Source organism: Oncorhynchus mykiss, chromosome 6 (genome assembly GCF_057628025.1).
Source record: "Oncorhynchus mykiss isolate SJ-2025 chromosome 6, ASM5762802v1, whole genome shotgun sequence".
Lineage (NCBI taxonomy): Eukaryota > Metazoa > Chordata > Actinopteri > Salmoniformes > Salmonidae > Oncorhynchus > Oncorhynchus mykiss.
Genome location: NC_143027.1, coordinates 31,991,549 through 32,135,727, shown reverse-complemented (window position 1 = coordinate 32,135,727; position 144,179 = coordinate 31,991,549). Strand labels below are relative to the sequence as shown.

General features: G+C 43.6%; 4 protein-coding genes and 1 pseudogene across 7 annotated transcripts; all 5 read left to right on the top strand.

Moving 5' to 3' along the window:
- The first annotated feature begins 41,226 nt into the window (after window positions 1-41,226).
- Window positions 41,227-56,952, top strand: LOC110525764 (transforming acidic coiled-coil-containing protein 1). The gene is given in 14 exon segments (XM_090237687.1): window positions 41,227-41,629; window positions 42,898-42,956; window positions 42,959-42,988; window positions 49,184-49,589; window positions 50,753-50,813; window positions 51,226-51,310; window positions 52,839-52,885; window positions 53,750-53,887; window positions 53,955-54,031; window positions 54,258-54,301; window positions 54,432-54,592; window positions 54,706-54,812; window positions 54,894-55,014; window positions 55,187-56,952. Coding segments are annotated over 14 exon segments (1,527 nt in total). The 5' UTR covers window positions 41,227-41,507; the 3' UTR covers window positions 55,256-56,952.
- A 2,036-nt stretch (window positions 56,953-58,988) lies between these two features.
- si:ch211-113d22.2 (uncharacterized) lies at window positions 58,989-63,663 on the top strand. The gene is made up of 3 exons (XM_021606180.3): window positions 58,989-59,369; window positions 60,137-60,250; window positions 62,755-63,663. Exons 1-3 carry the CDS (start codon window positions 59,321-59,323, stop codon window positions 62,970-62,972), a joined length of 381 nt encoding a protein of 126 aa, XP_021461855.1. The 5' UTR covers window positions 58,989-59,320; the 3' UTR covers window positions 62,973-63,663.
- A 2,689-nt stretch (window positions 63,664-66,352) lies between these two features.
- Window positions 66,353-94,920, top strand: LOC110525762 (pleckstrin homology domain-containing family A member 2). Of its 2 annotated transcripts, XM_021606178.3 has the most exons (12): window positions 66,353-67,000; window positions 68,826-68,990; window positions 72,572-72,628; window positions 72,734-72,782; window positions 85,441-85,538; window positions 91,219-91,347; window positions 91,458-91,559; window positions 91,650-91,718; window positions 92,009-92,079; window positions 92,177-92,240; window positions 92,555-92,632; window positions 92,808-94,920. In XM_021606178.3, the coding sequence occupies exons 2-12, from the start codon at window positions 68,850-68,852 to the stop codon at window positions 93,261-93,263; spliced, it is 1,314 nt and encodes a 437-aa protein (XP_021461853.1). In that variant the 5' UTR covers window positions 66,353-67,000; window positions 68,826-68,849; the 3' UTR covers window positions 93,264-94,920. The 2 variants fall into 2 exon arrangements, with proteins under 2 accessions (XP_021461853.1, XP_090093811.1); XM_090237685.1 differs by lacking the exons at window positions 66,353-67,000; window positions 68,826-68,990; window positions 72,572-72,628; window positions 72,734-72,782 and adding an exon at window positions 83,177-83,275.
- Window positions 94,921-99,360: 4,440 nt separating this feature from the next.
- LOC110525759 (T-box transcription factor TBX5) lies at window positions 99,361-122,245 on the top strand. 3 transcript variants are annotated; one of them, XM_036979896.2, is made up of 10 exons: window positions 99,432-99,520; window positions 101,354-101,464; window positions 102,943-103,112; window positions 103,913-104,007; window positions 110,845-110,964; window positions 113,285-113,432; window positions 113,944-114,096; window positions 117,079-117,170; window positions 119,853-120,079; window positions 120,260-122,245. In XM_036979896.2, exons 3-10 carry the CDS (start codon window positions 102,978-102,980, stop codon window positions 120,820-120,822), a joined length of 1,533 nt encoding a protein of 510 aa, XP_036835791.1. In that variant the 5' UTR covers window positions 99,432-99,520; window positions 101,354-101,464; window positions 102,943-102,977; the 3' UTR covers window positions 120,823-122,245. The 3 variants fall into 3 exon arrangements, with proteins under 3 accessions (XP_036835792.1, XP_036835791.1, XP_036835790.1); XM_036979897.2 differs by lacking the exon at window positions 101,354-101,464 and having other exon boundaries at window positions 99,361-99,520; XM_036979895.2 differs by lacking the exon at window positions 99,432-99,520 and having other exon boundaries at window positions 100,038-101,464.
- Window positions 122,246-130,022: 7,777 nt separating this feature from the next.
- LOC149982833 (coiled-coil domain-containing protein 42 homolog) lies at window positions 130,023-142,303 on the top strand (annotated as a pseudogene).
- The last annotated feature ends 1,876 nt before the right edge of the window (window positions 142,304-144,179 follow it).

The following is a 144,179-nucleotide window of genomic DNA, read 5'->3' as shown; positions in this document are numbered from 1 at the left end:
GCCAGCAACCTCTGCAGAGATAATTAACTTTAGTTTAGGCCAAATGGAAGTCAAATATAGGTGGATAATTATGGCTGATGCTTTAATGAGCATTATCGTGTTATCTTATTATTAGAAACCCCAAACAAAGGATTCATGGACCATTGTGTTATCTGTTTCTGTTCTATTTTTATAAATTGACAATATCGTTATAGTTTCAAAAAATATTATTCCCACATACAACTTAAATGTATTATCGCAGAGGAAGTTACATTTTTGTCACTAGGGTGGGCGTTCTATGTTATTTTTTCTATGTTTGTGTATTTCTTTGTTTTTGGCCGGGTATGGTTCTCAATCAGGGACAGCTGTCTGTTGTTGTCTCTGATTGAGAACCATACTTAGGCAGCCTGTTTTCCCACTATGGGTTGTGAGTAGTTTGTTTTCCGTTTCTGTGTTTTGATTTTCATTTCTTTCCTGCACTTTGTGCGTTTGGTATTTTCTTGAGTTATTAAAGTTATCATGGACACGTACCACGCTGCAATTTGGTCCGATCCTTCTAATTCCTCCTCATCAGAAGAGGAAGACAATCATTACAATTTTGGTTCATGTTTTTGGGCTGAGTAAATTCAAAGATGATCTATATAATCTCCCGAGTGGCGCAGCTAAGGCACTGCATCTCAGTGTTAGAGGTGTCACTACAGCCCTGGTTCGATTCTAGGCTGTATCACAACCGGACAGGATTGGGAGTCCCATAGGGTCGCACACAATTGGCCCAGCGTTGTCTGGGTTAGGGTTTGGCCAGGATAGACCATCATTGTAAATAAGAACTTGTTCTTAACTGACTTGCCTAGTTCAATAAAGGTCAAATAAAAAATATACTGACATAAGGTCTTCCTCTGCAAGGGGGGCGGGGCTTAGCGAATGGTCAATTCACCAGCCATGTTGGCGGTAGGTCAGTGCCAGCATTTCATGAAAATAGTCGAAAGTGAAGTACGTGCGAGTAGTGATTCGTAGCAAAACAAATGCTGCAGTAGCTGTTTTCAAAGTATTTCTGTAGCTTTGTTTCATATCTAGTGATGCAGAAGGAAATAGGAATAATAACGTTATAGCTATCCCACCTCGTGCAGCAACGCTCACACGTCTGCATGCTTCCCAGACTAAACTGTTCGTGCACATATTATGACGACATTTTGCGACGTTTTTGTTGATTTTGAATTTAGGTGTTTTTTTTCGCCTGTTCGGGCACACTACATTTTTTCTTGAGGCAAGCCGGATTTCGGAGCCGAAGTCGACGCCCCTTCGACGGTGATTGGTCAACAGTAGGGATTCTTCAGGAAAGTCTGTTGTCGTTCAACGAGAGACGACTCGTTTTCATGCACATTTCTTTACTTAGAAATACTGTACCAAACATCTTAGTTAGATATTAAATTGAGCGACTAAGATCTCCTCGCCAAAAAGTGTCAAAGTAATAACAGATTTCTTGAGTTATATTACACGAATTGTGATTATTTTGAAGAAGTAAACTGGCTACGGCGACTCAAAATGGACAAAATACTATTCCTGTTTTTTTCTCGTTTTTCAAGGGAAGGTATTTTAATGGAGTAAGCGAGCACACTCGTTCGGTTCGCATAGCCGTGTTCGGTTAGCTGCCAGCCGAATTAAAGCATGATGACGCTTCCCCTCGACTCCACAGGCGAAGAGCCACCGACCTGGCGCCAATAACATCTGCCCTCCTCTCTCTCGCTCTCTCTCTCTCTCTCTCACACACACACACACTAACATTCCTACTTGATGAAGGGTTACACTCCCATCACATTCCAGATTGAAATCTCACTAGAATATATGATTTTTGACCTTTTAGTGGCTAACCAAGTCTGACAATTATACAGCTCTGGTTGAACCTATATATTAGAGGTACAACAACTTCCAACATTATGGGTAACATTTACAGTTGAGTTTTGAGATAATGATCTGTCAATCATCTGGTTTCCACCGGTGATATGCCTACTCACAGGGGAGATACACAATATCACTCATTCTATACACACCACCCCTGTATTATGTTTAGTTACTTGGGTCATTGTCATGAGAAATATGCCCACTACAAAAGTTTTATAAGGGGGTGTAGATGCGGGTGTGTCCGCACAGGCATAAAAGTTGGTCTAACTACTAAAGTGAGACTTTATCCTCGTGTTTCTTGGATATTTACATTGTTTTTTTCACAAGTTTGGTTGTTTTTCAATGTTTTAGTTTGCTTCCACTGCTAGTGATACTCACAGGCACATGTGAAGACTCGGAGTGGCCCGTTAAAGGGGCAGTCAACATTTTTTTGGCACTCCCCCACTGTTGTAAAACATATTTTGGAAGCCATAGAATGCATGTATAAATGTCAACATTTGTTTTTGACACATGTATTCTTTTTCAGACACCTTAATGCATACTTTTACATTATATTATGTGAGATAAACATTAAAATATTTATTTTCCTTGAAGTATAAACATGTTTTTTCACTTAAAGTATATATATTTTTAGATTACTTATGTTACTGTCCCCACAACAAGAAAATAATGTCCTTGAAACATTTAATTGAAATACTGTAGAATTCTATTCATTCCTATGGAGAACTGCACCTACTGGAAAGTGCCAATATGGCCGACCGGTGGCTTCAGTACGTTCAAGACAACTGGGAACTCTGAAAAAAAAAACAAGCTCAGACTGGGAAAAATCGCTTTGAAAGGTCATACTACTCGGAATTACAAGTCAGAAATTTGTCATCTTTCTAGAGCTCTGACTTTCCGACCTGAAGATCACTGATGTCATGATTTCACAGCGGGTTTTTTGAGTTCCCAATTGAAAATTCAAAGCACCAACACTACAGCCAAGTGATTATCGCACACTCTGGGTAATCGGATAGCTAGGTGGGAATGTTTTCAACAAATGTTGCTAGCTGACTTGCCTAGTTAAATAAAGGTTAAATGATAATAAAGGTTAAATAAAAAAATAAAAACCTACTAGCTCGATAGATACAGCAACCAAGGATAACTAGCAATAATAATAGCTAAAGCTAGGTGAAAAATCTGTCGATGTGCCCTTGAGAAAGGCACTTAACCCTAATTTGTATTGATAAGTTATGGCTGACACTGTAAAACAACACATTTCACTGCGCCTTTCCAGGGTATGTGACAATAGAAAAATACAATTTAAACCTGCAGCCAGGCTAAGAAAGCTTTGCCTTATGGCTGGCTGACTAGCGTAGCTAAGCCAGAGGTCTATTAATTAGCTAAATAGCTTGGCTTCACTGTCATGAGCCTCTAGTATAAGCCAGGTAGCTGGCACTAATTTGACCTGTGCTGCTCTTTGACCTGCTGTTCTCTTTTAATCTTACAAGAGAAACCTATTAAGTTAATGTGCTGCCATAATAAAGAACTAGCACTTCTGTTGTCATCTGGACTATTGCTGATATAATCTTAAACAGAGATGCCATGCATGGGTAATACCAGTACTCTGGTGTATCTCTGGCTAATGCTCAGAGTTTAACTAACATGGTTGTTTTCTTGTTATTTGTCTTTCAGTTCCTCTGTTAGTTCCCACCGATCTGGCTCCTAGCCTGGCACAGAGCATCACACAGACCACACCCCTGTGGCAAGTGCCTCCGTACCCAACTCTCTCTCTCTCTGTAGGCCTGAGATGTCAGGGTGATGTCAGAGGGCGTGGGGCCGGGGGGAGGGGTCTCAGCCTGGCCCCACCCGCATCGTTCAGGACCTGTCTGACACACCTGCACACACACCTCTGCACAAGCATTTTGCTACAGCCGCAGTGACATCGGCTTGTGACCAATAAAATATGATTTGATTTGAATACACCTGCACACACACACCTCTGGACAGGAACACACCCGGGGCTGAGCTCGGGACCGATTCAGCTGTAAGTAGAGGAAAAAAGGGAAAGAAAGGGGAGGAGAGGAGGCAAGTGAAAGAGAGCAAAGTAGAGGAAAGGAGAGGAGATGCTTGCAGTGATAGAGAGAATAAAGCAGGGCTTTGTTTATCCCGGCAGAAGTCTTTTACTCGGCTATTCTCGCCTGTCCTGTCCTGGTCTCCTCTCTGATCAGTGGGAGCTACAGGGACAAGGGACAGCCTGGCTAATGTTAAATTATTGAAGTTCCTGGCTGTAACTGTAGAATTGTGTGATTGTGGAGAGGCTGCTCTTTGTGGGCGTCATTGTAAATAAGAGTTTGTTCTTAACTGACTTGCTGAGTTGAATAAAGGTTAAATAAAAAATAAAAATTGTGGAGGGGAAGGTAGATCGAGCTACGTCTTGGTTGTGGCGCTACCCCACTAGAATAGCACCTATGGATCTCTATGAAGTTTTAAACTAGATATTCTCAGTTTAGGTAAATGCAGAAAACAAATGAGGACTAAAGGATTGGTTTTGGTTTGGCAGAGATAATTGTTATTTAGACATTTTAGTTTCTTCACTGTTGCTTCATGTGGGATTGTGGAAACACAGATCTCTAGTTCGTTAGTTACACTGTAAGTAACAGTATAATGTCATAATGATGTTACCACTACAGGTGTCTGGTGTGGTGGGTGAGACATGTCCTTTTTTCACTTCCTCCTTCGAGTTCGTTGACATGGAGCCTACACCGCCCCTCTACCAGCCTGTACAACCCCATTGGTTTTACTGTCACTGTGCAGACTCCAGGGACTTGTGGCTCCCCATCTGCAGAGAGGACTCGGAGAGACAGGAACAGGCTTGGTCTACCGGTGAGTGAGGAGGGGAAGTAACAGGAATAGGTAGTGAGTGTGGAACAGCTGTTGGATGAGATATCATAACATTCCTCTCTGGACTGCGGCCCACTGGGTCAGTCCCTGCTGCTGCCAGAGATTAGATGAATAGACTAGATGAATAGGCAGTGTGAGCATGTGAGTGCGTCACATGCTCACACTGTCTCCGTATCTGTTTGATCTGGGTTCATTGAGAATCTGTGTGTGTGTGTGTGTGTGTTGTAGGATGAGAGGACAAGGAGAAGGGAGTAGTGGCAGTAGATGGGGAGAGGTATTCTGTGTACTGGGAGCAGGGTCTGTCAGAGTATTGGGTCGGACCCTCCTTTGCCTCCTGAACAGCCTGAATAATACCTACATGTTTCAAGCAAACCACCATAGTCCCTGTGCCTAAGAACGCCAAGATAATCTGTCTAAATGACTACCGCCCCATAGCACTCACATCTGTAGCCATGAAAGGCTGGTCATGGCTCACATCAACACCATCATCCCAGAAACCCACTCCAATTCCCATACTGCCCCAACAGATCCGCAGATGACGCAATCTCTATTACACTCCACACTGCCATTTCCCACCTGGATAAAAGGAACACCTCAGCGTTCAACACCATAGCTCATCACTAAGCTAAGGACCCTGGGATTGAACACCTCCCTCTGCAACTGGGGGTGAAGGTAGGCAACAACATATCCGCTACGCTGACCCTCAACACTGGGGCCCCTCAGGGGTGCGTGCTCAGTCCCCTCCTGTACTCCCTATTCACCCACGACTGCGTGGATGGGCACGACTCCAAATTCCAGTGGTGATTTAAAGCATGTAAATCTTGGTGGGGCAAACTCCCCAACATTTTTTTAGATGCATGCCAGCAATGCCATCAAATACAATACACTACACAACACTGAACAATACATTAATTGCACTATAATGGCGACAAGCGGTGCCCACAAACTGTTGGGGCCTACATAAAGCTGTCCCAACAGAAAAGCTTTCTTTTCAGCACCATGGAGTGAATCCTTACCACCACTACACCAGGCTATCAGTGGAGCCTTGTCTGGCAGCGAAACAATTAGTTTACTGCCTTCTTAAAAAACATAGCTGATATGGCTGACCATATCTCCCTGGCATATTACATAATTTATGCAGCAGCATATACAAACATATTGGGGCGGCAAGGGAGCATAGTGACAGAGAGGGAGTAGCCTAGACAGAGAGGGAGGGACCATCATAAGAGCCTAGTGGTTAGAGCGTTGGACTAGTAACCGAAAGGTTGCAAGTTCAAATCCCCGATCTGACAAGGTACAAATCTGTCGTTCTGCCCTTGAACAGGCAGTTAACCCTCTGTTCCTAGGCCGTCATTGAAAATAAGAATTTGTTCTTAACTGACTTGCCTAGTTAAATAAAGGTAAATAAGATATTTTTGGACTCACCTTGTGCGCTGCGGTCCTTCGTTGACAAGTTTTGTCATCAAAGAACAAGAATTACAGTTGGATGACCGTTCAGAACATATTTTCCCAGTCTGACTTCCCAGTTGCAATGCTTACGGTTAGCCAATGTCACAGATTCCTTCCAAACAACTCATTGTTGAATTTGCAATTTCCAACTTGTTGTGTAATGTTTATGTCCAATGTCCTTTGAGAACCGATACGTTTTATCTATAATTTATCTTCATTATTTATTTTCATATGACAAGGATTAAAACTGACTTGCCAGTAGATTGTCTACTTGATTTATGACAATGACTGCTGGCTAAGATTTTGAAAGTAAAATGTTGACATGATCAGTCCAATCAAAGCTACTGTACGTATAATGTGATTTGACGTCATTTTATCTATGGCCAATGACCTTGAGCCTTCTTGGAAGGGCACTTCTAATGTACAGTGGGGCAAAAAAGTATTTAGTCAGCCACCAATTGTGGAAGTTCTCCCACTTAAAAAGATGAGAGAGGCCTGTAATTTTCATCATAGGTACACTTTAACTATGACAGACAAAATGAGAAAACAAAATCCAGAAAATCACATTGTAGGATTTTTAATGAATTTATTTGCAAATTATGGTGGAAAATAAGTATTTGGTCACCTACAAACAAGCAAGATTTCTGGCTATCACAGACCTGTAACTTCTTCTTTAAGAGGCTCCTCTGTCCTCCACTCGTTTACCTGTATTAATGGCACCTGTTTGAACTTGTTATCAGTATAAAAGACACCTGTCCACAACCTCACAGTCACACTCCAAACTCCACTATGGCCAAGACCAAAGAGCTGTCAAAGGACACCAGAAAAAAAATTGTAGACCTGCACCAGGCTGGGAAGACTGAATCTGCAATAGCTTGGTTTGAAGAAATCAACTGTGGGAGCAATTATTAGGAAATAGAAGACATACAAGACCACTGATAATCTCCCTCGGTCTGGGGCTCCACGCAATATCTCACCCCGTGGGGTCAAAATGATCATAAGAACGGTGAGCAAAAATCCCAGAACCACACGGGGGGACCTAGTGAATGATCTGCAGAGAGCTGGGACCAAAGTAACAAAGCCTACCATCAGTAACACACTACGCCGCCAGGGACTCAAATCCTGCAGTGCCAGACGTGTCCCCCTGCTTAAGCCAGTACATGTCCAGGCCTGTCTGAAATTTGCATGAAAGCATTTGGATGATCCAGAAAAAGATTGGGAGAATGTCATATGGTCAGATGAAACCAAAATATAACTTTTTGGTAAAAACTCAACACGTCATGTTTGGAGGATAAAGAATGCTGAGTTGCATCCAAAGAACACCATACCTACTGTGAAGCATGGGGGTGGAAACATCATGCTTTGGGGCTGTTTTTCTGCAAAGGGACCAGGACGACTGATCCGTGTAAAGGAAAGAATGAATGGGGCCATGTATCGTGAGATTTTGAGTGAAAACCTCCTTCCATCAGCAAGAGCATTGAAGATGAAACGTGGCTGGGTCTTTCAACATGACAATGATCCCAAACACACCGTCCGGGCAACGAAGGAGTGGCTTCGTAAGAAGCATTTCAAGGTCCTGGAGTGTCCTAGCCAGTCTCCAGATCTCAACCCCATAGAAAATCTTTGGAGGGAGTTGAAAGTCCATGTTGCCCAGCAACAGCCCCAAAACATCACTGCTCTAGAGGAGATCTGCATGGAGGAATGGGACAAAATACCAGCAACAGTGTGTGAAAACCTTGTGAAGACAGAAAACGTTTGACCTCTGTCATTGCCAACAAAGGGTATATAACAAAGTATTGAGATAAAGTTTTGTTATTGACCAAATACTTATTTTCCACCATAATTTGCAAATAAATTCATTAAAAATCCTACAATGTGATTTTCTGGATTTTTTTCTCAATTTGTCTGTCATAGTTGAAGTGTACATATGATGAAAATTACAGGCCTCTCTCATCTTTTTAAGTGGGAGAACTTGCACCATTGGTGGCTGACTAAATACTTTTTTGCCCCACTGTAACTCTATGGCAGCACCCACTCTATGGCAGCTCACATTCTTGATGTCTACCGTTACTAAAGGCGGGTGACAGAGTCCCCATGAGTGACAGAACACTGAGCCAATCACGGTGCAATGTTGAGCCAATCACAGTGGGATGCTCCTATTTGCTGCAGGCCTGCCCCATCACCACAGAAGCACTGAGCTAGGCTGAAACACCTGCATTTTGGAGCTGCCTGTTTGTATGCTGCTTTATTAACTCAATGATATGTACTTGTTTTATTTGTTTGCAAACTGATATGTAACACGTATTAATGCCAAAATAACATTCAAAACAGGCAAGCCACCCCCCCCCCCCCCAAAAAAAATATAATATATATATTCATTTTTTCCCTCTTTTTTTTTAGCAAAACATTTGGGGCTCAAAGAGTCCCACCTGCCCTGAATGACAGGTCGCCACTGCCAACACCATCATTAAGTTTGCCAGCGGCAGCTCAGACTGTTCTCTCTGCTACCGCATGGCAAGCGTGCCAGAGTTTCAAATCTGGGACCAAAGGTACCTGAACAGCTTCTACCCCCAAGACATAAGAGTGCTGAACAGTTGATCAAATGGCCACTGGACTATTACATTAACACCCTTTATTATTCCTTTCTTTATCTTCCTTTTTTAATACTGACTCCCTTGCACTGGCTCTATACACACACACTAGACTATATGCACACACTCACACATACTATGCTCACACACACACACACACACACACACACACACACACACACACACACTACATACAGTCAAACACACACAAATGCATATTGACACAAACCACACTCACACATAAACACACTTTCACACATGCTGCTGCTACTCTGTTTAATATATATCCTGATTGCCTAATCGCTTACTCCTACCCACATGTACATACTGTATTACCTCAAGTATATAAATTACCTTGTTCCCCGGCACATTGCCTCGGTACTATTTCTCTTTTTAACTCTGCATTGTTGGGAATGGACTCATACGTAAGCATTTCACTGTAAAGTCTACACATGTTGATTTGAATTCTTCGAGGCCTGGAAACATTGCTCAATTGGTATCAAGGGACATAACGTTTGCCAGGAAAACATTCCCCACACCATTACACCACCGCCACCAGCCTGTACCGTTGACACCATGCAGGATGGAGACATGGACTCATGCTGCTTTATGCCAAATTCGGGTTCGGCAATTAGCGTGACGTAACAGGAACCGGGATTCGACGGACCAAGTGGCGTTTTTCTACTCCTCAATTGTCCAGTGTTGGTGATCATGTGCCCACTGGAGCGGCTTCTTCTTATTTTTAGCAAATAGGAGTGGAACCCTGTGTGTGTGTTTTCAGGTGATAGATCACCTGGTATTCATGGATCACGGCATCAGCTTCACCTGTGACATCCGCTTCAGATCTATCATACAGTGTGGTGAGTGTCTGTGTAGTGAATGACTTCAGGAGTGGGTGTATGTGTTAACTGTGTGTGTTAACTGTCTGTCTGTAGTGAATTACTTCAGGAGTGTGTGTGTGTGTTTGTGGCTGTGTAGTGAATGACTTCAGGAGTGCGTCTCTGTCCCTGCTGGGGAGCGATTACAGGAGTGGCCAGAGTTGAGTTCCAACCTGTCAACTGCCACAGTGCACTACATGGACAGGCCACTGGAGTAGCCGAGTAAGAACACACACAGATAAGCGTCCTCAGTCTACTCAACCAGTATTTACTACTGCATTTTGACACATCGCTTTCTCTCTCACCCCTTCTCTTTCCTCTGTTCTCCCCTTCTCTCTCACCCCTTCTCTCCCCTCCCCCTCTCTCAGGGACATCCAGAGAATCACTCTCCCCAGCACCAGTCGTCTGAGACCATTCACCTTTGACACTCTGCTAGACCTGTTCTTCTACAACAGTCCTACCTACTGCCAGACCACAGTGGACACTGGGGCCCCAGAGGTTAACAAGCTCCACTTACTGTTCAAACACAGACACCCAGAGTTTACTGGAGCAGTGTCTGGGGTTGGACGCCTCATGGGTGAGACACACATGATACAATATGATAGGGGAGTGAGTGTAAGCCAATTTGCAAAAATGGTTTCAAATGTGCCTTGTTATTCTCTTTGTATTAATAATATTGGTAGAAGTAATCATTTGTCACAGTGAATCGTTTGCCTGGATTTCCTGAATCAGAAATGCCCTAAACTAAACGGTTGTTCTGGCCTGTCCTCTTTCGAGGTGATGGCGAAGGTGACCACAGATGGTGTCTAGATGCATGGAAGATATAATTAATCCAAGAACAGTGTGAGCCTCACCCCCTCTAATGGGCTGAATTAATGACTACAACAGCATTCACTATGGCCCTGTCCTTCCTGAGTCCGAGCCAGCAACCTGTGCACAACGTCCAGTCGAAGCTATCAACTGCCTTTTATCTCAGGAGTGATTCATGTGTCCACGTGGAGTGAGCATGGAGAGAGATCCCGTCCAAACTTCCCATGCTGGTTGGGAAAAGGACAAGACATAATGGACCGTAAAGAATAATGGTGGCTCAGGTGAGAGAAATCGGGACATCATCAAGGGCCATCCACTTTGAACATGAGCATTGGACAAACTGAAAGACTGTCTGAAGAAGAAATGGCAGAAGAATGAGTGCCGGGAAGGAGGGGGGGTGGTCAACCGTGCCTGTAATTGATTTAGGCTTGTGCAAAATTGTTTATTTGGAGTATCAGTTTAACCTGTCATTAACACTCCACTTGCGACAAAAGCTCCAGCTGAAATGTCATTGCCAGAATCCATTAATGAAATAGTGCAATGAAGCATGTGTGTAGCTGTATGAAGTGAAGGTCTTATGTTAAAACATTCTACTGCAATGGTTTTACAAGTAAGGGCTATGGAAAGAGGATCAGTTTCTCGTTGGATTGTACAACCCAGAATGAAGGGTTTGAAAGTCTTTAGTTTCATGCATTGATTTTGTTTACTTATGATAGCACCTCCTTTGATTGTTTAAGCAATAACCAAATTAATACAATTGAACCTTTTCATGAACAGTACATGTTCATTCTACAGCGGTCCCTGTAGTGTACGATCAAACCGGTGTGATTAGAACACTTATTTAGAATGGTCTGTTGCGTCATTCGAAACTATCAGCATTTGAGCTGGTCAGTTTTCAGAAACATTTTGCACAAACACAGTCCTTAAAGTGATGTCCAGAATGTAAGCAGTTTATTTTTGGATACAATGTTCAGACATTCACAGAAGTATCTACAGCATAACACAATCATCCAAACCGGAAACAATGTAGGCTACAGTTGACCTAGCGCTAACTGAGGAAAGATTGACGTAACACAAGGGGTCATATTTGTATAACTCAGCTGACGAACACAAATTAGCTAATAGAAATGAATCACATCACAGGTGAGCTCACCGTTGTGCGAAAGGGAGTTAAACTCTAGAAATCGAAAGTAAGCTGACGATGGGTAGTTTCTGCTCGCTGCCACCCCCCCCCCCCCCCCCCCCCGGTGGGAGACATTGTAGAAGAGACCAATCACTATGCCTTGGAACTACAGGAGAAGAGAGCCAGGAGTGACAACCACAATTAGTGAAATGTATACCTTCCTGGTGACAGTCCTCATGGGGATAGTAAAGAAGAACTCCCTAAGAGAATACTGGAGCACAGATCCTATGTTTGCAACTCCCTTCTTTGCCACCCTCTTTTCCCAAGACCACTTCCTAGTTCTGCTGCGATGCCTACATTTCATCAACAATGCTACTGTCATCCTAAATGACACCATGACACAAAATAAATGGTCATACCAGCCTGACATCAGCATTTGGTCAGGTCTTTGTGCCATACAAGGACCTATGTATTGATGAGTACCTGATGTTAGGGAAAGGTAAGCTGGCGTTCCGTCAATATATTCCCTCCAAAAGACACCAGGTTTGGGGTCATGTGCGATATGAAGACAGGATTTGTCCAGGACATTTTAGTTTACACAGGGTCCACCACTGACAGCCAACATTATGAGGGGCTTGGGGTGTCTGGGTCCGTGGTGATGACCGTGTTGGCTCCTCATCTCAGCAAGGGACACACTTTGTATATGGACAATTGTTACATCAGTCCCACACGCTTCCAGCATCTGCTCTCCAACAGCACAGTGGCCTGTGGCACAGTCAGGTCGAACAGGAAGGATATGCGGGGAGATGGAGTTCAAGGAGAACGGTCAACAGCTGACAGTAGAGTGGCATGACAAACGAGACATCCATGTCCTCTCCACTGGACAACCATGTTGTCCACAGGGAAGGTGGCCCACCTGACAAGAGAGAGAAATCAAACCAGACTGTGGACTTGACTGTAACCTCAAATGGGGGCAGTGGATAAGGCAGACATGATAAACAGTTTGTGGAATGCACTCAGAAAATGACCAAGTGGTATAAGAAGATATTTTTCCATCTGGTCGCCGCTGCCCTCAATGGCCACATAATCTCACCTGTTAGTTGGCGGTGAACTATTACTGAACAAGATACTTTTCTAATGGGACAAACATTTCACATGCAAATCACATACAGAAAGTATTAACGTGATAAGGCACTTTGATAGAAACAGCCTGGATTTGAACCAGGGTGTCTGTAGTGACGCTTCTAGATGCTGTGCCTTATGACTCCCAAGTGGTGCAGCAGTTTACGGCCAGGGTAGCGTCAAAAGACAATACAAACTAATACTTCGGAGGCAATTAGCATTGTTTTACAGCACTAAGAGAAGAATGTAGGTAGCTACATAAGCACAATTGAATACAACACTATAAAGGTTATGAAATGAGTAACAATACCTCACATGTCCTCAGTTATAAGAAATATATTACACGGCATACACAGTGAGCTGCAGCAGAAACGGCACAACATGACATACAGAAACTATCATAACACAAGGCACTTACTTTGATAGAAATGCAGCATGGATTTGAAACAGGGTGTCTAGTGAAGCCTCTATACAGAGGCAACAGTACAGGCAGGGAAAAGGCTAGTAACATCATCTGGGAGATCAGGCAATAGGTTGATAAAAGGAAAGCCGATAGGCTAAAGTACAGGCAGTGAAGAGGCATCGTTAGTGAGGCAGGCAAAAACTATCATACACAGGAGGCACAAATTACAGGGAAACCAGCACTCCAAATATAAACATGTCACAAAACAAACAATACCTCACAATGATGTGGTGCAATGAACTGAACTAAATAGTGTGTCATAATGAACATGTGAACGAACATGTGATCAGAATTCAGGTGATTGGGATCTGGAGAGTGAGCTGCATTCAGGGGATCTATGTGTTTGAGAGCGAGAGCTGGAAAGTGAGTTGTGTTCAGGGGATCTACGTGTTTGAGTGTGAGTTGGATGCAGACGTTACACCAACGTGTACTGTGGTGCATTATACGTTTGCTGGAACCTCTCCAGTTAACTGACAATAAAGAATGATTCATTTAAGTTTGACTTCAGGTGTCCCTGGTGGTAATTTCAACGACAGGGTCATTCATTTTCACTGGATTGCATTGACCCATGTAAATATCACATTATGTTGACATTTTGTATGGGATCGAGTTCTACTGGGCTACTCAAGCTTATTATCTTGCTCTTCTGTGGGCTGAATATACTTGTGATTCATAAATACACTCCCCCCTCCCCACCTTGCTCTCTCTCACTTTCTCTTTCTCTCCAGGTGTCCATTAACAACCCCCAGCTGTCTTTCCATCCTCAGACCTTCTTTACGCTTGGTTTTACCATTGGAATGTTCCTGACTGTCCGTGAACTCAAACGCATCGACCCAAGCGACACTTTCTCCACCTGCAAGAACCTTCATAATATGTACTACCCTCTAAGTGAACACACACACACCATCACCGTCTTGCCTGATATTGTATAATATATAACACCCACACACAGGGCTCTAAATTAAACAAAACATGTTAATTGGTAGCACTGGTGCTCCCAACTTAAAAAAGTTAGGAGCACAACATAACATTCAGGAGCACCAGAATACTGTATTTTTTTAATTGATGGAGATAAAGCCTATATTGGGCTTTCAGTGGTTGCTCAACTAAAAGTTTTGAGATTATGCTGCGAGACTTAGAGTTAATTTGTGGTTTAGTACGTTACCCTGCATCATTGTTTCATTGCTCCAGACCAATGCAAGGGGGAGTTAGAGCACTGATTATGCTTTTGGGTCTCAAGGTGCTAAATGTGTCTCTACCTGACAATGAATGGGCGATATAAACCAAATAGAAACTGATAATTGTGCACAACTTCAAAATTGAATTTCAATTAACTGAATGATGAGGATGAAGAAGGTGATTGAATTTAGAAACGAAAATGTTCAGTTATATTCCATGATATTCTTAAGATATATGTGTTAACTGAATATTTTTTTAAGTGTTTATTTAACCTTTATTTAACCAGGTAGGCTAGTTGAGAACACCTTTATTTAACCTTTATTTAACCAGGTAGGCTAGTTGAGAACACCTTTATTTAACCTTTATTTAACCAGGTAGGCTAGTTGAGAACAAGTTCTCATTTACAACTGCGACCTGGCCAAGATAAAGCAAAGCAGTGCGACACATACAACACAGAGTTACACATGGGATATAATCAAGTGATGTCTGCTAAATAATCAAGTTGATGGCGCGGTTATATAGCCTCTGCACCTACATGAAGCTCAATGACTCACTCATTCATGGCTTTGGATGAAAATAAATAAGTAGCAACATTATTTCTGATAGTCTTTAATAAAGAAATACTTTGGTTATCCTGACCTGGATGCCATGTATCATATTCTCTAAAAGGAAAATGATTATTAACGTAATATTATAAAATATTACCACCGTCTCTTGTGCATGTAATTTTCCAGATTTTCCCTAACGAAAAAATACCCTTAGATATTAATTTTCAATCCTCCAATCCTCCAATCCTCCAATCCTCTAAATGTAATTATTGGCAGAGAGCCATATAGATTTCAAAATAGTTGGGAAGAGATTTGCGATGGCACATGATTCAATGGCAATTTTACATTCCTCTTGAAAGCGCTAACAGTCAAATGCATTTTCTCTGTCGTCCACACGCACTTTAAACATTTGGATAATAAAAAATGTAAAGGCTGACATTAGTTGCTTTTATGCATTGATGAATTAAACCGCTTTAGCTGACATGTGGTTCATCTGATGAAGGTGCACATGGTCCTATTTATATAGCGAATAGAAATTCAGAGGGCAGAAATGATTGAATATTAAAACATTAGACCTCTCACTAAAGGCGTCAGTCACACAAAAGTTATACTTAAATCCGAACTGGTTTTGTAACACTTGCTCATCATCTTCAACCATCAGTAAGTCGATGGCTTGAATAGTCTTTCTGGAAATGGAATACCACAGTAGATGTTGTGTTTTTGGTTGATTGGCGGAGAGTCAGGCGGAGAGCGACCTGTTAAAATATATGAGCAAAAAATATTCTATTTGATTCTACTTGAGAGTATGACAGAACTTTGCAAGCTATCTCTGCAGTAGATTGCAACTCCCCCCTTTGGCAGTTCTATCTTGACAGAAAATGTTGTAGTTGGGTATGTAAATCTCTGAATGTTTGGTTGCCTTCCTAAGCCAGGAGTCCTAAAACCATACAGAAGGATCTGGGCCAGATCCTCCTGTTTAAGGGACCGACTGTGGGTTTCTAACCAATCAGATCCTTTTTGATCATGTCTCAAAAAGAACCGATAGAAAAGTTAGGATAAAGTCACTTATTTTTTACTTTGCCTTTGACTTTATTATTCCTATAATACATATACAAAGACTGACGATTATGCAGGACGATGATTCCTCTCCTTTGTGTTTAGTGGTTGTATATCAGTACGTATCCGTCCTGACTACCAAAAGGGTAACACTTTACTGTAGGGCATTGACTCTTTGTCATGCATATAAAGCCTTCATGAATGCTTTATCATTGCTACATATCACCACCCTAAGTAAAGTGTTACCATAAAAAGTGCAATATGATATTCTGATGTCACTCCTCTCTAGCCTAACTGACTGACTATGGGTAATTAAGTTGTTGTATTTATTTGTATGATGTAAAGGCTAAGTATTTCAACTATTGTAAAAATAACTATGATATATATCTTTAATAGAACTGACACAAGAAAAGTTTTCCTCCAAGTACTTTATCGGAGAGTCAGGAATGTATGAGGTTAGGAAGGGGACAGGGTTGTCTTGTATAGGTGTGTCTTGTGAGTGAAATGTAGTATCCTGCTATACAGGGTATGTCAGCAGCACCCCTGTAGCTATACATACATTCCCTCTCTCTCTGGAGATCTCTGACACTGGTTTCCAGGGTTGGTTTCAATTCAGAAATTGACCCAACATTGAAGAGAATTAGAGTTGGAATTTCAGTGTACTTACTGAATTGACCCCAACTCTGCTGGTTTCGCTGTCAGTCAACCAGCAACAAACCCACAGCAGTCCTTTAACATGGCATGAATCATCACTGACCTCACTCTCCTCTGCTAGTCAGAGCTAGCTGAACAATAGCTCTGGTCCAGTGTGTTAGGTGTGGCTTAATGTAATGCACTGGACCAGAGATAGCTGAACAGTAGATCTCAGTTTTCTCAACATTCTTCAACCACAGAAGAGGCTTGGAGGTTCTGACTAGGCAGCTAATTCCCTGCTTAAAATGGGCTGTGTGAGATATCCCTAATCTCTGACGCCTAACCTCTGACCTCTAACCCCTGCTCTGTGAGCACTCACCCTCTGCTTCACTCCCAAATGATGTCTTTTGTTCTGATAACATAAAGTTTTGCACTTCGTGACATTACGTATTTAAAACCTAAATGTATCATATTAATAACATTTAATTTGAAGCTGACTGGTGTACCGTATTGCTTGACATAAGCATGTATGGGCCTTATGTCTTATTATTAACTTAAAATATGATGATATGATCTCTAAGTAGAATTTTTTAACTGATTCAAAATTGTTGTGTAAGTTAGTCAAGATCATTATGAGATAACACATAAGGTAATATACAGTATACTGTATTCTAGTCATGGCTCATCCTATATAACTTGTGCTGTACACACCTTTTCTATTCATATACTGTCCATACTGTCTATACACACCATGATATGTATATACAGCACCGGTCCAAAGTTTGGACACACCGACTCATTCAAGGGTTTTTCTTTATTTTTACTAGTTTCTACATTGTAGAATAATACTGAAGACATCAAAACTATGAAATAACACATATGGAATCATGTAGTAACCAAAAAAGTGTTAAACAAATGAAAATATATTTTATATTTGAGATTCTTCAAATAGCCACCCTTTGACTTGATGACCTCTTTGCACACTCTTGGCATTCTCTCAAACAGCTTCATGAGGTAGTCACCTGGAATGCATTTCAATGAACAGGTTTGCCTTGTTCAACGTTCATTTATGGAATTTATTTCCTTCTTAATGCGTTTGAGCCAATCAGTTGTGTTGTGACAAGGTAAGGGTGGTATACAGAAGATAGCCCTGTTTGGTAAAAGGCCAAGTCCATATTATGGCAAGAACAGCTCAAATAAGCAAAGAGAAACGACAGTCCATCATTACTTTAAGACATGAAGGTCAGTCAATGCAGAACATTTCAAGAACTTTGAAAGTTTTTTCAAGTTCAGTCACAAAAACCATCAATTGCTATGATGAAACTGACTCTCATGAGGACCACCAAAGGAAAGAAAGACCCAGAGTCACCTCCACTGCAGAGGATACGTTCAATAAAGTTACCAGCGTCAGAAATAGCAGCCCAAATAAACTCACAGAGTTCTAGTAACAGACATATCTCAACATTAACTGTTCAGAGGAGACTAACTGAATCAGGCCTTATTGGTCGATTTGATGCAAAGAAACCACTACTAAAGGATACCAATAATAAGAAGAGACTTGCTTGAGCCAATAAATATGAGCAATGGACATTAGAGCGGTGAAAATCTTTCCTTTGGTCTGAAGAGTCCAAATGTTAGATTTTTGGTTCCAACCGCCATGTCTTTGTGAGACGCACAGTAGGTGAACGGATGATTTGAGCATCTGTGTTTCCCAACATGAAGCATGGAGGAGGAGGTGTGATGATGTGGGGGTACTTTGCAGGTGACACTGTCAGTAATTTATTTAGAATTCGAGGCACACTTAACCAGTATGGCTACCACAGCATTCTGCAGCGATACACCATCCCATCTGATTTGCACTTAGTAGGACTTTCATTTGTTTTCAACAGGACAATGACCCAACACATCTCCAGGCTGTGTAAGGAGAGAACACTTTCTCCCTGCTGCCCACTGCACTGAGGCTAGGTAACACTGTCACCACCAATAAATCGACGATAATCGAGAATTTCAATAAGCATTTCTCTACCGCTGGACATGCTTTCCTCCTGGCTACCCCAACCCCGGCCAACAGATCCACACCCCCCGCAGCTACTTGCCCAAGCCTTCCCAGCTTCTCCTTCACCTAAATCCAGATAGCAGATGTTCTGAAAGAGCTGCAAAACTTGGACCCATACAAATCAGCTGGGCTAGACAATCTGGACCCTCTCTTTCTAAAATGATCCGCCGCCATTGTTGCAACCCCTATTACCAGTCTGTTCAACCTCTCTTTCTATAGTCCGAGATCCCTAAAGATTGGAATGCTGCCGCAGTCATCCATCTTCAAAGGGGGTGACACTCTAGACCCAAACTGTTATAGACCTATATCCATCCTGCCCTGCCCTTCTAAAGTCTTCGAAAGCCAAGTTAATAAACAGATCACTGAGCATTTCGAATCCCACCGTACCTTCTCCGCTGTGCAATCTGGTTTCCGATCTGGTCACGGGTGTATCTCAGCCACGCTCAAGGTACTAAACAATATCATAACTACCATCGATAAAAGATGGTAGTCCCATTCTGTGAGCTTGTGCGGCCTACCACTTTGTGGCTGAGCCGTTGTTGCTCCTAGATGTTTCCACTTCACAATAACAGCACTTACAGTTGACCAGGGCAGCTGTAGCAGGGCAGACATTTTACAAACTGACTTGTTGGAAAGGTGACATCCTATGACGGTGCCACGTTGAAAATCACTGAGCTCTTCAGTAAAACCATTCTACTGCTAATGTTTGTCTATGGAGACTGCATGGCTGTGTGCTCGGTTTCATACACCTGTCAGCAGCGGGTGTGGCTGAAATAGCCGAATTCACTCATTTGAAGGGGAGTCCACCTACTTTTGTATATATATTGTGTATCTTAATAGAAAATGATTCAAGTAAAAGTGAATGTCACCCAGTAAAATACTGCTTGAGTAAAAGTAAAAGTGTTTGGTTTCAAATATATTTAAGTATCAAAAGTAAAATGTAATTGCTGAACTACACTGAGTTTACCAAACATTAGGAACATTTGAAGTACAGATACCCCAAAAACTACTTAAGTAGTACTTTACAGTATTTTTACTCAAGTACTTTACACCAGTGCTCAGATTCCCTTCATTCTTTGACTGAGAAGAACGCTGTGCAGTCCAACCTCGGCATGCTCGCTCTCTCAGTGTGTGTGTGTGTGTGTGTGTGTGTGTGCGTGCACACGTGCATGCTAATGCTGGGCTTAGGGGAGGGGTCCTGACACACATTGGTTCACAGCAGGTAGAATGTCTCAGAACAACAGGGGCTGTGTTAATGCTCACCCCCCTTCTCTTTTCTTCCACCATCCCTCTCTCAATTCAATTTCAATTTAATAAGGGGCTTTATGGGCATGGGAAACATGTGTTTACATTGCCAAAGCAAGTGAAATAGATAATAAGCAAAACTGAAATGAACAATACAAAATTAACAGTAAACATTACACTCACAAAAGTTCCGAAAGAATAAAGACATTTCAAATGTCATATTATGTCTATATACAGTGTTGTAACGATGTGCAAATAGTTAAAGTACAAAAGGGAAAATAAATCAACATAAATATAGGCTGGTTTTACAACCCTCTCTCTCCTCCCACCATCCCTCGCTCTCTTCCCTCTGTCTGTTGTTCAGCTGACTAACAATAGGGGCGAGTCTCCCTCTGGAACAATACCCTCAGCCCTACCCTCCTTCCCTCTTCCCCCTTTACTGTTAGAGCTTAGTGGCCTTTACACCACCCCCTTCCCGCCCTCTCTCTCATTCTTTCTCACTCCCACTATCTCTCTTTCTTTAGAGAAGCTCTGTAATGCAAGGAATCTGGTCTGTGCAGGAGGGACCACTCGATTGAAAGAGAGAGAGAGAAGAGAGGAGAGGAGGGGTTAGAGGAAGCAATAGAAGGAGAGAGAGGGAGAGGGCTGGCAGACATACAGAGAGAGAGGCAGGGACTGGCAGAATAGTTGACATGTGATCAGGACTCCTGAGCAGCCAGACCATTCACCCTGGATACAACATCAGCAGCAGCAAGAGAGAGTGAGAAGGAGCTAGAAAGAGACAGACGGAGCCAGAGAGAGAGACAGAAGGAGCTGGAGAGAGAGACAGAAGGAGCCAGAGAGAGACAGAAGGAGCTAGAGAGAGACAGAAGGAGCTAGAGAGAGAAGCAGAAGGAGCTAGTTAGTCAGGGATGTGGTGTGTGAGATGAGAAGAGGCTATAGTGGTCATGCCCTCATCACTGGGATTCTACTATTTTCAGAGAGTGGGAATATGGAGAGAGTGCTCTAAAAGAGATACGCCTGTCGCTTGGAATAAGATACAACACACACACACTACACACATACACACCCAGCGTTGCCATGGGGGGATCCCTCAGTCAGCACAGGAAGAGCTCCTTCAGCTCCCCCAGAAAGAAGAGCAGCATGTGAGTACACAATCTAATCACCGTTATTGTGTGTGTGTGTGTGTGTGTGTGTGTGTGTGTGTGTGTGTGTGTGTGCGCGTGTCTGTGTGCTTGCACACGCATTATTGATCTTGTTCCTGTCCCGTGAGCATGTGGTTTAGTTTCCTGTGTAAATGTTGTGTATCGCTCTCTGAACAGGTTTCCCAGCATTGTCCATTAGCTAAAGTGCAGCAGAACCCGACACGACAATAACGCTTGTTTGGATTGAACTTATTTGACTTCAGAAAGGAGATCTAGATAGGGGAGATGTACAGAGTATTAGGGTCATCAGAGAGATGTAATGAGAGAGATGTGATCAGATCTCCTGACGGAGACACTTCTTTAGTACTGAACATGCACAAGATGAGGTGGCATGTAAGGTGAGTGATCAATCAACAGAAGACCAACAGTTTATGTCCATTAATCAGGTGAATAATATAACACTATAATGCATTGTCTCATGATGGCCTCTGACTAAGGCAAGTGTTGAGGTGTGGTTGAATCACTTCAAATTCAATTAAATCAACAACAACAAAAAATTGGTCAAATACACATGGTTGGCAGATGTTATTGCGAGTGTAGCAAAATGCTCATGCTTCTAGATCCGACAGTGCAGCAGTATCTAACAGGTGATATCTAACAATTCCACAACAAAACCTAATAATGAACAAATTCCACCATAAAACCTAATACACAATCTAGTAATCGAATGGGATAAGAATTCATAAATATAAAATATATGGATGAGCAGTGACAGAGCGTCTAAGGTGCAATAGATAGTGTAGGATACAGTATACAGTATATACATATGAGATAAGTAATGCGAGATATGTAAACATTCTTAAAGTGGCATTATTAAAGTGACTAGTGTTCCATTTATTAAAGTGGCCATTGATATCAGTCTGTAGGTATGCAGCTGCCTTTCTGCTAGTGATGGCTGTTTAACAATCTGATGGCCTTGAGCTATAAGCTTTTTTTCAATCTCTCTGTTCCAGCTTTGATAAACCTGTACTGACCTCGTCTTCTGGATGGAAGCGGGGTGAACAGGCAGTGGAGGGCAGGTAGTTATCCCACGGTGATACGTTGTGCAGACTGCACCACCCTCTGGAGAGCCCTGCAGTTGTGGGCGGTGCAGTTTCCATACCATGTGGTGATACAGCCCGACAGGATGCTCTCATTGTGCACCTGTAAAAGTTAGTTCGGGTTTTTGTTGACAAGCCACATTTTTTCAGCCTTCTAAGGTTGAAGAGGCACTGTTGCGCATTCTGTTGCGCTTTCTTCACCACACTCTGTGTGCGTGGACCATTTCAGTTTGCCGGTGATATGTCCACCGAGGAACTTAAAACTTTCCACCTTCTCCACTGCTGTCCCATCGATGTGTATAGGGGGGTGCTCTCTCTGCTGTTTCCTGAAGTCCACGATCATCTCTTTTGTTTTGCTGACCTTGATTGAGAGGTTATTTTTCTGACACCACACTCTGAGGGCCCTCACCTCCTCCCTGTAGGCTGTCTCGTCGTTGTTGGCAATCAAGCCTACCACTGTTGTGAGTTGGAGGCGTGCATGGCCATGCAGTCGTGGTTGAAAAGGGAGTACAGGAGGGGGCTGAGAACGTACCCTTGTGGGGTCCCAGTGTTGAGGATCTGCGGAGTGAAGTTGTTGTTTCCTACCTTCACCACCTGCGGGCGGCCCGTCAGGAAGTCCAGGAGCCAGTTGCACAGGGCGGGGTCAAGACCCTGGGACTCAAGCTTAATGATGAGTTTGGATGGTACTATGGTGTTGAATGCTGATCTGTAGTCAATGAACAGCATTCTTACATAGGTATTTCTCTTGTCCAGATGGGATAGGGCAGTGTGCAGTGTGATGGCGATTGTGTCGTCTGTGGACCTATTGGGGTGGTAAGCAAATTGAAGTCTAGGGTGTCAGGTAGGATGGAGGTGATATGATCCTTGACTAGTCTCTCAAAGCACTTCATGATGACAGAAGTGGGTGTTAGTTAGTTAGTTCAGTTACCTTGGCTTTCTTGGGAACAGGAACAATGGTGGCCATCTTGAAGCATGTGGGGACAGCAGACTGGGATAGGGTTTGATTGAATGTCCGTAAACACACCAGCCAGCTGGTCTGCGCATGCTCGGAGGACGCGGCTAGAGATGCCGTCTGGGCCGGCAGCCTTGTGAGGGTTAACACGCTTAGCTGTTTTACTCACGTCGGCCACAGTGAAGGAGAGCCCACAGTCTTGGTAGCGGGCCGCGTCAGTGGCACTGTATTGTCCTCAAAGCGCACAAAGAAGTTGTTTAATTTGTCTGGAAGCAAGACATCGATGTCTGCGAAGGGGCTGGTTTTCCTTTTGTAAGCCGTGATTGTCTGTAGACTCTGCCACATATGTCTCATGTTTGAGCTGTTGAATTGCGATTCCACTTTGTTTCTATACTGACACTTTGCTTGTTTGATTGCCTTACGGAGGGAATAACTACACTGTTTGTATTCGGCCATATTCCCAGTTGCCTTGCCATGATTAAATGTGGTGGTACGTGCTTTCAGTTTTGCGTGAATGCCTCCATCAATCTACGAATTCTGGTTAGGGAAGGTTTTATTATTCACAGTGAGTACAACATCTTCTATACACTTCCTTATAAACTCGCTCACCGAGTCAGCGTTTACATCAATGTTATTGTCTGAAGCTACCCGGAACATATCCCAGTCCACGTGATCGAAGCAATCTCGAAGCGTGGAATCCGATTGGTCAGACCAGCATTGGATAGACCTAACCACAGGCGCTTCCTGTTTCAGGTTCTGCCTATAGGAGGGGAGCAACAAGATGGAGTCATGGTCAGATTTGCAAAAAGGAGGGTGGGGGAGGGCCTTGTATGCATCGCGGCACTTAGAGTAGCAATGGTCGAGCGTGTTACTCGCTTGTGTACTGCAATCAATATGCTGATAGAATTTAGGTAGCCTTGTTATCAAATTAGCTTTATTAGAATCCCCAGCTACAATAAATGCAGCCTCAGGATATATGGTTTCCAGTTTGCATAAAGTCCAGTGAAGTTTCTTGAAGGCCATCTTGGGGGTCTGGGGGGTTATACACGGACGGCTGTGACAATAACAGAGGAGAGTTATCTTGGGAGATAATATGGTCGGCATTTGATTGTAAGGAATTCTAGGTCAGGTAAACAAACAGACATGAGTTCCTGTATGTTGTTACAATTACACCATGAGTCGTTAATCATGAAACATTCACCCCCTTCTTCTTCTTACCGGAGAGATGTTTTTTCCTGTCGGCGCGATGCACTGAAAATCCCATTGGCTGTACTGACTCCGACAGCATGTCCCAAGATAGCCATGTTTCCGTGAAACAGAGTATGTTAAAATCCCAGATAACTCTTTGGAAAGCAACTCTTTTCCTGATTTCGTTGACTTGATTAACTAGGGACTGGACATTAGCGAGTAATATACTCGGAAGCGGTGGGTGGTGCGTGGGTATCCGAAGCATCACTAGAAGACTAGAATACCCTCTCCTGGTTGTGCTGGTAAGTTGACATCTCTCTGATATCCAATAGTTCTTCCCGGCTGTCTGTAATAACGCTTAAGGTTTTCTGGGATAACAATGTAAGAAATAATATATATATATAAAATAAAATACTGCACAGTTTCCTAAGGACTAGAAATAAAGCTGCCATCTCTATCGGCGCCATTGGTCTTATGGTAAAAGGCTGTTTTTGGCCGTTTCTCCTCTCAAACGCCTCCTCCTATTTCTTTCTCTCTCTCTCTAATCGGGACCCGAAGGGGTGCATGTTTTGGTTTTTGTCTTAATACTACACAGCTGATTCAAATTATCGCCGCTTGATGATTAGTTGATTATGGGGTCCCGAGGACCGAGTTTGGGAAACCCAGCCCTAATCCATGGTAACAGAGAGCCACTCCCAGTAGTTCCCAGTGGATCATCACCATGTTAATGAGCTGCTGAGCCTTTTACACTTTCTACCCATTCACGGATGTCCTTCCTAGTCATACCCTGATGCTGCTCTGCTCTACCCTTCCTGTTGTCACGGTGACTCAGCAGTACCACTGGCAGTATTAGTGGTGTTGTCATCTTCTACAGCAGTTGTTGTTTACACTGGAAGTCATTCCAATTGGTACTGAATGATCCAGAGTAGTGCAACTGCAGAGTAGAATGAGAGCCTTGGGCACTGAGTGGCTCTGAGACTTAGATCTGAGACTTCTTCTGTGAGCTTCTGTTAGCTGGAGCGCTCAGAGAATCAAAAGAGAGTCTGCAGACAGAGACATCTTTGTTTGGCTGATTTTACATTACATTAACAAGCTTAGAATTGGAAATAAACCAGTCAACTTTCTACTGGATGGGGATGTGCCCCCACACTACACACTGTCAGGTTTCTGTGTTTACTGTAGGTTAAGCAGTGTTTTTCTAGGCAATGTCCTTGTTTGTATGTGTGTGTGTCTTTCTTTGTCAGTGTGTGTGTGTATGTGTGTATGTGTCTCTCTCTCTCTCCCTCTGTGTCTCTCTCTCTGTGTGTGTCGCTCTCTCGCAATGAGTGTGTATGTGTCTTTCTCTCTCTCTCTCACTCTCTCTCTCTCTCTCTCTCTCTCTCTCTCTCTCTCTCTCTCTCTGTGTGTGTGTGTGTGTGTGTCTCTCAGTGTGTGTGTGTGTGTGTGGCTATGAGAGGGTTAAGAAGTTTCCTAGCAGCATGAGATCGTGGCCCTTATTCTCAGATCTATATTTAGCAAATCATCTTTTTCATTTTTAAGTGCAACAGAAATCTGCCTCAGTCCTCTTTTCTCAATCCCCCTCCACTCATCGCCCCTCCTCCATCTCATCCATTCCTTTTTGGAGTAGAGAGTGACCTGCATTTGGAGCTCCTTTAGATCCTATTTCAGACTGTACTAGGCTGATCTATCTTTGGCCTGAAGCTCTTCCTCTCTTCCTCCCAACCTGTCCTACTCCTCTCAGTACTATATCAGCAACAATTCAGCTGGCTGTCGATAGACAGACATGGACCATAAGAGGCCCTGTATGACCTTCAGAGTGTGTGTGTTCGGGAGTTCATGTGCGTGCGTGTGTGCGTGCGTGTGCGCACCATTGTTTGAGGAATTATGTATCCTTTGTGTCCCTGTATTGTTACACACAATAGCCTGGTGTCTGTCTGTCCCCTGACCCTACTCATGAGGGTATGATTCCCAATCAGAGACAACGATAGACAGCTGTCCCTGATTGAGAACCATACCTGGCCAAAACAAAGAAATAAAAAAACATAGAAAATAGAACATAGAATGCCCACCCAAATCACACCCTGACCAAAACCAAAATAGAGACATAAAAATGCTCTCTCAGGTCAGGGCGTGACATTGCTGCCTTGATTTTTTGGATCTATTTGTCTGATTCACAAACACCCAAATATCACCTATGTATAGTTTAACATGGACTATTGATTAACGAGACACACTATTTCTCTTATAATTTTATGCAATCATTTTTCATTTACCTTGAAACATAATAGAATTATAACTGTTTTACATTGTTGTGTCTCAATTGGCCACTAGGCTATAAATAGAAGTTATGTCCAATGGTCAGGTCACTCTGAGGAAGACGTTAGTTTGACCATGAAATGTCAGTCACCCGTTCACATCCCGTACAATGGATTAAAGTAAGCAATAAGAAATCAATCTCTGCCTTTTTTGGTTGATTGCTCCAACTCCTTTTTTACCTCAAATTAGTCGTTTGGAAGTTTTTCTTGGTAAGCCATTCTGAAATTGTTTCTGTAGTTAGAAACAGGTAATATTGGCATTCCAGAAACATTATTTGGTCGACATTTGATTTGATATACAGTGCCTTGCGAAAGTATTTGGCCCTCTTGAACTTTGCGACCTTTTGCCACATTTCAGGCTTCAAACATAAAGATATAAACTGTATTTTTTTGTGAAGAATCAACAACAAGTGGGGCACAATCATGAAGTGGAACGACATTTATTGGATATTTCAAACGTTTTTAACAAATCAAAAACTGAAAAAGTGGGCGTGCAAAATTATTCAGCCCCCTTAAGTTAATACTTTGTAGCGCCACCTTTTGCTGCGATTACAGCTGTAAGTCGCTTGGGGTATGTCTCTATCAGTTTTGCACATCGAGAGACGGAATTTTTTTCCCATTCCTCCTTGCAAAACAGCTCGAGCTCAGTGAGGTTGGATGGAGAGCATTTGTGAACAGCAGTTTTCAGTTCTTTCCACAGATTCTCGATTGGATTCAGGTCTGGACTTTGACTTGGCCATTCTAACACCTGTATATGTTTATTTTTGAACCATTCCATTGTAGATTTTGCTTTATGTTTTGGATCATTGTCTTGTTGGAAGACAAATCTCCGTCCCAGTCTCAGGTCTTTTGCAGACTCCATCAGGTTTTCTTCCAGAATGGTCCTGTATTTGGCTCCATCCATCTTCCCATCAATTTTAACCATCTTCCCTGTCCCTGCTGAAGAAAAGCAGGCCCAAACCATGATGCTGCCACCACCATGTTTGACAGTGGGGATGGTGTGTTCAGCTGTGTTGCTTTTACGCCAAACATAACGTTTTGCATTGTTGCCAAAAAGTTCAATTTTGGTTTCATCTGACCAGAGCACCTTCTTCCACATGTTTGGTGTGTCTCCCAGGTGGCTTGTGGCAAACTTTAAACAACACTTTTTATGGATATCTTTAAGAAATGGCTTTCTTCTTGCCACTCTTCCATAAAGGCCAGATTTGTGCAATATACGACTGATTGTTGTCCCACCTCAGCTGTAGATCTCTGCAGTTCATCCAGAGTGATCATGGGCCTCTTGGCTGCATCTCTGATCAGTCTTCTCCTCGTATGAGCTGAAAGTTTAGAGGGACGGCCAGGTCATGGTAGATTTGCAGTGGTCTGAGACTCCTTCCATTTCAATATTATCGCTTGCACAGTGCTCCTTGGGATGTTTAAAGCTTGGGAAATCTTTTTGTATCCAAATCCGGCTTTAAACTTCTTCACAACAGTATCTCGGACCTGCCTGGTGTGTTCCTTGTTCTTCATGATGCTCTCTGCGCTTTTAACGGACCTCTGAGACTATCACAGTGCAGGTGCATTTATACGGAGACTTGATTACACACAGGTGGATTGTATTTATCATCATTAGTCATTTAGGTCAACATTGGATCATTCAGAGATCCTCACTGAACTTCTGGAGAGAGTTTACTGCACTGAAAGTAAAGGGGCTGAATAATTTTGCACGCCCAATTTTTCTGTTTTTGATTTGTTAAAAAAGTTTGAAATATCCAATAAATGTCGTTCCACTTCATGATTGTGTCCCACTTGTTGTTGATTCTTCACAAAAAAATACAGTTTTATATCTTTATGTTTGAAGCCTGAAATGTGGCAAAAGGTCGCAAAGTTCAAGGGGGCCGAATACTTTCGCAAGGCACTGTATAAGAGAAATTAAGATAATTGATTGCAGCCAAATTTGACATTTTAATTTATATATAGATTCTGATAATATTCAATAAATATAAAACCGGACATCCAATTTGGACCAAACCTCGTCCTACCAATGAATAAAAAGCCACGCAAAGACTTCCCCACATCCCATGCCAATCCCACCCCAACAACCAGTATACAGGATCACGTTTCAAGGTAAGACCCAGATGCAGACAACGTCGAAGTAACAACAGTTTATTAATCCAACAGGGGCAGGTAAAAACAGGTCAAGGGCAGGCAGGGGTCAGTAATCCAGATAAGTGGGGCAAAGGTACAGGACGGCAGACAAGCTCAGGATCAGGTCAAGCAGAAATGGTCAACCCAGGAAAACTAGAAAACAGGAACACTCAAAAGACAGGAACAGAGAAGAAGAACCCTGCGGCGGCGGGAGAGGAAGAGGGACGGATAAATCCTGCAGCTAGGGAGTCCCCAATGTAGGCCTCCATAGCCTTGGTCTCCGGTCCCGACAGAGAGTACAGGCGTCCCCGGGGCGGTGTGGTGCTAGGGAGAAGGTCAATCCCACAGAGTCGGTGTGATGGAAATGAAGTGGACCTGGCCTTGCTGAACACCTCCCGGAGGTCCTAATACTCCGTGGGGATGGTGGAGAGAAGAAAGAAGAAGAAGTCCTGGGCCAGGTTGCGCTGACTTCAGATGGGCGTGGCAGAACGGACTCCAGCCCATGATGGCACCAGCAGACCAGTTGATGAGAGGATTGTGTCGCTGGAGCCAGGAGAATCCCAAAATCGCAGGAATCTGTAGAGACTTGATGAGCAGAAATGGAATAGTTTCACTGTGATTTCCTGACACCCGTAGGTTTATGGGAGTGTTATTATGAGTGACCCGGCCTATAGAGCGCCCGTCCAGTGCTCTAATATCCATGGGAATGGAGAGGGGCTGAGTGGGGATGTTCAGCTCCGAAGCCAGGGTAGTGTCCAAAAAGCCCCAGTGTCAATGAGGACCCAAAGAGATTTAGCTTGCTTTCCCCACCGCAGAATGGCATGAAAAGGGGTGCCAGGAGAAGCAGAAAAGTTCTCCATGTGGCCCGCCAGACTACTCGCTCCTACTGGTGAGCCTGGTCTGTCAAAGGACAAGAGGACACAAAATGACCAAGAGTCCCACAATACAGACAACTCTTCGCGTTGACCGTGTATTGCCATTCTACTGGCGACAGCCCAGCTCTGCCTAGTTGCATAGGATCGGGAAGCGGTGACTCGGCCGTCTTCGGCGACTCTCGGTGAAGGTCGGGAAGCCTCGGGTTCTCTCGGCAACGGGACCGTCGGGGACTTTCGGGATGACTCTAAGGCAAGGTGGACGTGCGTGCGAAATCGAAGTTCCTCTTCCTCCGTCGTTCCCGTAATCAACCACCCGAGCCACTGCCTGTTCACCCCGCTATCATCCAGAAGGCGAGGTCAGTACAGGTGCATCAAAGCTGGGACCGAGAGTCTGAAAAACAGCTTCTATCTCAAGGCCATCAGACTGTTAAACAGCCACCACTAACACTGAGTGGCTGCTGCCAACACACTGACACTGACTCAACTCCAGCCACTTTAATAATGGGAATTGATGGGAAATGATGTAAATATATCACTAGCCACTTTAAACAATGCTACCTTATATAATGTTACTTACCCTACATTATTCATCTCATATGCATACGTATATACTGTACTCTATATCATCGACTGTATCCTCATGTAATACATGTATCACTAGCCACTTTAAACTATGCCACTTTGTTTACATACTCATCTCATTTGTACATACTGTACTCGATACCATCTACTGTATCTTGCCTATGCTGCTCTGCACCATCACTCATTCATATATCCTTATGTACATATTCTTTATCCCCTTACACTGTGTACAAGACAGTAGTTTTGGAATTGTTAGTTAGATTACTTGTTATTACTGCATTGTCGGAACTAGAAGCACAAGCATTTCGCTACACTCGCATTAACATCTGCTAACCATGTGTATGTGACAAATAAATAATAATAATAACAATAAATAACAAATAATTTGATTTGATTTGATTTAATCGCCCATCGATACGGATTGTCAACGCGATAAGGGAATCGAGATCCGTAGGCAACTCCCGAGTTGCAAGCTCGTCCTTGACCTCCTCCGAGACGTCGTATTGAACAGCGCTTCCTGGTTCCAAGCACTCTCCGCTGCCAAATTGGGGAAATCCACCGCAAAGTCTGCCACACTGCGGGAGTCCTGCCGGAGCTGGATTAGCTTGGAGCAGCTTCTCTCCTGGAGAACGGGGCATCAAAAAACCCTCCAGACTAACGCATATGGCCGACTGTTGTTCCCATACAGCAGTAGACCAGGTGAGAGCCCTCCCTGACATCAGCGTGATGAGGTAGGCTATCTTGGAGCATTCCGAGGGGAAGGAAGAGGGCTGAAGCTCGAAGATAAGGGCACACTGAGATAGAAACGCCTGACAGGTGCTCGGCTCACCATTGAAGCATTCCAGAGGAGGTAAGCGTGGCTCCCGAGAAGGTTGAGTGACCGATGAGACGGCGCTGCAAACAGCGAAGTTACTGAGGGGCTGTGGGGTTACCACTGTGGCCTCCCAGATAACCCGCGGAATTGCTCCAGCAAAATGTCCAACGCCCAGTTATGGCATTCAGCCAACATTTGGACCCCTTCCATAAAACCAAGAAACAATTCCTTGTGCCTACTGATGGTGGCTCCTTGGGAGGAGATGGTGTTGCGCAGCTGGCCCGGGTCTGCTGGGTTAGTCATGGCCAGTTCGTACTATCACATTTCAAGGTAAGACCCCGATGCAGACAACAACAAAGTAACAATAGTTTATTAATCCAACAGGGGCAGGAAAAAGACAGGTCAAGGGCAGGCAGGGGTCAGTAATCCAGATAGGTGGGGCAAAGGTACAGGACGGCAGGCCGACAGACTCAGGGTCAAGGTAGGCAGAGGACAGTAAATCCAAATAGGTGGGGCAAAGGCACAGGATGGCAGGCAGGCTCAGGGTCAGGGCAGGCAGAAATGGTCAACACCGGTGAAACAAAAAAAACAGGAACACTTGAGAGACAGGAACAGAGGGAAAAACACTGGTAGGCTTGACGAAACAAAACGAACTGGCAACAGACAAACAGAGAACACAGGTATAAATACACAGGGAATAATGGGGAAGATGAGTGACACCTGTAGGGGGGTGGAAACAATCACAAAGACTGGTAAAACCGATCAGGGTGTGACACAGTATCAGTTCTCTATGTTTGACAAGTAGTATGAAGCTGCGGCTTGGAGTATTGCTTCTTTATACTTTGTAATGTATTCCCTTTGGATCTGGCTATGTGTCACGCCCTGACCTTAGAGATCCTTTTAATTCTCTATTTTGGTTAGGCCAGGGTGTGACTAGGGTGGGCAATCTAGTTTTCCTATTTCTTTGTTTGGCCTGGTATGGTTCCCAATCAGAAGCAGCTGTCTATCGTTGTCTCTGATTGGGGATCATACTTAGGCAGCCTTTTTCCCACCTTAGTTTGTGGGATCTTGATTTTGTTTAGTTGCTGTGTAGCCTGCAGAACTTTACGTTTGTTCTGTATTTTGTTGTTTTTCGGTGTTCATTTTAATAAAAGTAAGATGTTCGCCTACCACGCTGTACCTTGGTCTCCTCGTTCAAACAACGAGCGTAACACTATGTTTTTTTGCTTTCATGAAGGACTGGCTTGGATTGTGAGGATGGCTACACAATTTATTTTCATCATGAGCAAAATCTATTGGTTTTTCTACCAAAAGTTGCAAATATTTTTTTTGTGTGATCTATATAACACAAGAGACCAGCAAAATGGATAAAAGAGTGTGGCGTATAGCAGGAACAGCGACATCTACTGGTCAAAACCTGGTATTTTCACACTACTTTGTGGTAAATAATGCAAGCGACTTCAATTACAAATTTCTCTGAACAGGGGGAAAAAACATCCCCAGAGTGAAAGGGAATACACTACACTGAATGGAGAAGCAATCATCAAAGCCACAGCTTCATACTACTTGTCATACTGTATGTTGGTTGTTTGGGTGGGATTGGCATGGGTTGTGGGGGGTTTGTGGGTGGCGTTTTAGATTTTTTGGGATTCCTCATGTCTTACTTATTGGTAGGAAGAAGTTTGGTCCAAATCGGGTGTACTGTATTTATTGAATATAATTTGAATCATATAAATTAAAATAGGACATTTGCATGCAGTTAATTTGCAGAATTTGTCAGAGATAAAATTATATTTAAATATTTCAGGAATGCTAATCATATCTGTTACTAACTACAGAAACTATTTTAAATAATCTGAGATGGTGGGTGTCGAAATTTGCTTTTTGAGGTGGAAAGACCCAATATATTCTAAAATATTCCATCATACAGGGAAAGGAAACAGTTGAGTAAATGAGAGATGCAAAATATATTGAAAGCAGGTGCTTCCACAAAGGTGTGGTTCCTGAGTTAATTAAGCAATTAGCATCCCATCATGCTTAGGGTCATGTGAAAAAATTCCCAGTTAGAGCAGCAACTGAGACAGCATTTTCCACCACCATCAACATAACACCAAAGGATGGAATATCTTGTTGAAGAATGCTGGCGCATTTCTACAATAGAATTCCAGACACTTGTAGATTAGGGTGGCCCAGCACACTATTAAGACACTTTATATTTTTGTTTCCTTTATTTTGGCCTACATTGAACACAACATATTTGATTTGATTTGACATATCCCAACATAACATCTCTAGACCTCCATGTAGTAACGGTTCTACTGGTCCTCTCCATCTATAATTTGTGCGTCTGTGTGTTTTTCAGCTCTGATTACGACAAAGGGAAAGGGGTTTACCTAGTCAGTTGTACAACTGAATGCGTTCAACTGAAATGTGTCTTCTGCGTTTAACCGAAATGTGTCTTCTGCGTTTAACCCAACTCTCTGAATCAGAGAGGTGCTGGGGGCCGCCTTAATCCACATCCACGTCATCAGCGCTCAGAGAACAGTGGGTTAACTGCCTTGCTCAGAGAACAGTGGGTTAACTGCCTTGCTCAGGGAACAGTGGGTTAACTGCCTTGCTCAGGGAACAGTGGGTTAACTGCCTTGCTCAGGGAACAGTGAGTTAACTGCCTTGCTCAGAGAACAGTGGGTTAACTGCCTTGCTCAGGGAACAGTGGGTTAACTGCCTTGCTCAGAGAACAGTGGGTTAACTGCCTTGCTCAGAGAACAGTGGGTTAACTGCCTTGCTCAGAGAACAGTGGGTTAACTGCCTTGCTCAGGGAACAGTGGGTTAACTGCCTTGCTCAGGGAACAGTGGGTTAACTGCCTTGCTCAGGGAACAGTGGGTTAACTGCCTTGCTCAGGGAACAGTGGGTTAACTGCCTTGCTCAGAGAACAGTGGGTTAACTGCCTTGCTCATGGAACAGTGGGTTAACTGCCTTGCTCAGAGAACAGTGGGTTAACTGCCTTGCTCAGAGAACAGTGGGTTAACTGCCTTGCTCAGAGAACAGTGGGTTAACTGCCTTGCTCAGGGAACAGTGGGTCAACCGCCTTGCTCAGGGGCAGAACAACAGATTTGTACCTTGTCAGCTCGAGGATTTGATTCAGCAACCTTTCATTTACTGGCCCAACGCTCCTACCCGCCAGGCTACCTGCCGCCCCAAGTTGGGCTTAGATTAAATATGCAGATACTGTTTTAAGGGAAAGGAAAGGGGGATACCTAGTCAGTTGTAAGACTGAATGCTTTCAACTGAAATGTGTCTTCCGCTTTTAACCCAACCCCTCTGCATCAGAGAGGTGTGGAGGGCTGCCTTAATTGACATCCAAGGCTTCGGTTGTTAGCTATATAGGCAAACTATCTCAGTCACGCTTCCCAAATTCACCATCAAAGGTCTTATTGTAGCATTATCTGCACTTATCTCTCTCCTCCCCCCTCTCTCCTCATCTCCCTCTCTCTCCTCATCTCCCTCTCTCTCCTCATCTCCCTCTCTCTCCTCATCTCCCTCTCTCTCCTCATCCCCCTCTCTCTCCTCATCTCCCTCTCTCTCCTCATCTCCCTCTCTCTCCTCATCTCCCTCTCTCTCCTCATCCCCCTCTCTCTCCTCATCTCCCTCTCTCTCCTCATCTCCCTCTCTCTCCTCATCCCCCTCTCTCTCCTCATCTCCCTCTCTCTCCTCATCTCCCTCTCTCTCCTCATCCCCCTCTCTCTCCTCATCCCTCTCTCTCTCCTCATCTCCCTCTCTCTCCTCATCCCCCTCTCTCTTCTCATCTCCCTCTCTCTCCTCATCCCCCTCTCTCTCCTCATCCCCCTCTCTCTCCTCATCTCCCTCTCTCTCCTCATCCCCCTCTCTCTCCTCATCTCCCTCTCTCTCCTCATCCCCCTCTCTCTCCTCATCTCCCTCTCTCTCCTCATCCCCCTCTCTCTCCTCATCTCCCTCTCTCTCCTCATCTCCCTCTCTCTCCTCATCCCCCCCTCTCTCCTCATCCCCCTCTCTCTCCTCATCTCCCTCTCTCTCTTCATCCCCCTCTCTCTCCTCATCTCCCTCTCTCTCTTCATCCCCCTCTCTCTTCTCATTCCCCTCACTCTCCTCATCCCCCTCTCTCTCCTCATCCCCCTCTCTCTCCTCATCTCCCTCTCTCTCCTCATCCCCCTCTCTCTCCTCATCTCCCTCTCTCTCCTCATCTCCCTCTCTCTCCTCATCTCCCTCTCTCTCTTCATCCCCCTCTCTCTCCTCATCTCCCTCTCTCTCTTCATCCCCCTCTCTCTTCTCATTCCCCTCACTCTCCTCATCCCCCTCTCTCTCCTCATCCCCCTCTCTCTCCTCATCTCCCTCTCTCTCCTCACCCTCCTCTCTCTCCTCATCTCCCTCTCTCTCCTCATCTCCCTCTCTCTCCTCATCCCCCTCTCTCTCCTCCCCTCTCTCCTCCTCATCCTCACCTCCCTCTCTCTCCTCATCTCCCTCTCTCTCCTCATCTCCCTCTCTCTCCTCATCCCTCTCTCTCTCCTCATCTCCCTCTCTCTCCTCATCTCCCTCTCTCTCCTCATCTCCCTCTCTCTCCTCATCTCCTTCTCTCTCCTCATCTCCCTCTCTCTCCTCATCTCCCTCTCTCTCCTCATCTCCCTCTCTCTCCTCATCTCCCTCTCTCTCCTCATCTCCCTCTCTCTCCTCATCCCCCTCTCTCTCCTCATCTCCCTCTCTCTCCTCATCTCCCTCTCTCTCCTCATCTCCCTCTCTCTCCTCATCTCCCTCTCTCTCCTCATCCCCCTCTCTCTCCTCATCTCCCTCTCTCTCCTCATCTCCCTCTCTCTCCTCATCTCCCTCTCTCTCCTCATCCCCCTCTCTCTCCTCATCCCCCTCTCTCTCCTCATCCCCCTCTCTCTCCTCATCTCCCTCTCATCTCCCTCTCTCTCCTCATCTCCCTCTCTCTCCTCATCTCCCTCTCTCTCCTCATCCCTCTCTCTCTCCTCATCTCCCTCTCTCTCCTCATCCCCCTCTCTCTCCTCATCTCCCTCTCTCTCCTCATCCCCCTCTCTCTCCTCATCTCCCTCTCTCTCTTCATCCCCCTCTCTCTCCTCATCTCCCTCTCTCTCCTCATCTCCCTCTCTCTCCTCATCTCCCTCTCTCTCCTCATCTCCCTCTATCTCCTCATCTCCCTCTCTCCCCTCATCTCCCTCTCTCTCCTCATCCCCCTCTCTCTCCTCATCTCCCTCTCTCTCCTCATCCCTCTCTCTCTCCTCATCTCCCTCTCTCTCCTCATCCCCCTCTCTCTCCTCATCTCCCTCTCTCTCCTCATCTCCCTCTCTCTCTTCATCTCCCTCTCTCTCCTCATCTCCCTCTCTCTCCTCATCCCCCTCTCTCTCCTCATCTCCCTCTCTCTCCTCATCCCCCTCTCTCTCCTCATCCCCCTCTCTCTCTCAATCTCAGCTATCACAATTACAAGATCTGGTATAGCAGTACAAGATGATGTAATGCACTTCAGACTACATCCCCAGGATGATGCTGCAATGTCAGCTGACCTGGTTACTGTAACCGTGCCGACCGGCGCTGTACTACACTTCTCCTCTGTTTAATTTAAACACTTGTCACGATGATGCTCTACACATGCACGCACACACAAAGGCATGGGAGAAACTAGGCTAAAGCATTACTCCATTCAGGACAGAGTTGTAGAACTATATTCAAACATGGCTTTTACTGTCTGAGAGAGACAGAGAGACTCCGGGACTAAGAGAGACTGAGAGGGTGAGTGTACTCAGCACTCTAAGCAGGGTTTCTCTCTTGTTCCTGTGTGTTCCTGCCTGCCTGAGACTGAGGATCCCAGTCAACACGAGCCTCCAGTTTGACAGTGAGAGAGACTGGATCTTGTCAGAGACCACTGATCGCCACGAGGTGGAGCTCTCTTTCCCGCACAAGGCAGAGAAGTGTGTACTGTGTACACCACGAGTTTACATGGGCAGTTTGAGTGTTGTGGTTTGTGATCAAACCTTGAATGAAACTGTTTCGATGCTGAACGAGGCTAAGGGTGTAGGTATGTATGTCCTTAAATTAGAGGGGACTGTATCATCAATATAATTCAGGCTCTGATCTTGTCCCATCTCGATTGCTGTCTGGTAACGTGGTCAGGTGCAACAAAGAAAGACCTAGCAAAGCTGCAGCTGGTTCAAAACAAAGCAGCACTCCTTGCCCTTAACTGCACACACAGAAGTAACATCAACAACACGCATGATAGTCTTTCACTGTTGAGGGTTGAGGAGAAATGGACTACTTCTCTTCGGGTCTAAACGTTCTCGTTGAAAATGTCTGACCACTTGTATAATCTATTTGCATACACTTCAAACAGGCATGCGTGCCCCACCAGCCACTCCACTATGTGTTTCTTCACAGTACCCAAACCTAAAACAGATTTAATCCAAGTTTAGCTTTAAAAACAGATGAAAAACATCATTAGTATCACAGCACCTCTCCTCTTTCTATAAACATTTAAAAATATCTCATTTAAATGTACTGTTTATAAGAATATGAACATGTGTATCTGAATAGTGTGTAAATAGTATTTTTGTGGTCTCTTTGTGTCTCTTCTATATATAACTCTTATTTTGTTTGTATTTTGAATTCAATGTAATGTCTTATGTTGTTCTTGTCTATAACTGTTCTGTACTTTGTCATGTATTTGTATGTTTTATGTGGACCCCAGGAAGAGTAACTGCTGCATGTGCAGTAGCTAGCGGGGATCCTAATACACTAAACCAATACTGCGGTTCACTACTACATTACAGTATGTACTTGCCCAGTACAGACAGAGAGATGTGTTGACTTCTGTTTACCACTAGATGGGACTGTTGAGCCTGTTTTTGTCTCAGTGCCACAGTTTCACCGGGCAGCCATGCTATTATAGGAAAGATCAACTTACTGTTCAGATCATTATTCAGAATCATTGGAGGAATGCTTTTGGTAATCCACATATGTGTGTTCCAGGGTGGCTATGTGGCTACTATACATGTTTATACTGGTTATATTTAGCTCCTAACCACACACACATCTGTGACTTCCAGTCAACTCTTAATTTAATTAAAATGATGATAGGTTAGGCTGCCTGCACGTACACTCACAACATAGACACATGCATATGCACACACACACACACACACACACACACACACACACACACACACACACACACACACACACACACACACACAGTGGTCTTGGTTAGAATGGGGTCTGGGTTCAGATGGAGACAAGGATTCCAGACACCGGGAATGTGACCCTCTGTCTATACTCAGGGAAGCTGAAGTCGTCTATAGTCACAAATGTGACTGGGCCTGTGTGTCGGTTAGAAATGATAATATCTTTATTTAATCTTCAGAAATTGCCTCTGTTCCACTTAAGCTCTCTGAAGCTTCCTGGAGTGAGATCTTTGGTGTGGTTCTAGAAGTCTCAGTGTGTTCCCGACTGCATGGGTTCCAGACTAGAGCATGGCTCTGTGTCTGTGGGTCCGCCAGTGTTCCACGTATGCTGAGCTATTTCTGGGTCCAAGGAAAAGAGTTACATAAGACCTGATTAGTCTCTCTTTCTCTTCATCTCCCTCTCTCTCCTCTCCTCTGCACATTTTCCAGCCCGTGAGTCAAGGTGACTAAGACCTTCCTGTGTTTGTGTGTGAGTGCGTACATGTGTGCTTGTGTTTGAGGTGGACTGTTTATCCCAACTGTAGTGTGGGTGTAGCCTCGTGAAACAAGCCTGATCCCACGATAGCTCACATTCTGAAACTAAATGTGAGGGTATCGGTTTAGCTAGTTTACCAGGCTAATGTGGGTGGACCCTACTCTATACAGGTGTAGCAAGAGGTGATAAGGTCAAACAGCTCCCATAACAGGTCTGTCCTGCCTGCTACAGACAACAGACAATAGAGAGGGGAGGGAAAGCAATGCCATGCATCCCTGACAGCTATGACAACAGATACATCCTAACAAAATATATACACACTCACTCACTTTCTCTTCTGCCTTCCCTCTCTCTCTGGCAAAGGGTTACAGAGAGCTGTGCTAAATGGGGTTCAGTCTGAGAGAGAGAGAGAGAGAGAGAGAGAGTGACAGAGAGGGAGAGACAGGGTACCCTCTGTGTGTCTTTGTGGGTTCTCCAGCTTGCTGATCACGTCTGAGCAGAAGAGAGCAGAGTAAAGGGAAAATAAAAGAGGAGATGAGAGAGAGAGACTCTTTCCTCTGTCACCTCCCTTTATCCATACCTCGTTCCTCTCCTCCACAGAAGCAAATGGTTATTAGATTAGTCATGGTTGATGTTTCTCATACAACACATCTCATTTGGCTTGGCCTAGTTAGAGAGAGTGTGTGTGTGTGTGTGTGTGTGTGTGTGTGTGTGTGTGTGTGTGTGTGTGTGTGTGTGTGTGTGTGTGTGTGTGTGTGTGTGTGTGTGTGTGTGTGTGTGTGTGTGTGTGTGCGCGTGTGCGTGTGTGAGTGTGCGAACATGAGGGGGATGCATGTAATCAGAGTTGTCAGTGCATGTGGTACTCAGTGCTGTGTCAGTGTGAGAGTGTGTCTGTGTGAGAGTGTGTCTGTGTGTGCATTTTGGAAGTTATGTAAGCCACCATGAACAGCCTCCAGGCGTGTGGTTGTACGTGCACACTTTGTGTGTGTGCGTGTGTGTGTGTGTCTGCAGAGATGGGAAAGAGAGAGTTTCCACATGGTTGACTAACCACAGCCTGCCATGGTCGCAGACTTACCGGCACGTTCCATAGAGAGAAGAGTAAGAAGAGCTCTGGAGGATGGTTATGTACACATAGGAGGAACTAAATGTTCACGATTGATTTGTTTTGATGTAACAGATGTATTAGACTGTAATGACAGAGGACGGAAGAGTCAATGGAACAGATACAGCCCAATAGCAAACTAAATGTGGTTATTCTTGTCGAGATAGATCGACCAGATAGGGTACATCTCCGGGTTTCTGTCTGTCCACCCAGCCTGATTCACTTTGATCCTCTGCACACACCTCTTTCTATCTGTCGGTCTCTTAGATCTCCTATCCTCTATTAGAGGTCAGGTCTGACAGAAACGTGTACTACTTGTTGTGTTAGCTGTGTTAGGTGTCCTCCTCCTCCTGTCCCCTCTTCCTCCCTCTCTCCCTCACTACAGGACACTAGTGATCTACCACTCGGTGTAAACAGTCAGACGACTCTCAGACAACAGCTTTTTTGAAACAGGAAACTTTCACCCTTACTTCTCTAACCCCCCTCCCTCCCTCTAACCCCCTCCCTCCCTCTAACCCCCTCTAACCCCCTCCCTCCCTCTAACCCCCTCTAACCCCCTCCCTCCCTCTACCCTCCCTCTAACCCCCCCTCCCTCTAACCCCCCTCCCTCCCTCTAACCCCCTCCCTCCCTCTACCCTCCCTCTAACCCCCCTCCCTCCCTCTAACCCCCTCCCTCCCTCTACCCTCCCTCTACCCCCCCTCCCTCTAACCCCCCTCCCTCCCTCTAACCCCTCCCTCCCTCTACCCTCCCTCTACCCCCCTCCCTCCCTCTAACCCACTCCCTCCCTCTACCCTCCCTCTACCCCCCTCCCTCCCTCTAACCCCCCTCCCTCCCTCTAACCCCCTCCCTCTCTCTAACCCCCTCCCTCCCTCTACCCCCCCCCTACCCCCCCTCTCTTCTTCCTCCTCTCACAACACGCCTTGAGTCTCTCCTCTATTACAATAGAGCAGCCTGAGAGAGTTGGGGTAGGGGGAGGGTGGAGGGCTAGGCAAACTCTTTTTGGGTGTGAGTGAGAGAGAGCGAGGGAGGGCGAGAGAGAGGAAGAAGGAGGGAGGAGGGAGCAGTCTGGCAGTCAGCTGATCACTGCTCTGGCATTCAGAGTTGAAGCGGAGGATGGAGAGAGAGAGAGGCTGAGGGAGAAGAGGCTACTGATGCTACAGTAATCTGTGATCTAACAGAGAGTAAGAAACCAACAGCGTCATCTCAGCTCTGTCAGCCTCTTGTCACGGTTTGTTCCGGGATCAACAATGCAGAAGAGCAGTCTGGGAAACGAAAGCAAAAGGAGGAAGTGAAGAGAGAAACAAGAGATGCCAAAAAATCAACATCCTTTTAAAAAGAGAGAGAGAGAACACACGGATCAGCTCCAAGACACAGAGAGAGAGAGAGAGAGAAAGAGAGAGAGAGATACAAGTAAACAGACTCTGTGGTGAGTCACTCCTCCTCTCTTCTACTCTCCTCTGGTGCGTTGTTGCTTATGCACAGAGGAGCAGCAGAACTAAGAGAGGAGTTCAATCTAGAGCCAGAGGAGGAGAACCAGACTGTGTGGGAGTAACAGAACCGAGAGTGGAACTGTAGAACCTGTAAGGGACCAGACCCTTACAACCAGGAGTATCATCAGACCCAGTGGGGTGCAACCAGACCCAGGGGGTTGTATACTGTATAGAGGAGCTGGTGTGTCTCTGTAGAGATGTCCTGGGGGTCTTTGCTGTCTCCAGTCCAGTGGGCCAAATGGACTTGGTCAGCTGTGCGGGGGGGAGGGGAGGATGAGGGGAGGAGGGAGCGCCCGGAACCAATGATGGAGAAAAGTAAGTGGGCTACAGGTGTGTGTGTGTGTGTGTGTGTGTGTGTGTGTGTGTGTGTGTGTGTGTGTGTGTGTGTGTGTGTGTGTGTGTGTGTGTTTTTTTTTTTAAGGATGATCTCTGTATATTTTAGATGTGATGTGTGAGAGGAGGAGAGAGAGAGAGAGAGAGAAGGATGTCTGTATTCTGGGAGCCTGTGTCTTTGTCCTCCTGAGCTGTTTTTCATTAGTGTGTGGACAGTTTGATGTGCATTTAGGTGCATGGGAACACAAACACACATGGAGCAAATCTGGGCTGGGCATCTGGGCAGACCTTAAGACTGTGTGTGTGTGTGTGTGTGTGTGTGTGTGTGTGTGTGTGTGTGTGTGTGTGTGTGTGTGTGTGTGTGTGTGTGTGTGTGTGTGTGTGTGTGTGTGTGTGTACATGTATGTGAGTGAGAGAGAGAGAGCGAGCGAGAGAGAGAGAGAGAGAGAGAGAGAGAGAGAGAGAGAGAGAGGGAGAGAGAGAGAGAGAGAGAGAGAGAGAGAGAGAGAGGAGAGAGAGAGAGAGCGAGAGAGAGAGAGGAGAGAGAGAGGGAGAGAGAGAGAGAGAGAGAGAGAGAGAGAGAGAGAGAGAGAGAGAGAGAGGGAGAGAGAGGGAGAGAGAGGGAGAGAGAGGAGAGAGAGCGAGAGAGAGAGAGAGAGAGAGAGAGATGGAGAGAGAAACTGAAACACAGTCTGTCCTTGTATTGGGGACATGTGGGCTGGATGAGGAGGCTAGTGGATGCAGGTGCCAGGCAGGGTTAAGCTCCCCTCCTACCCTCCTCCTTTTCGTCCCTCTTTCCCTTTCCTCCCCCTTTGCTTCTCTTACAGTGACACTTCTTTAACTCCTTTGGTGGCTGTTGAAGGAGCCATTAGCGAGCCACTGGCCTGAAAGTTCCCCTTCTAGACAACCAGGAGAAGTTCCCTTTGAACATGTAGCAGCAGATCCGTGTGTTACAGATCTGGGTGTCTTGTGTCTGCTCTGGCTGTAGTCTGGCTCAGTCTGGCACACACAACACAACTCTGGAACCATGGAGGTGCTATATAAACTTGTAATCAATGTCTCCCTCTCTCTCTCTCTCTCTCTCTCTCTCTCTCTCTCTGTCTCTCTCTCTCTCTCTCCCTGTCTCTCTCTCTCTCCCTGTCTCTCTCTCTCTCTCTCTCTCTCTCTCTCTCTCCCTGTCTCTCTCTCTTCTCCCTCTCTCTCTCTCTCTCTCTCTCTCTCTCCCTGTCTCTCTCTCCCTCCCTCTCTCTCTAGTTCGGACTCAGAAGGGAACTTTGAGACCCCAGAGGCGGAGTCTCCTGGTCTGCTGAATGACTGACCCAGCTGGATAACTCTGCCCACACAGGTGAGATTCTGTCCTCTCTACCTGTTTGTCAGTAGGAACAATGAGACAGGAGTAGTGGATGGCAGGTGAGCGCAAGTTACTCTAGCATCGCTCTGTAAAGCCACAGAGACCTGAAGTACAGGTGCTTCTTCACCAATAAAGACAGGCTTAAGATAAACAAGTGCACCCTCCAACACACACATACGCACGCACGCCGCTGACATCCCAAACCAACAGCACACACAGAATCATGTGTTGTCGACCATTGAGTTTTATAGACAACAATGTTATCCTATTAAAATGTTTTCAACTGCTCTGTGGCTTCTTGGACTGGATTAGTTCAATTGTTTTGGGATTCATAATCCTAGATCTGGACACAATGCAATTTAGAAGATGGGATTCTATGATCGTAATGTACTGAAATCTCCTTTTGTCTCTGTAGACATTAATGACCCCTCCTCTTATAACCTCTTATGGGTTACTGACATAAATAAAATACATTGACTGAGAGATAATTGAGTCTGGAGGAATAATAATAGTCTACTCGATTACAGCACCGAAGGGAGAAACTACACGGTAACAACAACACAATACTAGACATTAGATGTACATAGTCTATTGACCGGGTTAGATGTCTGAGCAGAGTTGGATTTTAGGGTTTCTGAAGAATTGAAGGCATTTCTTGTTATTGTGCTTGATTGTTTAGAGAAATCAAATAGACCCTTCATTTCACCACTCGCATCTCTCCTCTCTCTCTCTCTCTCTCTCTCTCTCTCTCTCTCTCTCTCTCTCTCTCTCTCTCTCTCTCTTCTCTCTCTCTCTCTGTCTCTCTCTCTCTCTCTCTCTCTCTCTCTCTCTGTCTCTCTCTCTGTCTCTCTCTCTCTCTCTCTCTGTCTCTCCCTCTGTCTCTCTCTCTCTCTCTCTGTCTCTGTCTCTGTCTCTCTCTCTCTCTCTCTCTCTCTCTCTCTCTCTGGTCAGTGTGTTACCCTGTTAAACTGTGTAGAGGCTGTTATTTATCGGTTGCTAGGCTACAGGGTGAGGCCTAAAGGCCAGGGGCGAGGTTGTCCTGCTCTACTCCCAGATGATTCTGGTTAGAGTTGAGGTTAGGGAAGGTTTCCTCTCCTGTTCAGATAGTATGGGATTGTCATGATCTCTCCATACTACACATCCACAGAGGGCTAATTTGACTGTAACATCTTACTCATATCTCTGAGAAAAGACAATTGGAAGAGGATCTTGTTATGTTTGAAAACAAACACTTATTCTTAGTTGAGTCAGACATGTATCTAAAAGAGTAGCATCTCACATACAAGGGAAATAGAACAACCAAATCACCTAGTGATTCACGATAACATATCAACAAAACAGACAATGCAACCGATGATACTAATCATGAATGGATGCTAATCGGTGCTGAACACAACACCCCCCCCCCCCCCCCCCCCCCCCCCCTTCCGGTGGGGCCAAGGGAGCGTGTGACACCGGTAGTGAACTACTCAGGGTGGCATCAATGGCAGAGTGTGGACATGCAGGAGGTGGCACCTTCATCAGTCGGCTGCCAGCGAGAGCCGTCAGGCAGTTGAAACGTTGCTGGGCCCAGCTGACGTTGAACTTGACACGGTGTTGACCAGAAGGTGCAGAGGTTGTCTGCGCGCTGTGGTCGTTGCACCCTGACCCAATCCCTCACTTGGGTTCCACGAAGCCGTGCTCTCTTTCTTTTGTTGTAGCGCTCCTGACTTTTACGCTGTTGGCTATGCAGGGACGGAGCCTGTGTAAGGGCAGCTCTAGTTCACATCCTAGCATCAGCTTGGCAGGAGAGACTGGTGGTGGAGTGGTGAGCAGCTCTGTAATGCAGCAGAGTTTGCAACAAGGAGTCAGTGAAGGAGCAATCCTAAGCTAGGTGAGCTCTGATTGAACCTCTCCACCCGCCCTGTTGACCCGGGGGTGGTGGGTAGGTTGTTCTGATGTGCTTGATCCCCTTGCTTTGGATGTAAGAGCTGAACTCAGCCGAGACCAGCCAAGGGTCATTGTCCATGGTCAGAATTGCAGGAAGTCTCCAGCGAGCAAAGAGCACATCCAGGAAGTTTATGATGGCCCCTGATGTGACAGAACTCATGGGTGTGACCTCTGGCCATTTTGAATGTAGGCCATACTCAACCACTAGGAAGTGTTGGTGATGTGGCACATTGTAGAGTTCACTGCAGATGTCCAGTTGGATATGTTGCCATGGACGGGAGGTCCAGGCCAGTGGTTGCAGTGGTAGTGGCGGATGTCCTGTCTTTCCACAGAGAAGACATGGAGCACAGTCACATACTAGACTTTCAATATCATGACCGATGCCAGGCCACCACACCAGGTCCCAGCAGCACTGCTTCAGCAAGGTGGCCCTCATGAGCCATGGTCAACACTCGTCCTCTGAGGCTGCTTGGTATGCTGGTGCAGTTTCCACAGGCCAGACGTGTCATTCCAGCATGACAGCTCATGTTTGAACCTGGCATATTGTTGGTTCCGATGGTCGCTGTGCCAGCCAGCCATTGGCTACATATTCCCGCAAGGTCGCGAAGAAGGGGTTGTTGGTTGATTCTTGGGTCAGCTCCTTGTGCGACACTGTGTCTTGGAGAGGTGAGTGTAGGAGCTGGATGAGGTCCTCATCTGAGTCAATTTGGAAACAGGTGGAGTCTGGAGGAACTGAGCGCGAAAGGAGGTCGGCCAACACATTGTCCCTGCCCAGCGTGAACTGCAGCTTAAAGTTAAACAGCTGGAATTGGTCTGACCAGCGGTACATGTGGAGGAGCTTGTGTCCCGACCTGGAGGTAGACATCAAGGCTGTGTGGCCTGGTGGTCAGTGCACAGTTTGAAACAACTGTGTTGACCAAGTTGGATACCCATGGGAAGGCATCCACCGGCTAGATGAATCCATCCTCCAGCTGCTTGTGTAGATCCTTAGTGACCTCCTGGCGTAGAGGCTGAATGACTGGAGTCACCATAGGGCCGAGTTCAACAGAGAGGACCCCAGGCTGGTGAACAGGTCCAGATCTAAGGTATTAGTGCCCTGCCGTGTGATGTTAGAAGGGGTATTGAGTGAAGGCCTTGTTGCCATACTGCACCTGTGAGTGTATAAAGCCGATGACATCAATCACTGAGTGCCCATATCCGTACAGGCTAAAGCTGGGCAGCTGGAGGGGCAGGTGAGACATGAACTGCTCATAGGTGGCCATGCTGAGGAGCGACACTTTTTCTCCTGTGTCTAGCACGAGAGAACGCATTAGTCACCCAGCTGTACAGTACAAGTGGAAAACCCAGTCGGGTTTGAGCCAACAGTGCAAGTGACAAGAGGGGGTGTGGCTGTGGGGTGTGATCCAGCTGGGTTTGATCCAACCAGGCGAGTGACAGGAAAGGGTGTGTCTGCGGGGCTTGCTTACTGCACAGCTTGAAAAGCACTGGAAGCATGTGTTTGTGCCTCACAGATCGTAGTTGCACAGTGAGCTGCTGATTCCACTTGGGAAGCTATGGCTACAGCTTTTGCTGTAGAAGAAGCCTCTCCCGCACAAGTGAACATGAGGTTTTCTCAATGAACTGGTCCCTGATGATTTAATCTCGAAGATATCCAAACTGACATGACTGCGCTAGCTCTTTAAGATCAGCAATGTACTGTGTCACTGACTCACCTGCTCGCTGTCGAAAATGCAGCCTCTTCAGAAGCGCACTCTGTTTCTTTGCAAAATGTCCATCCAAACGTTCAACAGCTGCATCATATGTGTGTGCTTCCCTGAGCGTTTGGAAGAGGCGCAAGCCCTTGGCACCGAGACAGTGGAGAGAAATGGCTCTTTTCCTCTTAGGGCTAACCACATCCAGTCCGATAGCTAGCATGTACGTCACAAACCACGACTTCCATCTGTCCCATGGGATTGTTGGTTCTCCCTTGTGAGGCCACTGCTCCGGTGGAGGTAGGGATATTGTAGAAATACTTTCAGCCATCCTCGTTCGCCAAATGTTATTTTTAAGGAAGAGGAAGAGGCAAAGCGAGAGGGATAACTGGGCCCAAGATCTGTCGTCTCCAGGAGGTGGCATTTTTCCTTTTTTTCCACTCACTAAGCGAAAAGTTTTGGTATGGAGAACAATTTTTTTATTAACTAGGTAAGTTGACAGAGAACACGTTCTCATTTACAGCAACAACCTGGGGAATAGTTACGGGGATATGAATGAGCCCATTGTAAACTGGTGATGATCAGGTGGCAATGATGGTCAGATTGAGAATTTAGCCAGGACACCAGGGTCAACACCACTACTCTTACAATAAGTGCCATGGGATCTTTTGTGACCACAGAGTCAGGACACCCATTTAACATTCTAGCCAAAAGCCAGCACCCTACACGAGGCAATGTCCCCAATCACTGCCGTAGGGAATTGGGACATTATTTTTTTTTATAGACCAGAGGAAAGGGTGCCTCCTACTGGCCCTCCAACACCATCTGGTCTCCCATCCAAGGACCGACCAGGATCAACCCTGCTTAGCTTCAGAAGCAAGCCAGCAGTCGGATGCAGGGTGGTGTGCTTCTGGCTAACAATAAGAGATTGTTGAACATTTAATTGGTTTATTTGATCTAATAGAAGTTTCGCAATGCTTAGGCTGTTACGAGTGTACTGATATAAGTAGAACAAGTCATATCCTGGCAATTTTATATCGGAGTTGTGCCTCTTCGTCACTAGTTACAACAGCCACAAAGTCATAAACCCCACCTATTTACTTTTCGTAAATGTGATTTTAAACCAAAATTTAACCACACTGCTTACCTTACGCCTAACCCTAACCTTAATTTAAAACAAAAAACGCTAATTTGTTTTTCCTAATGTTTATGATATAGCCAATTTTGCCTTTGATGCTATGGTAACTAGTGGAAAACATTTAGCCTGTTGTTCACACACATATCTGCCGTCTCATGGGCTAGAATGGTCCCACTGATCCTGCCTCCTGACTGCCTTCCATTTTCTAAGACATTTTCGTTGTTAGAGTGGCCATTGGAGTATCTGGTCAATGTAATGGATAATCTGTGGTAGCATCTCACATACAACAGAAATAGAACAACCAAATCACCCAGTGATTTTCGATAACAACCTATCAACAAAACAGACTGTGCAATCGATCATACAAATCATGGATGTTATAAGTGCTGAACACAACACAACAGATCTGACACACCCTAGAAAAAGAGAGAGCATTGAGCAATATCACGTGTGTGTGTGTGTGTGTGTGTGTGTGTGTGTGTGTGTGTGTGTGTGTGTGTGTGTGTGTGTGTGTGCATTGCAGTGTAGTTACACTGTTCTGCGTTCCTGGGCTTTGTGCTGGATTTCTCTATAACAGAGAGCTCACTGTACAGCAGCATGAGTCAGCAACCCTGACTTAAACACACACAGTGGGCTAGAGCCTCTACTCTCTCAGCAGTGTCAGCCCAGATTGAATTGAGCAGCCCCAGACCCCAGAGAACAGAAGCATGTTAAGAGCATCGCCGTCAGCTGTTGTAAACACAACAGGATTCTGAGCTAAACATACACTCAAAGCATTATTGTGCTCTTAGGGAAAGGACCATTGTGTGTGTGTGTGTGTGTGTGTGTGTGTGTGTGTGTGTGTGTGTGTGTGTGTGTGTGTGTGTGTGTTTGCTGTTGACAAGGTTTTTGTTGACGCAGGGACCATTGTAAGGGATCATTCTTAGCATTCTAGCAGGAAGTTAGGAGCCATTCTGATTGTTCTAACAGGAAGTGAGAGGCCATTCAAACATAGCTCAGTCCACAAGCTGCAGCTCAGCTAGTCACGCTTTTAACTAGGCACGGACTGAGGCTGACCTGCAGTGCTTTAATTGTTCCCTGTGTTTTGAGCCGCTATAGGACTTAGAGTTACGATGCTCCGTCCGATTCCAGAGATGTTTTTCATCCTGATGCACTGGGAACTGAGCTCCCACAGAGAGAATATCCTAAAGAGAAAAGAGCTATGGAGAGAGTGGTGAAGAGAGAGCGAGTGAAAAGAGAGATGTGCATTTCCTGTAGTGTATTATCTGAAACAAGAAAACCATACAAAGATAAATCCAAGATGTATTTGCTGCTAAAATGTCTGTTGTTGTTTTTGTTGTTGTTGACATAGCATCATTATTGGTGTCACTTTTAAAGAAAGGTTGTTGTCTTGCTTCTCTCCAGCGTGATACTAACTCCACCTCTCTTCAGTCCTCACCAGAGATGTCGGACAGCTGACGCCCCGCCTCGTCCTGGACAGAAACTCCAATCAGGATGTTTATCCCACGTCCCTACAGGAAGTCCAAGATGCCCTAAACAACCTCAATAGCTCCTCCCCTCTGAGTGGAGCAGGTTTAGACCAGAACCTGAACCTGAGGTTGATCTCAAGACCTGGAGAAGGAGATGGTCTCTCCCCGTCCCCTCTGCCCCAGCCCCGCGCCCTACGCCCTGCCTCACTCCCTGTCCACAACTTCCCTGACCCCGCAGAGGTTGATGACATTTCTCCTATCACCTATGACCCCAACGGCAACATGAACTCTGACCCCAAAAGCCTGACCCCTGAACTGGACAGACCGGACTCAGACAGACAGTCACCTAGGATGAGCACGGACATCACGTGAGTAACACTCACACAAGACATCTTATCTTACACATGCCTGACCACTTAGCATACAATCACATGATCTTATCTCTCCCTTCCTCAACCAATCATCCCCCCTCCTCTCATGTCTCCCCAACACTCCACTGTCTCTCTGTCCTTCACCTGTCTCTGAGTCTATTTCTGTGTGGCATGAGGACTGCTGACCAGGTCTGTTTACTATGTATGATGCTGTAAGTACAGAATACTGTACTGTCTCTGTTGGCCCGCCACTAAACCTTGACCACATCCCCTGCCTCTGTGTCTCCCCTCTCCCTGCCCTCCATACATGTTCGCCTACACCACGACTCACTGCAGTCAGAGCAGCCCTGGCTAGACTTCTTTAGTGCGGTGTCAGGTTGACGCATGGAGATAGATTTAACCATAACCGTTTGGTCATCAGATTCTCTCAGGCAGGGCTAGTCGATCTCAGAGCCTGTTACATTATCACTACCTCACCTCAGAGAGAGGGAGAACCTCACAATACTCTAGTCTACAGAAACTTAACAAAACTCTCTGTTCAAGCGTAATCATGCTCTGTGTAGTAATCTGGTGAGGCAACAGCCTGTTTCATTAATCTGCTCTCTACTTTCATTTAGTAATTTAGCAGCACATATGTACAAAGCAACTCAACAGAGAAAGCACAGAATGTGGTCTGATTATAGTCTGCTTTCTCTCCATTCTTCCTACTGTACTCTCTATATACTCAGGAACAGCAACACTGTTTCAGTTTCTCCTAATATCCTAGGTGTAACGATGTGCGCTGGGGAGCAAGTTCAGGGAGTGAGTGAGTGTTTTAATAAATAAACCCAACTAGATACAAACCAAGAACCACAACCAACGCACAGAAACAGTAACACCTGGGGGAGGAACCAAAGGGAGTGACATATATAGGGAAGGTAGTCAGGGAAGTGATGGAGTCCAGGTGAGTCTGATGATGCGCAGGTGTGCTTAACGATGGTGACAGGTGTGCGCCATAACGAGCAGCCTGGTGACCTAGAGGCCGGGAGATGGAGCACACTGACAATAGGACTCTGCTACGTTTGGGTCTGGCTGCTGTCCCAGACACACATGGTCGGTGGGTCAGCGATGATCTGGTTAGGGTTCGCACAAGGTCTGACCTCAGTGCTCTTTGTCTTCAGGAACTCCTGTAAAGTGAAGAAGCTGGACAACCAGACTCCGTTACAGAACACCAGTGGAGAGGTAATGGTTAATGTTTTTACCAGCTTCTCAAACAGGAAATGCTGTACTCCTCTTCACACCTTTACTCATAAAGACAGCAAACTTTATTTACCTCATTTTTTTTAAAGAATGATTTTAAATACTCCAGATAAGTGTGTGTGTATCGCTGTCCTTGGTCATTGAGTCATATTTTGTGTGTGTCTGTATGCGTGTTAGTGTAGTGTTTCTCCCGCTGGTACCTTTCCTCTGTGTACCTGACCATGACCGTGGTCACTGTACACATTTCTCTCTGAGAGCCCTGTCCTCTTAGTTTACCTCAGCCCTAGGCACATGTCAGGCCTGCTCTGGCACGGCAACCGGGCGAGAAGGGAGCCTGTCCAATTAGACGGATGAGAATGTCTCTGACCGTCTGTCCCTCCCTCCCTGTCTGTAGGACAACGACCATTGCAAAGGTCATGCTACAGATGAGGAGAAGCTAGCCAGCACAACAGGACTCGGAGCAGATGGAGACCACAACGGTGAGTGAAGAATAAGGGGATCAGACACACCCAACATCATTGTGTGTGTGTGAACCCATTTTTGTACAGATGAACGTGGTACCTTCAGGCATTTTGAAATTGCTCCCAAGGATGAACCAGACTTGTGGAGGTCTACAATTTTTTTTTCTGAGGTTTTTGCTGATTTCTTTTGATTTTCCCATGTCACGCAAAGAGGCACTGAGTTTGGAGGTAGGCCTTGAAATACATCCACAGGTGCACCTCCAATATCAGAAGCTTCTAAAGCCATGACATCATTTTCTGAAATTTTCCAAGCTGTTTAAAAGCACAGTCAACTTAGGGTATGTAAACTTCTGACCCACTGGAATTGTAATACAGTGAATTATAAGTGAAATGATCTCCATGAACAATTGTTGGAAAAATGACTTGTGTCATGCACAAAGTAGATGTCCTAAATGACTTGCCAAAACTATAGTTTGTTAACAAGACATTTGTGGAGTGGTTGAAAAACGTGTTTTAATAACGCCAACCTAAGTGTATGTAAACTTCTGACTTCAACTGTGCATGTACAAATGACCTTGCCTAACCTGTACCCCCGCACATTGACTCAGTACCGGCACCCCCTGTATGTAGCCTTGTTATTGTTACTTTTATTATTGTTTTTTTTTGGTAAATATTTTCTTTGCTCTAACTTGAACTGTTGGTTAAGGGCTTGTAAGCATTTCACGGTAAGATCTACACTTGTTGTATTTGGCGCATGTGACAGTTTTAATTTGAATTAGTAACTTGAATTGTCCACATCCACAATTGCTTCATTTGAAGCTGCGTGTTCCTATGCTCTGATTTGGGCTCCCTCCATCCCTCAGCTGACTCGACCACTAGACCTACTGTATATGACTCATGCAGCTTGTTGTTGTGTATGACTGGTAGGTCTGTGTATGAGCCAATAAGCAGAACCCCCATTAGTGTGACAGGAAGCAGACAGACTGTACCCGATCAATCGTCACTCAGGCTGCATGTGACACTTCTACTGTAGCTGTGTTCTTTTCTCTGGTGCGGAGTTGGCCTTATATTGTCCGTTTTGCTCTGTTCTCTTTTCAGTTCTGTCTAGTCTGGGGAGAAGTATATGGTAGATTTTGTCTGTCATCTTAGGAGTTTATTTATTATGAGACAAGTGTCATCATGCCCTCTGAGCTGCAGGTATACACTGCACCCTCCTGGTTACACAGCAGCAGTACATGGAGCTCCCAGTGGTTGGAGTCAGATAAGAATAGAAAAATAACAGAACAGAATATAACATAGTTCCTTTTGAGAATACAGTGTGGGATAGACCGCTGCTCCTGAATGGCGCAGGGGTCTAAGGCACTGCATCTTAGTGCTAGAGGTACCACTACAGACCCTGGTTCGATTCCAGACTGCATCACAATTGGCTGTGTTGGGGAGTCCCAAAGGGCAACGCAAAGGACAAGCGTCGTCCGGGGTAGGGTTTGGCCGGGTAGGCCGTCATTGTAAATAAGAATTTAAGGTTTGATGTGATGTTCTCTTCCAGAGCTGAATGTGTCATCCAGACCAGAGGAGTCAGACTGCTGTTCTATGGTGAGTACACTAACATGCCCTGTTAACAGTCCCATATAGCCCAGTGAGAGTTTGGTCCACTTCAGATCCGGACCTGGAAATGACAGTTCTGTCAGAATCATGTGCTCCCCCTGGTGACCACTAGATGGCGCCACCAGTGAGCCAGCTGTATGAAACCCTTTTCTCTGAAAACAGATTATGGCCATGATGCTACTGTAGAGTGTTAACAATCATTCTCATCATGTTTTAGTAGATGTAGTGGATTACAGCTGTGTTCAGTGTTGTTGAGGAGCTATCTGGCCCGCTGTAATGGTGACTGGCTTGATTAGTCTTCTAGGCTACCTGGTGCCTACTACAGTAGCACATTACACTACCATGGTAGCTTTACTCCCACACTGTCTGAACATGAACTGACCACAGGCTCCTCAGCCTGTCTGTCATCTCCAGCTTCTCAGGTGATAGAGGGCTTGAGATGATTAGGATTAGGATATTATGAGTGAGTTATAATCCAGGGAAGGATAAGAGGAGGGGGAGGGCTAGCGAAAGAGATGGAAATAACTACCCTTAGCTCCGGCAATGAGGAACAAGACCTAAACTTCTAGCCCCCCCTCTCAGAGCACCAGAGTAGGCATGCTGAAGGCAGAGCCAATACAGAAGTGATTGTCTGTATAGGGCTCTGACAAACACTACTATAATCTGTTTATTGAGTGAAACACAGATGGAAATGACCTATAAACAAACTGTTTAAACCAGTCTGCCACACCCAGAAACATTCAGAGTATCCAATGCTACAGGCCACAGTTGACATTGTGACTAAATCAGGGTTTGGGTCAATTGATTCTAACATCTAGTCAGGTACTTATGGAACTCCTCTCTCCTCCGCAGTATGAGGACCCCTGCCAGCTGAAGAACGCCAAGCTGGGAGGAAGTAACACGCAGAAGAAGACAGGAAGTGAGGTTCTAGACGCCATTTGCATCAGCGAGGAGGAGAAAATGGCTGTTCTCACCCTTATCAGAGAGGAGGTAGGTTAAAAAATAGACCGCACACACTCACACAGGGTAACACAGTAATAACTGTTTCCTATGTCAGATCATCACTAAGGAGACGGAAGCCAGTGACTGGATGAGAAAGTATGAGGACAGCAGACAGGAAGTCATGGAGATGAGGTAACTCACATGTAGGGTTACAAAATTCCTGGAACTTTCAATAAATTCACTGGTTTTCCAGAAATCCCGGTTATTGAAAGTTACAGTAATTTTGCAACCCTACTCGCATGTACCATTCACCTGAACTGTACTGTGAGGCTAGTAATCATATGATTGTGTGCTGAGCAGTGAACAGACTGAGGGTTAGCTAGTATAGACTCATCAGTAGCCGTTCCTCCTCTCACAGGAAAATTGTGGCAGAGTATGAGAAGACCATCGCCCAGATGATTGGTGAGTGGCTCGGTCAACCAACCTCTTCAAACATTCCTCTCCGTAAAATGACAGGTATACCCAGTGTAGTGGTGGCGTTGATGCACGGAATCGTAAAATGACCCGTCCGCGTGAACTCTCTCTCGTTCAGAGGACGAACAGCGCAACACCCTGAGCGCCCAGAAGTCTTTGCAGGCTGTAACCATGGAGAAGGAGTTGGCGCTAGCGGACCTGAACTCGGTAGAGCGCTCGCTGTCTGACATGTTCCGCCGCTATGAGAACATGAAGAGCACCCTGGACGGCTTCAAGAAGGTCAGAGTTCGAGGGTCAAGAATAGTCTGACCTGAGTATCATTAGTCTTTAAGCACATTTGACGTATGTTCTGTATGTGGAATGTGGTTGTTCTACCATTTGTGTGCGTGTAGAATGAGGAGGTGCTGAAGAAGTGTGCTCAGGAGTATCTGGCCAGAGTCAAGCAGGAGGAGCAGAGATACCAGACGCTCAAACTCCACGCCGAGGAGAAACTAGACAAGTATGATTACGCACACTACACACACAGTGGTCTGTGACTACGTACCAACCAATGAAACATCTACCCTATTCCCCCCCTCAGGGCTAATCAGGACATAGCCCAGGTACGCAGCAAGGCCAGCTCTGAGAGTGTTGCTCTGACCGCCAGCCTGAGGAAGGAGCAGATGAGGGTGGACTCTCTGGAGAGAGCCCTGCAGCAGAAGGTAACGCACAACACAAATGCTACATGCTAATGCCTTTTGCTAGCCCTATAGCATAAAGTAAAGTGCAACACACATTCTACATGTAAACAGAAGGTTGCTTGCCCTACATGTGTTTTTGCTAACCAGATCTTAGTTTTGAATCTCCCTGACGTGATCTTCCATCTTGTCACAGGCCGAGGAAATCGAGGAGCTCACCAAGATCTGTGACGAGCTCATCGCCAAGATGGGCAGAACAGACTGAGACAGATTCCATACGTCCAAATCATTCAATCTTGATCCGCCGAGAAATCCCTGCCTACAACCTATGGCATACTCTGCCCTGTGCATGCATCCAGCCAATGAGCAGTTCTGTTTTCCCTTGGGGCGTCTGCCTCTAATGCTGCTGTACTGGTCCGACGTCATATGATAACCCATTTTCTCTTGAGTAGTGTACCCTATGGAGAATAGGGTGTCATTTGAGCCAGAGATTGTTACATGTGGACTGTTTTTGTTTTGGTCACTTTCGCCATGCAAGACCAAATCCCTTACTCCCTCCATCTGTCGCTCTGTCCTGTAACTAATATAATGTGCTGTCTAGGCATTGCATAGATTTGGGCTCATTTACCTGACGATAACAGTTTGTGGAGCACTTATTAATAGATTGTGTATATAAACACCCTGGCTGAGATGTACTGTACATATTTATTCTGAACACTAGGAGACTAGGGTGGGACCAGGTAGACGCGCTCTAGGACAGTTAGAGGTCAGGGGTGAGCTGTGTTTGACCCTTCTGTATGACTACACTATTACAGGGAGGGGGGGGATATGGGCATAGGGTTTAGGATGCACTGCTATTGATAGGGGTCGTGTGGGGCGTTGTCCTGGAAAGTATAAAGCTTTTCTCCTGTTTGTAATGAGGCCTTGTGTTAGCAGTGGAGGAGGGGCTGTAGGTCTACTGTATAGTCTGCTCTGTGTGGTCTTGGACAGGTTTAGATCACCTCCAGCATACCTGCACAGGGGAGGATTTCTCGCTGTCCTAAACGCCACCTGGTTAGTGTTTGTCTCAGGCCAGTGTGTTGGAGCAGAGAGTAGAATACTCGGTTACTCAATCTGGAAATGGTGAATTTAATACAAAGACTATCTATTTTGTATATGTTCAAGCATACTGTAAACTGGAAGTGTTTGAATGACTGTGGCTGTTATTTTTAGTTCAGAATTTTTTTAAATGCTCAGAATATCCTACTCATGTTCCCCTCTGGCCACTGACATGCACAGCACCTGTAGTGTCCAGGTGTGAAACATTATGACATGGCGGTAGAGGGAACTGTTCCAGGGTTACTCGAGCTCCCATTGACCCCGGGCCAATGTAGTGCACTATATAGGGAATAGGGTGCCCTTTGGGACACGCCCAGTGTGTTTTACTGCAGCACCTATTTAGTGGCATAGAAAGATAACGTTTCTCTTATTCACTGCTTAACTGTTCCCAGCTGAACTGGTTGTGTTAAATGCTCGTCACCCCTGTGGAGAGTCACACCGCCTCACTGTACTTGTTCCCTCTCCGCCATACTGCTCTGTGGACGACCATAGTTATACAAGATGCATTATAAACTGGGTGGTTCCAGCCCTGAATGCTGATTCGTTGACAGCCTTCTCTATCATGCACATTTTTGCGCCATTCTGCAGTTGCGTTGCCTCCAGCGTCATTGACGGTTTCGTTAAACATTGTTTTTTTTAAAACTGTCACCAATCTCTTTTTTTGAATTGTCATTATTTGTGAAGTGGTAATAAGAAAAGTACAGCTATACTGACTATGTTGACTAATACGGTATATGCAGTGTGTCCTGAGTAAACAAGATTGCAGTAATAAAGGAGTGTGTCCTGAGTAAACAAGATTGCAGTAATAAAGGAGTGTGTCCTGAGTAAACAAGATTGCAGTAATAAAGGAGTGTGTTCTCATGGCTTCTGTGTGCAGGAGAGTTTCTCTGTTCAGCTTCACAGGTATGGTCTGACATCACAGCTTCAGAGGACGGGTCTGACATCACAGCTACAAGCACTGACTTAACTGAATCCTCGGTCTCTGCCAGAGTGAACCGTAGTCTAGCCCTGGACTAGCAGCCAAACAGAGAAGAGTGTGAAAGGTGTCACCATGTCGGCTTTATCCTCTTATTCTCAGAGCTAACATCCCCTGACACAATTATGTCCTCTGTGTGACACACAGAGATAAAGACACATGCGCGCAGACTCATACAGTGGGGCAAAAAAGTATTTAGTCAGCTACCAATTGTGCAAGTTCTCCCACTTAAAGATGAGAGAGGCCTGTAATTTTCATCATAGGTACACTTCAACTATGACAGACAAAATGCGAGAGAAAAAAATCCAGAAAATCACTGTAGGATTTTTAATGAGGATTTTTAATGAATTTATTTGCAAATTATGCTGAAAAACAAATATTTGGTCAATAACAAAAGTTTATCTCAATATTTTGTTATATACCCTTTGTTGGCAATGACAGAGGTCAAACGTTTTCTGTAAGTCTTCACAAGGTTTTCACACAATGCTGGTATTTTGGCCCATTCATCCATGCAGATCTCCTCTAGAGCAGTGATGTTTTGGGGCTGTTGCTGGGCAACACGGACTTTCAACTGCCTCCAAAGATTTTCTATGGGGTTGAGATCTGGAGACTGGCTAGGCCACTCCAGGACCTTGAAACGCTTCTTACGAAGCCACTCCTTCGTTGCCCGGGCGGTGTGTTTGGGATCATTGTCATGCTGAAAGACCCAGCCACGTTTCATCTTCAATATCCTTGCTGATGGAAGGAGGTTTTCACTCAAAATCTCACGATACATGGCCCCATTCATTCTTTCCTTTACACGGATCAGTCGTCCTGGTCCCTTTGCAGAAAAACACCCCCAAAGCATGATGTTTCCACCCGCATGCTTCACAGTAGGTATGGTGTTCTTTGGATGCAACTCAGCATTCTTTGTCCTCCAAACACGACGAGTTGAGTTTTTACCAAAAAGTTATATTTTGGTTTCATCTGACCATATGACATTCTCCCAATCTTCTTCTGGATCATCCAAATGCTCTCTAGCAAACTTCAGACGGGCCTGGACGTGTACTGGCTTAAGCAGGGGGACACGTCTGGCACTGCAGGATTTGAGTCCCTGGAGGCGTAGTGTGTTACTGATGTAGGCTTTGTTACTTTGGTCCCAGCTCTCTGCAGGTCATTCACTAGGTCCCCCCGTGTGGTTCTGGGATTTTTGCTCACCGTTCTTGTGATCATTTTGACCCCACGGGGTGAGATCTTGCGTGGAGCCCCAGATCGAGGGAGATTATCAGTGGTCTTGTATGTCTTCCATTTCCTAATAATTGCTCCCACAGTTGATTTCTTCAAACCAAGCTGCTTACCTATTGCAGATTCAGTCTTCCCAGCCTGGTGCAGGTCTACAATTGTGTTTCTGGTGTCCTTTGACAGCTCTTTGGTCTTGGCCATAGTGGAGTTTGGAGTGTGACTGTTTGAGGTTGTGGACAGGTGTCTTTTATACTGATAACAAGTTCAAACAGGTGCCATTAATTCAGGTAAACGAGTGGAGGACAGAGGAGGCTCTTAAAGAAGAAGTTACATGTATGTGAGAGCCAGAACTCTTGCTTGTTTGTAGGTGACCAAATACTTATTTTCCACCATAATTTGCAAATAAATTCATTAAAAATCCTACAATGTGATTTTCTGGATTTTTTTCCTCATTTTGTCTGTCATAGTTGAAGTGTACCTATGATGAAAATTAGGCCTCATCTTTTTAAGTGGGAGAACTTGCCACATGGCTGACTAAATACTTTTTTGCCCCACTGTACATACTGTGTGAAATGGATGTTAGAGGGCAAGCACATGTGAGTGACACATTTTAGGTTGAATTTCCCTGTAGTTGGTGTGACTGGTCTGTGATAACCCCAGTGTGGTTGCATTATTTCTCTGATCACTAAGACAGCATACTGTAGGGAGGGGGGGGGGGGTGCTGACTGCAAAGGTAAGTGAGTGAATACAGTACAGGCAACAGTACTGACAGTATACCTGACCCTGTCAAAGCTACCCTGGGTAAGCTCATTAACACAATAACAAAGGGTGCTGGGTGTGCAGGGTTGATAGGGATTAGGGCTAAGATGTTATTGCCCCCAAGACACCCCTGCCCCCATTCTCTTTTCTCTCCTCTGCGTTTACCTCCTCTCTGCTCCCATTCTCTTTTCTCTCCTCTGCGTTTTACCTCCTCTCTGCCCCCATTCTCTTTTCTCTCCTCTGCGTTTACCTCCTCTCTGCTCCCACTCCAGCACTATGAAGACTGTCCTGGCTCTGCTGATGTTGGTATGCCTGGCCTGCCACAGTAAGTACCCTTGTTCATATAGTAGCAGGGTTATTGGATCAACTAGAGGGGGACCGTGTGGGGGGTTCAGGTTTTTAAGGGGTTATAAGGGCTTTTTGAAGGGGGCTCTGACTCTAAACGGTGGGTCTGAATTATGTAGTCTTTACTGGGTCATTGTTAAACGATGTAATCAGGTTAGAAATGTTGTGTTTATCTGGTGGGTGGCAAACAAAATGTCAAGAGCTTAGTTGGATCACATAATTCACGGAAGAGTTTGGGACACAATGAGAGTAACTGATGCTAACACTAACCGTAGGTCAACACTAGCCCTAGCCATAGGTCAACACTAACCCTAAATGTACCAGGGGGTCAGGTTTCAGTATATTTTGTTTAAGTCATCATAATGGTAAGGGTTGTGCCTTGAAGTGCTAGTGAAGGGCTCTGTTTACTTATCTGTGTCTGACCGGCTGACAGTGGGTTTCAGTGTGCTCTTATTTGTTCATAAAAGCCAGAGGGGTTGACAGATCATATGGACAGGGTCATTCCTGGTTAGGTCACAGACACAGCTTTGGAGATGCTCTGGACATTATCAGTTATTAGTTTGTATTTATGGGCTCCCGGTTACTCAGGGACAATGTGTGCATGTTGAGACTGAGAGTTAGGGTTATGTTGAGAGGTAGCATCAATCCAACCTTCTTGCAGAGGGATTGCTAGTCTTTCTGTCTGTGTGTGTTGGTACATGCTGCTTAGTCTCATCTCAGACGTTCTCTCCTGTTCCATGTGTAAAGGTCACGCACTGAAGTGTCACTCATGCGTAGCGTCCAATGAGGATGATTGTACTAAACAAGGATCCACCACCTGCCCTCAATTCGCTGACGCCTGCTCCACCATCACAGGACAGAGTGAGTACACACCCATAAATTAATTTTATTACCAAAGCATGCAGTATTATTTTCTACCACTAGATGTCAGGCTAGTTCTAGGAGTCAGTTGATTTTCCTGACTGTAGTGTAGGACAGCGCCACCAATGACAGTACAGTGTGAAGATAGGCTGAAACTGCTTCTCCATTTAGAAATCCCTGATCACACCTGTAGGCGATGTCAAGGCGACGTTGGTTAGGTAGCCTCATACATAGAAACACGTCACCGGTCCAACGGTTGTCTCGCGCTGAGCTGCGCCTGTGCAGAGGCCATCAAATCAAAGGCACTCACTCCTTCGATATAAAGTTGTTTTGACGAAAATGAAAACGTTTCAGTGTCACTTTCACAAGGTTGGAGAAATAACATTGACTACTTACGAAATTGCCTCGAACATAGGTTGTGCCTTTAGATTTCGAGAAAATGAACAACTAAGGAAGAATGTTTTACTTCTCCCACTGACTTGGTCTGGGTTTAGAAACTCTGTGGCACCACCATCAGCACTACACCACAGATAGAACAAGGAGCCATATGTTTCACCGGCAGTATACATCTGAAGCATCCGGTTGAACTTCCACTCTCCACCAAATATGATGTGAAGAGGAAGCCCAGTGGTCTGCAGTGGGGGAATATGGCGCGAGAGAGGAAGCCCAGTGGTCTGCAGTGGGGGAATATGGCGCGAGAGAGGAAGCCCAGTGGTCTGCAGTGGGGGAATGTGGCGCGAGAGAGGAAGCCCAGTGGTCTGCAGTGGGGGAATATGGCGCGAGAGAGGAAGCCCAGTGGTCTGCAGTGGGGGAATATGGCGCGAGAGAGGAAGCCCAGTGGTCTGCAGTGGGGGAATATGGTGCGAGAGAGGAAGCCCAGTGGTCTGCAGTGGGGGAATATGGCGCGAGAGAGGAAGCCCAGTGGTCTGCAGTGGGGGAATATGGCGCGAGAGAGGAAGCCCAGTGGTCTGCAGTGGGGGAATGTGGCGCGAGAGAGGAAGCCCAGTGGTCTGCAGTGGGGGAATATGGCACGAGAGAGGAAGCCCAGTGGTCTGCAGTGGGGGAATATGGCACGAGAGAGGAAGCCCAGTGGTCTGCAGTGGGGGAATATGGCGCGAGAGAGGAAGCCCAGTGGTCTGCAGTGGGGGAATATGGCACGAGAGAGGAAGCCCAGTGGTCTGCAGTGGGGGAATAGGGCGCGAGAGAGGAAGCCCAGTGGTCTGCAGTGGGGGAATATGGCGCGAGAGAGGAAGCCCAGTGGTCTGCAGTGGGGGAATATGGCGCGAGAGAGAACTGGGCCAACATTCTGCAGATTTTGTCATCTAAGGAAAGCTCTCAATTCAGGTTTCTGTTCCCAAAACTAAAATCTGTTAAGAACAGAGTGCACTACGTTTTGTAGATGTTACCCTTTGCCAACGTTTCTACAAATTGCATTGTTTACAAGAAGTGCAAGGGCGAATTGAGTTATAGCACATGTGCACTTTTGAAATATGCAAATACCTGCTAGAACACGGTACTATGATTAATTTTCATCCAATTGAAAACAACACAGATGAACTATCTTTGACTATACACAGCAGAAAGTAGAGCACAGATGTACAAGTGCCGAAATCCACATCGACCCCCTAGACCCTGCCTCCTATAGACACTTCTGTAGATCTAAAATTATTGGATTGCAAAAATGTTAAATTCCGCAAAGATCCGCAAGGTATACTTTTTAGACTTGAATTGTATATTATCGGTGTTCTAGCTACTGTGGAACTGACAAGAACACATCTTGTACAAAACCGATTTTAAAGCTAAATAAACACAAGTCTTCAAGCTACTATACTATTTAACACACTAAATCAATGACCGCGGACATTATAGAGTACATGTGTACGTATTTCTCTCTTTTGTCAGCAGTAGTTCTCCCTCGCCGTGCCCTGTAATCACTGTGTCATCATCTCTCAGGATTCTGGATAAATTCCCAGCAGTCTTTATCAACCACAATTGGGAGTCCTATAGGGCAGCCCAGCGTTGTCCGGGTTTGGCCGTCATTGTAAATAATTTATTTAACTAGACAAGTCAGTTAAGAATAAATTCTTATTTGCAATGACAGCTTACCGGGGACCAGTGGGTTAACTGCTTTGTTCAGGGGCAGAAAGACAGATTTTTACCTTGTCAACTCTGGGATTCGATCCAGCAACCTTTACGGTTACTGGCCTAACATGCTAACCACTAGGCTACCTGCCACTAACTGACTTGCCTAGTTAAATCAAAATGTTGTAAAGAAAATAGTTATGTGATTGCTGTATATAAAAGCACAGTGTATGTACAATGTATGTATATGTAGATGAAAAGCTGTAAAACAAAAAAAAATGTAATTCCTCACATCTTTCCTCTCACTCTCCCTCCCTTCTCCACTCCTCTCTCCTCTCTCTCTCCCTTCTTCCACACTCCTCTCTCCCCTTTCTCCTTTCCTCACACTCCTCTCTCCTCCCTCCCTCCCTCCTGTGTTTCAGACACGGTGATGAAGTCATGCTCCTACAAAGCATTCTGTGATAAGGCCCACAGTGGCAACTCTGGAGCCAAGATGGAGTGTTGTTTCACTGATGACTGCAATGGGCCTCATAAGGGCCACCAGCATGGGGAGCACAAAAACACAGCTGGAGCCCTGGGAGCCAGCCCTGCTCTGCTACTTGGGGCTCTGATGCTCCGCATGGCCCTCAGCAGGTTCTAAACTCATGATCATAAATACATTCATCCATTTACTATCCATCTATCCATGTATTCATTATTTCATACAGCGCTACCACGAAACCATTTATCCATCCATCCCCTCAGAGTGTGTCTGCAGAATGCTGATGAACTAGGGTTTGGTGAATCATACAGGGATTAGTAAGAGTGTGTGTGTGATGCCTGTGGTGGTGGTGGTGGGGGGGGGTCAGTAAAGCACATTCAATCAAGTTTAAAGACAGATGGAACTGATGTATCACTCCGCATGATTCAGCTCTGTCACAGTTGTGTGTCCGTAACCAGTCTTATGTACAAACGGAGATGTTTGATATGATCAGAGAGAGGATGGAACTCCTGTAGTGTCAGTAGACTCTGGGTGGATGTGAGCCAGGCTGGGGTTAGAACTTTAGATGTATATACTATGTTTATACCTGGGGCTGATCTGAAATGTCACCCATGGTAGCCTGTGTGTATGTATGATACTGTTGGTTAGTGCTGGGCTCCCAGTAGGCCTAGTGTTAGGCTCGTTCCCACAGTAACCACATACGCTAGGGCACTCTTCAGCCTTCAGACTCCAATCATCATGAATTAAACAGGAACTCAACACTGAAAGACATGTTGGTACTTGTTGGTCCATTGTTAATATTGTTATGCTTCAATACTTATTTATAAATAAACATGCTATTACACCCTTACATTTCCTTTCTATCTCTCAGCAGTTGGTTTTGTTGTGTGTAGCGTGCTACAGAGACTGTCAGTGGGTGGCATCAGTGGAAAATGTTGAGACCATAGTTTTAGACTCCCTCCTCAGTTTCTGTGACCTCTGACCTAGTTACAGGCCACATGACAGGACGTGAGGTCACACACATGCAAGAACACACACACACACACACACACACACATTTCCTCCTCACACCTCCAGTCTGTCTTTAGTGAACGTTGACTTCTTCTCTGTCACAGACTGTATAATCACTTGGTGCAGGGAAGGCTCATATAAGGACAGTTGGACCCTCGTCCAACAAGAGAACAACTGGTCTAGACAAGGATACAGATCGCACCCGTTAATCAACCCCCAATCACCCCATTCAGACAGAATATCTACCCCATTTAGGCTAGTCACAGTAGCTCTGGGCACCGTAGCATACTGTTACTGTAATTTCTATTTCCCTGTTAGCCTAGTGTCTCCTCCATCTGAGGCCATGTCTCTCTCCCTCCTCTGTCATAAATACAAGTCAGCTGAGCAGAGAGAGATGGAGAGAGAGACGGAGAGAGGGGGGGTGAAATTCTGAATCATATGATGTGACTTTGACCCAGTTCCCATAGCGATGCTGCCAGCTGAGAGATGGAGAAAGAAGGAAAGAGAAATGGTTAGAATATCGCTCTGTTAATGAGAATTTATCATAAATGCATGGTTAAAAATGTATTGAACAAGTAAAACTAACCTACAGTTGAAGTTGGAAGTGTACATACACCTTAGCCAAATACATTTAAACTCAGTTGACAATTACTGACATTTAATCCTAGTAAAAATTCCCCATCAGTTAGGATCAACACTTTATTTTAAGAATGTGAAATGTCAGAATAATAGTAGAGAATGATTTATTTCAGCTTTTATTTCTTTCATCACATTCCCAGTGGGTCAGAAGTTTACATACACTCAATTAGTATTTGGTAGCATTGCCTTTAAATTGTTTAACTTGGGTCAAATGTTTTGGGTAGCCTTCCACAAGCTTCCCACAATAAGTTGGGTGAATTTTGGCCCATTCCTCCAGACAGAGCTGGTGTAACTGAGTCAGGTTTGTAGGTCTCCTTGCTCTCACACACTTTTTCATTTCTGCCCACACATTTTCTATCGGCTTGAGGTCAGGGCGTTGTGATAGCCACTCCAATACTTTGACTTTGTTGTCCTTAAGCCATTTTGCCACAACTTTGGATGTATGCTTGGGGTCATTGTCCATTTGGAAGACCCATTTGTGACCAAGCTTCCTGACTGATGTCTTGATGTTGTTTCAATGTATCCACATAATTTTCTTGCCTCATGATGCCATCTATTTTGTGAAGTGCACCAGTCCCTCCTGCAGCAAAGCACCCCCACAACATGATGCTGCCACCCCTGTGCTTCACGGTTGGGATGGTGTTCTTCGGCTTGCAAGCCTCCCCCTTTTTCCTCCAAATATAACAATGCTCATTATGGCCAAACAGTTCTATTTTTGTTTCATCAGACCAGAGGACATTTCCCCAAAAAGTACGATCTTTGTCCCCATGTGCAGTTGCAAACCGTAGTCTGGCTTTTTTTTATGGCGGTTTTGGAGCAGTGGCTTCTTCCTTGCTGAGCGGCCTTTCAAGTTATGTTGATATAGGACTCGTTTTACTGTGGATATAGATATTTTGTACCTGTTTCCTCCAGCATCTTCACAAGGTCCTTTGCTGTTCTGGAATTTTCGCATCAAAGTACATTCATCTCTAGGAGACCGAACGTGTCTCCTTCCTGAGCGGTATGACGAACGCGTTGTCCCATGGTGTTTATACAGTCAACTTCGTGTACGTAAAATTCAGACCCACTGGAATTGTGATACAGTGAAATAATCTGTAAACAATTGTTGGAAAAATGACTTGTGTCATGCACTAAGTAGATGTCCTAACCGATTTGCCAAAACTATAGTTTCTTAACAACAAATGTGTAGAGTGGTTGAAAAACTAGTTTTAATGACTCCAACCTAAGTGCATGTAAACTTCCAACTTCAACTGTATGTAATAGCCATGCTTGACTAGGGCAGGTGCTCACTGGAGCTGGGTACCGGCTACACCACCTCAAATTTTCTGCTGCTTGAGCTCCTTTTCCTCTTATAGAATATTAGCCAAAACTATTGTGGAGCTCCTGCACCTAAATACAAACAGTACTGGCACCCAACATGAGTACCTACACCTATTTCAGTCCAAATCAAGTACTGGTAATAGCCTAGAGGTTATCTAAAAGTATAGGTCGGTACACAATCTATTTGACTGTATATCAGATGTATAGGAAGCATATTATGAAGTGAGTGGTACACCTATTATTAATCAGTTGTGTAAAAAGTACCCAGTTGTCATACTTGAGTAAAAGTAAAGATACCTTAATAGAAAATGACTCAAGTAAAAAGTGAAAGTCACCCAGTAAAATACTACTTGAGTAAAAGTCTAAAAGTATTTGGATTAAAATATACTTAAGTATCAAAAGTAAATGTAATTGCTAAAATATACTAAGTACCAAAAGTAAAAGTACAAATAATTTCAAAGTCCTTATATTAAGCAAACCAGATGGCGCCATATTATTGTTTTTTTAATTTACAGAAAGCCAGGGGGCACACTCCAACATAATTTACAAACGAAGCATGTGTTTAGTGAGGCCGCCAGATCTGAGGCAGTAGGGATGGCGCCTTGATAAGCGTGTGAATTGTACCCTTTTCCTGTCCTGCTAAGCATTCAACATGTAACGAGTACTTTTGGATGTCAGGGAAAATGTATGGAGTAAAACGTTTATTATTTTCTTTAGGAATGTAGTGAAGAAAAAAATAGTAACAAATATAAATAGTAAAGTACAGATACCCCCCCAAAACACATAGTACTTGATAGTATTTTTTACTTGGGTACTTTACACCACGGCTATTAATGTTTGATGACCCAGCACAATGACAGCCATGAAAACAGTTAAAACCTAAAAGTCAACAACAGAGAAATCAGCGGCAGCGCCAGTGAAGAGTCTGGCTACCCAAACTCCTTGTTTCAGCCAGACAAATTCAAGAGTTCATGTCAACGCAGTTCCTCATACTGTAGCTACTGCAAAAATCGACAAGAGACTAGATCATTTCCGGGAATGGTTCATTCTAATCGCGAGCCCTACCAGGAAAGAAGCCTCAGCTGACAGCGGTGTTCGGGTGCCGCATATATTTCAGATTGTAGACAGATGTCAACTAAGAGAAACAACAGATTTAAACGAGACGTGTTTTACTCTTTGCGACACTTGGGACGCACGCACACCGAACAGTAAAACGGGTAAGTTTTGTGTGTCTGTATGTGTGTGTTTGGGGGAGTAGCCTAGGTGTGGCAGACATGCCTAGAGTTGTGGTTGGCAGATCGTTTCAGCATTAAACTTTCATGTCATCTCAACCTGATGCTAAATTATGCTTTATTGGGCGGCATAGTTATTCTCCATACAAGTCGACAACTAGTGAAATAACTGACAGAGTATCTAGCCTACAGAACATAGCCCACTGAGCACCTGATCAAATAATAATGTAGGCATATCTATGATACAGGATGGGTTCCACGTGGATCTGATCCTTCTGGAACAGTGACACTAATACTTAGATTTTTCACTTGTCAAATAAAAAACAATGACTGCAGAACTAAACCAGCCATGCAACTCTATGCACAATGACTATTTTTAACATTTTCCACATCAAATTTTTTACTTGAAGAACAATGCAGATGCAAAGTTTGGAAACAGAATGTTTTGTGCTGTCATTCTGTTACCAAACATTACATCTGCACTGTTGGAATGCACGGTGGAATTGCCCTTCCTATAGTATTCATATGTAGCCTCTATCTCTGTATCGGCTCCTCATTCTGTTTGGAGAATAATAGCTGTACATTAATAAACACAACTTTATGATTCACACTAATCAGTAGGGTTGTGACGATTCTGGAATTTGGGGTAACAATGAATTGTCATAGTCACTGTTGTCTTAATTGTTTTGAGCTTGTGATGCATCTTTTGAAAATGACCTACTACTTGCCTAATGAATATCACAGCTTGGTGACACCCCTGTCTCAAAACTGGTTTTGACCACATTGAACTTTTGGAAATGAAGCTTCTCCTCCCGACCATGCCGTTCTGCTCGTAAAATGACTACCAACTTTACCCAATTCATGTAAAAATGAAAAACTGCTATTGGGTAAACTATATCTACCAGAATATAAAGTTGAACCTCCCCTTCTACTAAAATGCATGTATTAAGACAATTTTTGTTGTTGTTGTTCAGAGTTATTTTCATTAATTGTCGGTTAAACAATTATAGGATAACTTTGCCAGCCCTGCGAATAAGGCCTACATAGACAGCATGGTACCAAACACGAATCCCTTTTAACCCAATAATAATGTAATGCTAAATTTAAATGCATCAAATGTCCCATGTCTTGTAAAGATTGAGAACTACTTAAAGTTTGCTATAGATGCCAATATATAATTTCAGACTTGGTCACTCCTGCTATGCTAAATACCCGAAACAGATGCTTTTTCTGATGTCAAAGCACTGTGTGTGTGTGTGTGTGTTAATTTCTTTCTTTCCTTTAACAACACAATGAACACGAAATGTTCTTCAAATTGCTGTTCCAGAGGAGAAGTTGTGTTAGCTTGCTTATGTGACCAGGCAGGTGCATCTACTGTACAGACAGGCATCAGTCAGGATGATGTCAAGTCCTCAGCATGTCAGTATCTGACAAGAGTTAGGTTAGGTTGTCCTCTAATGTTCATTCCCTTGTCTCTCTCTATCTATCTGACCAGATGAAATGTGCCTGTATGCAGATCTGTTTAGTAGTCTATAATTTCCAGCTGTGGTGAATCCTCTGGTTAGCAGCACAGCTTGAGGCCTTATGCTTAGCTAGGCTGCCTCAATAACGTCACATGAAAAACTGCTGTGTGTGTGTGACATGACTGCTCGCTCTCTTCCTCTCTTTCGGGCAAATTCACTGCCAACTGTTACTGTTGCTCTAAAAGAGGATTTGGGTTTTCTGAATAATTGGAAGCCTGTGTCATTACAATGCAAGATTTATTTCAAAATGCCTTACAAATAGACTCCTCCCACTCTCCATCTCTCAGTGATATGTGGTAGCAGGCAGCACTATGCCATACGTGGACAGGCAGAACCGTGTGTGTGGCTTCCTGGATATTGAGGAGAAGGAGGGCAGCAGTCGCTTCCAGAGACGCTACTTCATACTGGACACACAGGGCAACACACTGCAGTGGTACATGGACAACCCCCAGGTACACACACACACACACAGTCATTATAGTCCCTGCACAAACACACATGACCTCTGATGTGTCTGAGGCAGAGTGTGTTCAAATAGTGTGTGTGTTCTGCCGCTAGCAGGGTAGAGGAAGTGAGACTGGGAGTAGAAGGTTTTTAACTCTCTCTCTGCCTGCATAAGTGCTTGTTGTTAGGCTTTGAGCGATTCCCCGGTATACGGTAATAACGGTATATTTCGAAATACCGACGGTATGATTTTCAATACTGTTAAAATAAATAAATATATACAGGGCATTCAGAAAGTATTCAGACCTCTTGACTTTTTCCACATTTTGTTACATTACAGCCTTATTCTAAAATGTATTAGATGTAATTTTTTTCCCTCATCAATCTACACACAATACCCCGTAATGACAAAGCGAAAACAGATTTTTAGAAATGTTTGCAAATAAATTAAAAACAGAAATACCTTATTTACATAAGTATTCACACCCTTTGCTATGAGACTTGAAATTGAGCTTGGGTGCATCCTGTTTTCATTGATCATCCTTGAGCAGCTGTTTCTACAACTTGATTGGAGTCCACCTGTGGTAAATTCAATTGATTGGATATGATTTGGAAAGGCAAACACCTGTCTATATAAGGTCCCACAGTTGACAGTGCATGTCAGAGCAAAAACAAAGCCATGAGGTTGAAGGAATTGTCCTTAGAGCTCAGACAGGATTGTGTTGGCACAGATCTGGGAAAGGGTACCAAAAATTGTCTGCAGCATTGAATGTCACCAAGAACACAGTGGCCTCCTCCATCACCCTTCCTAGAGCTGTCCGCCCGGCCATACTGAGCAATCGGGGGAGAAGGGCCTTGGTCATGGAGGTGACCAATGACCCGAAGGTCACTCTGACAGAGCTCCAGAGTTCTTCTGTGGGTATGGGAGAAACTTCCAGAAGGGAAACCATCTCTGCAGCACTCCACCAATCAGGCCTATGGTAGAGTCGCCAGCGGGAGCCACTCCTCAGTAAAAGGCACATAACAGCCTGCTTAGACTTTGCCAAAAGGCACCTAAAGGACTCTCAGACCATGGGACACAAGATTCTTTGGTCTGATGAATACAAGATTGAACTCTTTGGCCTGAATGCCAACCGTCACCATCTCTATGGTGAAGCATGGTGGCGGCAGCATCATGCTGTTAGGAGGTTTTTCAGCGGCAGGGACTGGGAGACTAGTCATGATCGAGGAAAAGATTAACGGAGCGAAGTACAGAGAGATCCTTGATGAAAACCTGCTCCAGAGCGCTCAGGACCTCAGAATGGGGCAAAGGTTCACCTTCCAACAGGACAACAACCCTAAGCACATAGCCAAGACAACGCAGGAGTGGCGTCAGGACAAGTCTCTGAATGTCCTTGAGTGGCCCAGCCAGAGCCCGGAGTTGAACCCAGTCGAACATCTCTGGAGAGACCTGAAAATAGCTGTGCAGCAACGCTCCCCATCCAACCTGACAGAGCTTGAGAGGATCTGCAGAGAAGAATGGGAGAAACTCCCCAAAAACAGGTGTGTCAAGCTTGTAGCGTCATACCCAAGAAGACTCGAGGCTGTAATCGCTGCCAAAGGTGCTTCAACAAAGTAAAGTAAAGGGTCTGAATACTTATGTAAATGTGATTTTTCCATTTTTATTTTTTATACATTTGCAAACATTTCTAAACCTCTTTTTGCTTTGTCATTATGGGTATTGTGTGTAGATTGATGAGGGAGAGAAACTATTTAACCAATTTTTAAAATAAGGCTGTAGCATAACAAAATGTCAAGGGGTCTGAAAACGTTCCGTGTGTGTGTGGTATACAGTACCAGTCAAAAGTTTGGACACCTACTCATTCAAGGGTTTTTCTTTAGTTTTACTGTTTTCCACATTGTAGAATAGTATTGAAGACACCAAATCTATGAAATAACACATATGGAATCATGTAGTAATCAAAAAGTGTTAAACTAATCAAAATATATTTGAGATTCTTCAAAGTAGCCACCCTTTGCCTTGATGACTGCTTTGCACACTCTTGGCATTTTCTCAGTCAGATTCACTTGGAATGCTTTTCCAACATTCTTGAAGGAGTTCCCACATGTGCTGAGCATTTGTTGGCTGCTTTTCCTTCACTTTACGACATGAAGGTCAGTCAATCCGGAAAATGTCAAGAACTTCAAGTGCATTCGCAAAAACCATCAAGCGCTATGATGAAACTGGCTCTCATGAGGACCGCCACATGAAAGGAAGACCCAGAGTTACCTCTGCTGCAGAGGATAAGTTCATTAGAGTTACCAGCCTCAGAAAATGCACCCTAAATAAATGCTTCAGAGTTCAAATAACAGACACATCTCCACATCAACTGTTCAGAGGAGACTGCGTTAATCAGGCCTTCATTGTCGAATTGCTACAAAGAAACCACTACTAAAGCACACTAATAATAATAAGAGACTTGCTTGGGCCAAGAAACACGAGAAATTGGAGATTAGACTCCAGGTCTGGAGTCCAGATTTTTGGTTCCAACCGCCGCCTCTTTGTGAGACGCAGACTAGGTGAACGGATGATCTTCGAATTTGTGGTTCCCACCATGAAGCATGGAGGAGGAGGTGTGGGGGTGCTTTGCTGGTGACACTTTAGATGATTTAATAAAAATTCAAGGCACACTTAACCAGCATGGCTATCAGAGCATTTTGCAGCAATACGCCATCCCATCTGGTTTGCGCTTAGTGGGTCTATCATTTGTTTTTCAACAGGAAAATGACCCAAAACACACCTCCAGGCTGTGTAAGGGCTATTTGACCAATGCGGAGAGTGATGAAGTGCTGTATCAGAAACCTAGCCTCCACAATTACCTGACCGCAACCCAATTGAGATGGTTTGGGAGGAGTTGGACTGCAGAGTGAAGGAAAGCAGAATGCCAATAGTGGGCAAAGCTGTCATCAAGGCAAAGGGTGGCTACATTGAAGAATCTGAAATATAAATATATTTAGATTTGTTTAACACTTTCTTACTAAAGGATTCCATATGTGTTATTTTAAAGTTTTGTTGTCTTCACTATTATTCTATCATGTAAAAATATAGAAAAACCCTTGAATGAGTAGTTGTGTCCAAACTTTTGACTGGTACTGTATATATTTATTTATTTATTTATTATTTTTGTGGGGAGGGGTTGAGGGCACCTCTGACTCGCGGGGGTGCAAAATAATAATAATAATAATAATCATAATAATAATAAATAAATATAGATATCCAGCTCAGGGCTATAGCTATGTATTTGTTTTGGTAACTTGCTAGCTAACTGGCTAAATATATAAGTCAAGATTCTTGGTTACAGCAGAGACATTCAATCCCCTCCTGGATCAAGATCCCTGTTGCCTCAATTGTGTTGTGCGTCCCCTCAAAAAAGTATATATACAGGTATATATGTTTATTTGATTATTTATAGCAGCCCTTGTGTGCACATTCAGTAATACCGTATACCCCGATATGGTACAGAAACGGTATGAAAATCTGGTTACCGCCCCACCCTACTTGTTGTGTTACTGTGTTTATTACACTGTTGTGTTGTATGTCTGCCTCTAGAACCTGCCTAGTGGAGCGAACGCAGTTGGGATTCTGCAGCTGACATACATCTCCAAGGTAACAACACCCTTAAACAGACTACTTAGTAAGGGCAATGTTTTTGATTGATTCCAGACTCTCATCTTCTCTCTCATCTCATCTGCTCCTCTGTTCGGGGGTTAGGTGAGCGAGGCCACGGGGAAACAGAAGTCCAAGACTGAGTTCTGCTTTGGTGAGTCAAAGTGTTTGATTGAGTGCTTCTGTTTGCGTGAGTATGAGAGTGTAAGGTCTTCTCATGGCCCTGGTGAAACACGTACAGTAAAATGGGGCGGGAGTGTAGCCTAGTGGGGCGTCAGTGTAGCCTAGTCGGGCGGCAGCGTAGCCTAGTGGTTAGAATGTTGGACTAGCATCCGAAAGGTTGCAAGATTGAATCATCGAGCTGACAAGGTACAAATCTGTCGTTCTGCCCCTGAACAAGGCAGGTAACCCACTGTTCCTAGGCCATCATTGAAAATAAGAATTTGTTCTTAACTGACTTGCCTAGTTAAATAAAGGTAAAATGAAAATAAATATGAATCGTTCCATTTCATTTCAACAAGCCATGACACCCACCATCTCAGATTGTTCTGAAATTGTTTCTGTAGTTTGAAACATTGGCATTATTTTAAGTGTTTGGGAGAGATTGAGATTTATTGTCTAGATAAAGATCTCGTCTGCGTATAATGACATGATGTTATCCGTAGAATTGGGGTAATTTATTTGGATTGCCGAACTGCCTGGGTCAGGGGCTCCATAGACAGGTTGGTTGTTTAGCAACACAACCGATATGTGTGCAACTATGGGGCAAAACAGACAGGGTTCGTTTCGATTGTTGACAATATACATTTGAAGTCGGAAGTTTAAATACACCTTAGCCAAATGCATTTAAACTCAGTTTTTCACAATTCCTGACAATTAATCCTGGTAAAACAATTCCCTGTCTTAGGTCAGTTAGGATGACCACTTTATTTTAAGAATGTGAAATGTCAGAATAATAGTAGAGAGAATGATTTATTTCAGCTTTTATTTATTTCATCACATTCTCAGTGATTGTTTGTGATGGCCACTCCAATACCTTGACTTTGTTGTCCTTAATCTATTTTTGCCACAACTTTGGTCGCAAATGGGTCTTCCAAATGGACAATGACCCCAAGCATACTTCCAATCTTTAACTTCCTGACTGATGTCTTGAGATGTTGCGTCAATATATCCACATCATTTTCCTGCCTCATGATGCCATCTATTTTGTGAAGTGCACCGGTCCCTCCTGCAGCAAAGCACCCCCACAACATGATGCTGCCACCCCCTGTGCTTCACGGTTGGGATGGTGTTCTTCGGCTTGCAAGCCCCTCCCCCTTTTCCCTCCAAACATAACGATGGTCATTATGGACAAACAGTTCTATTTTTGTTTCATCAGACCAGAGGACATTTCTCCAAAAAGTACGATCTTTGACCTTTGTCCCCATATGCAGTTGCAAACCGGGGTCTGGCTTTTTTTATGGCGGTTTTGGAGCAGTGGCTTCTTCCTTGCTGAGTGGCCTTTCAGGTTATGTAGATATAGGACTTGTTTTACTGTGGATATAGATACTTTTTACCTGTTTCCTCCAGCATCTTCACAAGGTCCTTTGCTGTTGATCTGGGATTGATTTACACTTTTCGCACCAAAGTACGTTCATCTTTAGGAGGCAGAACGTGTCTCCTTCCTGAGCGGCATGAAGAATGCGCGGTCCCATGGTGTTTATACTTGCGTACTATTGTTTGTAAAATTTGAACGTGTTACCTTCAAGCATTTGGAAATTGCTCCCAAGGATGAAGCACACTTGTGGAGGTCTACAATTCTTTTTCTGAGAACTTGGCTGATTTCTTTTGATTTTCCCATGATGTCAAGCAAAGAGGCACTGAGTGTGAAGGTATGCCTTGAAATACATCCACAGGTACACCTCCAATTGACTCAAATGATGTCAAATAGCCTATCAGAAGCCTCTAAAGCCATGACATAATTTTCTGGAATTTACCTAGGCTGTTTAAAAGCACAGTCAACTTAGTGTATTTCAACTTCTGACCCACTGGAATTGTGATACAGTGAATTATAAGTGAAATAATTTGTCTGTAAACAATTGTTGGAAAAATGACTTGTCATGCACAAAGTAGATGTGCTAACCGACTTGACAAAACTATAGTTTGTTAACAAGAAATGTGTGGAGTGGTTGAAAAATGAGTTTTAATGACTCCAACCTAAGTGTATGTAAACTTCCGACTTCAACTGTATATGTATCTTATCCAGAAAGACTTACAGTAGTGAGTCTTTTCTTTTCGTACTGGTCCCGCATGGGAATTGAAGCCACAACCCTGGCGTTGCAAGCGCCATCCTCTATCAACTGAGCCACATGGCACCCATGTAAGTGATATTTCATCTCCAATGTTTATTGAATAAATAAATGCATTTGCACAATGAGCACTTGTATTTGAGAGACAACATCATTACAGTTGTTGGTTAGCTAGCAATAACTTTTTTTGCCATATTAGCATTGACATGAAATCAGTCAAAATACCTCAAAACAAGACAGCTATCAAGAACAAGATGAAATGAGCCACTTACGATTCCCCACATGGCAGTTTCTTGTCATTCTTGCTAGCAAACTGGCCATCCAGAATCACAACAACACTCTGACTTCTGCCCGATGGAACAGCGCACATCGTTTTTGTGACGATATCAGCTAACCCATCTATAGACAATGAAAATAGCAGAGGTGAGATGGGATCACCTTGCCTGCTACTTCTAGTTATTCTGAACGGAGCAGAGCAAGTATTGCCTGTCATTACTATGGCTGAGGGATTGGCATATAGTAGTTTAATCATGTGTTAAGTTGGACCTTTGCTCAACAACAATGACACAAATAAGGAATGGTTTACTAAGAAAAACTTGGCTTGATTATTTTGGTATCTGTGTCTCCAGATTCCCAGACACCCAAATATCACTTATGTATATTTTGACATGGCCTATTGATTAACGAGACACAATATCTATCTTATTATGTTATGCTATAATTTGCCATTTACCTTGAAACATATTATAATTTTTTACATTGTTGTGTCTCAATTGGCCACTAGGCTATACATCGAAGCTATGTGCAATGGTCAGGTCACTTTGAGGAAGATGTCAGCTTGACGACAAAATGTCAAGTCACCTGTTCGCATCCTGTACAATTGTTTTCTTATTGCTCAATTTAATCCATCTCTGTCTTTTTTTGTTGAGTGCTCCAACTTCTTTTTATCTCAAATTAGTCGTTTTGGAAGTTTTTTCTTGGTAAGCCATTTTCAGAATTTTAGTCATATTAATGAAATTGGTGCCAAGTCCCATATGTTCCAAAACCGACCATATATGGTATAAAATATGACCATTTTAGTCTATCAAAAGTTTTTGTTGTGTCAATAGAGAGAGAACTGCACAAGCAGCTTTGGTTTCTGATGAAGCATGTAAGACAGGGATCATCAACTAGATTGAGCCGTGGGCCAATTTTTTTCTTAAGTGGATGGTCAGGGGGCTGGAACATAATTACAAATATTTTGTAGACTGCAAATTGACTGCAAGAAGCAGAATTTCAACCCTTGTTTACATTTGCACGTTTTTTTCTGGATCAAAATAGGGCTTAGGTGGTGGTAGTGGTGTGGCCATCGGCATGGCCAATTGTGCTGTCGCCAACTGAAAATGTAAAAATCCCTCGTTGTCCTCAGTGACAACATTTTGCTGTTTTAAAGCTAATTTCTTGCAATTCTGCACATTTTGCCAGGTGGCATATATAAAATGTTGTGGTTTTAAAGCTAATTTCCTGCAATTCTACACATTTTGCTATGAGGCTGAGAGAGAAATGAGCAGTTTTAAAGCACATTTTCTGCAATTCTACACATTTATGCTATATAAGTGACTCAGACATTATAGCAAAACCAATGTGCCCATGCCATGGCACAAATACTCCTGAATGCATCATTTAACATTTTTTGACTATCTAGCTTTTATTTTGTTGACTGTTAGTTCTCAAACATGATCTTATAAAAAAATATATAGGTCCCTTTTCTACATACTTTATATCTGGTTTTAGTTGTTTACACTGAAAATGTTTTTCCAACCCAACAAATCATTTTTGGGGACATAGTTGTCCCGAAAAAACAAATGAGGTGGCCCACCCAATACTTTTCTATGCAGAAAAAAACGATCCCCAAACACTGAGTATACAAAACATTAAGAACACCTTCCTGATATTAAGTTACACCCCCCTGCCCCTTCTTCCCTTTTGCCCTCAGAACAGCCTCAATTGGTCAGGACATGGACTGTACAAGGTGTCAAGTGTTCCACAGGGATGCTGGCCCATGTTGACTCCAATGCTTCCCACAGTTGTCAAGTTGGCTGGATGTCCTTTGGGTGGTGGGTCATTCTTGATACACACGGGAAACTTTTTAATGTGAAAAAACAGCATTGTTGCAGTTCTTGAGACAAACTGTTCAAAGGCACTTAAATTTTGTCTTGCCCATTCACCCTCTGAATGGCACACATACACAATCCATGTCTCAATTGTCTCAAGGTTTCAAAATCCTTCTTTAACCTGTCTCCTCCCCTTCATCTACACTGATTTGAAGTGGATTTAACAAGTGACATCAATAAGGGATCATAGCTTTCACCTGGTCAGTCTATATCATGGAAGGAGTAGATGTTCCTAACGTTTTGTATACACAGTGTATATCTCTCTATTATATGTGGAAATACTTTGGGACAGATTTCCAAAATTAATATCAGTTGAAGCTGATTCTTTTTATTTTTTCTTTTATTTTTTTACAGTCTTTTATGTCCAACAATAAAATGAGTCCCTGATGTAAGATAAGTAATAGACGACAAAGGTTATCTGAGGATAATAATTTAACTGGATGTACCATTTTGGTTAAGTAAGTTTTGAGATGGAATGACAGAATGTTTGAAAATAACTGTATTTCTGTGTTTATCAAAGATGGTGAGAGCACTGTGTGGCATCTTTACCTTTTTATTGAATAAAACCAAAATTAGTGCTGTATTTCAAATCAAATTTTATATGCTCCGAATACAACAAGTGTAGGTAGACCTTACAGTGGAATGCTTCCTTATAAGCCCTTAACCAACAATGCAGTTTTAAGAAAATACCTACAAAAAAAAGTAAGATAAGAAAAACAAATAATTAAGGAGCAGCAGTAAATAACAGTAGCGGGGCTATATACAGGGTGTACCGGTACAGAGTCAATGTGTCAATGCGCAGGGGCACCGGTGTTGAGGTAATTATGTACATGCAGGTAGGGTTATTAAAGTGGTAATAACAGAGAGTAGCAGCAGCATAAGGGGGGATTGCAAATACTCTGGGTAGTCATTTGATTAGCTGTTCAGGAGTCTTATGGCTTGGGGGGTAGAAGCTGTTTGGAAGCCTCTTGGACCTAGACTTGGCGCTCCGGTACAGCTTGCCGTGCGGTAGGAGAGAGAACAGTCTATGACTAGGGTGGCTGGAGTCTGACCATTTTTAGGGCCTTCCTCTGACACCGCCTGGTATAGAGGTCCTGGATGGCAGGAAGCTTGGCCCCGGTGGTGTACTGGGCCGTACACACTACCGTCTGTAGTGCCTTGCGGTCGGAGGCTGAGCAGTTGCCATACCAGGCAGTGATGCAACCAGTCAGGATGCTCTCGATTGTGCAGCTGTAAAACCTTTGAGGATCTAAGGACCCATGCCAAATATTTTATTTACTTCCCTTCCAAATGACCCTTTGATTGGCTATGTTAATCATTTCGAGTAATAGTTGATCGGTTGGTTCCAAAATATTAAATAGACCACAGAAGGAATACTGTCCCAACCAGGTGATTTGTCTTTATTCATGCTATCCAATGCCCTTTTTAAGTTCATGGAGAGAGATTTGGGCTCCCATCAAACCTGCTTCAGTTGAGAGAAGAAGAGTTCTTACATTTTTAAAAAGGACTCTGTCTGGCTTGGAGTGGATTTACAATCAGAGGGGTACAATTCTTTATAGAAATGGGGAAACTTTGTCACGTGTGCTCCCTCTCTGGCTTCTAGGTCAACAGGCTGCTCGTTATGGGGCACACCTGTCACCATCGTTACGCGCACTTCCCTGACTCCATCAGTTCCCTGATTATCTTCCCTATACAGTGGGGAGAACAAGTATTTGATACACTGCCGATTTTGCAGGTTTTCCTACTTACAAAGCATGTAGAGGTCTAATTTTTATCATAGGTACACTTCAACTGAGAGACGGAATCTAAAACAAAAATCCAGAAAATCACATTGTATGATTTTTAAGTAATTAATTAGCATTTTATTGCATGACATAAGTATTTGATACACCAGAAAAGAAGAACTTAATATTTGGTACAGAAACCTTTGTTTGCAATTACAGAGATCATACATTTCCTGTAGTTCTTGACCAGGTTTGCACACACTGCAGCAGGGATTTTGGCCCACTCCTCCATTTCAGACCTTCTCCAGATCCTCCACCCCTCAATACGGTGCAGTCCCCTCTGCAGAAAAGCATCCCCAAAGAATGATGTTTCCACCACCATGCTTCACGATTGGGATGGTGTTCTTGGGGTTGTTCTCATCCTTCTTCTTCCTCCAAACACAGCGAGTGGAGTTTAGACCAAAAAGCTATATTTTTGTCTCATCAAACCACATGACCTTCTCCCATTCCTCCTCTGGATCATCCAGATGGTCATTGGCTAACTTCAGATCGGCCTGGACATGCGCTGGCTTGAGCAGGGGGACCTTGTGTGCGCTGCAGGATTTTAATCCAATACCCCGTAGTGTGTTACTAATGGTTTTCTTTGAGACTGTGGTCCCAGCTCTCTTCAGGTCATTGACCAGGTCCTGCTGTTTAGTTCTGGGCTGAACCCTCACCTTCCTCATGATCATTGATAGCCCGCGAGGTAAGTTCTTGCAGGGAGCCCCAGACCGAGGGTGATTGACCGTCATCTTGAACTTCTTCCATTTTCAAATAATTGCGCCAACAGTTGTTGCCTTCTCACCAAGCTGCTTGCCTATTGTCCAGTAGCCCACCCCAGCCTTGTGCAGGTCTACAATTTATCCCTGATGTCCTTACACAGCTCTCTGGTCTTGGCCATTGTGGAGAGGTTGGAGTCTGTTTGATTGTGTGTGTGGACAGGTGCCTTTTATACAGGTAACAAGTTCAAACAGGTGCAGTTAATACAGGTAATGAGTGGGGAACAGGAGGGCTTCTTAAAGAAAAACTAACAGGTCTGTGAGAGCCGGAATTCTTACTGGTGGGTGGGTGATCAAATACTTATGTCATGCAATAAAATGCTAATTGCTTACTTAAAAATCATACAATGTGATTTTCTGGATTTTTCTTTTAGATTCGGTCTCTCACAGTTTAAGTGTACCTATGATACAAATTACAGACCTCTACATGCTTTGTAAGTAGGAAAGACTGCCGATTTTGCAGGTTATCTGACTGCCCTCGACCAGCACAAAAATATCCTGTGGCGGACTGCAATAGCATCGAATAGTCCCCGCGATATGCAACTGTTCAGGGAAGTCAGGAACCAATACACGCAGTCAGTCAGGAAAGCTAAGGCCAGCTTCTTCAGGCAGAAGTTTGCATCCTGTAGCTCCAACTCCAAAAAGTTCTGGGACACTGTGAAGTCCATGGAGAACAAGAGCACCTCCTCCCAGCTGCCCACTGCACTGAGGCTAAGTAACACGGTCACCACCAATAAATCCATGATTATCGAAAACTTCAACAAGCATTTCTCAACAGCTGGCCATGCCTTCCGCCTGGCTACTCCAACCTCAGCCAACAGCTCCGCCCCCCCCCCCCCCCCCCCCCCGCAGCTACTCGCCCAAGCCTCTCCAGGTTCTCCTTTACCCAAATCCAGATAGCAGATGTTCTGAAAGAGCTGCAAGACCTGGACCCGTACAAATCAGCTGGGCTTGACAATCTGGACCCTCTATTTCTGAAACTATCCGCCGCCATTGTCGCAACCCCTATTACCAGCCTGTTCAACCTCTCTTTCATATCGTCTGAGATCCCCAAGGATTGGAAAGCTGCCGCAGTCATCCCCCTCTTCAAAGGGGGAGACATCCTGGACCCAAACTGTTACAGACCTATATCCATCCTGCTCTGCCTATCTAAGGTCTTCGAAAGCCAAGTCAACAAACAGGTCACTGACCATCTCGAATCCCACCGTACCTTCTCCGCTGTGCAATCTGGTTTCCGAGCCGGTCACGGGTGCACCTCAGCCACGCTCAAGGTACTAAACGATATCATAACCGCCATCGATAAAAGACAGTACTGTGCAGCCGTCTTCATCGACCTTGCCAAGGCTTTCGACTCTGTCAATCACCATATTCTTATCGGCAGACTCAGTAGCCTCGGTTTTTCGGATGACTGCCTTGCCTGGTTCACCAATTACTTTGCAGACAGAGTTCAGTGTGTCAAATCGGAGGGCATGCTGTCCGGTCCTCTGGCAGTCTCTATGGGGGTACCACAGGGTTCAATCCTCGGGCCGACTCTTTTCTCTGTATATATCAATGATGTTGCTCTTGCTGCGGGCGATTCCCTGATCCACCTCTACGCAGACGACACCATTCTATATACTTCCGGCCCGTCCTTGGACACTGTGCTATCTAACCTCCAAACGAGCTTCAATGCCATACAACACTCCTTCCGTGGCCTCCAACTGCTCTTAAACGCTAGTAAAACCAAATGCATGCTTTTCAACCGTTCGCTGCCTGCACCCGCACGCCTGACCAGCATCACCACCCTGGATGGTTCCGACCTTGAATATGTGGACATCTATAAGTACCTAGGTGTCTGGCTAGACTGCAAACTCTCCTTCCAGACTCATATCAAACATCTCCAATCAAATCAAATCAAGAATCGGCTTTCTATTCCGCAACAAAGCCTCCTTCACTCACGCCGCCAAACTTACCCTAGTAAAACTGACTATCCTACCGATCCTCGACTTCGGCGATGTCATCTACAAAATTGCTTCCAACACTCTACTCAGCAAACTGGATGCAGTTTATCACAGTGCCATCCGTTTTGTCACTAAAGCACCTTATACCACCCACCACTGCAACTTGTATGCTCTAGTCGGCTGGCCCTCGCTACATATTCGTCGCCAGACCCACTGGCTCCAGGTCATCTACAAGTCCATGCTAGGTAAAGCTCCGCCTTATCTCAGTTCACTGGTCACGATGGCAACACCCATCCGTAGCACGCGCTCCAGCAGGTGTATCTCACTGATCATCCCTAAAGCCAACACCTCATTTGGCCGCCTTTCGTTCCAGTTCTCTGCTGCCTGTGACTGGAACGAATTGCAAAAATCGCTGAAGTTGGAGACTTTTATCTCCCTCACCAACTTCAAACATCTGCTATCTGAGCAGTTAACCGATCGCTGCAGCTGTACATAGTCTATCGGTAAATAGCCCACCCATTTTTACCTACCTCATCCCCATACTGTTTTTATTTATTTACTTTTCTGCTCTTTTGCACACCGATATCTCTACCTGTACATGACCATATGATCATTTATCACTCCAGTGTTATTAACCTGCAAAATTGTAATTATTCGCCTACCTCCTCATGCCTTTTGCACACAATGTATATAGACTCCCCTTTTTTTCTACTGTGTTATTGACTTGTTAATTGTTTACTTACTCCATGTGTAACTTTGTGTTGTCTGTTCACACTGCTATGCTTTATCTTGGCCAGGTCGCAGTTGCAAATGAGACTTGTTCTCAACTAGCCTACCTGGTTAAATAAAGGTAAAATAAAAAAATAATCAAATACTTGTTCTCCCCACTGTATATGTCACTCCCTTTGGTTGCTTCCCTAGGCGTTATTGTTTCTGTTCCTGTGTTATGTCTGTGTTGTTCGTGTTTCTTATTTTTTATATTATGTTGTGTTTTATTTATTAAAACACTCACTCCCTGAACTTGCTTCCGAACTCTCAGCGCACATCGTTACACTTTAGTTGATATAATTTGGGTTCTGATAGTAATTCACCTGATTCAGTTTCAATGCTTACAATATCCGCTAATTACTGCGAAGCTTGTTAGCCAAAAGACAACTGTGTCGATTACCATGAAACTAATGCTTAAGTTTATCTCAATGGGTGGAATATTCTGCTCTGTCTTATCAATAGATTTAGTTCTGTCTTGACTTTGGAGAGAGTAGCTGCACTGAAAAGGTATTTGTTGAACGCTCTAACTTCGTTAACAACTTTTCCAATTCTGATATCTTCTTTTAAATGTGATTTATTCAGCCCAGATGCAAATGTAGTTGCATTGTTTTTAATAAAACCCTTGTCCCATAAAATCAGAGAATCATCAACTGAATTTTTGTTAATAATTATGAATTCATTCAATTCAATTTCATGTGTGTTTCTCAGAGCATTGCTCTATCAATGTGGTTTTAGACTCAAGATAGTTGGAATGTTTGATAGAACTATTAAGGCCTTTCAAATTCCACAAGAGAATAGCTAGTGTTGCCATTGTTTTACTAAAATGTAATTGTTATCTTTAATGTTGATGTAGCCCATGGATGTAAAATAAAAAGCAGGACCCACATGGAAACCCACCCATCGGTCCGCTCCCCACTTAGAAGACCCTCTCTATAAACCATTGACACTACTTTATGGTAAATAATGCAAGCTTCTTCAATTACTAATTTCTTTGAACAGGGGAAAAGAAACATGACCAGATTCACAGGGAATACATTACATGGTATGGGGAAGCAAGCCACAGCTTCATACTACTTGTCAAAAATAGAGAACTGATACTGTATACTGGTTGTTGGGGTGGGATTGGCATGAAGTGTGAGGCTTCCGTGGGTGGCTTTAAAATATATATATATATATATATATATAATTATACACTGCTCAAAAAAAATAAAGGGAACACTTAAACAACACAATGTAACTCCAAGTCAATCACACTTCTGTGAAATCAAACTGTACACTTAGGAAGCAACACTGATTGACGATAAATTTCACATGCTGTTGTGCAAATGGAATAGACAACAGGTGGAAATTATAGGCAATTAGCAAGACACCCCCAATAAAGGAGTGGTTCTTCAGGTGGGGACCACAGACCACTTCTCAGTTCCTATGCTTCCTGGCTGATGTTTTGGTCACTTTTGAATGCTGGCGGTGCTTTCACTCTAGTGGTAGCATGAGACGGAGTCTACAACCCACACAAGTGGCTCAGGTAGTGCAGCTCATCCAGGATGGCACATCAATGCGAGCTGTGGCAAGAAGGTTTGCTGTTTCTGTCAGCGTAGTGTCCAGAGCATGGAGGCGCTACCAGGAGACGGGCCAGTGCATCAGGAGACGTGGAGGAGGCCGTAGGAGGGCAACAACCCAGCAGCAGGACCGCTACCTCCGCCTTTGTGCAAGGAGGAGCACTGCCAGAGCCCTGCAAAATGACCTCCAGCAGGCCACAAATGTGCTTGTGTCTGCTCAAACGGTCAGAAACAGACTCCATGAGGGTGGTATGAGGGCCCGACGTCCACGGGTGGGGGTTGTACTTACAGCCCAACATCGTGCGGGATGTTTGGCATTTGCCAGAGAACACCATGATTGGCAAATTTGCCACTGGCGCCCTGTGCTATTCACAGATGAAAGCAGGTTCACACTGAGCACGTGACAGACGTGACAGAGTCTGGAGACGCCGTGGAGAACGTTATGCTGCCTGCAACATCCTCCAGCATGACCGGTTTGGCGGTGGGTCAGTCATGGTGTGGGGTGGCATTTCTTTGGGGGACCGCACAGCCCTCCATGTGCTCGCCAGAAGTAGCCTGACTGCCATTAGGTACCGAGATGAGCTCCTCAGACCCCTTGTGAGACCATATGCTGGTGCGGTTGGCCCTGGGTTCCTCCTAATGCAAGACAATGCTAGACCTCATGTGGCTGGAGTGTGTCAGCAGTTCCTGCAAGAGGAAGGCATTGATGCTATGGACTGGCCCGCCCGTTCCCCAGACCTGAATCCAATTGAGCACATCTGGGACATCATGTCTCGCTCCATCCACCAACGCCACGTTGCACCACAGACAGTCCAGGAGTTGGCGGATGCTTTAGTCCAAGTCTGGGAGGAGATCCCTCAGGAGACCATCCGCCATCTCATCAGGAGCATGCCCAGGCGTTGTAGGGAGGTCATACAGGCACGTGGAGGCCACACACACTACTGAGCCTCATTTTGACTTGTTTTAAGGACATTACATCAAAGTTGGATCAGCCTGTAGTGTGGTTTTCCACTTTAATGTTGAGTGTGACTCCAAATCCAGACCTCCATGGGTTGATAAATTTGATTTCCATTGATCATTTTTGTGTGATTTTGTTGTCAGCACATTCAACTATGTAAAGAAAAAAATGATTTAATAAGAATATTTCATTCAGATCTAGGATGAGTTCTTTTAGTGTTCCCTTTATTTTTTTGAGCAGTATATATATATTACACACACACACAATTCCTCATGTCTTACTAATTGGTAGGAAGACGTTTGGTCCGAATCGGATGTTGGGTACTATATTAATGGAATATTATCTGAATCCTATACATTAAAATAGCTAATTTGGGTGCAATCGGTTAGCTTAATTTCTCATAGAGTAAATGATATTTCAACAAAATAATGTTTTAGAAATGCTCATCGTATCTGTTGCTAAGAACAATCTAAGATGGTGGGTGTCAACCCTCTTTCTGGTGCTTTCTGAGGTGGAATAACCCATACCTGTTCTGTCCTCCTTGCAGTGATCAGTGCTATTATAACCTCTGTATTTATGTTCTGTATTATAACTATGTCTGCAGTGATCAATGCAGTGTCTCGGCGTTATTTCCTCCATGCCAACGATGCTGCTGACCTGAAAGACTGGGTCCTCGCTCTGAACAAAGCTACCAAGATCACTGTGAGTACCCCAACTCCTGTAGCTAACGTTACCATTAACATATAGTGAGAGACAGGTCAATTTGCCCTTAAATTAATTATTATAACAGCCTTGGTTTCTCAAATAACTGCCTCGCCTGGTTCACCAACTACTTCTCAGAGTTCAGTGTGTCAAGTCGGAGGGCCTGTTGTCCGGACCTCTGGTAGCCTCTATGGGGGTGCCACAGGGTTCAATTCTCGGGCCGACTCTTTTCTCTGTATATATCAATGATGTCGCTCTTGCTGCTGGTGATTCTCTGGTCCACCTTTACGCAGACGACACCATTCTGTATACTTCTGGCCCTTCTTTGGGCACTGTGTTAACTTGCCTCCAGACAGCTTCAATGTTATACAACACTCCTTCCGTGGCCTCCAACTGCTCTTAAATGCTAGTAAAACTAAATGCATGCTCTTTAACCGATCGCTGTCTGCACCCACCCGCCCAACTAGCATCACTACTCTGGACGGTTCTGACTTAGAATATGTGGACAACTACAAATAGCTAGGGGTCTGGTTAGGCTGTAAACTCTCCTTCCAGACTCACATTAAGCATCTCCAATCCAAATTAAATCTAGAATCGGCTTCCTATTTCGCAACAAAGCATCCTTCACTCATGCTGCTAAACATACCCTCGTAAAACTGACTATCCTACCGATCCTTGACTTTGGCAATGTCATTTACAAAATAGCCTCCAACACTACTCAGTAAATTGGGTGCAGTCTATCACAGAGCCATCCGTTTTGTGACCAAAGCCCCATATACTACCCACCACTGCGACCTGTATGCTCTCGTTGGCATATTCGTCGACAAACCCACTGGCTCCAGGTCATCTATAAGTCTTTGCTAGGTAAAGCCCCGCCTTATCTCCGATCACTGGTCACCATAGCAACACCCACCCATAGCATGCGCTCCAGCAGGTATATTTCACTGGTCATCCCCAAAGCCAACTCCTCCTTTGGCTGATTTTCCTTCCAGTTCTCTGCTGCCAATGACTGGAACAAATTGCAAAAATCACTGAAGCTGGAGACTCACATCTCCCTCTACCTTTAAGCATCAGCTGTCAGAGCAGCTTACAGATCACTGCACCTGTACACAGCCAATCTGTGAATAGCCCACCCAACTACCTCCCCATATTGTTATTTATTTTGCTCTTTTGCACCCCAGTATCTCTACTTGCACATCTATCACTCCAATGTTTTATTATTTCAGCACTATGGCCTATTTATTGCCTTACCTCCCTAATCTTACTACATTTGCACACACTGTATATAGATTTTCTATTGTGTTATTGACTGTACATTTGTTTGTCCCATGTGTAACTCTGTGCTGTTGTTTTTGTCACACTGCTTTGCTTTATCTTGGCCAGGTCGCAGTTGTAAATGAGAACTTGTTCTCAACTGAGGTGAAATGCAAAAATGTACAAATTTGATTGATAGGAGAAATAAATTCCCACCATAAAGCACCAGGCAGCTACTTGATTTCTGTGTCTTGACACAACACAGTGCTACTCCTTTCCTCATTTTACGATTGGACCCCCCCCCCCCCTCCCCCCACCGCTAATTATGCTTTTGGTTTGGCACGCGCACATACTCTCACAATCTCTCATCTAGAATATGAGGAAATGGTGAAACACGACAGCATGATTGGTGTTTTGAGGTTTCACAGAGCACATTCCCTCAGTGTGTGTTGAATCCTATATTCAGCCTGTGGGGGTGGCTTTCCACACATACACTGTTTATAATATAATACTGTATATACTGTACCATTTAGCAGATGTTTTTATCCAAAGCGACTTACATTCATGTGTGCATACATTTTATGTACATGTGGTCCCGGGAATCAAACCCTATCTTGGCGTTGGAAGTAGAGGTCTTCACGGAGCCACTTGTACCTGAATACCCGAGACCTGATCCGGGACCTGAGCGAGTCCGGATCCAGAATTCTAAATAATGTCACGTGTCTGGGCCGGATCTGATTTGATTTTCACGGGTCCATTTGGAACGGGTATTCAAAAAGTGAATTCATGCATATCTGTTCCGGATGGGAATGCCCCAGGTCCATTTGGAATGGGTAATAAGAAAGTGAATTCATGCATATCTGTTCCGGATGGGAATGCTCCAGGTCCAATTTGGAACGGGTATTAAAAAAGTGAATTCATGCATATCTGTTCCGGATGGGAATGCCCCAGGTCCATTTGGAACGGGTATTGAAAAAGTGCATTCATGCATATCTGTCCCGGATGGGAATGCCCCAGGTCCATTTGGAACGGGTATTAAAAAAGTGAATTCATGCATATCTGTTCCGGATGGGAATGCCCCAGGTCCATTTCGGAACGGGTCCAACTTTTTGGACCCGTGAAGGCCTCTAGTTGCAAGTGCCATGCTCTACCAAGACCACACACATCTGCTGATTGTCTGTGGAGCTGCCGTAAAAATCTGACACACACACACACACACACACACACACAAACTTCTTGACCAGAGAGTTTAATGCTGAAGGCCTGTAACTCCTCCCCTCCACACTTCTACAGAAGGCTGAGAGCAGCAGTTAGTGGTTATGTCCCAATAATCTTTATTTTCTCTGTCTTTTTTTCTCCTGAAGTGTGCACTCGTTCACCACTCCACATAAATTTGAAAACATTGGATTGGTGTAGGCCTAGAGGGAGTTTCCATATACAGTGCCTTGAGAAAGTATTCATACCCCTTGACTTGTTCCACATTTTGTGGTGTTACAGCCTGAATTGTTTTTCTTCACGTATCTACACACAATACCCCATAATGACAAAGTGAAAACATGTTTTTAGAAATGTTTGCAATTGTGTTGAAAATTAAATTCAGAAATATCTCATTTACTTAAATATTCACACCCCTGAGTCAATACATGTTAGAATCTTCAAGCTCTGTCAAGTTGGTTGTTTATCATTGCTAGACAGCCATTTTCAAATCTTGCCATAGATTTTTGAGCTTATTTTCATTCAAAACTATAACTAGGCCACTCAGGAACATTCATGTCATCTTGGTAAGCTACTCCGGTGTATATCAAATCACATTAACAGATGTTATTGCAGGGGTAGTGAAATGCTTGTGCTTCTATCTCCGACAGTGCAGTAATATCTAACAAGTAATATCTAACAAATTACACAACCTATACCCATTTCCCAATAAATCTAAGTAGAAATGAATTAAGACTATATACATATGGACGAGCAACGTCAGAGCGGAACGGACTAAGATACAGTAGAATAGTATAGAAACAACAGTATATACATATGAGATGAGTAATGCAAGATACAGTATGTAAGCATTATTAAGTCAATGAGATACCGTAGAATAGTGTAGAAAACAGTATATTCCTATGAGATGAGCATGAGATGAGCAATGCCAGATATGTAAACAGTATATTTGGCCTTGTTTTAGGTTATTGTCCTGCTGACAGGTGAAATTTGTCTCCGGGTGTTTTTGGAAAGCAGACTGAACACCAGGTTTTCCTCTCGGATTTTGCCTGTGCTTAGCTCTATTCCGTTTATTTTTATTCCAAAAAACTCCAGAGTCCTTGCCGATGATAAGCACACTCATAACATGATGCAGCCACCACCATGCTTTTAAATATATAGTGTTGTACTCAGTGATGTGTTGTGTTGAATTTGCCTCAATCGTAACGCTTTGTATTCAGGACATAAAGTTTTTTTTAAATGTTTTCGCCTTATTGCAAACAGAATGCATGTTTTAGAATATTTCTGTTCTGTACAGGCTTGCTTCTTTTCACTCTGTCATTTAGGTTAGTATTGTGGAGTAACTACACTATTTATTTATTTTGAATTTTTTTACATTTAGTGAGTAGATCAGCTTTAATATTGCAGATTGTTCCATCAATCTAATTGTCTGCTTCACTTCCAATCCCCCATATATATTTTTTGCTTATACACACACACACACACACACACACACACACACACACACACACACACACCTTTTTAAAAATATAGTTTCCTTTATTACCCTACCACCCTTCCCCCAATTGGAGCAAACTAATGAACAACAATGCTTAGGCCTGTATTTCTAGCTTATACAAACTATATACATTTTATGGACAGTCTATTTTACAATAGTTCTATTTTGTTTGTTTTTACTCCTGTCCTTCCTCAACATCTCCCATCTATTCCTGACTTCCATCCGGTTTGATTTCTATTTGCCATATATTTCAAACTGTGCTCTTTCATAGTTCTTAACCTATATATGTTTAACGGGCACAGTATGTTTTACATTAATTATCTTGTTGTTATTAGTCCCAACCTTCAGCTCCATTAGACCCCTCCCATCTATCTCTTAACACCATCCATATTGGATTTCTATTTGCCATTCCATTTCTTTTTATTCCAAAAAACTCCAGAGTCCTTGCCGATGACAAGCATACTCATAACATGATGCAGCCACTAGCATGCTTGTAAATCTATAGCGTGGTACTCAGTGATATGTTGTTGGATTTGCCTCAATCACAACACTTTGTATTCAGGACATAGTTAGTAGTTCATCGTTTATTCTGTACAGGCTTGCTTCTTTTCACTCTGTCATTTAGGTTAGTATTGTGGAGTAACTACACTTGTTGATCCATCCTCAGTTTTCTTCTATCACAGCCATTTTGCTCTGTAAAATCACCGTTGGCCTCATGGTGAAATCCCTGAGTGGCTTATTTCCTCTCCGGCAACTGAGTTAGGAAGGACGCCTGCATCTTTGTAGTGTCTGGGTGTATTGATACACCATCCAAAGTCGAATTAATAACTTAACCATGCTCAAAATGATATTCAATGCCTGCTTTTTTTAAATCCACCTACCAATAGGTGCCCTTCTTTGTGAGGCAATGGAAAACCTCCCTGGTCTTTGTGGTTGAATCTGTGTTTGAAATTCACTGCTCGACTGAGGGACCTTACAGATGATAATTGTATGTGGTGGGTGAGGCAGTCATTAAAAAATTATGTTAAACATTATTAGTTCACACAGTGAGTCCATGCAACTTATTATGTGACTTGTTAAGCTAATTTTTACTCCTGATCTTATTTAGGCTTGCCATAACAAAGGGGCGGAATTTTTATTGACTCAACTTTGAACTAATTTGTAAAAATGTCTAAAAACATCATTCCACTTTGACATTATGGGATATTATGTGTAGGCCAGTGACACAAAATCTCTATGTAATCAAATTAATATTCAGGCTGTAACACAACAAAATGTGGAAAAAGTCCATGGGTGCGAATACTTTCGTACGGCACTGTAGCAGTCATTTTCTTTCCAATCCATGAAGGGAAGTGTCACACTTCGGGAGGAAGGAGAGATTATTGGAACCTGTGTCAGAAAGGTCACCACTGTCTGTGGCTCTGTGAGGCTGAAGTGTGGTGCTGCTTTCTTCTCTATTGTCACCTGTCCTCACACAACTCTCGCTCTTCCACTTCCTCTTTAACTGCCCTGTATTCCCATTGAAGAAACCCTGTATGCCTTATGGGCCTTGTTTAACTCACATTTCTTGTTTATCACTCCATAAATATGTTATAATGCATTTATAGTTTCATAGGATATCAATAAGTAAACCTGAATGGTAATGTGTTGTTGGCTAAAGGCCAACTGCTAGCTGTGTGTTTGACTTATTGCTCAAACTGTTGTTTTCTGTAGGTCCCTAAAGCAGGGCCTCTCCAGCCCAGATCAGAGGTTTCTACAGTAACCGGTGAGGCAGTGGGTAAGAGGCTGGCCTACAAGACTGAGATCATCGGGGGAGTGGTGGTGCACACACCCATCTACCAGGTACTATGGTCTAGACCAAATATACTATTGCCATGATGACAGTGAAGATGGCGGTAATGATGACGTGATGATGATGATAGTTGTGAGGATGATGATTGTGTGTGTTGCAGAATGAGGGTGGGGAAATGGAGGTAGGGGACAGGAGGGTCTCCTCTGTAGGCAGTAGACCAGGTGTACTGAGGTGTGGCTATTGTGTCAAACAGGGTAACGTGGTGAGTACACACACACACACACACACACACACACACACACACACACACGCTCGTACACACACTTTTGAACTAATCTGTTGTGTGTTTCAGAGGAAAAGCTGGAAGAGACGTTTCTTCACACTGGACCACAACGCTGTCAGTTACTACAAGTGTGAGATGGTGAGGTCATATCCTGTCCCTCTCCTCTGTGTGTGGCTCTGGGTGGTAACGCTGTTGCTGTTTAGACCTCACTGGGGTGTAATTACAGATGTCCTCAAATGGATTTGGGATAGGAAATACAAACCAAGCCAATACATAGTATTCAAAATCATGTGTCCTCCATGTTTAAGTCTTTGGTTCTGGTTTTGTGTGTTTAGTGTTCTGTGTGACAGATATGTCAGTGGAATAGAGTAAAGTGTTGTTTTTCTGATGTGCGCGTGTGTGTAACCTGCATTTGATATGTATTTCAGGATAAGGAGCCCCTGAGAACTGTTTCTCTGAGAGACATTCAGAAGGTCCATGAGTGTCTGGTGAAATCTGGGTGAGTGTCACACCTCTTTTTCTCTCGTTCTCTCGACAGCAGACACAAACACACACAAACACAGAAGCTCAATGTCTTACCCACTCATCTCTGTCAGGGACCTGCTGATGAGAGATAATCTGTTTGAAATCATCACCAGCTCCAGGGTCTTCTACGTCCAGGTAGGAGGGGGGGGGGGGGGGGGGTGTTGTCGGCAGTTGGGCTTCCATCTGTGTTGACTCCTCTCTGGCTTGATGCTCTGTTGCTCATGTGTGGCCTTACTTCTGTTTTTGGAGAAATGGACAGGATGTTTTTTGTGAATTGGAGGAGTACTTTCCCAACACTTAACCGTAAGAACAAAAACATCCCTTGTCCCCCCATGGGAGAACAGCTGACTAGGGGCAGGGGCCTCAGATCACAGAGAGGTGTGTGTGTGTGTGTGTGCTTACTGAGTGGTTTAAGCGTAATGTATAAGCATGTGCTGGTTTTGTTGCAGACAGACACTCCAGAGGACATGCAGGGCTGGATCAGAGACATTGAGTTGAAGATACAGGACTTCAGAGGCCCTGCCAAGGTAGATTTAGATACATACAAAAGCCTCATCACAACTCCTCAGAATTTGCCCCACATGATCCGACGGGCCGACTAGCAATTCAGACCAGTACTATTAGTGGTCCTTATGGCATGCCCAAATGCAAGCGTGATTCAGTGGGGGAATTGGAAAAATGGAATCTCTCTCTCTCTCTCAGGGTTCTGCATTTACGTATCGCCATGGTAACTCCTCCCACCCACCCTCTGTGTTCCGTGGTCGCCAGGGAGATGACAGGAGACCCCCACTAGTGAAGTCGTGTTCCGTAGCCCCGGGGTGGCAGCCCTGGACCCCCGTACCCCAAAGAGAGGCTCCCGCTCTGGGCACACTGGACAAGGACAGTCACTTTAGCAATCTGCCCTCCAGTCTTTCCTCTCGCTCCACCTCTTCCTCCACCTCCTCATCTTCATCCTCCCCCTCCACTCCCACTCTCATCCCACAGGGGGTCCCAGCTCCAGCCCTAGCCAGTGGTGTGGGGGTCCCAGCCTGCCCTGGCCCCATAGCTCCAGACCCCTCCAGCAGCCGGAGGAGACACCGCTCTCAGCCTCAGCCCCCCAAAGACCGCAGCTTCCCTTTCAGCCTGGACGATGATGGCATCCGCACCACAGACGTCTAGAACCAACCACTTCTAGAATCAACAAAACTCTGGATCCAACAATATATAGAACCACCATCTAGAACCAATGTGTAGACAGACAAACAATGACACTTGTTTGAGTGCTTTCTACCGTTGAAAGACTGAACCTCCCTCCCCCACCTCCTTCTCCTCTGCTCTGAGGGGGTAGCTCTGGTGGGGGAGGGTAGTGATGTAAACTGGGGTTCCTGGATGCGTTCTCTCACTGAGGGGTGTGTCAGTAGTGGCTGTGGGCTTTTGGTATAGAGGGTGACTCAGAGAGAGAGCAGTCTTGGGCAGAATGGGAGGGGTTATCAGTATTAGAGTGTCTGGTGGAATGTGAAGGATATGTTATTTTATTGTATGATTTCCTCTTTAAACTTGAATGTAGTCCACCCAGGTACTGAGATGAAGGAAGGTGAATGCTGTGGTGGAGCCTGGTCTGTCTACCGAACACCCTCCACTAGTCTAAGTCAGCTGGTCTTTTGCTTGTATTAACCAAGGCTACGTCCCAATTGGCACCCACTATGGGTCCTGGTCAAAAGTAGTACACTATATAATGAATATGGTGCCACTGCCAATTGGGACCAAACCCAAGGGTCCCGTTCAATCAATACCCTGGTCATGGAACATGTTGGTGTCTGTGGCTCTGCCTGTAGACAGTCCTGTTCTCTTGTTAGACTGCATGCAATTGCGTCAAATCGCTACATCAGCAGCACATTTTGTACATACGCTTTTAGCGTATTTCTGCACGTTGTTCCACAAGCCTGGATTCTCTTGCTCAAATGCAAATGATCTACTATGGTATTGTGTCATGTCACATGTTGTGTTTTGCCTGCCTGCACCTCACCGACCCAGGTCCATGTGTGCTTTTCTCTTCTCTTTAAACTTAACCTGTCATGTTTCTGATTCTTTACATAGACACCTGTTAGAAATCACAAACATGTGTGTGTGTGTGTGAGACATCGGTTCAAATACTATTTTAATGTATTTGAATTAATTTTCAATGCATTTGAAACATGTATTCAGATAACCTTTATTTGAAAAAAACAAGTAGTTGAATATTGGAATGTATTTGGACTTATACTTGGAAAGTATTTGAAAATACTCAAATACACTCCCATACATTTAACCCAGTTATTTGAAAATAGTATTTGAATATACTTTTAAAATACAATTTGGTCAACTATTTGTTTTTTGTTTTTACAAATAACTCAAATAAAAGTACCTGTTTTGGGCTGTGTATTTGAAAACACTGAAATACACAGGAAAAAAGTATTTAAATAACAAATGCTCAAATACACATGTATTTGAACCCAGAGTGTGTGTGTGTATCTGTGTGTTGAGTTTATCATGGTTGACTGGCTGGTCAAACATATTAGAGAGGATAATGTTTGTTTTTAAGTTAAGGCATCTTTGATTTCTGTATATGCTCTTTTAGCATTTTGCAGTACTGTAATTCCGGAAAGAGAAAGGTTAAATGCTAATGTCTGCTATTTCTAATGCAATTTTTTTTCTCTGATTTAATTCCTGTGGTACAGTATTTCAGATATAATGGACTGCCTTCTACCTCGTACCTGGTGTCCACTCACCTACCTGATCATAATGGTGTTGTTTTTTTTTTTACTTATAAGCAAGTGCATTAAATAATAAGACAAAAGCTTTTTAGTTCTGTTGTAAAGTTGTCTGATTTGAAACCAATCTAGTTTTGGCCAGTACTTTTGATGTGAAGTGAGTGTATGACCCACTCAGTCCTGCTATAATAATAACTGTTTGTCATCCTGTGATCTGACAGTGTCACTGGTGTGCTGGATACAAGCAACACAAAGAACTTAACAGATGGTGTGAGGAAAAGACAGACAGAAATACACATTTTCTCTCTCCTATTGTATGTCCTCTTCTCTCCTTCTCTTCTCTCTCCTCTTCTCTTATTCCTACCTCTCTCCTAGAGGTGAGATGAAGTGACCCCGGACCGTCCACCCTGGCCGGCCCCGCCAGAGGCTGTGTTAAGTGAAGTCGTTCACACGTCCGGTGCTGAAACCTGTGACCCAACGCTAACCCAGACCACCCCGCCTGGGGACATGCCTCCTGAGCTCTGTACCATGGTGGGGAAAGGTGTGAGCCACAGTAAAGGCCACACTAACACAGTAAAGGGCCTTAGAGCATCACAAATGTCAGCTGTGTTGACATGAGTTTTCAGCCTTTAAAGACTGACATCCCAGAAGTGATAAAGTATCCAACTGGAAGGAAGAGGCTTTTTAAAGGTAGCGGTTAAACCGGACTGACTGATGGAGAACAATGAAGGTAGAGGAGGAGATAATGATGTCTAGGTGAGGAGGGGGATAATGTCTAGGAGAGGAGGGGGATAATAATGTCTAGGAGAGGAGGAGATGATGATTTCTAGGAGAGGAGGAGGAGATAATGATGTCTAGGAGAGGAGGAGGAGATAATGATGTCTAGGAGAGGAGGAGGAGATAATGATGTCTAGGAGAGGAGGGGGATAATAATGTGGGAGAGGAGGAAATAATGATTTCTAGGAGAGGAGGAAATAATGATTTCTAGGAGAGGAGGAGGATAATGATATTTAGGAGAGGAGGAGGAGATAATAATGTCTAGGAGAGGAGGAGGAGATAATGATGTCTAGGAGAGGAGGAGAATAATGTCTAGGAGAGGAGGGGGGATAATAATATCTAGGAGAGGAGGAGATAATGATGTCTAGGAGAGGAGGGGGATAATAATGTCTAGGAGAGGAGGAGATAATGATGTCTAGGAGAGGAGGGGGATAATAATGTCTAGGGGGGAGGAGATAATGATGTCTAGGAGAGGAGGATGATAATGAAGTCTATGAGAGGAGGAGGATAATGATGTCTAGGTGGGGAGGAGGGTAATGATATCTAGGAGAGGAGGTAGATAATGTCTAGGTGAGGAGGAGGAGAGGAGGAAGATAATTATATGTGAGGGTGAGGATTATGGTGTCTAGGTGAGGAGGATAATGTCTAGGCCAGCAAGCAGTATATGGAAAATATGAGGTCTTAATGCATTAAGTAGTTAATCCTGTAGTAGTTCATTTCTGATGAAACTCTAAGCCATTCTCTGTTGCTCGCTCTCTTTCTCTCCATCTCTCTCGTTTGGCCAATGGCCATCAGTGCGTAAAGAAGGTCACTTGTGTTTAGTAACACTTCAGAGTGACGCCTGTGAGTGAAATGTTCCTCTCGGGACATACACGCAGGCACAGAGGCTGGTATCCTAAATGTTAATGTTACCACATGGACACCTCTGTGCCCCCCTCTCATCCTAACCCCAGGCCCTTTCTGTCCCCTCAAACTCGGCAGCTGCGACTTTATTGGTCAAATGCCAGCGGATAAAATATTGGGCATTTTTCTGCAGAGAAACTCTGCCATCTGTGTGTGTGAGCGTGTTTAGAAGAGTTTAGGAGTGTGTGACCTGATGGTTTGGAACTCCTCAGAATTTGAGCACCATGTTTCTGTGTGCTATTGTGATGTTAGTCCCTGTTCTGCTGTGTCTGTCAGAGCAGAGGGCCAACACTAGAGGGCGATGGAGGGCCAGACACATCTCTATCAGGACAGTGACCCTAGAAGAGACCAGCCCTGTCTGAGGAACACACTGCACACACAGACTAATAATACGAGTAATTTACAGTAGTGATGTTGTTTTATTGAACAATCGTGTAGTGGGGGCTAATAGACAGTAGAGTGTGCTAACAAAGTGTGTTTTGCAGCCTGGGATCTGGTGCCAGAAAACTATGTTCTGCATTCCAACCCCAACATAAAGTTATAACACAGTGAAACAACACTTCCTTGAGTCTCTGTGCCATTCGGCATCTCTCATTGGAATCCAATCAGGACAGCTTGTAGTTATTCTTTATGTAGTTTATCATGTGAGGGTCCCTCTCTTTTCCACAAAATAGGACATGAGAGACCACCTGACCGAAGGGGGTGGGGGAGAGAGAGAGGGGGGCAGGAATGTGACTTACCCTGTGTGATGTGATTGTTTGCAGAGAAATGGGTTGACCTTGTCCATTGCTACCACACAGACATACACACAGTCACACACACACTCATTCGCTTTGGTCTGGCTGTAGGTGTGTGGGACAAAGCTGTGGAGTGCTGGAACACTTGGAACCACTTCCTCCATACAGACCTAGCGGTTAGGAGCGTTGGACCAGTTACTGGCGTAACCGAAAGGTTGCTGGTTCGAATCCCAGAGCCGACTACTTGAAAAATCGGTTGATGTGCCCTTGAGCAAGCCACTTAACCCCAATTGCTCCTTTAAGTCGCTCTGGATAAGAGTGCCTGCAAAATGACTAAAACGTTTTTTTTTTAATGACTTGATAGAGGAAATGTAGAAGTAAGGATGGGACAATGTAGTCCAACCATGGCCACAAAAAGGTGTGTATTTTACCTCTGTCTATGTCTCTCTCAGCTTCTTAGTTCTATAATGTTAGTTCTAACATGGAGAAGTTTGTTTGGTTACTCAGCTTCTATACTCTCACTGTTGGAGAGTTGAAAACATGCCTACTGGAGTGAAATGACAGGCCCTATCACATAGGCCTGACCTAACCTTCTATTTATCGACTGAGATGATGTTCTAGAAGTCTTAAGTAAAAGATAAATATGGCAAGTTCAAAGTAATGTAATTATGTTTGAGACAAATATTTGTGATAAAGTCAATAAATAATTTGAATTGATTAATTTTCCTTTTTTTTCCCAAACAATGTATCCTTCAACTATTAGTGTACTTTATTCGATTTCTACACACAGAGACGAAATATAGGTTATATTATCTACAAGTATAAATGCCTAAACTAAAATCTCTTTCAAATCATAGTATTTTAAATGTTGCTTAAGACAACTAAATTGTACAAAACAGCACTTGATGAGTATTAGAAAAGATTTTTCAAACATGTTAAGTGGTTTTCAAGTTAATAGGCTTTCTACATTTATGATTTGGTTATTGGATGTTTCACTCCCTGCCAGTCAGTTTAAGATGAAGTAAATACATTGCATTAATATATACCTAAATCTAAAAATATAGCCTATCATTGAAAAAAATAATAAGTTTAGGCTTAATTCCTAATCTGATTTTATTTAAAATACCTCTTTGAATGTATTGATAGTCCCCTACATTCGTTTATAACAATCTGATATATTTGGTACATTGAAGTTATAAAGAACAACAGTTTTCGAATTATGCCATTTATTTGTTTTATAAAACACAAATTATTAAAAAGATGAATTGGAAATGCGCGTCCCTCAAGCCAACACGCATGTCAAACAATAACCTACCAAAAAATATTCTCACAAACAGTTGCTGTTCGTATGAATGTTTTTGTTCGAAATTGGATCCGAATGTGGTTACACATGGAGGCCTACAATTATAGCTATGAATTTAAACCATCGGTCTAGAAAGTACTGAGAAAGAGTCAGACTTTATTTCATCTCAATCATACAAATCATACCCGTTCACAACTGCACATGCAACCGCAGCCAGAAAAGACGACCGACCATCACTTGACCAAACATGAAATAGGCCTATTCTATAAATATACTGTGAGTGTAGGCCAACTATCTCGAAACGATTGTTTAACGGAATTCTAAATATTGTACACAAAATATTTCAAGATTTTTGTATATCACACTGAGGCTGATGTTTCTGATTCGCAGCGCAGGATTAGGATTGTAGATGTTAGTGGGTCTCTATCCTTTTCTCTCTTTCTCAGGGCCCAAGGCCCCAAATATAAAAGGGAACACGTACAAGTCAGAGGGCATGAGGGGCGATCCAGAGGCCTGAGTTCCACTGCACATTACGTTTAGAAACAGTTGTCGTCTGATATTCGCAGAACACTCTCACATCACCCGGTTATCAATATAGAATGTTGATCTTTGTCCATCAGTCATTTCCATTCATTTCTCTGGCAGTTGAAATGCCACATACTGGTGGTAGTATAGTGTAGGCCTAATGTTGACTTTATATCTTTGTGATTATTCACAGTGGGGTCAGTTATGTGAGAAGTGACGTGTGTGGTGCACGCAGCGACGGAAATCAATGCCAACTCCACAAGAGCCACAATCTCAATGCCACTACACGACAGCACATGCTCTAGGCATATGTGCATGCCCCGAAGCACATACGCATGGATTGCTTCATATGAGACCATTGAGGACGGTTGACACACTAGACCTCCGCTACTGACCGAATAGACAGTAAATGTCCCAGCGCGGAACTGCCATCTGAACACGGTAAAATACAACAATTGTTGAAATAACCTACTACTGATCTGTTTTGGAGACCATGCATGATCGACTGGCTATAGGTGTTTGTCCTCTTATTTGTGATTTTTTTAAAATAGTGTCTAGCCTTTTACTAATATGCCTAATATTGGCCTAAATCATATGCTAGGCTATCACTTTAGGAAATAATTGTTGGATTGATGAAAACCTTGCGCTTTAGAGCACTCGGGACACTGCATGCGTAAAAGCCAAAATTCTGGTGACAATTCTGTAATAACGAGTTTATTGCTGTGACAAATGACCGTTTTGGGGAACAAGAGCATTATCGAAGCAGAATGTCAAGGCTACAGAGTCAGTAGCCAACTACAGTACAGTAGCCAAGAACATGTGTGAAAAGCAAATCAGATTAGGTTATAATTAGGCTATGTTTACGCGATGTTGGCCTATTTTCTTACACCAATGAGTCCAGGCTATAATTTCACACTAAAGTAATAGGCTGTATTGCTGCAAGCCAATCCTATTTCAATGTGTGTGTGTGTGTGTGTGTGTGTGCTCGTGGATTGATTATTTTATTAAAATCAGAGTCAAGTATATTCCACCTAACGGAGAGAGCAGAGCTCAAACGAGCGCCTGTTTACCTCATGCTGACCCCTTCAACTCCGGTTGACTCTGCTCAAGAGCTGCACTGTAATGGATGCGACCGGTTGATTATCTCGATTCTTAATACAGACGCAGCGCCCTGCAGTGAAATGCTGTGTGGAGGATGGTATCCTTTGAGATAATATACATGTAGGTTATCCTAGCTATTATATAAGAAAGGGAAAGAGTATAATTAAGCAATAAGGCCCGATGGGGTGTGGTATATGGCCATTATACCACAAACTCCCGATGTGCCTTATTGCTATTATAAACTGGTTACCAACGTAATTAGAGCAGGAAAACACATATTTTGTTATCGCAGTGGTATAGGTCTGATACCACAGCTGCCAGTCAATTAGTATTCAGGGTTCAAACCACACAGTTTATTATAGTATTTATATCCTGAGATCATGCATGCATGTATTTACAGAAATTGCTCCCCTCGGAAATAGGGATAATAGTACCTTCATGCTCTTTACATCAAACCAAATCCTCATAAACCGACCTCCATTTTCTTAAAATAATCCCTGACCATGCAGGAAATAAATTAATCTCTCTCCTCTCTCTCTCTCTCCGTCTCTCGGTCTGTCTCTCAGATTCATAGCATATTTATTAGCATGAATGACAAGGCCACTGTTGCTAAAGCTCTCTGTCTCTCTCTCTGTCTCTCTCTGTCTTTCTTTCAGATTCAGATACCATAGCATCTTTATTAGCATGAATGACAAGGCCACTGCGCTCTCTGTGTCTGAGCGAAAGGGGGGTGGGGTGTGGGAGGGAGGGAGAGCAATCTTATAGGCCTACATTATTTCAGTAACTGGCTATGACGCGAGGGTATGATGGGGGGTGGGGGCTGAAAAACGTAGAGGGTGCCTTGAAATGGGTAATTCCTGATTTGAGGGTCAAACCGAGCTCCAGCTCCGCACACGATAGACTGCTGCATGGAGATAGAGGGAGAGGAGTGGGGAATGCAGGAAAAGACTAGGGGTCTCTGGTGGACTAGGCTGGCTTCGGCAACCGTCAACGGTTAGTCAGACATAGGGAAATTCATTCAGACGCATGGTACAATCCAGTTTTAAAATACTAAACGTATATAGCCTAACCTTCGTCCAGTGTGATTATTCCCCATAATAATGCGTTACTGACGGAGGTCTGACGGAGTGTTCTATTTAATTCGGTGAACTCTGTGGGTCTGCGTGTTTGGAGAATTTCGGATTAGGTGACACAGCGACTCTGGACACTGATCTAACCAACACACACACACCAGGATGACCGTGGAACTCTGGTCTCCAGGACCGAAGCAGAACAGCGCATGAGGTACACAGACCGGAAGAGTGTGTGAGGAGTGTTTAAGTGAATGTGTGCGGCTGGATGAGGTGTTGTTTAGACTCAACGGCTTGGCTTTAGACGGCTGTCTCTATGTCTTCAATATTCGGGTCCAGAGTTAATGTAGAGTGCAGACCTGTGTTCAAATTCTTTGAAAGTAATTGAAATAGCCTAAAGACATTTCGAAGTAAGTATTTGGATCATTTTTATTTGAAAATATAAGTAGGCTAGTTGAATATTGGAATGTTTTTGGAAACACTTGGAAAGTGTTTGAAAATACACAGACAAGTGTATTTTCAAATACAACTATTTAAATAGGCCATGCATTTTAGCCAATGTCCGTTTGGTCCAAGGGGTATTTGAAATAATGGAAATAAGTATCCTATTTCAAAATACTGTAGTTTCGGCTATTTACATGAATTTACTTGCACATACTTTCAAATAATTCCAATATAAGTAGCTAATTTGGCCACATTATTTGAAAATACTCAAATACACAGAAAATAAGTATTTCAATAACAAATAGGCCTAGTAAATACGCATGTATTTGAGGCCAGGTCTGGTACAGTGAGGTGCAGTCCGGGATTTTACCAACAATAAGCCAAACTGGACCCCTCTTCGCTCGTCTAGAAACACTGTTTGGATTTAGTGTCACTGTACATTTTATTGTCAATAATTTAATTTATATAAAACTTATATTTATATAAAAAACAATGTTTTACCAGTGGGCCCTGATCCTTCACAGCTTATAATAATAGCATATTTATATAACCGTCTATCTATTAGCTTACTAATAGCATATTTAATCACTAGTAGGATATTGTTACGCGTTATTAGTAACGATATGTTACATACATTATTATGATCACTAAGCCTATTCCTATTATTGTTATCTTATTATTAATTATGACTGTTATTCTATTATTATGATGATAATGATTATTACTATTGTTATTATTACACGTTGTTAAATATGCACACGCTGTGATTTAGCCAAAACACATTTTTAAATAATAGATGAATAATAGATAAAGCCTTAGCCTACTGATATTTAACAAGACTACATGTTGCAGATGACTATCTAAATCAGAATTATATACATTTCATTGACTATCTAAATAGACATTTAAATGTTTATTTAAATGTATATTTTAATTGTGCTTATTTTTTCTCATTTGTTTCATTTGATTACCTAGACCATTTATGTATGAGCTTATTTCTTTAGTCCCAAGGTGTTTTCAAATGCACAACACAGCTTATTTTGTAATATAGTTTTAGTTTGAATTTTGTCATATTTTCTGGGAAATTAGACTGAGGTTTATATTGAATTCAAATCATTATTATCATCTCTGTTATCCCAGGCCTGATAGGTTAATTATAAAATATTAACATACTGTATTTTAGGCCTATCAGATAATAGTGTGTGTGTGTGTGTGTTGTGTTGTGTCGTATCGTGTCTATCCCGTCAGTGTGTCCCTTGGTGTCAGGTACTGTAGAGTGTGTGATGGCTAACGGCGGGGACCTGTTCGCCATCCCAGAGCGCATGGACACAGACACCGAATCACCGAAAGAGAACAAACCCGAGAATCACACTAGCTCCAGCTCTCCACCGTCACCGGAGACCTCGTGCACACAGCAGGTAACTTCCCGTTTGTGAGTGTGTAAATGTAACATATTTCAAAACATGAAAACGATGCACTTGTATTTTTTTTTAAATTGTGGGTGATCACGATTTATGCATGATTTTCTCTTCTAAAGCGAAGTGTGAAAGTAATTGTTGAAAATAATGTCATTAAGTTAATAGTCTATAGTAGGCCCATAGCCAATTGAAAAGAACAAATGAAAATACTCTGAATAATATAGGCCACTAATTTAAACGATTATTCCCCCAATTTAAAAACTAAAGTCGACGAAGTAGCGCATTTAATTTCAAAGCAGAAACAAATAGCCAATTTTAGGAACGCGGGGCTGAATATGACCTAGATTTGGTTTCTAAACAGTGGGTTGGTTACCTAGAACATGCCCAGAGCAACACTGACTGACTGACTCTGGTTAAATCTGTGTCAAACTCAGTTAGTAAAAATATCGGGCTTTTCTTATAAATGTGAAACCTTCAGTAGCCTATTTAACAGTGTAGGCCTATGTAGCATCTAATAAATAGGCTTACAATAGTTATTGTTATTAATATTAATATATGGCCAAACGTATTGTCATTTTAATCAAACCGTTCCAATAGTTCAACAGTCTCGTTAAGATAAAATACATTGTTATTGGTCAGGCTGTAAAGGCTTACGTTTGTTTGTTTTTTAAACTGTTTTTACAATGTTCAGTTAAGTTTATGTAGGCCTATCGGTAGGATCGTCCTTCAAGGAGGGATCGGGACTTTGGTTGAAATATTCAGTATATATATCTCTTATCTCATCTGTTCTCTGTTCTCAGGGGATGGAGGGAATAAAAGTCTACCTGCACGAGCGCGAGCTGTGGGAGAAGTTCCATGAGGTCGGAACAGAGATGATTATCACTAAAGCGGGAAGGTAAATGCGTGCTATATGTGTTCTTGCATTAGAGGAGAATGAACATTCGTGTCCATTATAGGCTACAATTAAGCCTATAAACTAGTACATATGGTTTTCTCTCTTTTTACGTTAGGCTTAGGCTATAGGTTTTTTGAGCTTCCTTTAACACTGAACATTTAGGGAAAATAAAAATGTGTCCACTAGGCCTAGACCTGTTAAACATGTAACATTTGTGTGATTAGGCCTACTGTTTGTAACGTTTTGTATTTATAATTAGGCCCATAACAAATAGGCTATTGGCCGGGTACACATTATCAAGTAATACAATTTTCTCATTAGCCTAATAAATGATTGGGGAAACCTCTTTCTCAAAGCTACGCCTCCAAATCACGTGTTATTCTACGCACACATTTTTTTCTTGCTGCTCACACTTCACCCCCCTTCACGTTTCTCTCTTTACTCATCCTCTTCTGATCGAACCATGATGATGTATCCTCCCACTGGACACAAACTGGTTGGTTGAATCAACGTAGCTAGTAACTTGTCAATGTATTGTGACGTGGAATCTACGTGAAAATACATAGGATTTGAAGAAGAAAAAAAATCAACTGTTGTTTGGAAGGTGACATTTCAACCACAGGATTATGCCATCATTGTAACCCGTTTTCAACATAGACAAACTTGTATGAAATATGTTGAATTTGTACCTTTGAAACAACATTATATCTTCAACACATAGACAAACCCTGTTTAAAATATGTTGAATTTGTACCTTTGAAACAGCTTTGGAGCTTCAATTTACAGTGAGCTCCAAAAGTATACAGCAATATCAATGGAATACATTTAACTCTGAAAGTGTTAAATGTACACTAATTTCAGTGAACATATGAGTCCCACTGAACTAGTGTTAAAATAACACTTTTGAAAGCGTTAAAGATTTAACTCTGTTACAGTGTTCCCAATTTAACTCTTAAAGTGTTCAAATGAACTTGGGTGTGGTGTTTGCATAGCTCTACTGTAGAGTAATATGCAACACCTACAGCGTAAAACACTTCATTTAGAGTAAACTGAACTCACTTTGCTTAGTGCTGATGCTGTTAAACTTTCTCAGTGTAAGAAATTAACACCTCTAGTGTTACAGTAGATACTTTTTAGGTGTTGTTTTAACACTATGGTGTAAAGCCTCATTTGCATATTTCCCGGGTGCCTTTTCTTTTCGAGTGAATTGTAGAGTTTGCACCCATGACTGTATTTGTTAGTGACAGAGACATGGTTATTTCATTATTTCATTTTAAAGGCCAGTGGCATTCACCAAGTGAGTACCTAGTCATATGTGATCATTAAAATTAAACTCTATGACAATACAATACATATATCATAAGGCCTTACTTTGATGGCTTACCCATACACAGTGGTGTTAGGATACTCCTGGTTTACAGGCCACATCAGGCCTGCAAGCCACATTATGCTGGTTTACAAAGTGATGTGTAATTCCTATTGGAATCCAGTCAGAGTTAGGATATTCAACAGCTGGAATTTTTTAATCACCTGCAACCTGCATTCAGAATGACTTTCAGGTTTAGGAAAGTTGATAAGAAGACTACCTGAACCATTTAAACTGGAACAACCATTTCAGTAACAGGTACAATAAATCTAACTCATTGATTGTATGTTATTTATCTTTGTGTAGCATAAGATTAATAAATCAATCAAAAGCAAAAACACAGATATTAAAAATAATCTTAAAAAATCTACCTGCAGTAGAGCATGCTTGGAGATATGATAACGATAAGCGGGGTTTTGGTGGGACTGTTTTACTCTTCACACTGTACAAAATAACTCTGGTTATTAACACCAACGCTGGGGGTTCTTTTACACCACTTAGGGTTCATTTCACTCCTACAGAGTGAGTTTAACTCCTGAATCAACAGGAACATGTTTACACTGAAAAATCATAGTTGGCCAATATGCTATGTATTAGGACTGTGACAAATCTTTGTTGTTTTGGCTCTGTGCTCTAGCACTTTGGATTTGAAATGATATGATGACGAGGAGGTTAAAGTGTAGACTTTCAGCTTTAATTTGAGGAAATCTTCATCCATATCGGGTGAACCATTCAGAAAGTACAGCACTTTTTGTGCATAGTCGCCCAATTTTAGGCGACCAAAAGTATTGGGACAAATTCACTTATGTGTATTAAGGTAGTCAAAAGTGTCATATTTAGTCCCATATTCCTAGCACACAATGATTCCATCAAGCCTGTGACTCTACAAACTTGTTGGATACATTTGCTGTTTGTTTTGGTTGTGTTTCAGATTATTTTGTGCCCAATAGAAATTAACAGTAAATAATGTATTGTGTCATTTTTTTACTCACTTTTATTGTAAATAAGAATATCATTCAAAATACTTCTACATTCATGTGGATGCTATCATGATGACTGATCATCCTGAATGAATTGTGAATATTGATGAGTGAGAAAGTTACAGAGGCATGACTACTTTAATACACATACATATAAGTTCATTTGTCCCAGTACTTTTTGTCCCTTTTGTAGCTCACTGTATATCTGCCATCAGAAAAAAACAATAGGCTGAGCAGCACTTCCTACTGGAGAGTTGTTCTATCTAGAGCTAGTCATTGTTCTCCCATCCAGAGTTTTAACCAAGCTCTGCTTAGCTTTGATATTTATCACTGACTAGTACCAATGTACTATTGTGAGAATGGTTATTGAGAGGTCTCTAAATAACAAAATTCACTATAGCTATCAAAGTCATTCCAAAGGGTAGGTTTAACAGAGGAAATTAAATGTAACTGTACTTTAGAGATCATCAATGATACTATTTAGGCCTATATCGCATTTGCAAAGTCATCTAGAGCTATGTTTCAATTCAACGCAGGGTTCAACAGAAAATTGACAATACTTTTTCCATAAACAAAGTGTGATTAAATTGTCATTTTCTTGTCAACGATCTACACAAAATAATCTAATGTCAAAGTGGAAGATTTTTTTAAATAAAACACAAATATATTTTGATTAGATAAGTATTCAACCCCTTGAGTCAATACATGTTAGAATCACCTTTGGCAGCAATTACAGTTGAAGTCTTTCTGGGTAAGTCTCTTAAGAGCTTTGCAAACCTGGATTGTACAATATTTGCCCTTTTTTACATTTTTTATTCTTCAAGCTCTGTCAAGTTGGTCGTTGATTGTTGCTGGACAGCCATTTTCAAGTCTTGCCATATATTTTTCAGCCGATTTAAGTCAAAAATGTAACTAGGCTACTCAGGAACATTCAAAGCCATCTTGGTAAGTAACTCCAGTGTATATTTGGCCTTGTATTTTAGGTTATTTTCCTGCTAAAAAGTGGATTTGTCTCCCAGTGTCTGTTGGAAAGCAGACTAAACCTTTAGGACTTTGCCTGTGCTTAGCTCTATTCCTTTTCTTTTTATCCTAAAAAACTCCCTAGTCCTTGCCGATGACAAGCATACCCATAACATGGTGCAGCCACCACTATGTTTGAAAATATAGTGGTTCTCAGTGATGTGTTGGATTTGCCCCAAACATAATGATTTGTATTTAGGACAAAGAGTGTATTTATTTTCCACATTTTGTGCAGTATTACTTTAGTGCCTTATTGCAAACAAGATGCATGTTTGTAATATTTTTTTATATTCTAAAATACATGTAGGTTAATATTGTGGAGTAACTACGCTGTCGGTGATCCATACTCAGTTTTTTCCTATCACAGCCATTTTACTCTGTAAAATCACCATTGGCCTCATGGTGAAATCCTTGAGTGGTTTCCTTCCTCTCCGTTAACTGAGTTAGGAAGGACACCTGTATTTTTGTAGTAACTGGGTGTAGTAATACACCATTCAAAGTGTGAAAAAAATTATATTAAACAACATTATTGCACACAGAGTTAGTTCATGCAACTTATCTGACTCAAGCACATTTTTACTCCTGAAGTTATTTTTACTTGCCATAACAAAGGGGTTGAATACGTGTAACCGATGTGAAATTACTTGGTAGTTAGCGGGGTGCGCGCTTATAGCGTTTCAATCGGTGACGTCACTCGCTCTGAGACCTTGAAGTAGTTGTTTTTGTGGAGTGATGGGTAACGATGCTTCGTGGTAGGCAGCTGTTGATGTGTGCAAAGGGTTCCTGGTTCGAACCCAGGTAGGGGCGAGGAGAGCAACGGAAGCTATGCTGTTACATACGTTTTGACTCAAGACATTTCAGCTGTTCATTTTATTTATTTGTAAAAATGTCTAAAAACGTAATTCCACTAGGCACGGTATAGGCACAGTATAGGCACAGTATAGGCACAGTATAGGCACTGTATAGGCACTGTATAGGCACGGTATAGGCACTGTATAGGCACAGTATAGGCACAGTATAGGCACAGTATAGGCACTGTATAGGCACGGTATAGGCACGGTATAGGCACGGTATAGGTACTGTATAGGCACTGTATAGGCACTGTATAGGCACGGTATAGGCACAGTATAGGCACAGTATAGGCACTGTATAGGCACGGTATAGGCACGGTATAGGCACGGTATAGGTACTGTATAGGCACTGTATAGGCACGGTATAGGCACTGTATAGGCACTGTATAGGCACGGTATAGGCCTAGGGTTTCAAGCTTTGGTTGATTTCAAATGTAATCTTCAAATTAATCATTGGATTCAAGTCTCCATCTTAACCAAAAATCAAGGCAAAAGAATAGGACTAAATCAAACTTTATTTAAAGTGCATTTAAAGTTTGATTAGATTTAGTCCTACTATTTAACTTAGATTTTTGGTTGAGGTGAAGACGTCTATATCAATTATTCATTTGTAGACGATCTGGATATTGAATTGTGCCAACGTAACCAAATATCAACATTTGAAGGAGATGTATCTTCTGCTTGGATAGTTCCATCTGTGCCACTGACTAATTCCAGTTTGTCCACAAATTATTCATTGATATGTTGGATCCACTTCTGCATCTCAAACAAAAATCTAAGTTGAACAATAGTACTAAATCCAATCAAATTTGAAATACACTTTAAATAAAGTTAGATTTGATTTAGTCTTTAACTTTGATTCTTTGTTGAGATGGAGATGTGGATCCAATTGATCAATTAGTAATTTGTAGACAATACTGGAATTAAAACCAGTCTAAATCAGTGGCACAAAAGATTCAAATGTTGATATTTAGTTGCATTGACAACCAAACACAATTTAATATCACTTTTGTAATGCAATAAATAGCCTATTAACTTGTTGACAAGTTAACAAATGATCCTGAAGTTTTGGATTGACATATCCAACTAAACCAAAAATAAACTTTAAAGAATAGAATTAAGGCTGTGGCTCAGATGAAACTATCCAAGTATTCAATATCCTTTAAATATTGATATTTGTTTGCGTTGTCAATAGCCTAAAGCTAAAACTATTTTAGAAACTAAAGTAACAGTATTTTTTCTATCTTAAAATGGCCACATTTTGAGTTTAGCCTAACGTAACTATACATTTATTTTTATGTAATCTTAGAAAGCGTGCATGATCAAGATAGCATGCAAAGGTTGCAGGTCTGTGGAGATCTTTACAATTGCTATAATAGCCTGTGCAGAATCTCGGAACAGCATTGATCACTTGCACTATGTACTTTTAATGTAATCTCAACTGCTATCCAGGTAATTTGCTTGTGCTATGAGATCCAAATACAAAATATCTGACATTGCATTCCCATTTGAACTTTGTTGTGTTTTTAAATGGTTGAAAGTACAGCGATAACACATGTAGATGATCACTAAACCAAAAACCGGACATTGTTTTTCCATTGGAATTTGGCTGTGATTTCAGAAGTGTTGAAAGCATAGTGATGACACGTTGGCAATTCAACTTCTGTCTGTCTTTTTGAGTGGGTGAATAAAGGTTGAAATCTCATTGATCAACACCTCAACCAAATATTACCCACATTTCCACATTGAAGTGACATGGTGTGCCCAGCGGACTATGTATCTGCCTCATACTTCTGAACAGTTTAAATAAAAACTCTGCAGTGATTTATGAAGACTGCCTACAACCATATCTGTCTGTTGTATTGGATATTGCACTTGCACAAGAGGGACGCAGTCCCTACACATTGCATTGGAGAAAAAACAATCTGCATGTTGTGTGATGATGGAGGCTAATCTTTGTAGTTGTCATACGGAAGCCACTAGCCAGAGTTGCTGAAAAAAACACTGCTACTTTTACTGCCTGTCTGCTTCCTGCTTAGCCAATGTTCACAATGATGATTGAAAATAACTTTAAATCGCTAATTGGACTGTGACTGTGTCTTGCTTGTGTTTGATATGCTGCCTAGATAGCGGCATGCAACTCCCCACTTGAGTTTGTACGAACATGTTGATCATGTCTTTTGTGTTCAACATGTAAATAGCTGCATGTAGCTTAACTCCTCTCCGGAATAAAGAACATGAAATCATGCTTATGCTTAATATCCTACTGAGGCATGGAATTCAATAGAGAGAACATGTCGACCATATCCTTTGTGTACAACATGAAGTTTGTAGGCTACACCAGACAGTCGTTCATCGCCGATTTAAGGAGGGGAAGCGTTAACAGAGCAGTGGGCAGCAGCTACATATTTTTTTAGGGGGGCAGAAATCTCAGTATCTTTAGCCAGAACAAATTGGGCCTCCAGAAAATCTGGAACCGCAGCCACTCCGTAAATTGTTTCGATGTTTCTCGTTTTGTTTCGGGTTTTGCTCACAACTGCAGCAATGGCTGCTATGCCTCAGTGATAGGCTACTGATATTGCTATGATCCTGACTGTCTGTGGTGTTGCTGTCTCGCCAGGCGGATGTTCCCCTGCTACAAGGTGAAGGTTACGGGCCTCAACCCTAAAGCCAAGTACATCCTCCTCATGGATATCGTGCCAGCGGATGACCACCGCTACAAGTTTGCAGATAATAAATGGTAAGCTAGCTATATGTCAAAACTTTATATATTTAACAAGCCTACGTTATGTGTTTTGAGCTGCTAAAACTAAATAGTAAAACAGTTTATATTTTAACAGCATTGTAGAGAGAGAAACATAACACAGAGCAGGGACGTGGATGTTTAGGCCTGCTTACCCGCTGCCGTGACGTCACGGTCCCTCTCAGTGCCCTGTGCTCTGTGGCCTAGTTTCCTGTGTAAGCCTGCTGCCCGCGCATCACACCTCCTGCCCCTGACTGCCGGGTTCAGTCTCAGTACCATGGGTTCATGTGGCGGGCAGATTAAAGGCTAGGTTTCACTGAGGTCAGCACCAGGCTGCAAGGGAGATGTGGGATACTCATAAACTCAGACATTTCCAACTTGCTTACTCTTTGCAGAAAGATCTTACCCGAGTTTCCCTCCTGGGAAGTATCAGATACAACCAATATGAAGCTCTATGCAAATAACTTACGCTCATTTTAACTAGGAGGTCCCAGATTTCCAACATGACTTGAATGCGGCATAAACCCTCTCGTGCTACGTATGTCTCCTCTCCCTGGTCACATGATGGAGCTCCTTGGCACCCTTAAGGACACGTCATTCATCTGATACAATAGAAGATGGGCGCTCCATTTTCAGTCATATGTTTGGACAAGGGACTATGTTAATGCCTAATGTGAATGTTGTTATGCATGGGTAGATTATTTGTTTGTAAATATCAGCGGTGCTCTGTCATTTCCCTGCCATATTTGACAGAAGTGGAATAACTTCAGCGAACATGTTTGCCAGCTCGGTCCAGTTGTTGCCAGTTGGAGGGCATTCTTCTCTGACAGATTCCAACTTAAGGAGTCATACACACGACAACAACATGCACACACGTCATAGGCTATTGTCATTAAAGTGGCAAGGTTGGGATCAATTCAATTCCAGTCAATTCAGGAAGTACACTGAAATTCCAATTGTCGTCAACGCTTTTCAATAAGGAAAATGTGGAATTGGAATTTGGTTTACTTTCTGATTTGCCTGGAATAATATAAAACAAACCAGAACATTTTGCATGTTTTAAATATACTGAACAGAAATATAAACATGCAACAATTTCAATGATTTTACTGAGTTACAGTTCATATAAGGAAATCAGTCAATGAATTAAATTGGCCCTAATCTATGGATTTCACATGGGCAGTGGCGCAGCCAAGGGTGGGCCTTGGAGGGCATATTCCTACCCACTGGGGAGCCAGGCCCAGCCAATCAGAATATGTTTTTCCCCACAAAAGGGCTTTATTACAGACAGAAATCCTCCTCAGTTTCTTCAGCTGTCCGGGTGGCTGGTCTCAGACAATCCTGCAAGTGAAGAAGCCGAATGTGGAGGTCCTGGGGTGGAGTGGTTACACATGATATGCGGTTGTGAGGCTGTTGGACGTACTGCTAAATTCTCAAAAATGACGTTGGAGGTGGCTTATGGTAGAGAAATGAACATTAAATCATCTGGCAACAGCTTTGGTGGACATTCCTGCAGTCAGCATGCCAATTACACGCTTCCTCAAAACTTGAGACATATGTGGCATTGTGTTGTATGACAAAACTGCACATTTTATAGTGCCAGTTTATTGTCCCCAGCACAAGGTGCACCTGTGTAAGGATTATACTGTTTAATCAGCTTCTTGATGTGCCACACCTGTCAGGTGGATGGTTTATCTTGGCAAAGGAGAAATACTCACTAACAGGGATGTAAACCAATTTCTGCACAAAATGTGAGAGAAATAAGCTTTTTGTGCTTATGGAACATTTCTGGAATCTTTCAGCTCATGAAACATGGGACCAACACTTTACATGTTGCGTTTATATTTTTCCTACATGGACAATAGTTTTTGGAAACATGTTCACATGCATGGAATTTGCTTGTACCTCATTGCTCTGATTAACACCTGTATTGGTATGAACATATCCTGATGTAACAGACAGGGGCCAGCGGTGTCTCTTTGTAATAAAAGCAGTTGAAGTGTGAGGAGGATTTTGGTCTAGTAATAATAATAGATACAGCCAGTGGCGCACCATGGCATGTCAGATCTATGTCTCTCCTGTGACAGCACCACGAACACAATAAATAGCATGGCCAGGTTAGTGTGTGTGTGTGTGTGTGTGTGTGTGTGTGTGTGTGTGTGTGTGTGTGAGAGAGCGAGACACACAGTACGAGGGGCGGGTTAAAGGGCAGGGCTGGCTCAGACCAGGGCCAACTGACTCTCACATTAGCATCCAATTGTGATTGATATTTGGTTGAGTTGTCAATGTGTGAATTTTGTGTGTATGTGTGTGTCAGGTCTGTGACGGGGAAGGCGGAGCCGGCCATGCCAGGGAGGTTGTACGTCCATCCTGACTCTCCGGCCACCGGAAGCCACTGGACACGTCAGCTTGTCTCCTTCCAGAAACTCAAACTCACCAACAACCATCTGGACCCCTTCGGACACGTTAGTCCTCAACCTCTCTACCCTGTGTGTGTGTGTGTGTGTGTATATGTGTGTGTGTGTGTGTGTGTGTGAAGGGATAGTGCTGCTGTCTGCTGTGGTTCTGTTAGAACAGTGGTAACCTTAATAATGATGTTAGGTACGTTAAGGGTCATTAGCTCATCCATGCCTGGTGGGACCGTCACACCAATTAGGATTAGGCCTCTCGATGAACGCACACGCACGCACACACACACTATTATCTGCTTTCTGCTAGGCCTATTATCTGTTAATACTTTACTATTACACACGGAGCATGGCTACCAGAGAGTGAACAAAATCACTGAAACGACAAACATATGCACAGTGCATTGGTACATAAAGACACACATTTGGAAATAAACTATTTAGCTTCAGCATAACATGCGCCCAGACACAAGGGCACATTTATGGATAGGCCTATTGAATATATCCTTCTACAAGTGGGATGGAGTTAGAGCATTGGTTTAATGTATTTGTTTTTGTTGTGTTGCAGATCATATTAAACTCCATGCATAAATACCAGCCCCGCCTCCATATCGTCAAAGCAGACGAATACAACAGGTTTGGTTCCAAGAACACTGCCTTCTGCACGCACGTGTTCTCAGAGACCGCCTTCATCGCCGTGACATCATACCAGAACCACAAGGTACCGAAACACTGAACACACAAAGTAATTTATGATTTTTCTTCTTTTTTTTTTAAAGTCACATGTTTGTTCATCTTATTTGATCAGACATTTCTGGATTATTTTGGCATTGATACAGTTAAAATTGTCCAGGTCCTGTTGTACAGAGTTATTTTATGGGTATATAGATTTGTGTTAGCCATGTGAATCAGTGCATTTTCCCCCGCGATCACTGTTCTCAACTCAACATGTCCAGTTTGATTACATCCCAGTGTTTACGCATCACAGGGCAGCTTTGACCTGTTCCTTTCCTTTGATGATATATGTTATTGTTCCAGCGCCATAGTGAAATCACTCTCACACACATACAGGTAACTGCCAAAATAAAGGAAACACTTGAGTAAATGAGAGATACCAAGTATATTGAAAGCAGATGCTTTCACACAGGTGTGGTTCCTGAGTGAATTATGCAATTAACATCCCATTATGCTTAGTCATGTATCAAAATGCCCAGTTGCCCGTTATTTTGGCTACCCTGGCTAGAAGAAGAGATCTCAGTGACTATGAAAGAGGGGTCTCAAAGGAGCACAGGGGGTTTAAATGGTGTGTGTGTGTCTCAGTCACCAGATCTCAACCAAATTGATCACTTATGGCTGTTTATGGAGACAGCGTTTTCCACCACCATCAACAAAACACCAAATGATAGAATTGCTCATTAAAGAAAGGTGTTGCATCCTTCCAATAGAATTCCAGACACTTGTAGAATCTTCACCAAGATGCATTGAAGCTGTTCTGGCGGCTCGTGGTGGCCCAACGCCCTATTGAGACTTTATGTCTTAGACTTAGAGTTTATGTTGGTGTTTCCTTCACAGTGCATTCGGAAAGTATTTAGACCCCTTCACTTTTATTCACATTTTGTTACGTTACAACCTTATTCTAAAATGAATTTAAAAATATATATATCATCAATCTACACACAATACCCCAAAATGACAAAGCAAAAAGAGGTTTCATATTTTTTTGGCAAATTTATTACAAATAAAAAAATGGAAATATCACATTTACATGAGTATTCAGACCCTTTACTTAGTACTTTGTTGAAGCACCTTTGGTAATGATTACAGACTAACGTCTTCTTGGGTATGACGCTACAAGCTTGGCACACCTGTATTTTGGGAGTTTCTCCCATTCTTCTCTGCAGATCCTCTCAAGCTATGTCAAGTTGGATGGGGTGTCGCTGCACAGATATTTTCAGGTCTTTCCAGAGATGTTCGATCAGGTTCAAGTCTGGATTCTGGCTGGGCCACTCAAGGACATTCAGAGACTTGTCCCGAAGCCACTCCTGCGTTGTTTTGGCTGTGTGCTTAGGGTCATTGTCCTGTTAGAAGGTGAACCTTCGCCCCAGTCTGAGGTCCTGAGCGCTCTGGAGCAGGTTTTCGTCAAGGATCTCTATGTACTTTGCTCCGTTCATCTTTCACTCGATCCTGACTAGTTTCCTAGTCCCTGCCGCAGAAAAACATCTCCACAGCATGATGCTGCCACCACCATGCTTCAGCGTAGGGATGGTGCCAGGTTTCCTCCAGACGTGACACTTGGCATTCAGGCCAAAGAGTTCAATCTTGGTTTCATCAGACCAGAGAATCTTGTTCTTTAGGTGCCTTTAGGCAAACTCCAAGTGGGCTGTCATGTGCCTTTTACTGAGGAGTGGCTTCAATGCTGCAGAAATGTTTTGGTACACTTCCCCAGATCTTTGCCTCGACACAATCCTGTCTCTGAGTTCTACGGACAATTCCTTCGACCTCATAGCTTGGTTTTTGCTCTGACATGCACTGTCAACTGTGTGCCCTTTATATAGACATGCATGTTCCTTTCCAAATCCTGTCCAATCAATTGAATTTACCACATGTGACTCCAAGTTGTAGAAACATCTCAAGGAGGATCAGTGGAAACAGGATGCACATGAGCTCAATTTCAAGTCGTATAGCAAAGGGTCTGAATACTTGTATAAATACTTATGTAAATAAGGTATTTCTGTTTTTTAGTTTTTTAAAATGTGTTTTTGCTTTGTCCTTATGGGGTATTGTGTGTTGGTTAATGGGGACATTGTTTTATTTCATCCATTTTAGAATAAGGCTGTAATGTAACAGAATGTGGATAAAGAGAAGGGGTCCAAATACTTTCCAAATGCACTGTATTTTGGCAGTTACCTGTAGTTTATCTCTCTCTCTCTGTCCTCACACACTGAAACACACACACTGAAACACACACACTGAAACACACAGACACTGAAACACACACACTGAAACACATAAAATACAAGTTCAAATGATGTGCAATACAAAATTCTAAACTATTGAATGCAAATTGAATTCCTGAACACAAATTCAAAATGGTTTAATTCAGTTACTGTTGGCATTTATATCGCTCCATAATGAAAGCCCACATGTGCTGCGATAAACACATCACCACGTCTAACAAGAAAAACACAAACCAACGGCAAGTTTCCCACCGTGGCATTATCAATGAAAATATATATTTTTCACCCCAAATGTTCCTAGAACAACTATATTTCACTTAAGGACTTTCAAGCTGGAGTCCTTGGTGAAACTGCTACGTTCATTTGGGAAATTACAACGACAAAGAAATTACAGCAAACAACAAACTTTGTTTAGTTCTTTTCCCCTCACCTCTGTTTTGTCCATAAAACAATAACAAAGGTGCTGGGGGCCAACAGCGGCGCTGTTTCTCCTAATGCGGATTCCATCTTTAAACCTGCCAACTGTTTAGGGAAACAGTTTACACTGCGATTCTGCTGGTTCAAAATGAATACTTTCAGAACAGGGTCGGTGTCTGTGGAATTTCCATGTTGTGTTCCAGAATCCCAGATTCTAGCAACTGTTCAGGTCTAGATTCAACATTTAGTGTCTCATGGATCAGCACAGTAACACAAAGGGCTGAGCAGGGTGTTTGGTGATCTAAGGCAGTGTGTTGTGTCCCTGTCAGATCACCCAGCTGAAGATAGAGAACAACCCATTCGCTAAGGGCTTCAGAGGCAGTGATGACATGGAGCTGCATCGCATGGCTAAGATACAGGGGTGAGTACAGATTCTCTCCCTCTCTCTCTTTCTCTCTTTCGCTCTCTCTCCCTCTCTCCTTCTCTCTCTCTCTCTGAAAAGGACAGTCTATTTTGTGCATATTGTGTGAGGCGGTTTGAGTAAGTGTCCTCTCAGAAATCGACTGTAAACTTAGGAGGAGGGGAGGACTGGGGAGTCACTGTACTGCTCTAGGTGAAGACTGAGGGAGGTAAAAAGAAGAGAGGGAATGGACTGGGGTGTTAGAGAGACTGAGAGAGGTGAAAAGAAGAGAGGGAATGGACTGGGGTGTTAGAGAGATTGAGAGAGACGTTGAGAGCAGAGAGAGAGATGAGGGAGAGTATCTGGAGTGGTATGCGGATGAGAGTTTATTTTTAGAGTAGCATTTTATCTTTCAGCACTGTGTGTGTGTGTGTGTGTGTGTGTGTGTGGAGCCACAGACCACTGTCCCCTACATACCACTGAGGTCACCGAGAGGCCAGTGTTCAAGAGAGGGAGAGAGTAAAATGACATTATAACATGCAAATCTCTAATAGAAAAATAATGATCAAACTGGGAGGGAGACTACAAAAAGAAAGGAATACTGAGTGTGTAAACTGGGAGGGAGACTACAAAAAGAAAGGAATACTGAGTGTGTAAACTGGGAGGGAGACTACAAAAAGAAAGGAATACTGAGTGTGTAAACTGGGAGGGAGACTACAAAAAGAAAGGAATACTGAGTGTGTAAACTGGGAGGGAGACTACAAAAAGAAAGGAATACTGAGTGTGTAAACTGGGAGGGAGACTACAAAAAGAAAGGAATACCGAGTGTGTAAACTGGGAGGGAGACTACAAAAAGAAAGGAATACTGAGTGTGTAAACTGGGAGGGAGACTACAAAAAGAAAGGAATACTGAGTGTGTAAACTGGGAGGGAGACTACAAAAAGAAAGGAATACTGAGTGTGTAAACTGGGAGGGAGACTACAAAAAGAAAGGAATGCTGAGTGTGTAAACTGGGAGGGAGACTACAAAAAGAAAGGAATACTGAGTGTGTAAACTGGGAGGGAGACTACAAAAAGAAAGGAATACTGAGTGTGTAAACTGGGAGGGAGACTACAAAAAGAAAGGAATACCGAGTGTGTAAACTGGGAGGGAGACTACAAAAATAAAGGAATACCGAGTGTGTAAACTGGGAGGGAGACTACAAAAAGAAAGGAATACCGAGTGTGTAAACTGGGAGGGAGACTACAAAAAGAAAGGAATACTGAGTGTGTAAACTGGGAGGGAGACTACAAAAAGAAAGGAATACTGAGTGTGTAAACTGGGAGGGAGACTACAAAAAGAAAGGAATACTGAGTGTGTAATTGAGGTTTTTGAATCACAAATATGGAAATATACAGTATATTGAAGAACGGGTGGAAGTAAATTATTGTGTAATATTTTAGCAAGCAGCTTAGACAATATTTTCAAATCTACGTTAATTAGTCTGTTTGCCGAAAATATATTCATATATCTGCTCACTGGGCACACACTGGTTGAATCAATGTAGTTCCAACGTAATTTGTCAACGTATTGTGACGTGGAATCAATGTGAAAAATACATTGGATTTGAAAAAAGTCATCAACCAGTATTGTTTTCATCTCATTTCAACCAGCATTATAAACATTCAAATTAGGGTAAAACTTCAACTTAAATACATTGACTAACAGATGGTACATCAATAAAAGTGTATTATTAATATTATGAATTTGGCATCCATGTGGGCTAACGATAACTACTTCTAAACTTTCAAAGATCCAATCAACCATGGATAAATGATACCTACCTACATGTAGAAATGTTGGTGTCCTTTGTTGGGCAAATCAGATGTCAATGTAGCCTACATAAACGCAACCTCACTCGAATTTACTTTCACATACAGATTGCGTAAGAAAGATTAGAGGAGTTACCTTCAACTATTCAATGTTATTTAGGTAGTCTACGGAAATGACTATGGAAGCTGATTAATGTCTGAATGTGTTGAAATGATAGCTCATCTGAAACAAGCACAGCTTGTTTCCAAAGCTAAGCAGGGTACATAGAGGTAGGCATCTGGATGGTGGACTTGTTATCAAGTGCATTACCCCTCATATACCATTTAAAGAGTCACTGTTCAGACAGAAATCATTGGACTGTGACTTCACATTTTATTTCAATATACCTCTTTATTTAGGTTGATGGCTTAACCGTTGAAACAATGATGTTTATTGAAACATACCATTTTACTATCATTGAAACGAGGTCAAAGGCAATTTAAACGTATACATATTTCTGATGATTATGTTGAAATTAGATTGATGTAACAACCTGTTAGTCAGGTTATGTCAATGTATTTAAGTTGAAGTTTTACCCTAATTTCAATGTTTATAATGCTGGTTGAAATGAGATAAAAACAATACTGGTTGATGACTTTTTTCAAATCCAATGTATTTTCCACATTGATTCCACGTCACAATACATTGATAAATTACATTGAAGGTTAATTTAACCAGTGTGTGCCCAGTGGGTGGTGGTTTAGTGGTCTTAATACTGAAGGCTGTCTCATTACTGTGCTTGGACTAAAAGATGATTTGAAAATATGTTGCAAATAGTATATATCTCTGCTCCCCCCTCCCCCTCCCCCCTCTCTCTCTCTCTCTCTCTTGCTCTCTCTCTTGCTCTCTCAGTAAGGAGTATCCGGTGGTTCCTCGTAGCTCAGTGCGTCAGAGGGTGTGTCCTAGTGGGAGTCCGTTTGGGGGGGAGGCGAAGGGGTTGGGTTTGCACCCCTATTCCTGTGAGAATGGGGTGAGCAGCACCACCCAGGACCTCCTCATCCCCCCTCCAGCCCCCTACACCCTCCCCCAACCAGACACACACGAACACATGCAGGTGTACCACTGCAACAAGAGAAAAGGTACGCTACGCTGCATTTGTACGATTACTGTCACTGTAAACACTGGAGCAGTTTGTATTGCCCCTTAGTCTCTGGAGTGATTTGTTTCTATGATCGTCGTTGTTAGTGGAAGACCAGTCCCCTTTATAGTGTGTTACTCAATCTTACAACCCCCCCCCCTCTCTCTCTCTCTCCCCACAGCGGATGATAGCTGTCCTACAGCAGAGAATCACCAGTACAGGAAGCCCTACATCGTCAGTTCTCCCAGCAACGACGAGTCTTACTATCAGCCGTCTGCTTACCCTCATCCCCCTCTCCCTCCCTCCGTCCACCCCTCTCCCCCTGGTCTCTCTGACTCCCCATACAGGTCAGAGGCGGGGCAGCGGCAGGCGTGTATGTTTGCTGGCTCAGAGCCCAGACTGGACAACCTCAGCTGTACATCCTGGTCCTACAGCTGCCCATTGACTCCACCCATGGCCCCCATGACCCCTACTGACCCCTACACAACCTTCCCCCACCAGCCCTACTCCTCCAGTCCCCGGAACGCTCAGCTGAGCTCCATAGCCCACCAAGGCTCTCATCCTCTGGGGGACTCTCTCTCGCACGGCCAGACCCAGAGCTCCAGACCACACCAGACACCCCAACACCCCAGCCCACCCCTCACAGAGTACCACCGCTACCCCTCCTCCCCATCTCCTCCTCAGTACCACACCCTTCACACACATGTCAGGGGAGGGGTCTCCGAATGGAGCGAGGCCACCTGATTGGACCACAGGTGTAGGGGAAAGACTCTGATTGGTGGCTTGGGGTTATGTTTATGTGAGGTGTTCTCATTTTATGTGTGAAGAGATTTAATTGGCCAGTTGTGTGTTTCCCTGTGCCATGGGTGGAACGTTAGATTGTCTGTGTGTTACGTTTAAGTCCATCCTCCTCTGACTGGGACCTCTCTGGAAGGAACTGATGTTAGAGGAACTTGGTGGATAAGCATTCAAACTAGAGGGACAGGAAGAAAGATGATGCCATCAACTAAAACGTTCCAAGCTTCATTCCTGAGACTGTTTTTAATACAGTATGTGACCCGTCTGTCACCCTGTCACCCTGTCCCCTGAAGATGTGAGACTGTCTCTCTATGGCCGTGGTTCCCAGTTGGTTTGTGACCCACCGAAATCCCTGTGATCCAACAGACTAAACCATATTTCTAATCTGTGTGTCAGCTCAGCTCAGGGCTGCTGTGAGTTAATGTCGGCTGAGAGGGGCTGCGGTGGCCACAGGCAGAGCAGAAGAGAGATAAACTGTTAGTTTACACCAGGCTGCAGGGAGGAAGACCTGCACACACACTGACAAACACAGAGAACTTGTTTAGAGGCTGCCGCATGGCAGAAGACCTGTACACGGTCCCATTGCATTTTGGGTATATGCACATCTCATCATCATGCAGCTGTCACTGCTGGCCTCTCCTTTACCCCTGAACTGACCAAACAAAACTCTCTGTTTCTCTGAACTGACCAATCAACACTTTCCGTTTATCTAAACTGACCTATCAATCAACACTGTCCTTTACGCCGAACTGACCAATAAACACTCGATCAACACTACATTTCTGTCTCTCTCTGCCCCTCTCTCTCTGTCTGTGTTTCTACCCCCCCCCCCCCCCCTTTCAAGCCAGTAGAAGGGAGTCATATAGTCACAGAAGGTTGTGTATAGTCACATTTTAAAACATATTTAGACACCATATGATTATTGTTCTTGTCTAGATATTGTTTTATTTTCCTTGAGAGTCAGTGGGTGCATTAGTTGGAACCAGGTGATGGCCTGGTGTTTTACACTAACACAGGAAGAGTTCGCATTGGTTCACAGAGGATCAGTACGTAAGCACTGTATGTGCAGAGAGAGAGTCGTGTGTGTGTGTGTGTGTGTGCGAAAGCAATACTTTAAAAAGAGACGTCCTGTGATCATTTGAGAAGTGTTTGTACTTTATTGTATTGTTGTTGTTTATAGTATTTATTGGCCTTGAGATTTTGGCTGGTTTTGTTGTAAGATGGTGAAATTACACAGTGTTGGTTGAATTGTTCAAGTTGTTTGTTTCCCATTGAAGTTTTTATTTTTTTGCTTTTCTCCCTCCCGTCTCCTGTCATTTCCTTTTGAATACAATATTTAACATGGTTGTAATAAATGGCTTGTTACTTTTTCTGTTCTGATGTGTGTGTATATATACAAATGTATTTACAGGACTTAAATACATTTGAAGAGAATTTCAAATGACTCAATCTGTTGACATGTTTATGTTCCTTCTGAAGAGACATGCAACACACACACACTAAGGCTGAGTAGGGAGTAACTCCTACAGTGCAGGTTAAAGAACATTGAGCTGAGCTGTGTTGATAAAGGAAGTTAAACAGAGTAGTCTAGTTCGAGTGCAGCTGTGTGTGTGTGTGTTTTCTCTTATCTGACAGTTTGTTTGGCCTCTCCAGTCTCCTCCAGCTGTACCCCCTCACACAGATGACCTGCTGCCCAGAGAGGAGTGGGGATGACTGGGCAGGAGCGGGCATCACCATGAGGACTGTTGGTGGTCCTCCATCTCACTCTCTTGTCCCTCTCTCTTGCCTCCTGAAGTGATTCTCGTTAAGGTGTCGTGTTTCTGCTCCTCAGTGGGGTTAAGGACTCCTCACACTTGCCCACAGCTCATGGAAAGGATGAGACCGTTACAGCACACACAAAGACACTCAGACACACACAGTGCATGGAAAGGATGAGACCGTTACAGCACACACAAAGACACTCAGACACACACAGCTCATGGAAAGGATGAGACCGTTACAGCACACACAAAGACACTCAGACACACACAGTGCATGGAAAGGATGAGACCGTTACAGCACACACAAAGACACTCAGACACACACACAGTGCATGGAAAGGATGAGACCGTTACAGCACACACAAAGACACTCAGACACACACAGTGCATGGAAAGGATGAGACCGTTACAGCACACACAAAGACACTCAGACACACACAGTGCATGGAAAGGATGAGACCGTTACAACACACACAAAGACACTCAGACACACACAGTGCATGGGAGAGAAACGTGTACGTACGTGCGTGTATGTGCACTTGCGTGTGTGTCAGCTTGACTTTCCCCAGCTTTCTCTGCAAGACTTTGCCACAGCCAAAATGTAAACACACTCTTACTCTCTATGTCTCTCTCTCCCTCTTTCTCCCTCTCTCTCTTTCTCTCTCTGGGGTCGGGGTTAAGCACACAGCTCCTTTGAAGGTCCGTACCTCCTTAACCCTTCCTCTCCTGTGTTAGAGAGTGCTGAAAGGAGGAGCGGGGGAGTGGAGAGGCCCCTGATCCATCTGTTAAACAAACACAGTGGAGATGAATCACCCTACCACAAGCTCCTAGAGGAATGTTCAGTACACTACCGTAATAATACAACAGGGCTCTCCAGACAGAGATAAGAAACAACCAGATTATGAATGAGAAATGTCTCTCTGTAACTGTTGAGACCATCAAAGATTGTGTTTGTGTGTGTGTGTGTGTGTGTGTGTGTGTGTGTGTGCATGTGTATATTATTTAAGCTGAATGTTCAGTCTGGAGACTGTCTTATGATCAAAGAGCCTAAGTGGTGCTTATCGGTATCTCCAGCCAGGTCACCCATGATACAAATCAGTATTCGACGTTCATCCATGTCTGAGGATGTCGGGAGATGATGTGGAAATCAGCCACTAGGGGCAACAGTGAGCACTGTTACCTTCAAAAAGATGTTCTATTGTGGATGGGGATGGTGGATGGGTGTAAGCATTTGCCTCTGATTCTGAAGGTTGCAAGTTGGAATCCAGCGATAGAAAGTTGGTTTTTAGATTTTTGTTTTAAGCCTACCCAAACCTTAACCCTTTCCTTAACCATTCAGAGTTAATGACTAACCTTAAGATTTAGGAGTTAATGCCTAAACTTAACCCTAACCTTAAAAAATCTGAGTTAATGGCTAATCTGAACCTTAAACACTTCAAAATTTGACGTTTGAGAAGCATGGATGAAAGTCTAATTCTAAGGTGAGACTGAGAGCTAGTTGGTTATCTCTCCCTGCCTCTTCCCTCCCTTCCTCGCTCCCTCTTTATTCCCCTCTCCCTCTATACTCCCTTACTTCTTCCCTCTCTTTCTTCCCCTTTCCCCCTCTCCATTCCTCCTTCATCCCTCTCTCTCCCCCTCTCTCCAGCTCTCTCTGTCTTCCCCTCTCCTCCTTCCTTCTCTTTCTTCCCCTCTACTTCCCCCTCTCCCTCCTTCCTTGGTTTTGGTTTTACACAAGTATTAGATCTAATTATAATCTGACATATCTTCAGTTTTACCCATCCTCTTTAAGAACACAGGCATTTGTGCGATGTTCAGCCCTTAATGACATCATTTGGGGGAAATAATTCATTAGAAATGGAGTGTAATTGAAAAAGCTGATTATGTTCCACTTACAGCAGTAGGTCCTAGGAGTCAGTCACTTACAGAAGTAGAGTGGTCTGGTGGTCGTCTGGCTTTGGCGTCTAACTCAGGCTCTGTGTGTTTAAAACATAGAATTAGCATGGATAGAGCTTAAGAGAAACAGGTGTGCTACAGTAAGGCTGGAACAAAAGTAACTGCTCGTAAGTAAATTGTTTTTGCCAACAGTTACCCAGGCTACATTAGCTAGCTAGTAGCTATACACATATTTTACAGTTAGTCACTACAGCTGCTGCATGCAACAATGATATCCGACTTACAGTACCATGACCATGGCAGTTCCACATCATTCGACCCAACATTCCAAACGGTATGTATCAAATATGGTACACCCACCAGGCAAAGTTGATTAGAAGGATAATGTCTGTTCTATAAATTCTAATTCCATGGTTTAAAAGCCCTGAGAGTGGTAATGTCATTAAGCTGTTCATAGTAACGAGCCCCAGACTCAGGCTAATAACCCCAAATGAGACTTTATGGCTGAAATAGTCTTTGTTGTTCTGGAGTAGATCTTCATATGGATACAAAGCTGTCAGGGATAAGAGAGGGCAAAGAGCACAGGGGTGGGTGTACACACAAGCAGTTGTCATTGGGCAAGCAGGCGTGCATGTGTATTGTAGCTGTACTGAGATACGATGCAGGTGGACTGATGCACTGCGCCCTGGCAGGGAGACGGGACTTCATTTTCAGACTTTTAGCTCCATTACAAGATGCTCATACAGAAGCTCTCGTCTATTTGTGTTTCTGTGAGTAGGGTTAATGGGATTGTTCTGGATTTTGACAATAAGGAAATCTACTTCCCTAGAGTCAGATGAACTCGTGGATACCATTTTGCATCCAGTATGAAGGAAATTAGAGGTTGTTTTGCAAGCCAATGCTAACTAGTGTTAGCACAATGACTGGAAGTCTACAGGAACAGCTAGCATGCTAACTGTTCCCATAGACTTCCAGTTCCAATCATTGAGCTAACAGTAATTAGCAATTGCACTAACGCTATTTAGCAACTTCCTTTAAACTGAACACAGATACATAAAAATGTTATCCATGAGTTCATCTGACTCTGGGGAAGTAGAAGGGGCTTCATTCCCAAAATCCCAAACTACCCCTATAAGGATAAAGACACACACAAACAGACAAAAATACAAAACATAGTGGGGGTGAGATCTGGTCAATGGTGCACAGGATAGATAAATACTGATCATCATTAGTCCTCCCCCGCTCTCTCGCTCTCTCTCACACACACACACACACACACACACACACATAGACACACTCTCTCTTTCTCTCACACACACACACATAGACACACTGGCTCAGTCTGGCACACAAACACAACTGTGGAACCATGGAGGTGCTATATAAACTTGTAATTAATTTCTCTCTCTCTCTCACTCACACACACACACACAGTGAGCTGCAGCATGAAGAGAATAGGAGGGGTTGCAGGTCAATCAGACAGGTCAGGGAGGTCAGACTAACTTCATTAGAGAATCTAGAAAGACTGTTGTAATACCTCACCGCTGGTCTAGTGCAGTGGTGGTCACTAAATACCCGGCTGTGACGTGGTTGGAGTTCTCAAAAAAGCAGCATGACAGATATATGATGCCAAGTTTAAGAACTACCGGTAGTTTCTTTGGGAAGATATACACTGAGTGTACAAAACATTAGGTACACCTGCTCTTTCCATGACATAGACTGACCAGGTCAATCCAGGTGAAAGCAGGATCCTTTATTGATGTCACCTGTAAAATCCACTTCAATCAGTGTAGATGAAGGCGAGGAGAATGATTTTTAAGCTTTGAGGCAATTGAGAAATGAATTGTGTATGTGTGCCATTCAGAAGGTGAATTGGCAAGACAAAAGATTTAAGTGCCTTTGAACAGGGTATGGTAGTAGGCGCACCGGTTTGCCAGGCGCACCGGTTTGAGTGAGTCATGAACTGGAACGCTGCTGGGTTTTTCACGCTCAACAGTTTCCTGCATGTATCAAGAATGGTCCACCACCCAAAGGACATCCAGCCAATTTGACACAACTGTGGGAAGCATTGGAGTCAACATGGGCCAGCATCCCTGTAGAATCCATGCCCCGACGAATTGAGGCTGTTCTGAAGGCAAAAGGAGGTGCAACTCCTAAAGTGTTTTTAAGGTTTTATACACTCAGTGTATAACGCGATCTGGGCATTTGAACAACAGCATATTTCACTTTTGCATGTCAAAACCCGAATGACTACTGCGGCACATGCTGACACTGTTTTGAACAGATTAGATTATACTATTTAGAATGAGCAGCCAGCTCACGAACAAACGAGTGCACGAAGGAGAACGCAACAAACATGCAGATACAATAATTGAAAACACATTATCTAACTGGGGATAGCTAGCTAATATAATGTCACAAATCATGATGACCTAGCCAGCTAACTTTCATTCTGAAACAACTTCATATGTCATAAGTTATTCAGATATTAGTTTAGAAAGACTTGAAATTGGCATGTGAGCTAACTAGTTAGCAAGCTACCAGATAGCTATAGCTAGCTAGCTGCTTATCAAAAGGTAGATAACTGGTTCTAAAATTTTGCAAACAATTTCTCATGGTTTCTCAAAATTACTGTAGCTGGCAAATTAATTGATCATGCTTTGTGATACACCCGGTTTTATGCTGTTTTAGTCCACACAATATGTTTCCCTTCACCTACAGTAGAACCTGATAAACAACATGGGGGGGACACAATATAATTGTCCAGCCACCGTCATGTTTTTCTGTCCTACCAGATCCACAAAGGTTGCAGCTTTTGTATTCCTCTGTCTTTCAACTCTTGTTGGATGTAGATGTCTGGTTTATCTAGATGTTTATCAAGTTCCAGGCTTCCATGACTTTTATGATTATTCATTTACAAGTAAATTACAATTATGATGATGATCCATTTACTTTGTACTGCTATAATTTATGCTGTGAAATCTTGCGATTTCATTGGGGCAGTTCCCACTCAGAGCAAATAGCTGGCAAAACAATCCAAGTAATGTTCTCACGGCCTATGCACCCCGGAGGTGGAGCTGCTGCAGCCAGTCACTGAAGAGCAGAATAGTAAGTAACTGAACAGCTTGTATTGAACAATATAGTTTTGAAAGAGGAAAAAGTACACATTTACTGCACTTTTATGAGTATTTAAAACATAATCCATCAATTATATAATATATATTTTTAAAATATATGTGTACTTATTTTTACCAATCACAAGTGGTGCGCCACCCCTAAGGCCCTAATGGAGCAGGACGCCACTGGTCAAGTGCTCTATATAGTCCATACAGTCTGCAGTATAGATGCATGTATGTGTTAAACAACCCTAATCCTGCAGGTTTAGAGGGTCAAAGGCTGTTCAAGTGGTGGACTGAGATCCATCCTAATTTCCCATCTGTTTGCAGCATGGAGCTCTGTGAGGAGGCCCAGTGACCAGCCGGCATGTCTCCAGCGCGGCGCTCCATGAGGAGGCCCAGTGACCAGCCGGCATGTCTCCAGCGCGGCGCTCCATGAGGAGGCCCAGTGACCAGCCGGCATGTCTCCAGCGCGGCGCTCCATGAGGAGGCCCAGTGACCAGCCTGCATGTCTCCAGCGCGGCGCTCCATGAGGAGGCCCAGTGACCAGCCTGCATGTCTCCAGCGCGGCGCTCCATGAGGAGGCCCAGTGACCAGCCTGCATGTCTCTAGTATGGCGCTCCATGAGGAGGCCCAGTGACCAGCCTGCATGTCTCTAGTACGGCGCTCCATGGGGAGGCCCAGTGACCAGCCTGCATGTCTCCAGCGCGGCGCTCCATGAGGAGGCCCAGTGACCAGCCTGCATGTCTCCAGCGCGGCGCTCCATGAGGAGGCCCAGTGACCAACCTGCATGTCTCCAGCGCGGCGCTCCATGAGGAGGCCCAGTGACCAGCCTGCATGTCTCCAGTGCGGCGCTCCATGAGGAGGCCCAGTGACCAGCCTGCATGTCTCCAGCGCGGCGCTCCATTAGGAGGCCCAGTGACCAGCCTGCATGTCTCTAGTATGGCGCTCCATGAGGAGGCCCAGTGACCAGCCTGCATGTCTCCAGCGCGGCGCTCCATTAGGAGGCCCAGTGATCAGCCTGCATGTCTCCAGCGCGGCGCTCCATGAGGAGGCCCAGTGACCAGCCTGCATGTCTCCAGATCCCCTGCTGCACAAAAAGAGAAACCACCTCTAATAGAGTCATGCTCTGTTCACCAGCCCAGAAACTCAAACAAACTACTATTAGACCCTAGAAATGTCCCTCGCATAAACACATGAATAGGCACAGACAGACAGACAGACTGGCAGGCACACACACACACACACACACACACACACACACACACATATATGAAAGCGAGGAAAGGGGAGTGGAGACGCACCCCCCAGTGAGTAGTTGGAGGGTTGGGGGTCGACGTGGAGCCAGTGTCCAGTCTCATTACAGACAGAGGAGTTGAGAGGCATGCTAATCCACCCATCCCCCTCCACCCATACACCCATACACACACATACACACAACCCTCTTTCACCATCTAGAAAATCAGCAAGTGCGACTTCAAATAATTGTATTTAATTATATTATTTATTATATTATAATGTCTCATGTCAATCAACTTTAAAGCAACTGCAGATGAGACTGTAATGTCCAGGCCTCAGGCCCTACTTCAGCAGCCAGGCAGCACATGCAGCCAGCAGGCTCCTTCCCCAGCATTCCCCCCAGTGTTCCCTGGAGGTTTGTTGTTACCCATGTTCCATGATGTTGGCAAACAGCCCGACAAGACCCCTGCAGAGACACTAACACACAACAAAAACATCAATAAACAAACAAACGCATAAACACGCCCCTACACACATCCCCCAATGCACACACACGCCTTCCCTATTTACCATCCCATTGTTGGCCATATTTTCCCCTACTCCCCCCTCCCCTCCCCAAACATACACACACATACACTCCATGCGTCCCTTAAATATGGTCTCTCATCACTAATCGATGAGCCCAAAGAGCATCATTACCATAAACACAGACTTCCTCTCAGGGACATACACGCTTTGTTTGGGATGTCCTGTTGACCTTTAATAATGGATATCCAAAATGTTTATCACCTCCGCTCAGTGGGGGAGAGAGAGAGGAGGAGAGAGGGAAGCATCTTTAAGGAAGATCCACTTTGGTTTTTTAACATTTGTTGTCTTCACTTCTTGTTAGTTACTGCAGATTTAGGCTTTGTGTTCGTGCATCCATCAAAGTAGCTGGAGCTGAGATGTGTGATGAGGTGGAGAGGGACAAGCTTTGATGGGGAAAAAGGGAAGGAAGGATTTCTCTATACTGCAATGTAATTGAATTTATTTTTGAGACTTGCAAACATGCTTAAAATGAATAAGAGTTCTGGCCAAATTAGGAGAGGAGGTAGAGTCACTATTATTCCTTGTTTGCCATTATAGTTAAGATCCAATGATGGTTATTGGCAAGAGTGGAGATGGGTTCAATCTGAAGGATCAGGACGGGGCAGCTGTGAGGGCAGCAAAAACTTCCCTGAGGTATGTGTGATGCCTCCACTCATCTCACTTCGGTCTCTTGGTGGACCCACTCTCCACAAGTAGAGCCCCACCAGCCACTATACTTTAATTCAATTCACAAGGTATTACAAACTGACCACAGTATTTAAGTGGCAGTCTTTCTCCAATGTATTTACAATGACATCATCCACAGACTTTGGTACATTAGGGAAGGAGTGGGAGCTTATTAAAAGCCCTAAAAGGGCATTGCGCCCTAAAGTACAAAGAAGTACTTGCATTTTGTTTTGTGTGTGTTCTCTGTTAAATGTTTGCTTAGCCTACATGTTCACACCTTTTATAAATGTAATGTATGCAATAACTATGTATTCATACTTCAACTCTTCCATATCCATGCAATGTCCACCGCCCTCATATGACATGTCTGTTAAAACCTTTTATCTGGCTCTTCAATGACAGACGAAACAGACAAGGTTTGATTCTAGACTTGGATTCTATACAAGTGAAGGCCAACATAATCCAATTTATTATATGGAATGTGCACAGGCTTCATGACGCCAAAAAAAAGGTTATTGAACATTTAAAGGGATTGTCAGCAGATGTGGTTTTCCCGCAAGAGCTACACTTCAAACAATGATAAATGTACTACTTAAAGAGGAGCTTGGTTGGAGGGGCCTTTACAGCCACCTACTGTAGTAACAGAAGATGTTTAGGCATCCTGATAAATAAGAATACACCCTTTTCCCTTATATCCCAGCACATGGACCAAGGCCATTTTCAAATGTTTAATTGTACCTTACAAGGGGGAAAAAATGCAATTGATTTAATTATATATCCACCATGGGCAAATCTGGTGTTTTTAGATAGAATTTAAGCTATGTTAGATCAGACCCACACTGGAACTATTAGTTTAGCAGGTGACCTAAATCAAGCATTCAGCAAGTTAGACAGAGCAATGGAAAAGGGAAATTCAAGATGCCTCCAAAGGAGTCTGACCAATTCCATCAATATACAATATGTTACATGACACCCGGAGATTATTATTCCCAACTACAAAAGGTTACTCCTTTTTTTCTCAAAGTAAGAAAAGCTATTCAAGAATCGACTACAATGTACTGGGTTACAAAATCTATTTCCCACTGTGACTATTACCCACTGTGATTATTAAAACCTACCCTAACCAGAAACAGTGGATGGATGTCGGCATTCGCGCAAAACTGAAAGCGCGAACCACCGCATTTAACCATGAAAAGAGGTCTGGGAATATGGCTGAATATAAACCGTGTAGTTATTCCCTCCGCAAGGCAATCAAACAAGTGAACATGCCGGTACAGGGACAAAGTGGAGTCGCAATTCAACGGCTCAGACAGGAGACGTATGTGGCAGGGTCTACACGAAATCACAGATTACAAAAAGAAAACCAGCCACGCCACGCTTCCAGACAAACGACACCGACGTCAAGCTTCCAGACAAACGAAACACCTTCTTTGCCCGCTTTGAGGATAATACAGTGCCACCTTCGGGGCCCACTAACAAGGATTACCCCCCCCCCCCCCCACCTCACCCCTTCTCTGTGTCTAAATGACACAAAAACGATTTTCTCTGTCACACACTCAGTCACAACACATGCCTGGCTTCAAAAGTGTGTTGTGAGTGACTTCAGCAGCAGGCGCTCAGCTCGTGCACAGGCCAGCAGCAATTTCCGCAAATTGCAAATCATTGTTGGCTGACTGCAGCTGTCTGTGCAGGAGCTAAGCGTCTGCTGCTGACGTCACTCACAATGCATTTTTGCAGCCAGTCACAATAACTAACTACCAATACACTGCTTAAAACTATAATTGTTCAGAATGTGTAGGTTTACTAGATAAAAAGAAAACAAATCAAATGTAATTGTTCAAAAATGAAATGTGTTGTGTTTAAAAATAAAACTATCTGATCGTATAAAATGCGTTGTGTTTATATTACTTTTACAAATAAAAATGTGATAAACAAACAAATCTAAACTAACAAATGTCAAATCGTATTTTTCGCCGAGATAGCCAGTCAATCTGAGTAACGTTATTGTGTATTCTACTGCCTCTAGCAACTCCCCCTGAAAATGAGTTGGCAACACTGCGCGCAGCACTCACTTCTGTCATCATGAAGTGCTTCGAGACCCACTTCAGTTTGCATACCGCCCCAACAGGTCCACAGACGATGCAATCGCCATCACACTGCACACTGCCCTATCCCATCTGAACAAGAGGAATACCTATGTAAGAATGCTGTTCATTGACTACAGCTCAGCATTCAACACCACAGTACCCTCCAAGCTCATCATCAAGCTGGAGGCCCTGGGTCTCAACCCCGCCCTGTGCAATTGAGTCCTGGACTTTCTGACGGGCAGTCCCCAGGTGGTGAAGGTAGGAAACAACATCCCCACTTCGCTGACCCTCAACCACAATGGTGCGTGCTCAGCCCCCTCCTGTACTCCCTGTTCACCCACGACTGCATGGCCATCAAATCAAATCATATCAAATGTATTTATAAATCCCTTCTTACATCAGCTGATGTCACAAAGTGCTGTACAGAAACCCAGCCTAAAACCCCAAACAGCAAGCAATGCAGGTGTAGAAGCACGGTGGCTAGGAAAAACTCCCTAGAAAGGCCAGAACCTAGGAAGAACCTAGAGAGGAACCAGGCTATGAGGGGTGGTCAGTCCTCTTCTGGCTGTGCCGGGTGGAGATTATAACAGAACATGGCCAAGATGTTCAAATGTTCATAGATGACCAGCAGGGTCAAATAATCATAATCACAGTGGTTGTCGAGGGTGCAACAAGTCAGCACCTCAGGAGTAAATGTCGGTTGGCTTTTCATAGCCGATCATTCAGAGTATCTCTGCTGCTCCTGCTGTCTCTAGAGAGTTGAAAACAGCAGGTCTGGGACAGGTATAATGCCTGTGAATGCCTCCAACTCAATCATCAAGTTTACAGACGACACAACAGTGGTAGGCTTGATTACCAACAACGGCGAGGCAGCCTACAGGGAGGAGGTGAGGGCCCTCGTAGTGTGGTGTCAGGAAAACAACCTCTCATTCAACGTCAACAAAACAAAGGAGATGATTGTGGACTTCAAGCAACAGCAGAGGGAGCACCCCCTATCCACATCGGAGGGACAGCAGTGGAGAAGGTGGAAAGTTTTAAGTTCCTCAGCGTACACATCACAGACACACTGAAATGGTCCACCCACACAGGCAGTGTGGTGAAGAAGCCGCAACAACGCCTCTTCAAACTCAGGAGGCTTAAGAAATGTGGCTTGTCACTCAAAACCCTGACAAACTTCTACAGATGCACAATCAAGAGCATCCTGTCCGGCTGTATCACAGCCTGGTACGGCAACTATACCACCTTCAACCGCATGGCTCTCCAGAGGGTTGTGTGGTCTGCACAACGCATTGCCGGGGGCAAACCACCTGCCCTCCATGACACCTAGAGGGCCTGATGTCACAGGAAGGCCAAAAAGATCACCAAGGACAACAACCACCCAAGCCCCTGCCTGTTCACACCGGTACCATCCAGAAGGAGAGGTCAGTACAGGTGCATCAAAGCTGGGACCGAGAGACTGAAAAACAGCTTCTCTCTCAAGGCAATCAGACTGTTAAACAGCCATCACTAACTCAGAGAGTCTGCTGCCTACATTGAGACCCAATCACTGGCCACTTTATTAAATTGATCACTAGTCACTTTCAACAATGCCACTTCAAATAATGCCAGTTTAATAGTGTTTACATATCTTGCATTACTCATATCATATGTATATACTGTATTTTATACCATCTATTGCACCTTGCCTATGGCGCTCATCCATATATTTATATGTACATATTCTCATTAGGTGGCTTTTACTTGCAAAATATATTGAAATGCACTAAAGACAAACAAAGGGTACAAATGGAAGATTTGCATTGTTCATCCCCAGAATCTTTTCACTTGTCTGTTTTCAAAAGATGGAGCTAAGAACATGAACAACTTCATAGTAAAGAAGACCATAACAACATGGAAGGAAATGAAACGCTTTCTACAACAACCAATATCACTCCCTAATAACACACCGCTTTGGAACAATCCTTGGATAGCTTTACAGAAATCACAGATAAATTGGCCCACAGCACATCTTCAGAGTCACATCACGTGTAGAACTAACAATGAGCCAATGATTCCTGCTTTCTGGGAGTGCTATAAAGTCCAACAGTTATGGGCCGTTAGAAAGCTGGCTGTCAGAAGTTGAATAATGTAAATCTACTTTTAATCTGTCTATCTGCATATTTAAAGACATGTCATATGGGGGTACAGTGAGATACCCAATGAGTCGGACAATATTATTTTTGTCCCTTGTATTGAAGAAGCTATTACTTAAACACTGGAAGTCAAACGATACTCCAACGTTAAGTGAATGGAAGAATTTCATTCTTTATTATTTCAATATAATTTGTAAAAAATCTGGCTACAGACAGAAACAACATAAAACAATTTGAAGTCATATGGGCCACAGTCTTACAAGCATTAGAAACAACATTGGGTGTGGTTACTGTGGGTCTGAGCAAGTGTGATGGCTTTAATGTTTGTGGAAATGTATGTATGTAAATGTCAAGTTGTCTATTATTTTTAACCATGTATTGTTAAAGAAAATATATAATAAGTTAAATAAAATATTTTTAAAAAAGGGATGTGTGATGTGTGTCTCTGAAGTGTGTGTATATTCATGGCTGGAGGTTGATGTGTGTGTGCTGGTGTCTGCCCCTCCTCTCCTCTCCCAAGGGACAGCAGAGTGACAGAGGGAGACCCAGGGATGGATGGAGCAGAAAACGACAAACAATAACAGATGATCAGCCTGAGAGTCAGGAGGATGCCTTCAAATATTAATCAGCTGTTAAAAGGTCTGGTGGCATTTACATGGGTGTGAGGTCCCCATCTCCTCAACCTCACACTGTCATCCCCGACTACACACTCTATTATTTTAATAGCATCGCTACATTAGCATTAACAACTTTGTATGTATCATGTGTGTCCGCATGAGTGTGTGTGTGGCTTCTCCATGCATGAGTGGCCTGTGAGTGTGTATTTCATCAAACAATACATACAGCTGCGTCCCTGTTCCCTCCATCGCTATATTGTTATTTTTCCCCTCCAATGGCTCTAGGTCACGACAATATGCGCGCGCGCGTGTGTTACGTTTGCATTTGTAGATGCATTTTCCTGGTCCTGCTGCTCTCCTCTCGTCTGTCTCACCATCTTCAACACAATACGATCAGTAGAGTTACAGTCAACTGGTAGGCATAACATCATACTGTATTTCCATTAGCTACATTAGATGATTGTTAACAACAGTCCCATTTGTCTCCTGTTATGTTGTAACGTAGTCTAACAAAGGTGACGACTGAGCTGTTTACTGTCTGCGGTCTGAAGATGACAATGCTCTTTGGATCACAGGTAGTAACTAGTCAGTGAAGATCAGCTATAGACACTAAAAACGACTGGATGTATTAGCTGTGGCACAGTCCACAGAGAAATGTGTGATATCAGGTGTGAGACAGCTTGAAATCATGAGATTACACTTCTCTCGCTTTGTCAGCAGCCCGTTGGTCAGATGGGGAAAATGCACATGCACACACATGCACGTCTGTGGCGATCTGAAAAGATTCTGTGTAGTGAGAAATAAACTCAGCAAAAAAGGAAATGTCCCTTTTTCAGGACCCTGTCCTCCAAAGATAATTCGTAAACATCCAAATAACTTCACAGATCTTAATTGTAAAGGGTTTAAACACTGTTTCCCATGCTTGTTCAATGAACCATAAACAATTCATGAACATGCACATGTAGCACGGTCATTAAGACACTAACTTACAGACGGTAGGCAATTAAGGTCACAGTTATGAAAACTTTGGACACTAAAGAGGCCTTTCTGAAAACACCAAAAGAAAGATGCTCAGGGTCCCTGCTCATCTGAGTGAACGTGCCTTAAGCATGCTGCAAGGATGCATGAGTACTGCAGATGTGGCCAGGGCAATAAATTGCAATGTCCATACTGTGAGACGGCTAAGACAGTGCTACAGAGAGACAGGACGGACAGCTGATCATCCTCGCAGTGGCAGACCATGTGTAACAACACCTGCACAGGTGTACACTTCGGTACATCCGAACATCACACCTGCAGGACAGGTACAGGATGGCAACAACAACTGCCCGAGTTACACCAGGAACGCACAATCCCTCCATCAGTGCTCAGACTGTCAGCAATAGGCTGAGAGAGGCTGGACTGGGGGCTTGTAGGCCTATTGTAAGGCAGGTCCTCACCAGACATCACCGGCAACAACGTCGCCTATGGGCACAAACCCACCGTCACTGGACCAGACAGGACTAGCAAAAAGTGCTCTTCACTGATGAGTGGCGGTTTTGTCTCACCAGGGGTAATGGTCGAATTTGCATTTATCGTCAAAGGAATGAGCGTTACACGAAGCCTGTACTCTGGAGCGGGATCGATTTGGAGTTGGAGGGTCCGTCATGGTCTGGGGCGATGTGTCACAGCATCATAGGACTGAGCTTGTTGTCATTGCAGGCAATCTCAACGCTGTGCGTTACAGAGAAGACATCTTCCTCCCTCATGTGGTACCCTTCCTGCAGGCTCATCCTGACATGACCCTCCAGCATGACAATGCCACCAGCCATACTGCTCGTTCTGTGCATGATTTCCTGCAAGACAGGAATGTCAGTGTTCTGCCATGGCCAGCGAAGAGCCCGGATCTCAATCCCATTGAGCACTTCTGGAACCTATTGGATCTGAGGGTGAGGGCTAGGGCCATTCCCCCCAGAAATGTCTGGGAACTTGTAGGTGCCTTGGTGGAAGAGTGGGGTAACATCTCACAACAAGAACTGTCAAATCTGGTGCAGTCCATGAGGAGGAGATGCACTGCAGTACTTAATGCAGCTGGTGGCCACAACAGATACTGACTGTTACTTTTGATTTTGACCCCCCTTTGTTCAGGGACCATTTGTTAGTCACATGTCTGTGTAACTTGTTCAGTGTATGTCGCAGTTGTTGAATCTTGTCATGTTCATCCAAGTATTTACACATATTAAATTTGCTGAAAATAAACCCAGTTGACAGTGAGAGGACGTTTCATTTTTTTTAATATAGGCTAAATATAGACCTTATAGATATGTAGGTAGGCTATAAATAGAAGTAGAGAGAGACACAGAGATACAGAATGGAAAACAGACCACATGCCTTATCAGACACACACACACACACACACACACACACACACACACACACACACTGTAGAGGAGCTTCTATGTCAGTAGTTTGCCATTGGGGGCAACAGAGTCTTTGTCCATGTATTGCCATAGAGACAGGATAGTACAGCAGGGTAGAGGGCAGTCCGAAGGGAACGTTTCTCAAGTTTCTAACTGCTGATCAGAAACTCCCACCAGATAAAAATGCCTTGGATCAAGAGGATTATTTTCTGTTGACTGTTGAGGAACAACTCTTAATGTGCATTTGTATGTGTTTGTATGTGTGTGTATGTGTTTGAATGTGTTTGTCTTTGTTTTTCAAATAAATAAAAAATGTGTTGGTCACATACACATGGTTAGCAGATGTTAATGTGAGTGCAGCGAAATGTTTGTGCCTCTAGTTCTGACAGTGCAGTAATATCCAACAAGTAATCTAACAATTCCACAACAACTACTTAATAGACACAAAGGGATGGAATAAGAGTATGTACATATAAATATATGGATGAGCGATGACCGAGTGGCATAGGCAAGATGACATAGATGGTATAAAATATAGAATATACATATGAGATGAATATGCAAGATGTGTAAACATTATTAAAGTGGCATTATTAAAGTGGCTAATGATTTCAAGTCTGTATGTTAGCAGTAGCCTCTCTATGTTAGTGATGGCTGTTTAACAGTCTATGGCATTGAGATAGAAGCTGTTTTTCAGTCTCTCGGTCCCAGTTTTGATGCACCTGTACTGACCTCCTGCCTTCTGGATAATGGCGAGGTGAACAGGCAGTGGCTTGGGTGGTTGTTGTCATTGATGATTTTTTGGGCTTTCCTGTGACATGCTGTAGGTGTCCTGGAGAGCAGGTAGTTTGCCCCCGGTGATGTGTTGTGCAGACCGCACCACCCTCTGGAGAGTCTTGGGGTTGTGTGTGGTGCAGTTGCCATACCCGACGGTGATACAGCCTGACAAGATGCTCTCAATTGTGCATCTGTAAAAGTTTGTGAGGGTTTAAGGTGACAAGCCAAATTTCTTCAGCTTCCTGAGGTTGAAGAGGCGCTGTTGCTGTTGTGCCTTCTTCACCACACGGTCTGTGTGAATGGACCATTTCAGTTCGTCCGTGATGTGTACGCTGAGGAACTTAAAACTTTCCACCGTCTCCACTGCTGTCCCGTTGATGTGAATAGGGGGGGGGTGCTCCCTCTGCTGTTTCCTGAAGCCCATGTTTATATTGGAAGTGTGTGTGTGTGTGTGTGTGTGTGTGTGTTTGTGTGTGTGTGTGTGTGTGTGTGTGTGTGTGTGTGTGTGTGTGTGTGTGTGTGTGACAAAGATCTGATGAGTGTATCACACAGATGATTGAGAAACAGACATAGATCAGAGAGGTGGATCAACAGCTCCAGATAATAATCATAGCATTCATAAAAACAAAGTGACAAAAATGTGACTATCGGAGTTAACATACTGTATGTACCTGGGATAGTGTGTTTCACAGGAGTTTAAGATGGAGAGTTTGAAGAAAGGCAGAGAGATAAGGAGGAGAAACTGAAGGAGTCTGCTCAAATTTGACAATTTCCTCACATTGGGTGGCTAACACACACACAGACACTGGAAAACCCATCATAGTCACATTTGCCATCTTGCAGGAGAACGAGGCAAAGCGAGGCCATGTTGAGAAGAACTCGGAAAGAGAGAGGGATGCTGTGCGTCAGAAAGAGGGAGGGAGAGACAGAGTGCGCTCCTGGAGGCTTGCAAACTGAGCAGTGCATGGTGGAGAAGATTGCCCTCTACTGGACCTTCCTGGAACAGGTCCTCAGACTGATCAAGGTACCGAAGACTGGCACTCACTACGGACTTTTCACATTACTGCTCTGACGAACTAAGATGCAGTGTCTGAGAGATTTCCGGGAAAATTACCTAGAAAGTTTTCAGGAAAGTTACCTGTGAAAATTACCTGGGAAATTACCTGTGTGTGAAAATCGATAATATCAGGATGTTCATTTGTGCCAGTTTGAAGTTTCTGGGAAAGTAACAGTTAATGACCTGAAAAGTTATAATGGCTAAACCTTTACAATTCACCTCTCCTGAGAAAAGTGTTTATCTATTAAACTTTTAGGTCTCTGGACATGCCGCTAACATTCTTAACTTTAAAAAAACGTCCATATTTCTTGTGGGATCAGCGCACTTGCTTTCTCTTGGAAATGTGGGCTGATTAATCTACCAGCTCATGTTTGTTGCAAATGGAATTTCCACATCCTGGTTCAACCCAAATCCCAGCTTCAACCACAACCCTAACCCTAACTTCATGTCCACATCCCGGTTCAAACTTAATCCTCAACCACAACCCTAAACCTAGCTTCATGTTCAAATGTATAACGTGTGCATGTGTGCAGTTGAAGGCGGAAGTTTACGTACACCTTAACCAAATACATTTTTCACAATTCCTGACATTTAATCCTAATAAAAAGTCCCTGTCTTAGGTCAGTTAGGATCACCACTTTATTTTAAGAATGTGAAATGTCAGAATAATAGTAGAGAGAATGATTTATTTCAGCTTTTATTTCTTTCATCACGTTCCCAGTGGGTCAGAAGTTTACATACACTCAATTAGTATTTGGTAGCATTGCCTTTAAATTGTTTAACTTGGGTCAAACATTTCGGCTAGCCTTCCACAAGCTTCCCACAGTAAGTTGGGTGAATTTTGGCCCATTCCTCCTGACAGAACTGGTGTAACTGAGTCAGGTTTGTAGGCCTCCTTGCTCGCACATGCTTTTTCAGTTCTGCCCACAAATCTTCTATGGGATTGAGGTCAGGGCTTTGTGATGGCCACACCTTGACTTTGTTGTCCTTAAGCCATTTTGCCACAACTTTGGAAGTATTATTGGGGTCATTGTTCATGTGGAAGACCCATTTGTGACCAAGCTTTAACTTCCTGACTGATGTCTTGAGATGTTGCTTCAATATATCCACATAATTTTCCTGCCTCATGATGCCATATATTTTGTGAAGTGCACCAGTCCCTCCTGCAGCAAAGCACCCCACAACATGATGCTGCCACCCCCATGCTTCATGGTTGGGATGGTGTTCTTCGGCTTGCAAGCCTCCCCCTTTTTCCTCCAAACATAACGATGGTCATTATGGCCAAACAGTTCTATTTTTGTTTCATCAGACCAGAGGACATTTCTCCAAAAATGTCCCCATGTGCAGATGCAAACCGTAGTCTGGCTTTTTTATGGCTGTTTTGGAGCAGTGGCTTCTTCCTTGCTGAGCGGCCTTTCAGGTTGTGCCGATATAGGACTTGTTTTACTGTGGATAGAAATACTTTGGTACCTGTTTCCTCCAGCATCTTCACAAGGTCCTTTGCTGTTGTTCTGGGATTGATTTACACTTTTCGCACCAAAGTACGTTCATCTCTAGGAGACAGAACACCTCTCCTTCCTGAGCGGTATGACGGCTACGTGGTCCCAGGGTGTTTATACTTGCGTACTATTGTTTGTATAGATGAACGTGGTACCTTCAGGTGTTTGGAAATTGCTCCCAAGGATGAACCAGACTTGTGGAGGTCTACAATTTTTTTTCTGAGGTCTTGGCTGATTTCTTTTGATTTTCCCATGATGTCAATCAAAGAGGCACTGAGTTTGAAGGTAGTCCTTGAAATACATCCACAGGTACACCTCCAATTTACTCAAATTATGTCAATTTGCCTATCAGAAGCTTCTAAAGCCATGACATAATTTTCGGAAAATTTCCAAGCTGTTTAAAAGCACAGTCAACTTATTGTATGTAAACTTCTGACCCATTGGAATTGGGATACAGTGAATGATAAGTGAAATGGTCTGTCTGTAAAAAAAAAATGACTTGTAGATGTCCTAACCGACTTGCCAAAATGATAGTTTGTTAACAAGACATTTGTGGAGTGGTTGAAAAACGAGTTTTAATGACTCCAACCTAAGTGTATGTAAACTTCCGACTTCAACTGTAGATTTAGTATGAAGAGATATGGCTGCTGCTGGGGAGGTTTGCCACGCTGCTATCCACCAGAGAGCAGTTGCAGCAGAGGGAAAGAAGCGAGGTGCAGGATCCAGGTGCAGGATCAGGCTGACGGCCAGCTGGGGGGCACAACAGAGATACACAGACCAGCAGAGCTGCGGTATTCTGCAGAAGAAAAACCTGTTGTCTCAGCTACAGACAGAGCTGGACCAGATACGCGTCAACACTCTCTGATCACACACTCACAGTCCTTTAGATGGGTCCCAGATTTACCATATATTACAGTCCATGTGTCTCTATCCAGAAAATAAACTGGGGGGGGGGGGGGGGTTCAGGTGAGCACATGGTACCACATCCAAATCAAAGCAGCGAAGGAGACACTTCTATTGGGCCAAACCAAAGTGGTAACCTTTAATCTTTACCACATGACGGGTGGGACCGCAGGGTAGGAAGAGGGAGTAGCCATCGATGACACAGTGACACAGCTGGAGAAAATTTGTGATGTCACAGCTGGAAAAGGTCAGTGATGTCACAGTGATGTTACAGATAGAGAAGGTTAGTGATGACAGCTAAAGGTCAGCTATTGCCACGTTAACTTGCTAGTCGGAACTAGGAAACTCTGGCATTTCTGATTTGCTAACTGGTTGTAGTTATACAAGTGCCACGGTCAACAAATCAGCAAATCTGAAATTTTAGAGTTTCTTAGCATATGAACATGGCATATGTCACAGTGATGTCAGAGCTGGAGAAGGTTAGTGATGTCACATTGATGTTACAGTTAGAGAAGGTTAGTGATGTCACAGTGATGTAGAGTAGAGGGCAAAATAATTTGCTTACAGTAAAATCTGAATGTATTTTGCTCTCCAGACCCAGCTCTTCATTCAGGATCAGTCTGCCATAGTTAACAACCTCAAACAGAGCCCTTCTCAGCTTTCTACTAAAGCCAGTTTACCAGGTGTAGGATGATCAAGTGGACAGACAGAGGATACTGCAGGGATGATTGTTGGGGGTTGGCATTCCATATCTTGTGCTGTTTCCACACAGATACTAATGTGATGATCATCATTGTGCAGCAAACGTGCCATGATGACAATACTTCTGCAATTAGTCCAAATTTGAGATTTTTGGTTCCAAACGCTGTGTCTTTGTGAGACGGATGATCGCCGTATTTGTGGTTCCACTAAGCATGGAGGAGGAGGTATCAGGGTGTGGGGGTGCTTTGCTGGTGACACTGTCTGTGATTTATTTTGAATTCAAGGCACACTTAACCAGCATGGCTACCACAGTATTCTGCACCGATACACCATCCCATCTGGTTTGTGCTTAATGGGACTATCATTTGTTTTTCAACAAGACAATGACCCAACACACCTCCAGGCTGTGTAAGGGCTATTTTACCAAGAAGGAGAATAATGGTATGCTGCATCAGATGACCTGGCCTCCACAATCACCCGACCTCAACCCAATTGAGATGGTTTGGGATGAGACTGTTGGTTTGGGATGAGACTTCAAGACTGTTGGAAAAGCATTCCAGGTGAAGCTGGTTGAGAGAATGCCAAGAGTGTGCAAAGACAAGGGTGGCTGCTTTGAAGAATCTAAAATCTAAAATCTATTTTGATTTGTTAAATATTTTTTGCTTACTACATGATTGCATATGTGCTATTTCATACTGTTGATGTCGTCACTATTATTCTACAATGTATAAAATATAAAAAAATAAAGACAAATCCTTGAATGAGTAGGTGTGTCCAAACTTTTGACTGGTACTGTATATACGGTGCATTCTGAAAGTATTTAGAACACTTGACTTTTTCCACATTTTGTTACGTTACAGCCTTATTCTAAAATTGATAAAAATAAAATAAAATAGCATTCCTATTATAGCCATTAAACTCTGTAAGTGGTGATATCCCTGGGCGGTTTCTTTCCTCTCCGGCAACTGAGTTAGGAAGGACGCCTGTATCTTTGTAGTGACTGGGTGTATTGATACACCATCCAAAGTGTAATTAATAACTTCACTTCACAATAACTGTTTTTTTGTTTGTTTTTTAACATCTACCAATAGGTGCCCTTTGCGAGGCATTGGAAAACCTCCCTGGTCTTTGTAGTTGAATCTGTGTTTGAAATTCACTGCTCAACTGAGGGACCTTACAGATGTGTAGGGTACAGAGATGAGGCAGTCATTCAAAAATCATGTTAAACACTATTATTGCACCCAGAGTGAGTCCATGCAACGTATTATCTTGTTAAAGCACATTTTTACTTCTGAACGTATTTAGACTTGCCATGACAAAGGGGTTGAGTACTCATTGACTCAAGACATTTCAACTTTTCATTTTAAATGTATGTAAAAAAAAAAATCAGAATAACTAATTCCATTTTCACATTATGGGGTATTGTTTGTAGGCCATTGACAAAACATCTAAATGTAATCAATTTTAAATTCAGGCTGTAACACGACAAAATGGGGAAAAAGTCAAGAGGGAGTTAATACATTCTGAAGGCACTGTACATATGAAGTGGGTAAAACAGTATGCAAACATAATTAAAGTGACCAGTGTTCAATGACGATGGAACCAGCTCCGCCACACTACTCCCTGCAGGGAGCCACCATTGGGAGGCATGAGGAGCTACTGCAGGACCTTTTGGAAGGGCTTCGTTCCCTGACGGAACTCCACAACCAAGGGTTCATGGCTATTATGGAGCAAATCAGTGAGTTAGCTCATAGACAGCCCGCCACCTCTGAGACCTCCCAACCACTCATTAACTTGTCTATTATTATTGGTGGGTTTGTACAGCCTACCCTGGTTCCCCGAGAACCCCACTTTCCTCCTCCGGAGCG

Excerpts from the sequence above, each read along its gene's own strand:
- si:ch211-113d22.2 (XM_021606180.3), top strand. The coding sequence starts at position 59,321 with ATGAAGACTGTCCTGGCTCTGCTGATGTTGGTATGCCTGGCCTGCCAC. Across the intron at positions 59,370-60,136 it reads GGTATGCCTGGCCTGCCACA|GTCACGCACTGAAGTGTCAC; the intron begins GTAAGTACCCTT and ends CCATGTGTAAAG. Across the intron at positions 60,251-62,754 it reads CTCCACCATCACAGGACAGA|ACACGGTGATGAAGTCATGC; the intron begins GTGAGTACACAC and ends CCTGTGTTTCAG.
- LOC110525759 (XM_036979897.2), top strand. The coding sequence starts at position 102,978 with ATGGCTAACGGCGGGGACCTGTTCGCCATCCCAGAGCGCATGGACACA. Across the intron at positions 113,433-113,943 it reads ATCTGGACCCCTTCGGACAC|ATCATATTAAACTCCATGCA; the intron begins GTTAGTCCTCAA and ends GTTGTGTTGCAG. Across the intron at positions 117,171-119,852 it reads CGCATGGCTAAGATACAGGG|TAAGGAGTATCCGGTGGTTC; the intron begins GTGAGTACAGAT and ends TTGCTCTCTCAG.
- LOC110525762 (XM_021606178.3), top strand. The coding sequence starts at position 68,850 with ATGCCATACGTGGACAGGCAGAACCGTGTGTGTGGCTTCCTGGATATT. Across the intron at positions 91,348-91,457 it reads TGCACACACCCATCTACCAG|AATGAGGGTGGGGAAATGGA; the intron begins GTACTATGGTCT and ends TGTGTGTTGCAG. Across the intron at positions 92,080-92,176 it reads GAGTGTCTGGTGAAATCTGG|GGACCTGCTGATGAGAGATA; the intron begins GTGAGTGTCACA and ends CATCTCTGTCAG.